This window comes from Phyllopteryx taeniolatus, chromosome 5 (genome assembly GCF_024500385.1).
Source record: "Phyllopteryx taeniolatus isolate TA_2022b chromosome 5, UOR_Ptae_1.2, whole genome shotgun sequence".
In the NCBI taxonomy this organism is placed as follows: domain Eukaryota; kingdom Metazoa; phylum Chordata; class Actinopteri; order Syngnathiformes; family Syngnathidae; genus Phyllopteryx; species Phyllopteryx taeniolatus.
The window spans coordinates 25,890,593-25,992,861 of record NC_084506.1 but is presented as its reverse complement, the minus strand read 5'-3'; the positions used below and the strand labels follow the sequence as shown (position 1 = coordinate 25,992,861).

At 41.5% G+C, this 102,269-nt stretch overlaps 4 protein-coding genes across 8 annotated transcripts; all 4 read left to right on the top strand.

The window, feature by feature from the left end:
• Positions 1-624: 624 nt before the first annotated feature.
• vwf (von Willebrand factor) lies at positions 625-39,106 on the top strand. Of its 2 annotated transcripts, XM_061774195.1 has the most exons (53): positions 625-776; positions 857-908; positions 1,732-1,875; positions 2,436-2,538; positions 3,494-3,702; positions 4,419-4,540; positions 5,099-5,318; positions 5,903-6,025; positions 6,130-6,241; positions 6,318-6,364; positions 8,369-8,505; positions 9,347-9,485; positions 10,912-11,012; positions 11,095-11,290; positions 12,062-12,277; positions 12,901-13,147; positions 14,564-14,658; positions 16,903-17,054; positions 17,628-17,731; positions 17,797-17,935; positions 18,021-18,155; positions 18,674-18,820; positions 18,903-19,043; positions 19,232-19,330; positions 19,751-19,907; positions 20,678-20,845; positions 21,706-21,841; positions 22,471-22,759; positions 23,026-24,142; positions 24,992-25,096; positions 25,657-25,800; positions 25,875-26,009; positions 26,418-26,576; positions 26,701-26,747; positions 26,855-27,032; positions 27,840-28,069; positions 28,231-28,420; positions 29,018-29,359; positions 30,533-30,771; positions 31,188-31,290; positions 31,369-31,440; positions 32,729-32,833; positions 32,923-33,128; positions 33,315-33,464; positions 33,705-33,821; positions 33,899-34,079; positions 35,420-35,460; positions 36,443-36,559; positions 36,664-36,762; positions 37,097-37,225; positions 37,318-37,357; positions 38,612-38,709; positions 38,800-39,106. In XM_061774195.1, exons 1-53 carry the CDS (start codon positions 771-773, stop codon positions 38,983-38,985), a joined length of 8,466 nt encoding a protein of 2,821 aa, XP_061630179.1. In that variant the 5' UTR covers positions 625-770; the 3' UTR covers positions 38,986-39,106. The 2 variants fall into 2 exon arrangements, with proteins under 2 accessions (XP_061630179.1, XP_061630178.1); XM_061774194.1 differs by lacking the exon at positions 625-776 and having other exon boundaries at positions 830-908.
• A 718-nt stretch (positions 39,107-39,824) lies between these two features.
• On the top strand, positions 39,825-75,077 carry ano2a (anoctamin 2a). 3 transcript variants are annotated; one of them, XM_061774184.1, is made up of 28 exons: positions 39,825-40,257; positions 46,132-46,307; positions 46,976-47,287; positions 53,222-53,317; positions 53,884-54,056; positions 55,060-55,114; positions 56,581-56,632; positions 56,724-56,779; positions 56,893-56,940; positions 57,026-57,090; positions 59,359-59,493; positions 59,574-59,734; positions 60,398-60,480; positions 60,864-60,875; positions 63,141-63,215; positions 63,287-63,343; positions 65,596-65,670; positions 66,509-66,710; positions 67,367-67,478; positions 67,558-67,615; positions 67,697-67,797; positions 67,885-68,048; positions 68,125-68,277; positions 68,492-68,544; positions 69,369-69,535; positions 69,679-69,784; positions 72,490-73,015; positions 74,055-75,077. In XM_061774184.1, the coding sequence occupies exons 2-28, from the start codon at positions 46,155-46,157 to the stop codon at positions 74,630-74,632; spliced, it is 3,828 nt and encodes a 1,275-aa protein (XP_061630168.1). In that variant the 5' UTR covers positions 39,825-40,257; positions 46,132-46,154; the 3' UTR covers positions 74,633-75,077. The 3 variants fall into 3 exon arrangements, with proteins under 3 accessions (XP_061630168.1, XP_061630169.1, XP_061630170.1); XM_061774185.1 differs by having other exon boundaries at positions 46,105-46,307; XM_061774186.1 differs by lacking the exon at positions 60,864-60,875.
• A 123-nt stretch (positions 75,078-75,200) lies between these two features.
• cers3b (ceramide synthase 3b) lies at positions 75,201-86,669 on the top strand. Of its 2 annotated transcripts, XM_061774187.1 has the most exons (12): positions 75,201-76,114; positions 76,217-76,285; positions 78,049-78,222; positions 79,988-80,105; positions 80,765-80,883; positions 80,976-81,033; positions 81,114-81,164; positions 81,234-81,326; positions 81,929-82,057; positions 83,604-83,710; positions 84,023-84,176; positions 84,250-86,669. In XM_061774187.1, the coding sequence occupies exons 2-12, from the start codon at positions 76,263-76,265 to the stop codon at positions 84,361-84,363; spliced, it is 1,140 nt and encodes a 379-aa protein (XP_061630171.1). In that variant the 5' UTR covers positions 75,201-76,114; positions 76,217-76,262; the 3' UTR covers positions 84,364-86,669. The 2 variants fall into 2 exon arrangements, with proteins under 2 accessions (XP_061630171.1, XP_061630172.1); XM_061774188.1 differs by lacking the exons at positions 75,201-76,114; positions 76,217-76,285 and adding an exon at positions 76,328-76,534.
• A 136-nt stretch (positions 86,670-86,805) lies between these two features.
• Positions 86,806-101,662, top strand: cfap161 (cilia and flagella associated protein 161). The gene is made up of 7 exons (XM_061774189.1): positions 86,806-88,530; positions 91,074-91,163; positions 91,235-91,449; positions 91,526-91,607; positions 93,467-93,625; positions 93,747-93,820; positions 96,200-101,662. Exons 1-7 carry the CDS (start codon positions 88,438-88,440, stop codon positions 96,426-96,428), a joined length of 942 nt encoding a protein of 313 aa, XP_061630173.1. The 5' UTR covers positions 86,806-88,437; the 3' UTR covers positions 96,429-101,662.
• Positions 101,663-102,269: the final 607 nt, after the last annotated feature.

The window sequence follows — 102,269 nt, the reverse complement described above, 5'->3', positions numbered from 1 at the left end:
CATTATTACACACAACTTAATTTCTGATCTTATTTGTTCTACTTTCTTTGAATGGATGGGTGAATTGGGTTGTTCCCAACATCTGGTGAAAATTTCATGTCAATAGCAACTTTGGAAATATATTTCGTAAGAAAAATGGTGATGTGTTAAATACTTATTTCAGCTGCTGCAAGTGAATTTGAATTTGAAAATAGTTTTTTTTTATTCCCTCCAGTCTCCTGATTCTTTCTCCAGCTGATAGGAGATGTTTTAACCTTTTCCAAAGAACGTGTTCCCATTGTTTGCAAACGATTTTGTGCGTAAATTAGTCATGTGTTTGTGCTTGTGGCTACCAAATGCTCAGTTCTCGCCTGATATATCTTCCCCTTCAGTATGTTTTGCAGTACAATTGTTTGGGTTGGCACTGACGTTGGCTTGTACCACCAGACTAATCACTTAGCCAGACCATCCGTTGGCATATCCTGGTATTGTCTTACAGAGGCGGTCGGATGGTGTCACTCGACATGCATTGACTGATATTCTGGCCTTCTTGACATAACCTGGTGTAGGGGGAGGGATGTTAAGGCCGCGATAGCAGGGTGGGAAGGACTTCTCTTGATATAAATGAAGAACATTTAAGTTGGGCTATTGAGTTTTTGACCACATTCTCAGTAGACCGTCAGGCCGTTCCACCATGTAAAGGCTGGAAGTGCAGCATTTTTTCGGGATTATATTAGTCTTTTTTTTTTCTTTTTTTTTGCAAGATTTGTTGATTAGCTGAGTGTGGAGCCATGGAGGTACAGTATTAATGTTTCAGGAAGTTAATTTAAGAGGATCATGGAAATGAAGCATGTCATTGTGTTTTGTTTTTTTTCAGTTGTGCGTGTGCAGATGTTTGAGAGGAATTTGGCTTCTGCTACATCTGACAGGTAGGTGAAAAAAATCCGATCTCTGATTAAATTTTTCATTTACTCTTTGGCACAATGCTTCTCCAAGTAGTGGTCATCACGTTTGCCTCACAGTTTTGAGATTCTGTCTTTGAATCTTGCGTGGAGTTTGCATGCTGTCACTTTGCTTTGGTGGGTTTTCTCCAAGTACTTCGTCTTCCTCCCACATCCCAAATTCCAAATTAAAGCTGAAAGCAGTGATGAGCAGGCCTTCGGATCACCTTTTTTTTATTTATTGAATTTTTTTATGGTGAATCCCTGATATGAACATTAAAGTTTTGACGCTATGCTCCACCCACATTAGGAGGTGTTGGCAAAAGGGCTTGGTTATCCAGCATCGCGCATCTGTCTAGATACATGCTTCTGGCTGGGGCAATTTTTGTCAAATTCCAGAGTAGGACTCCTTGAGATTTTTTTGCATCTTGTTATGACAGACATGTCCACCCAATTTTGTGCTGATCGTTGAAACCGGTGTCAGGGGCCAAGTTTTTCCTAACTTTCTAGGGGGTTCGCTGCTGAGTGAGTTTTACGGGGGTCGAGTAGGCGATCCCTAAAATACATACACTGTCACCAGGATACAGATGCTTGCAAAAATCTGTGAATTTTCCAGCAATGTTGAGGCCCCACACAAGGCCTTAATTGTAAGTATTAAGCCAAGCAAAAGACAATTCATACAAATCACTTTTTTTGTGTGTTGTTAAACTCTAAAATGGGTAGTTTTGCAAGATAACAGGAGGGTTGCGTAACGTGTGGTGCTCATAACGATGTTGAAAATAATGTTGTGTGTGTGTGTGTGTGTGTGAAGCATGCGTGGCAGGTATGACGGGGAGATGCAGCCTCTTTGGACGACACCACATCCACACCTTCGACGGGGTTTTGTACCAGTTTCCCGGCGACTGCAGCTACCTCTTGGCTGGGGATTGCAGACATCGCTCCTTCACTCTGCTGGGTGAGCCCAACAAAGAAACATTGTAGAGCATTGGTGGACATAGTATGATGCTTTTTATTTATTGTATTCAACAATTTTTTAAATTATTTCTTACCTAATTAATCCTAAATAACACAGATAACAATGAGAATGCATTATTTTATTAGCAAATAAACAATTTTATCAGTAAAATGAAGTATTTTACATGCACATTTTATACACATACCCTTTTTTTTTTATATACCTCATCTACAAATGACCTGGCCCATCTGTCCATTTAAAAAATCAAATGTGACCCTTGAGCACAAAGGTATGCCTACCCCCGCCATAGAGCCTAGAGCCAATACAAGAGCTGTATCAAAAACTTAATAATTTGATTACGTTTAGTCAATTGAGAAGCTAAATATTAGATGCAGTTCATTGCTGCAAACACAGATTTAAAAAAAACATACATTTATTGTTTAATGAGTACCACTTTGACAGTGTCAATCAAATGGATTGTGAAGACACTGGTTTGTGTCAGTGTGCTTCGTTTTGGTGCGGCAGAAGTAAAACAATGTGCACTGTGGATTGACCTTCAGGTGATTTTGTCGGGGGCAAAAGAACCGGAGTCACGCTGTTTCTCGAGGACATCTTTGAGCTGCATCTGTCTGTCGACGGAAGACTCTCTCAGGGAGAAATTAGGTAAAACTCGACGTCACAGAGAAACCGAAGAAAGTAATGTCAAAAAAATAAAAAAATAAAGACCCTGGAGAGTGATTTCACTGATTTGTTTCTAAATACATTATATGTTTGGAGATAAGTGTTAAAAATGTGCAAAGACTCAGTACAATTAGGACTGAATTTTGAGATATAATGTTAAACTCTTTCACCATTTCAGTTGTCCAGATTTATGGGGCGTGGCTAAAACCAAGCCCAAGTACGCACTTGGCCTTTCTGGCATGAGTTGGCCATCAGTGGCTATCCAGCGTTCGCTAGCTCGCTAGCCTACCAACCGGCGTCAGCGTCATCCAATAAGTCACCACCTCATTTGATTTTGTGTCGTGTGTGGGTTCACATAAAAGAGACACTTAAGGGAATGTTAACTGTTTATTAAACAAAGTGGCAAACATTATTCATTCAGCCTGTAGCTCAGACAATTGAGTATATACTGTACAACTCGTATTTGAGTGGCTGTTGAAGTTTAGCGGGGTGTGTTTTCTGCTCATTCAGCAGACACACCCACAGTGTGTGACAGCTGGTAAGTCGGCTTTATTTTTCACGATTTTTGAGCTTCTTTTTATATACTTGGTGATTTTTTTGGGGGGGGGGGCTGATATCAAATATCGGATTGGGACACCCCTATTGTTAATCCCAAAAGGTCTTTGGTGGGGTTGAGGTCAGGGCTCCTGTCAAGTTCTGTCACCCCAAATTCATCAAAGCAGGCCTTTATAAATTTGTAATCTGTGCATTGGGAACAAAACAAAAGGGTGCCTTCCCCAAATGTCCCCACAAAATGGGAAGCACAGTATTCCAATCCCAATCCAATATTTATGAATTAATAGATGATGTGTGTTCCAATACTTGACATTTTTTTTTTGCAATCCAGGAGCACTCATTCACAGACTATTATACTGGTTTGTTGTGTGTCACCTTGCAGACTTAATCTGCCGTACGCATCGCACGCCGTGTTTGCCGGCCAGGAGCTGGGATTCTACAAGCTGTGGAGCGAGGAGTTTGGCTTCACGGTGACCATCGACAACGCGGCCAACGTCGCACTGACACTCAACAAACACCACGCCAACCACACCTGCGGCCTCTGCGGTAACTTCAATGCGGCAACGGCTGATGAATTCACTGCTCAAGAAGGTATGTGTATGGTAGCTTGTATGTAAGTAAGTTCAGTGTTAAGTGAGCCACACACGTACTGATTTTTAACATTTTAACAGATTTTTAAAAAGTGAGAGACCCCACACATGACGAGGAAATAACAGGCGTCTCCTTAGTGCTCTTAAAGGGTATGCTAAACTCGAGATGACCAACGCAGCACACCACACATATATCTCCACCTGACAATCATGTCTCCCCCCCAAACCAGATATGTCTGTCGTAGCACCAAGATTACCAGAAAGAGGCAGCATGCTGTCACACGGCATGCAGAATGCTGCATAAGGATTTACGATAGTAAATATTGAACAGGTTTAACGTTTCTGTTTGTCAGCTTTGACTGTTTTCCGTGCAGATTGGGGAGGAAAAATCCTTCACACAACAGGATAATCCCTCACAATAACCTTTCTGAAACATTTGACAGTCGCACCTTTGCTGATTTTGATCGCAAGGGAAGGAACATGCTCAAATTGTCGGTATGTGTGTAGCTCGCTTTAGAACGGAATGAAAGGCTATTGATATTTCCAGGGAATTTCGGAAATGGTTTGAGTCACCAGGTCTTAGAAACAGGAAGAGAAGCGATTCCATACAGGAAAAGATAACGGGTTAAGGAAAAGATCTAAAAAAACAAAGAGCATCAGTAGCGTGAGATGAATGAACAAGCTGTCAATGCCTTTATGTGCTGTGCGTCATTTCAGGATTCCTCACAGAGGATAGCTATGACTTTGCTAATTCATGGGCGGTGAAAGGGGCACGACAAGCCTGCAGACGCATCTCTACTCCCAGTCTGTCCTGCAACAGCTCCAAAGACACTTCAGAGGTCAGTCATCCCACACACGCACAGGCAGGCACGCACACGCTTTGAAAAACCTTAACATCCTTGACTGAGAATAAAGAATGATGCACAGACAAACAAAATCAAAGCCCAACCTCTTGCTGTTTTTACCTACTGAGGTAGGCTACATACGAGGAAAATAGGATTTTATTTCAATAGTGTTTCAATCAAATACTTTCATTAACGAAGAAATATGTTATTTTTTCAACATTTAAAACAGGTGCCTGAATAACATGTTTGTGACATGGTCTAATCAACATAGCCCAAGTATCAGCAATTACAGCACACGTTCACCTTTTTCTAATGTAGCTGAAATTCTTTTATTTTGAGGGGAGTAATCCTGTCCCATGCAAGTGAGCCACTGATCAGCCCGGTCCCCTTTGCAAGGGGGCCAACGCAAACTACGTACGTGTATTACAGTAGTCACAATGACGACTCAGGGTCGAGCTATGGTGTTGCAACATCGTAATTCCTAGAACTTTGCAGCCCTAGGCAGAGGTAATAAGAAGTTGTAAGGACTGATAATATATCTTCTTCTTGTAGATTCTGTCCAGCTGCAGCGTGTTGCAAACATCTGCCGTGTTCCTGCACTGCGCCCACTTGGTATCACCCGAGGCCTTCCTGTCCCTGTGCCAGGAGGAGGTGTGCCACTGCGGCCAGGGCGACAGCGAAGATTGCTACTGTCCAGTCCTTCTCGAATACGCCCGCACGTGTCACGCCCACGGGATGCTTTTACACGGGTGGCAGCAGGAGAGTGAATGCTGTAAGTTGGCAAAATGTCATCAAATTATACAAAATAAGCCAAGGATTGGAAAAGTACTTACACTACTTAGTGCTGGTGGTTTTTAGGCTAACACAAGACAACACATTTGCCACAAATCATTTTTGTAGTCGACTTCGTCAAAGTCTCTTCAAAATAAGGCCAAGGATGGGGAATATCTTGCTTCTGTGAGTCTGTTGTGTCATTGTCGTAAATGCTCCCTGGTTCACATTCCTCCATGGTGCCGCTGGCACAGACAATCAAGCGCTCCACCGTGGTTGACTTTACCTCCCTATTCAGGTCTTTTTTAACATTGTGTGGTCATCAGCAGAGGTTTAAAAAAAAAAGTAAGAAGCCTGTTTTGACAAAGTTGAGAGTTCAAAGTAAATATATCTGTTTTCAAATGTGTGGAGTTAAAGTAAAAAGCTGTATACAACTAAATACTCAAGGAAAGTACAGATACCTGAAAAATGTACATTAGTAACAAAGTATATACACTGTTACTTCTTACAACTGAAAATAACTTTTTGCGCGTGTGTGTGTGCGTGTGTGTGTGTGTGTGTGTGTGTGTGTGTGAGAGAGAACAGTTCCCAAATGTCCTATTGGAATGCACTACAGCGAATGCACCAAGTCCTGTTCCACAACCTGCCATAGTCTCAACATCCAGGAGGTCTGCAAAGAAGAGTGTGTGGATGGATGCATATGCCCTGGTAACCTCCACTCCCACCCCCCAGGCCTCCAGCACCCCAGCTACTGGTTTCCAACCCCTTCAGCTTTTAGTCATACTTTGTGTGAATTTGTGTGTGCTTTTCAGCGGGTAAAGTGTTGGACGGTAACCGCTGTGTGGAGGTGTCTCAGTGTTCCTGCGTGCACATTGGGCGACACTTTCCTCCTGGCTCCACCATGTCTCAGGATTGCAACACCTGGTGAGTTGACGCACATGACTGTAGAATGTGTGAAATAATAGCCACATATTGTGTTGTTGTTTTTTTTCCCCCACAGTGTGTGTCGACACGGCTCGTGGGAATGCACCAATGAAGGTTGCCCCGGTGAGAGACATGAACGATATTCATATTGGTTGGATTTACACTGCATGGTTGAAGGGAAACATTTCAAAATGTTTTACTCTCAAATGGCACTATTTGGATATGTGTCATGGCAGTATAACTATCTTGTATATCATTAGGTTGGAATCAGGCCCCTTCAAAATGTGTATACAAATCTGATGGCGTAAATATACAGATCAAATATACCTCGTCAATGGCAGCTTGATGCCATTGAAATACACCGATGGGTGATATATACACAACCATGTCTGCACAAACAACAAAAATAAACACATTTAAAAAAAGAACCATTGTAAATCTAAACTACAGAGAAAGCATAAACAATTTAATATGGTCTAAATATGCTAATGTGGATTAGAAGTATATGGTGTAGACATTAAATTTGGCCTAAATATGCTACATTAGAGGTTTGTAAACATTCAATACTGTAGTCGACATTAAAGGTATATACAGTAGGTGTATCATCCATGCCGTCATTACCTCCCGCCTAGTTTGCAGCAACAGTCTACTCTTTGGATTACCGTCAAAAACACTCAACAAACTCCAGCGCATCCAAAACTCTGCTGCCCGCCTCCTCACCGACTCCCGGGTACGTGACCACATCACACCACTCCAGACAATCAATTTCAAACTTCAAATCACAACCTTCAAAGCCATCCATAATCTGACCCCGCCCTAGCTGACTGAACTCCTCCACTACCACACCCCCACTCGTCGTTCCGTTGATGCCAACCTCCTGTCTCCCCCCATCCAGACCAAATACAAAACCTGGGGAGACAAGGTCTTCTCCGTTGCTACCCCTAATCTCTGGAATGCACTCCCTCAAACCATCCAACATGCCTCCTCACTCAACAACTTCAGAAAATTGCTGAAATACCACATTATTCAATAGCGCTTTCACTCCCTTATGATTACATTTGTTCCCCCTCATGTGTCCTTACCTATCCCTAGTCACATTTATTTATTATATTTTTGTAGGTGGTATTTATTTTCTGAAAAGGGGTGTATAAGTCCAATCTATTATTATTATTATTATAGACAGTAAATGTGTCATAAATATAGTGCATCAGAGTTGTGTCCAACATTAAATAAGCAAAGTAATTCCATACTGGCCAGTGAAGTAATGTGAATGGATGTTACCCTCATTTAAATCAAAGGGGGGAATAGTCAGCCTCAGTCAACTACAGTAAACATGATGTAACCATGATATGTGTCACTTGTACGGTCGCCCGGAAGTGCATAACAAAATAAAAAATTGTGAAACACGTTTACATTTCAGAAAACAAATGAACAAAAGGCGAAACACTTTTCAGAAAACAAATGAACAAAAACTGAAACACTTTTACAAAAGACGCAACAAATTACAAAAGATGACACACAAGGGAACAGCCCATTTCACAGACATTCTTAGAAATTTCATGCCCTTCCTCGGCAAGACCCGCCCCGCTTCAACATGATTGGCTCCTGCATCGTGGGAAGGTTAGGCTACGCTGTTTTCTGAAATGTAAAAGTGTTTCGGTTTTTATTCATTTATTTTCTGAAATGTAAAAGTGTTTTGGCTTTTGTTAATTTATTTTCTGAAATGTAAGTGCTTCACAATTTGTTATATTGTTTTGCATTTCCAGGCCACCGTACACTTGACTATTTATGGAAATAGCCAAACAATTGGATATAGACATTAAATTAGAATTGAGTATTTGGACCTGCAAAGTCAATCCAGCTTTGTAGAGCCTCATGATCAGGTGCACTTGAACAATTTAATGAGATCCAGCACATGATGAATAGGTTTATTATTGTGGACTGCATCGTTATTAATATTGTGCTTTCCTCCTGTTGCTAAATAAGGTAACAAAATTATTAGAAACGTCTAGCAGTCATCCTGCTCTTTTATTGGGGCTCATCATGCAAGTGTGCCTAATAAAGTGTCTTGTACTTTATGATGGTTTTCTGGTTAGTCTTCCTCATATGGCTTCATCTGCTCTGCAGGTGAGTGCCTGGTGGTGGGTCAGTCCCACTTCAAGACCTTTGACAACAAGTTCTTCACCTTCACGGCCCCGTGTCAGTACCTGCTGGCCCAAGACTGCACAGAGCATGAATTTTCTGTCATTATTGAAAATGTGCAGGTAACGGATGCCCAAACAGATGTTTGCAAAATCTATAAAAGTAATATATTTTTGTACATACTAACACTGAGAAACCTGTACTGTCTTGTCCTGTCCTGCACCTTTTTCTGTAGTCTGTAACCAAAACTGTATGCTGAAGAACACAACTATTCGTAGCACGTTACTAGAGGTGTAGTTCGAGTGAGGTAAATCAAGATTTCCGTCGAGATGCGACAGGCAGGCCAGGTTCCTCGTCGCCTGACAAAGTAGAGTGGTAAACTTCTCAAAATGATGCAGAGAAAGGTCCAGATCACTAGGCCCATTGGCAGTGATACATGTACAGTATTTTTAAAATGAGAGTATCTATAAATCACTGAGTCAAAAACGTAATAAAATGGCTACTGTTAAATATGTATTTTTTTAGAGCTGTGAAGTGGTGACAGACACGCCAGTGTCTTTGCACTCCAGTGTATTTTTAATCTGGTAGCCATTTATTTTTAATTTAAGTGTAACGAGTTCAAAATGATTTTAAAGTACTTTGGAATCATATTTTGGAGCATTTAGGGGTTAATTTACTAATCTAGGTAAATGGGGGGACTTCACCCCCACAAATAGCGAGGGCTCACTTTATTACATAATAGTCTTCAGGATGTCTCATCCTGGTGGTAAATCCTCCAAGAGATCCCGACATATCCTGGAGATTCAGAACGGGATAACTTTCCAAAAATGATGGCTAAGCCTAAAATACATCATGTTACGTAAGAACTCACATTTGGCAGGCAAATAACTCAGCGTTTTCTTTCTGTCACTCTTTGTATGTGTCTGACAGCTTATTATTAAACAGCTTGCTTTTGTCTTTCAGTGCGCAGACGATCAGGAGGCTGTGTGTACCCGCTCTGTGACCCTCAGTCTCCCCACTCTGGAGGACATGACAGTGAAGCTAAAGCACGGAGGAATGGTTTCTGTCAACGGCATGGACATCCAGACCCCAATGCACCACGGTACGGCATTTTGATTTTTGATGTCACCCGAAGACTGTGACACGTCAGTGTGTACTTAGTGTTATACGACAATTGCCTCTGTCAAGGCTAAGTAGTCAAATCAGTTAGATAATTCTAACAATGTAGGTTCCTAAGCGGGGTACACACATACCAATTTTTAATGTCTTTGTTGATTTTTATTAGTTTTTTTTTTAATGTGAGAGACCCCACATGATTACAGGTTTTTAAGTGTGTGGTGTACTCCAGATCAGACCAGCACAAGACCCCACACACATAATGATGTCATAGTAGCAAGAAGAAGGCATACAAGAGGCTAGGCTAACTGTTAGCTCATCTGGTGGTGAACGTTTTTCCTTGTCATTTTTATCGTGGTGAATGACTTGTGAGACACGTTATACAGGAAGTCCTCGATTTACGAACGAGTTCCGTTCCTACGCTGGCGACGTAACACGAATTTCCGCGTAAGTCGGATTTCACCGTTAAAGTCGAAATTTACGGTGAAATACTTCTGTCCCACATGATTGTAGTCACGTGGGCGACGACTTTTGAATACTATAACTCAAGTAAAAGTGAAAAAGTAGTTCTCCAAATATTTACTTAAGTAAGAAAGTACTTAGTGAAAAAACTACTCAGGTAAAGAGTAACTGGTAGTAACTTCTGATTTAAAAAAAAATAAATAAAAAATCAGAGCATGAATGTCAAATAAAATAACAAATAATATATGGGAGTCCACACACACCTGCCACCATTTCAATTTTTAACTGCCCAAAAATCAACAACACATACATTGGGCCCTACAGAAACATTATTTGCTTTATTCACTTAAATGACTAAATGAAGAAGCAGCTGACCAGACTTATTGAGAGTGTCTGTGCTTGCGTGTGCATGTGTGTGTGTGTCTGTGTGTGTGCATGTGTGTGTTGGTGTGTGTGAGCATGTGTGCAAGAGAGAGAGACAGAGTGAGAATGTGTGTGTGTGTGTGTGTGTGTGAGAGAGAGAGAGAGAGAGAGAGAGAATAAGATTACAGCATGCCACGTATCCCCAAAGAAGCATGTTTTACAGTGATTTATGACCAGAAAGTAGGGCCCCCAAAATGAGTCACTTTGATTGGCCCGCGAAGGGTTTGTGTGTGGTCATTTGACTTCCTTGTGCTGTCTGATTGGTGAATTGGAGTCAACTGACACTAGTGATCACATTGGATTGGTGCAACGGCACCCAATTTGGAAGTCGAAGTCTAAAAATAGATTGCCCACGCAATAATGGTAAATTAAAGTAGCGAGCGGTATGTCAATCGTAACAGAGTAAAAGTTCTTCTTCACATAAATACTCAAGTAAAAGTAAAAAAAAAAAATTCTATAGATGTCAAATGGTTCTGTTATTAAAATAAATGGACATACCTTAAACATCAACACTTCTCAATTTCCAGGTCACCTGCATATCCAGAGATCTGTCCAGTCATCTGTGGTTCTAAAATTTGGAGCTAACCTGCGTCTTAACTGGGATGGGAGGGGCCGGGTGCTCTTAAAGGTGCATTAAGTCACTTGTGGCACTTTTTGGTTAATTCTTGTGAGAAGCTTGGCAGTTTTAAAATGCCACTCACCTTTTGCAGCTCAGCCCACGCTGGGCGGGGCGGACTTGCGGCCTGTGCGGTAACTACAACGGTAACCAAGGCGACGACTTCATGTCCGCATCCGGGCTGGTCGAGGCAGGCCCGCTGGCATTCAGTCAGTCCTGGAGAGTTAGTGGCGACTGCAAGTCCACCCACAAATCCGTGACTGATCCCTGTGCCGTCAACCCCAAAAGAGGTAAAAACACACACATGTAGTGACTCAGCCACACACCCCTCGTTGTGTGCATTTTAGTTATGGATAGTTAAGAATATAGTGTGTTTTGTCTGTTTTATTAGTCATTACTAAAACAAAGGCTAAAAATTGGTCTACACTTATGACATGCACCGTGACTGAATCAAGTGTCTTGGTTATTGACTTGCCTCATGTTCCCAAGCACTTTAGTTTGTTAATGATAAGTATCTGTTGCCTGAACATAAATTGCATATTATTATTCAAAAGCATACTAAGATCTTCTGCTTCTCGTGAACAAACAAAAAAAAGTAACCATTGGCAGATAAATCAAAGTAACTGGAATCTGAATACTCTAATATAAAAAGTAATCCATTAGATTATTGTACTTATGATGTCACCGCACTACATTTGGGGAGTAACGCATTACCGGTATCACTACCCACCCCCAATAAATGTTTATAATTGCCTATACAGTATTGCTATTACTACTATTACAGCTAACAACGCAGGCTAGTCTTACATAACATACAAAGATCAGTCTCTGAGTTGACATATATTGCTTCAACATACGTCCTTGACACCAATAACTTCTTTCCTAGTAGCCATCTCGTGGCATCTTAGATCATTAGAGAAAAAGTACAAAAATACGCCCAAAGCCGCAAATAGGTGAATATTTCAGTGAATATCGTTGGATAGGTCAGGTGTCAAAGACAAAAATCGCAAATTGGCAAGGGTTGACTGCAATCTCCAATCAGCCCTGATCTTTTTCTTCAGTTCGTTTTGCAGAGGAAGGCTGCTCCATGATGATGTCCGATGTGTTCAGCCCATGCCACTTCCTGGTCAATCCGGCTCCTTTCCAACGGTTCTGTCGTCATGACGTATGTTCGTGTGTTGATGGCGAGGAGTGCCTCTGCTCCGCCCTGGCCTCCTATGCAGCTGCTTGCACTGCCAAAGGGGTGCTGCTCCACTGGCGCTCTCCGTCGCTCTGCCGTAAAAAGACTCCTCACTTGTATTTAAACTGCTCACAAAAAGTTAGGGATACAGTGCACCCCCACATCCTCACGTTTTGGCACCTGCGGATTCACCGAGTTGCGCTTTTTTTTCCTCAATGTATTTATTTTACTTTTTCCTTTTTTTATTTAGTTTTTTTTGGGGGGGGGGGGGGGGACCAACCCCAAAAATTATTATTATAACTTTATCCTTACATATTCAAGAATGTTTTGGGTTTACATTTTTTTTTCTAATTCCAATGCAATTAAAATGGGTGTCAATTATCCATAGATTTTCACTATTCGTGGTCTGTCCCGGTCAATTGTAAGATGTCGTCTTGGTCTCATGATGCCAAAATATGAACAGCATGATGAAGAGGACTGTTTACATACCAATTCTAATTCAAAATGGGAATATGTTGGCATTTGGCAGAGTCATGGCTCAAACAGCTGTTGTGAATTTTGTGCTAAAAAAGATCAAAATTAATCTTACCTGTAAATGTTAGTTTCTTTTACGTTTATTCTGAAATTTCACCCGAAAGCCAAATATCCCTAACTTTTTGTCGGCGGAGTAATTCATTATCTGAAAGAAACACCCAACGAACCAGTGATTTCAATCCTTAGAGATGGAGTGCACCAAAGGCCAGGTGTACGAGGCTTGCGGGAGCCTGTGTGACCGCAGCTGCCAGTCCTTGTCTGGAGCAGAGGCCAGATGCGGAGTGGAGAGGGTGTGCGAGGAGGGTTGTTTTTGCCCCGCTGGAAAGTACCTGAGCGACTCCGGAGAGTGTGTGACGTCAGACCACTGCAAATGCCTGCATGACGGACAGCTGTACCAGCCCAGTGACGTCTATGCCGATCACAGCAGCATCTGGTCTGTGGGGGTAACGTGCAAATACACTTACTGGACACACTGTTATCTAATGAACCTTTATTCAGCCATGCACTTATTTTACATTAGAAAAACTCGTTGCGCACCACCAAACATAAACGTCACAAAAAAAGTACAAAATGAGATAATGGTGTGAAAATGTGGACGTCTTTAAACACAAAGCTGATGTACTAGCAGGAACCCATGACATACAATTTTCTGTTTTATGAAAAGGAACAGGAGGATACACAGGTAAATTTTACATTCTGCCATCTAGTGGAATTATTTGTTCTGCTTGCCATCAAACGTCACTCGCATAGTAGATAGGTGAACAAAGATACATTATTTATCGTAAACTAATAATAATTCTGAGACCAATTAAGTGAAATGAGACAATATCCTGTAGCACACCTGACTGTCACGAATCATTAATGGTTAGGAAAAGACTGATGGAATGACATCAGATGATAATAGTTGTGTCAAAAATGCTGCCTTTAAAAAAATATAATAACAGTCTTGATCATGTCACCTCTCTGTATGATTGAGTTTAGTTCTACATCACGGCAAACTACAACTATGGGGTGTCCTCGGATTACCACGGTCCTGACTTACATGTTTTTGAGTTTATGAAGGGTGCACAATGAAGTAGGTTGCGCTGTAGCGTGAGAATACGTGGTCACGGGGCACAAGAAGACACGCTCAGTTACTGCCCTATTTACTTTTTTTCATTTGTTGTACATGTAGTATATGGCTGAGGAGTGTCTATACTTAATGCAAAATATTGACTGTAATTATAACTTCTGCATTAGTGTAGGTTAGTAACAAACGCATTCCGACTTGCATACAAATTCGACTCCATCGTAAAACGAGGACCCCCTGTACAATTGAAGCTGCAAGCAGCGATAAACTGGCCCTCGCACCCCCTTTTTTCATGTGGGTTATCACCACACTTTGATGCCATGCTCCATCCAATTTGGATGGCATAGGCAAAAAAGCCTAGCAATTTAGCATCACCCATCTGTCAAGCATAGCTGGTTCAAATTGGGGCTCATTTGGGCTAATTTCCTGGTCACAGTTTGCTAACGTACTAGCCCTGGAATTTGCCCAAAAAGGTTGCAAAAATGGTTGACTTGTTGTTCTCTTGGTGCATGGGTCTTTGAGAATTGTTTGTGCAGTCTGTTGGGATCGGTCTACAATTTGGGGGTTTGTGTGGGGGTCTCATTTTTTTAGCATCAGAAAACACCGCACTGGCAGGCATGCAATCCAAAAACGTGCTTGAGCACACTAAATGTGTTAATTCTAAGAGTTGTCACAAAAACAGTTTTAAAATATGTTCGAATTTCCTTTAAAAATGTGGGATACAGCATTGCTTTTGTGTAAATGTACTAAGGGCTACTTTTTGCATGTTTTTATTTCCAGCTACTGCGAGAATGGGTCCATGCATTGCAGCTCAGCCGAAATGAGCCATTTGCTGTCCAATCTCTTCTATGACGATGACCTGGCACCCTCCAGAGGTCAGATCCACAACTTATTTTAATAGCACAATGAACCCCGTTTATTCTGGGGAATACATTCCAGACCCACCGGCAATGGGTGAAAAAAATAACAAATAGGTGACGATTTGGAAAGATTATATGGGAATACATTTTATACATTAGCAGTATATGTTGTGTATTTAAAGGTTCCATGCCACAACTATTTTTGTTGTTGTTGTTTGTTTTTATAATCTTTATAATCTCTTGTACTTTTATTTGGTTTGCAAAATTATTGGAAATGCCCAGGATACTAGCCGGCCCAAAACATCTGGCAGATGAGACAATTGGATTTCTCATTAATATTTGATATTTAAATTATCTTTGCTCTGATTGGATCGCTGATCTTCCTAATTTCAATATGGAAAACAGTTATGCTAGACCGTCGTGAGAGAGATGAGTACTGATCATGCTTTGTCGCAATAGTAATCATGATAGCCGCCGAAATATAGCCTAAATCTGACGACATACCGATAGTTAGTTCTAGCTGCAGATGCTAAATTGACTGTTCATGCTAGCGTTGTCCAAATGTGCTGGTGAAATAATGTAGTTAAATATTAATTTTAGAAGACGATTTCGTTGTGTACATAAAAGTACTTACAGCTGGTGGAGAGGGGGGTAACCTGCGTGATTGCACAACTCCAGGTTTTGCTTTACTCCCTAATGTTTACGAAATCGTCAACCCCGATATTTGCCGAACACAGCAAAATTCTGATTCTGAAATGCTTAGGAATTTCTCCAAAAATAAATTAAAGTGGAATTAAATTTGTTCCTCAACTCCTCTGAGGTTGGCAGATGATGCAAAGTACAAGTTTTAGCTTTACATTAGACACGTGTGCTGTCGTTCAGCCATTTTCCAAAGTTGAGTTGAGTGGGTGGTATCAACCACGAGCAAGTGGGCGGGCACTTGAATAATAATTAGCATAACTACGTCAACACTGACGCCGGAAACTGATCGGCCTGTTTATCTGGCTTTTGCCTCTAATTGGCTATTGCATAAAATCGACAAACCACATAGATGTCAAACTTAAAGCTATCATCTGCGATTTTTGGTGCCTCCTACTGCTGGAATTCTGCATTACAACAAAGCGGTCCGTTGCTTCGACATGACGTAGGCTGTGCCGAGTCGAACTGTCCCCGTGTCCCCCTCTCGGGTGAATTTACATCAACGTAGTGTATAATAAATCCGCAACCTGCTTCTTCCAACTTTAATCTTTTGTTTTCATGGTGGAATAAATGTGATAAAGTACAACATACTGTTTGCGCGGCGGGGGGCGGGGGGGTCGTTTCGCAGACATGAAAGACATTTTTTGACTGTCGTCCCACTCTACTTCCTCTTTTCCCATCTCGATCATACTTTTCGTTTCACGTCTCCGGACCTCAGCTTTATCTGACCGGCGATCGATGTCCATAGGGAGATTTGCGGCAGCCGGCTGGGAGTACCTCTCCACGTCATGACAGGTGGTGAAGCGGCAACAGCGTTACGACGCTCAAAGATATAATCAAGTGGATAAAAGTTCTCGCAAACCACATCGCTGGGTCACGAGCAAGTTAAATTACACATACACGTTAAAAGAAATGAGATCAACAAAAGCAATAAAAACAGATCAGTAAGGACGAAAGGCGTGCCGGATTGTGACTACGTGATCACCCACACCACTGCTGGCCAGCCAACGGCTTCTGGAAAAGAGGTAGCAGTTGTTCATTTGCGGCAATTTTGCCTATTGTTTTCGTTTGCACAGTAATTATTGTATGAGCATTTTTTATTTTTATTTAACAAAAAAACGTTGTGGATTTCGGCTTTAAACCAGGTCATTTTGACATATTTTATGCATAAAACAGTGGATTGCCATGGGACCTTTAAACGCTAAAATGTTGCGACACGTGGTACTACACTGAAGCCGCGCAACTCTAAATAAACTGAGATTGTGAAAACCCATAAAAAAAAACATTGCTTAAAAATACACAGTATAGTGGGGATTCACTGTAAATAGTGTCTTCGGTTTACAACTGGGCCCACAAATATAAAAAAAATCTAATGAAAACGATGAAGTACGGCGGCTAACAAGCATGCCTTCTAGTGCCGTGTGATCATGTACTCCTACAAATCTTCATATTACGGTACGTCTTAAACCAATGACTCCCTATATTAAAAATTAACAAATATGAAGCTACTGTAAAAGCTTAGCAATTAACTAAATGTGACGAACTTGTTGGCATTTGCAGAGAGGCGCTCCACACAGTGCCTCCCTCCACTGGTCCAAGCAAAGTGTGAAGCAGGAGAAAAAGGCCTGGAATGTGCCAAAAACTGCCAGAATGCAGACCACTTATGTGTCGCCCTTGCCTGTATCCCCGGCTGCCTATGTCCACCCGGCACAGTAGGTAGCAGTAGCTTTTTAATTGTATTTTACAAATTAACTCCTGGATTGCAGAGAATTTCCTACAGCTCAACCAGAGCAAAACTGTGAAGTTTTAGTTATAGGTCCTGGAGCGCAACAACTTTCTTCCATTCCATCAGACAAAGTAAAAAAGCCTCGGTGTTATCTTTTATGATTAAAATTTTATCCCGTACAGTAATAATGTGAAAACTGGATTTAACCAAGGCCCTCTGAGGGAAACCATTACCACTATGTGGCCCCAGATGGAATTTAGTTTGACACCCCTGTTTTAACGGATTCTGACTACCTTGCTGTTATAGTAGTAAAAATAGTTATGTTTTAGCATGATTTATCCAATTTGGCCTGTATGGCCCAGGGAATGGTGGGGTCAGACTATGGGCAGCTGGGAGGGATTTGTTTTATGTTAATACATTTTCTGTGATGCACTTTGTGTTGCTTGAAAGGTGCTTTAGAAATGACGTAGGACGATGGACTTTATTGGCAAAGTATTGATTGAGGGCATTTGTCAGACCAAAAGGATCTTAAACAGAACTTGCTGACTTATTATTTCAGGTAAGCCATGACGGAGGCTGCATAGTGCCAGAGCAGTGCCCTTGTTACTATAACGACAAGTCTTATGCGTTGGGAGAAAGCATACCAATGGACTGCAACACTTGGTAAACAGATTTTTATGACGATGTTCTTCCTGGTGGTTGCATGACCTACAGTATTTTCTTTGCAGCGTATGCGAGAAACAAAAGTGGCGCTGCACCGATAGGTTTTGTGATAGGGTATGCCGCACCGTGGGGGAGGCTCACTACATCACCTTTGACGGGCTGAAATACTCCTTTCCCGGTCTCTGCCAGTATGTCTTGGTCCAGGTAAGACCTGTTCAAAAAGAGATCTTTAATGTCATAAGTGTTTTTACACCTATTTGTCCATTCTTTATACCTTCATTACGAACAGGACATGTGTAATGGAGAAGAGGGGACCTTCAGAGTGCTTGTGGAAAATGAAGCCTGTGGCATTGTGGGACATCGCTGTGCCAAGTCGGTGTCTGTCTACTACCAGGGAGGATTGATTGTCCTGCAAAATAAAGAGGTATATTGCGACTCTTGATTTTTTTTTTCTACTTTTGTCAAATTTTCGACTGTACTACACCACAAGGAGATTAAGAGCGTGATGTAGACTCGTCACTAATCACGTGTTTTTGGGTTAAGGAGGCAGAGCCGCTTGCTACAGCAGAAGTTGGTCGCTTGATGTAATTCATCTGTCTGCATGAAATGTCTTCTATTTCTGAATGCACCGCTTTAGAATTTATTTTTTTTTTTTAGTGCATACCTGAGCATAGGTTGCACAGAAAAAAAATACATGACTAGGTGAAATTTTGAATCGCGAAGCGCAAAAAAGGGAGGGTTCACTCTATACAGTATTTTTTTTTAAGTGAGAGATTCTATGTATCATTGAGTCAAATGTAATAAAATGGCTAAAAGGGAAGTATTAATTGGTGTTTTTACATGTTGTAAACCGGCAACATACTGTACACACCAGTGTTCTCGCACTAGCGGTGCATTTTTGGTATGTTTTGATTTTATTGGCATGTTTTGGTCATTGCTCAGGTGCAGATGAAAACACCAGTACCACAGAGTGCACAGGTGGAGATCATCCGATTGGGTCAATTCTACACACTGTTGCTGGGGAAACACATTTCCCTTAGCTGGGACATGGGAACCCAACTCCTGGTCCACCTATCGGCTGAATACAGGGTACGGATGTGTTCTTACAATGATTTTGTTATTTTGGTCCATTTTGACTCCCTTTTTTTCTGTAATTTTCCCACATGTATAGAGTCGGGTGTGTGGTCTGTGTGGCAACTTTGATGGGAACGTGAATAACGACCTAGTTAGCAGTAACAATCAGCTGGAGGTGGACTCTTTGCACTTTGGGAACTCTTGGAAGGTTGCTCCTAGCTGTGCTGATGTCATGCAGGTAATGTATGGGCTTCTGGCTCTTCTTTTCTTGCTACCATGAAAATACATTACTTTGGGTGGAAGTGGTTCACATTCAGATGCAAAAACTTAATTTGCCCCCTCTGAGCAATTCAGGTAAATAAGTAAGTTAGGGGATACTTTTAATATCTTTCCATTCCAATGTTGCACATCATGTTGTGTTTACAGGTACCTGCTCCCTGCGCTAACAACATCATCAGACGGGTAACAGTTGAGCAGTCATGCCACGTGCTTACCAGTCCCATCTTTAAAAAGTGCAACAACCAGGTGAGTGATTGGGTGAAGGTAGCACCAAAAAACCCAAATGGTCAACAGCATCAACAAGTCGCACTCACATTCACACCATCACTGAGTGGGAACTGAACCCACGCTGACCGCACCAAAGTCAGGCGACTGTACCACTACACTATGATAAACATGTCCACCAAATTTCACATCGATTGGGGAAACTGGTGTTGGGGACTAATTTTTGGTGACTTTCAAGGGGAGGTTGTGGCCCTTAAAAGGGAAGAATAATAATTTCAAGAGGGCTTTTGGACTAACTGGTACCATCTGACAGTATCAATAAAGAATAAATAAATTCTCTTTTATCCCGCATTTGTATTGGATCTCTTTAGCTTGTGTGGAGGTATGTACATTGGGTATATAGTAGGTGCTCAGCGTTGTTTCTTCCCTTTATGTCTTTAGGTGGATGCAGAGCCATACGTCGAGATGTGCGTGGAAGCGGCGTGCACCTGTCCATCAGTGGGCAACTGTGCTTGTTTTTGTGATGTCCTCGCGGCCTACGCTCAGGCTTGTTTGCAGAAGGGTGTATCTGTCAGCTGGAGATCCAATGAGCTTTGCCGTGAGTTTGATGAATATCGCTGTGTTCCTTTATAGCAGCGGTCCCCGACCTTTTTGCGACACAAACCGATTTCACGTAAAGAGGTATTTTGATGTGCTCTTCAACGAGCCAGTCCCGTCTTGGGGTAACGGGAGACAATGACACCCGAAATGTACTACTTATGTCTAGTCTACTCAGTAATTTTGTTTTGCTTCAGAAAATCCCATTTCAGAAAAACAGGATGTTGGAAATGGAAGCACATTATTCAGTACTTTTTTTTTTATGGTTTTGAAGGCTTCATTGCCTCAGTTGCGAGCCTATCACTACATACTGTATTACGCAGAGTGGGGCCTGGTGCTTGAGAATCACCTGTAACCATAGACCCGTACTTTAAGTAGGACTGCTCATATTGTCTCTCAGCTTTCTTTTTTTTTGGAGGTTGTCTTATTCTTCTGTCTCATAATTTGGCCTTTTCCCCTTTCTGAAGAGATGTTCATTTTATTCAAACATTTTTGCTAGCTTGTGGGCTTACTTTTTTATGACTATCACATGACCGAGGTGAGTGGTTTGACTTGCGTACAGAGGCACAGAAAAATACACCTAATTTTCAAAATAAAACTTCCTTCAGACTCTGATTAACAATACACTATTTTTGTCCAGTCTCTTTGTGGAGCCAGGTACAAAATGGCCTTGTGGATGTACTGGTTTTGGGACTGCTGCTTCATAGGATGCAAATGAATGATGGGAACAAATCAATGAACGCATGACAAGGAAACCTTTCGTTTCTCTAGCGATGAGCTGTGAGGAGTTGAACCCGAAGAGTCCAGCTACAGGAGAGGAGTTATGCCAGTGGAGGTACAACACTTGTGGCCCTGCTTGTCCCGTCACCTGCCAGCACCCCGATCCCCTCCAGTGCTTCCTCACATGTGTGGAAGGATGTCATGCTTACTGCCCACCAGGTGCATAACATTTTCACATACAGTGTATTTAACATATTAAAAAAGATATATTGGATAGTTAACATTTTACTGGCTTGTATGTAAATTGTTGGGTTTCTGGAGTGCCAGTCCACCCATCAAGTGTGAAATTACACAAAATGCCTTTTTGTGCAAATGTGTCTTGCAGTGAGCCATTTTAATTTTGGACAAATTATGACATTGTACCATGTTTCTCCAGCTATGACTTGGCAGCCAGGCTGGAGGAAGACATTTTATTTTCAAACACAGAAGTACAGGATGTTCGGAAAAATAATGAACTTAATTAATAAATTAATAATTAACAAATATGTTTCAAAATAGAATACAGGAGGTACGTATGTGTTCTATACTGAAATGTCTGTTGCCTTTACTATCATGTCAAAGTCAAAACGTAAGCAGAGGTGCAGTGTTGGAAGCACTGATTAACATCAGCAAACAGCCTTGCACCAAGTTTATCAGTTAAAGCATTTTCACTCGTGGCAGCACTTCATACACTACACTTCATACACTTCATTGTCAATTTATGTGAAGATCCGTGCATGGGGAACATGTAGTGGCCACATCAGCAATCACAAATTATCACAATTCTGAACCTCTTATATATTTTCAGAAAGGGGCACAGTTTTGTAATTTCACGCAATGAAAACTCATTAGAACATTGGGGCTGAGTGAGCAGTGGCTCATTTGCATGAGGCAGAACAACCCCCCTCAAAACTGAATAAGGTCCAGAGTGTATGTTAATTGTGCTGTAATTCTTTATCCTTTGTTTATTTTATTAGAAGAATGTCGGAGAACCTTTCCACAGAAACCTCAGTTGTTATAAATTGTCATGCTGCTCTCAGGCCAACTGTTGGATGAAGTGGACATGAGGTGTGTTGATCCCGATGAGTGTCAGGTGTGCATCCACGAGGGTCAGAGAATCTCCAACGGCAACAAAGTCATCATCAGCCGTTATGACCCCGCCCACTGCGAAATATGGTAAGAGGGCCTACTCAGTGCTCATTTTTATTGAAAATTTAAAAAAAAATCAGCTGAATATAGCTCCATAAAACTCAAGGTAAAACTACTGTAATGGTTAACCTGTCAAAAACCTGTCCAGTTTTGGTAGAATTGTACCACATCAGGTGCTGTTAAATGAGGTAACCATAAAACTACAACTGCGTAAAAATTAAAGTTACAAGCAGTACCCCGTTATTCATGGTGAATCCTGGGCGTGATCCTCAAACTTTGATGCTTTACTCTGCCCATGGTAGATGGCGCAGGCAAACAAATTCTTCACAATTTAGCGTCAGCCATGTCTGCAGCAGTGTTTCCCAAACTTTCCTGAGCCAAGGCACATATTTGACATTAGACAAATCTTATGGAACACCACCAAACAAAAGTGTTGAATGGCGAATTCCCTTTAAACCAAATTGGCTGACTTCATGTTTAATTTTAGGCATGGGTTCTTAAGACTTTTTTGTGCCCCTTGTTATGATAGACATGTCTACACAATTTCCTGTTGACCGGTGAAACTGGTCGATGGAAATCTTTTTCCAACTTTACCAATATTAATTCATTTTCAAGTCATGATACGTAATTTGTTTTCTTCATGATTTGTGCGCAAGTCACTGCGAAGACAGCATACTAATCTGCAAGGCTTGCACCGCCGCACCAACCCTTCCCTCCGCCACCTTCACAACCATCCCCATGACCACCATGACGCCCGAGGGGATGTGCGATCGTGCCATGGATCTGGTTTTCTTGTTGGACGGCTCCAGGGCGCTGAGCAAGACAGAGTTTCAGGACACTAAAAACTTTATATTGGGAGTGGTTGAGCGGTTCCGCATGGGCTCGGCTCACACTCGAGCCACTGTGCTGCTTTACTTCGCTAAAGTCGAACCTTGTGACTTACAGGTAGGTAGACCCATGACAACGTATTTTCACTTATGGAGGCATCCCCTCATTTGCATGAATAGTATCAATATGCAAAGCTTCATTTCTTTAAATATCCTTGTTCACATTTTCAAATGATAAAAATCTGAATTACCTATAACTGCTGAGCTATTTTAAGACCAGGCCTTTGGGCGACGCATGTGTTCCCTGTTCTAGACTGAATCACTGCACTCAATGAATGCAGCTGACAAATGTGTGATCCTCCCACTCTTTTATTATGTGTGTAGGTTCAGAAATGGCTGTTTAAGAAGACCGTGCACGAGCGGCACTACGCCGGAGACAATACCGCCTCCTTGGATGAGGCAATTAAATATCTGTCTTACAACATCTACGACAAGAACAAACGGGAGGACGCCGGGCGTGTCGCTGTCATCCTAACGGCCAGCGCCAACCCTCAGCCCCTCGGCCCGTTCATCAGAATGCTCCGCAGGAGGAGCATCACCACACTGACGGTGGCCCTCGGTCCCGGTGTGAACATTATGCAAATTAACGAAATCACAAAGGCCAACCCCGAGAACAGGGCCTACATGCTGGGTAGCACGGCCGAGCTGCCCGATCGCCTTTTAGAATTTACCGACTATCTTTGCACTTTGGGGCGAGAGCCAAAGTCCAGTACGACAACCACGACCCGCTCTCCTCGTCCGGAACCCATCCCTACCAAACACTTCACCACCACTTCTACCGCCCCCTCCATCTTGTCTCCAACCACCACCACACCGTCCTCTTTCCTACCTCCGACCAAGGAAGTGACGTTCATTGTTGAAGGCTCTGATTCAGTCGGGGAGGCCAACTTCAAAAAATCCATCTTGTTCCTGGAGGAAGTTGTGAAGCAGCTGTTCCAAATGGAGGAGTTCATCTACATTACCGTGATCCAGTACTCGGTCACGGTGACCGTGGAGATCCGCCGCTGGGATCTGAGGTACCAGAGGATGCTGCTGCTACAGCGTCTCAGGGAGATTACTTGGCGGGGTGGAAGCAAAACGAACACGGGTGCCGCCGTGGAGACAGTCTTTCAGGGCACAGCAGTTGTCCCACCTTCACGCGGTCCCGTCCCTCCGCAGCTAGTCTTCCTGGTGACGGAGAACCCGCCCACAGACACGGTGAGGCGGCCACCGTCCACGAGCACCCAAACGTACATATACCCCATTGGTGTCGGCTCCAAAGTGCGGGAGGTGGACTTGTTCCCCTTCAGCGCACCGCAGCGTCCAATTGTGGTGACGAACTACACGCATCTCTACAAACTGGTCCACCGCATTGTCAACATCACACGCACTACAGTTACGCCGCGCTTTGCCACGCTGTTGCCCATGGTCCACCCCACGCTCGCCAGCCTCCCGCCCACAGGTAGAGACAACACACTGCCATCAGTTTACATGTACAGTGAACCCTCTCTATTATATAATTACAGTAAATAGGTGCCTCTGCTGCAAATAATGAAAAACTGCAAGAACTTCCCATCCCTCAACAGCATTTATAATTGCCTGTATTAATAGTTTAAACTACATATTCTACAGTCTGTATAACATACACTAACAATCCAGGCTAAACTGCTCCTCCCCTACATACGCTGCTTGTCTCAGTCAAGATGTATCACTTCAGCATACTTCTTTGACACCAATTACAAGTGCAAGAACGCTGACGTGTATGTTGCTGGTTCGCTATCTGTAGAGATACCAATTATTACTTTCCTATTAGCCATTTTATTATCTTTTTGACTCAGTGATATATATATATATATATATATATATATATATATATATATATATATATACAGTATACTCTACTTTTTTAAATACATTCACTAGTGTTCAAAAGTTTGGGTTGACCCGGACAATTCAATTTTTCCCCCCCGCAAACACCGTTGTACAGTAGATACTGTACACTACTGTTTGGAGATTATATAGAAATGTAATTGTTATTTTTGAAAGAAAAGCACAAGTATCTACTGTATTAACAATGTCTAGGCTGTATGTCCAATTAATCTTATTTTCACTGAAAGAAACTGTGCTTTTCTTTCAGAAATATAAAGACATTTCTAAGTTAACCCCAGACTAGCAAGTGCATTGAATAGTTTTAGTGAGGGTCTACAAAAAGATGGTGAATAGCAAATGGTGATCGGTGAATCGACGAGGGTTTAATGTAGTTTTTCACTTGTGTTTATGGGAATATACAGTGTACTATATGTTCCCACAGTGCCTTGTAAGACACCCATGGATGTGCTTTTCCTGTTGAAGTCCGGAGGGCAGTTTGACGACATGAAGACTTTTGTAAAAGCCTTCATCAACACAATGGATATAGGTAAGTTGTGTGGGTTTCTTCTGGATGGAACTGACATGAATGAGTGACAACGGACTGTAAGCCGCATTGTTAAGCGATCAATCCATCCATTTTCTATAGCGCTTGCCACTTGTCCTCATTAGGGTTGTGAGTGAGCTTAAGCCTATGCTAGCTGACTTTGTGCAAGAGGCGGCATCCACCCTGGCCTGGTTGCCAGTCAATCGCAGATCACATATAGACAAACAACCGTTCACACTGACATTCACACCGATGGACAAGTCTTCACTTAAACTAAGAAGCATGTTTTGGGAACATGGGAGGAAGCTGGAGTACCTGGAAAAAAATCCATGCAAGTAGGGGGAGAACATGCACATTTTTCACAGATTTCAACCCAAATCTCATGACTGTTAGGCAGACATAACCACTAGCTGTAACCACTAGCCTACTGCACCATGAGAAATCAAGTTTGGACCTGTTTTTTAAACCTCTAGTAAATCAGGCCCCAGGTGAATACTGTAAGAATTTAATAAAATGTGTATGTGGTTCATCCATGTCCTTTAACCCGTGTTGTCCACATGCAGGTTCAAATAGGACTCAGGTGAGCATGATCCAGTATGGTGACACAATCACCACAGAGTTCACCTGGGTTGAAGAACAGATCAAGTCACACCTCATCCGCCTGGTGGACAAGATTCCCAGCAGGAGAACAGCGCCCCCTGCACTCGGTAGAAGACACAAAAACACGTGAAGCGCACACTTCATCCACACATTGATGCTCACCGCCGTGTCTTCGGCTCAGGCTCAGCACTAAGGTACGCTGTCCAGGCAGCGATTAAATGGGGGAGAGTGGGCGTGGCCAAGGCTGTGGTGATGATAGTGACAGATAAGTCGACTGATCGGGTCCAAGAAGCAGCAAACGAGGCACTGGCGGCAGGTAACTAACACAATTCCTCCATAGAGCAGTAATTCTCAAAATGGGGTCCCTGCGTCCCTGGGGTCCATCAAATAAATAGCAATACATTCTGTGGTATCATTTAAACTGTACGACTGTACATAAAGTATAGGGATTGGTGTGCTAGTAAAATGAACAAAATTCACTAATTACCCCTCCTACCTTACCTTTGAGCCAAATAAAAACTCTGATATGGTTACATATCTCATATATCTGACATCCCTGCATGTATGTAACCTTTTTAATGCTAGTTAGGGGTACACGTGGTCGATATGTTTGATTGGTGGTAGAACTATGAGGGGTCCGTAGAAAAAGTTTGAGAACCCCAACTTAAGAGGAGCCAGCCTTACCTCTATTATACTCCATTGCTTGGGTTGTCTTGTCCCTCAGGTGTGTCGGTGTTCCCCATCGGTGTGGGTCCAGACTACGACCAGAACGAGCTGGCCACTGTCAGCCACAAACAAGACAACAGCCTCCACCTAATGAGTATGGATCAGTTACGGATGCTGCTGACTTTGGACCGCGGTTACGCAGAGAGAATCTGCAGAGGTGCCTATCCTCGCATACACGTGGACACAGCTGAAAATAACTCATCTCGTGGTAGCGTTGTCGTTTTTAATAATATCAGTGATCATGACAATAGTTGTTGGCTTTGATATGCTTTGGCCCGCAGCTGGTCCACCAGGAGTGTGCGTTGATGACAGTGGCAGAGAGAGAAAAGTGAGTCACGCACTCACGCAGCAAAAAAAAAAAAAAAAAAAAAAACTTTCACTGCGTTACTGTGCTATGATCAATGCATCTTTTTTTTTTTAACTCGTGTGCCACAGCCTGGAGAGTCGTGGCTGCTGGAGGACGGCTGCCATTTGGTGCTGTGCCATCCCAGCGGTGAAGTAACCATGCAGAACCACAAAGTAAGCTGCGATAGACAGGAGCCGCCGGCTTGCAGGAACAACATGCTGCCTGTGAAAGTCCAGGAGGCCTGCAGGTGCCATTGGGAATGCCCATGTATGTACTCCGATAGGATCAAACGTCTTCTGATTTGCACCTCTAAAAAATGTGAACAATAAGGCTGCATTTACATGCATGCTTGACGTGACACAATTTCAGATGGCAGCGTAAATTGAGGGGGGAAAAAAACGTAATCCGATATTTCAGTTTGGAATCAGGCCTCTTGAAAATGTGGATAAAAATCCAATATGTATCTGATATCTGCCAGTGCGACATGCATGTTAAAAAAGAAACTCCTGTACATCTGATCTAGAGAGAAAGCACAGACAATTAAATATGGTCTGAATATGGTACATTACAGGTGTATAGAAAATTCACATTTGAGGTGTATAGTATTAAATATGGTCTAAAAATGCTACATTAGAGATTTAAAGAGATAGATATGGTGTATAGATTTTAAATATGGTCTACAGAGGTACAATAGACGATTAAATAAGCAAAACAATTGCCAGGGCCAGTGGATTAATGTTGAGGTTGCCTTCATTTAAGTCAATGGGGGAAAGAGTCAGACCAGGCCAAGTAATTCCTTTGCAGCGTTTAATATTTGTATGATTTATATATCATTGTTTACTTCCTTGTTGATGGTTTTTGAGTTATTTACATGCAATGGAGGTTTTGGGGTTTCATGTGTTTCAGTGTGAACACAGCCATATGGAATATGTGTCACTTGAAATGCACATTTGAAATAAACAAAAATTCTGATATAGACATTAAATTGGAATTGAGCAGTTTGACGATTTATAGTATGTTTACAACCTCATGTTCCTGATTCTCTCCCTGCTGCCTGTGTATGTGTGTTGTCAGGCATTTGCATTGGGAGTTCCACCAATCACGTGGTGAGATTTGACAGCTTGCCACTCAGGCTGGACGCAGAGGGCCTGTGTTCCTACACCCTCCTCACTGTCAGCGGGAGTTCGGAGGTCACGCTCCACAACGGACCTTGTCAGAACTCGGCAAAGTACAGCCAGGTCTGCATGAAAGCCATCGAGGTCACGCACGGGTCACGTAAACTCCTACTGAAGGATGATATGACGGTAAGATGAATTTCTGGTGTGTTTGTTTGGACAATGAGAGTGTTTAGAGCATGGGTGTCAAAAGTCCGCCCCTCGCGTCCTTTGATTTTTCTGCATGTGGCCCTCAGAGGAATACATTTGGACACCCCTGGTTTAGAGGGTTATTTACTCAATTTGTGCAGGCAATAATTGGTCAAGAAGAGATTTCACTACCGTGGAGGCACGCAGGTCTGGAGCTGATGAAATACGGAGGACTGATGTTCCAACTCAAGTCCGACCAGGGTTACGTTTTGACGTTCACGCCGCAGAGCAACGAGTTCACCATCACGCTGCTCAGTGCCAGTATCAGCAGCCACACTGCTGGACTCTGTGGTAACGTATTTGAAGAAAATACCCAAACACTACATTTTCTTTATTAGAGCCCTCCACGCCAAGATGGTGTGTAGTGGATAACACATTTGTCTCACAGTTGAGAGGTTCTGTGTTTGAATCTCAGATGCATCTTCCATGTGTGGAGTTTGCCTGTTTTCATGGTTAGCCTCAAAATGAGATCTGCGTTTGAATCTCACTCACATTCACACCGATGGAGAGTTCAATGAACGTAATATGCATGTTTTTGGAATGTGGGAGGAAGCCAGATTACCCAGAGAAAACCCACCTAAGCACAACAAGAACATGAAAACTAAAGTTCAAACAAAGCACCTCTTGACGTGATCACCACTGGTACACCGTGCTGCCCTGTAGTAATATATATTATTGTTAACTACGCATCCTTATTTGTTTCTGGGAAAATACTTAACATCATTGAATATTATTGTAAAAAGGTATTTATACCGTGCTTTTTGTAACATTTTTGTTTGAGATTTTTCCAATGTCAAATATGTGCTTTGGCTCAATAAAGGTTAGGTAACACTGGGATAACAACCTGGCTATGATGTAATAGTCTTTTCCCCATGTTTTTCCTTGCAGGCGCCTGTGGGGACCAATCCATCAACGTTCTCTCCTTGCGTAACGGCAGCCCCACCTCCGACCAGATGACATTCATCTCCGACTGGACGGTGGCCGCTGACGGGGGCGTGTGCGTGGCAAAAGGGAAGGTGATGTGCGCCTCCAGGGCGGCCATAGGATGCCAGGCCCTGCGCTCGCAGGTGTTCGAGGCCTGTCATGCGCACATACCTGTCCTAAACTTCCTCACCAAATGCGAGGAGCAGGCGTGCGAGGATTCGGACGTATGCAAGCTCATTTCTGCGTACGCACTCCTGTGTAGACAGAGGGGTGTGTGTGTAGACTGGAGAAGGCCTCACATATGCCGTAAGTCTGATATGTGATCAATAACTTGAATATCATTTTATTGGGTGAATGCTGAAGAGCATTCCCCCATGTCATTCTGCACACCAACAAAAGTTTTTAATGCGATTCCGCCAGTTTTTTGTCCTTATATAACTTCCTCTTTTCTCAATCGATTAAAATAATTCCAACGTCAAAATATTCCGCTAATTCATTACATTCAAACAACAATTTTATTATTATTTTTTTTTAACATTTACCAATTTCCTCTTTTCCCGCAATTCAGCACTGTCCCCAAAATGTATTCAGTGAAAATAATGGAGATATTTTCCAAATTTAACTCATGCTTCCATATTTCTCTACATCAGTTTTTCTTAAAACCATGCCAACTTCCAATGTTCAGCTCTTTTGGGACATCTACGGTACTATTTTTCACATTCGTTTCATTTCGTTAATTTGATATCGACATCACAAGAACGTTGAACAAACCAAATGCATTGCTTTTAAGTGTTTTAACACGAATGCTAAGTCTCAACACTTGTCCACAGGAGGCTTTGAAAATTCCCCCTTTTTCAGTACCCTTTGTGGAGGAAAGGGACCGGGCCTGATCACAAATATTGAAAATCCGCAAATAATTGACCCCCATTATCAGTGCATTGAAAACACTACATGAACATTTTTACCTAATTCTTTTCTCAACCCATTCAAGCCGTTGCAACTTCAAAAATTTGAGCTCATTCGGACATCTTTGGAAGTATTTTTCACATTCCACTAATTCCCTCTTTCTCAGTATTCCACATTTTCACACTACAAGTCCCAAACTGACAGACATTTCATGTTTACCTCCTCTTTCCACATTTCTCAACCAATTTAAAAGATTCTAACTTTGAATTGTTCTACTCATTCAGGACATTTACTTTTTATTCTCAAGTTACTATTTCTTTATGTTAGCACACCTACTGTTTGCATTTGAGCAATTCTCATTAAAAACAGTAAATAAATACAGGGCAAGATATAACATCCTCATCATTAAGCAATTTTCATTAGTAGTACTATAATTCGCCATTTCCGACATTTCACTGAATTCTGCGGTCATGTCTGTTAAGCATTAGCTCTTCAGCATTCAAACACAATTTCTACAGAAATTGCGTTCTCAAGATCCCTTCCGGACTTCCACCTGAACTTGATCTTTTACAGCTTTATCTTGCCCCGCCACCATGGAGTACAGTGCGTGCCGCACGGGCTGCTTGGAGAACTGTGACAGCGCACAGTCATTACGGGGTGACTGGTCACTTTCCACGGGTAACGAGTCATCGTGCACAGACACACCCACCGAGGGCTGTTTCTGTCCTGGGGGGACGGTTCTGCATCAGGGAGTGTGTGTGTCACCAGAGAAGTGCAAGCAGTGTGTGGACCATCGCGGACGCTCATATCAGGTCAGACTCATGAAGAGGACAATAAGGCACTTATGGTGTGTGTAATACTGTTGCAAAATACAATGAATAAATTCAACCAGGATCAGTCAGAGCAGGGGTGGACAAACTTTTTGGCACAAGGGCGACATTTGATTTTTAAAACAGATGGTCCAGGTCATTCGGAGATAAGGTTAAAAAAAAAAAAAGTAACTTAGTTTAGTTTTTTTTTTCATAATATACAGTATAATAATTCAGTTAAATACATAAAATGTTATATTTGCTCCTGTATATCAAATTTTGCTATCATTACCATAATTTGTATCAAATGATACTATGAAGATGCACCTGTATTGTAGTTGTAGTTGTCAGTGTGCTCCATCAATTTGCAACATGCAATTTAACTCAAACGCGTGTGTCCCTGTGTTGCGTATGCACAGTATTTACAGAGTTGGGTACCGGATGACAACCCATGTTTGATTTGCTTGTGTTTGGACCGACAACACATCAACTGCACCGCCCGACCGTGCAATGACGTGAAAGGCAATTTTGCTTTCTTCAGCGTTTCTTCTTTTATGACAGCCATCATTCACTAACTGAATGTTCTTGTTGTGTGTGTAGCACCGGTGTGCGGAGCCTGCGAGGTGCTGAAAGAGAAGAGAGAATCCAAGTGCTGCCCGGAGTATGAATGCGGTATGTACAAAGTAATGTCAAGATAACACTGTAAAGGGGACTTATCATGGAAAATTTACATTGCAATTGCTTGTATACAAATACAGTGGCACTCGTACTTTGACTTACGTGTTGCCCAACTTACTAGTTTTTATTTTTTTAGTTTTGAGCTGTCAATTTTTTTGCTTTGTGTTGTGAGCCAAAATTTGTTTAGTAGAAAAAAAACATCGGCACACATGCAACACACAAATGTTCCAGTGTGTACAGTAATTAGGCTCTATAAAACATGTTTGTAGTTACATGATCTTTTATTGTTTTATTGTTGTTTTTTTTTAAATAAAAAACACGCAAGAGATCGGTTTGATAAATGATGAGTAAATGTAGTTGCGAGTTTGGTTGCGCAGCGGATTAAACTCGTTCGTCAAGTAGCACTGTAGTTGTGTCTCTGAAGTGTTGGCCCACCCACCAAGTGTGAAATTACACAACCGAGTAAAGTCAACTGCCCATTTCCCAAAATGAGTCTGTGAGCCAGCCGTTCTGAATTTTGCCTGGCTGTGGTGCTAACTTACATAATAGCGCCCATACACTGAGTTTCTCCACCCATGACTTGGCTGCTAGTCTGGGTGAAGATTCACAATTTTTATGGTTCGGTCCGACTATATGGGAGCACTCTCATGTCTGAAGCAAATGCTGAGTAGAGCTGCAGTTTTAGGGCAGATTAGCATTAGCAGTGTTATGATCTAATTAGTGTCTCATACTTGTAATTGGCAGAGTTGACGTAGCGGCTGGGTGTATTGGTGTTTGCTGATGCGTCCTCTGCATGTACCACATGCAATCATCCACTATACTAAGTGATAAGTGTAATTCGGAGGCTTTGTGGTGAAGTGCTGCCTCTACGAGTGAAAAAAACAACCAGTGCTTTTACTTTTTTTATGAGTGCCCCCCCCCCCCCCCCACACACACACACACACTGGTTTAGTACTAGCCCCTCGCCTACCCTACTCGCAACCCCGACCGCCGACTCCAGTCAACATGGTAATGAAAGCGTTGAGTAGCGGGAGGCAAGGTAGGCAGTGGCTCATTTGCACGAGACTGGGCCCCGCCCCCTCTAAACAGGAAAAGTTTAGTGAGGTCTGATTCTTGATCCTTGGGGTATATCGATGAAATTTTTTAATGTTATTAAGACATCTGGGAACACTTTCAAATTGTGAAAAAAATGCATGTTTTCTTTAAAAATAATTGTTTTTTCCCTCTGAGACTTTAGTGGATCATTGTCCATGTAGCTCATGTGCTCCCTCTGTGACTTCAGTGTGTGATCTGTCAAGCTGTGATCTTCCCGAGCCCCCCCGCTGTGTGGACGGTGAAGTGCCGGTTCTGAAAAACCCGGGAGAATGTCAAGCTATACACGAGTGCGGTAGGACAGGTTTTCAGCCTCAGGAACCTGAGATCACACCTATGAACGCTTTGACTTTGACATAGCTTCATCTCTTTTCAACCACCCAGTTTGCAAAAAGCAGTACTGCCCTTTCAGTCCCACCCCACTCTGCAGCCCCCATCGCCAGCTGACAGTCAAAAAGACAAAGTGCTGCGATGTGTTCGAGTGCTCGTGTAGGTGCCAGAACTCCACCCGCACCTGCCCGGCCGGCTTCATCACGGCCTCCAAGACGGACGACTGCGGCTGCACTGAGACAAGCTGCCTGCCAGATAAAGTCAGTGTTTCACAATTTGCCTTTTTATACACAAATTTGAAAAGTCCAAAATTTCATCCATCCATTTTCTATTGCACTTGTCCTCATTGGGGTCACGAGTGGACCACATCTTATTTTAGCTGACTTTGAGGCATATCAGTTCTAATGATTTTCCATGAAGTTTTTGAATTAATGCTTACCCAACAGGTGTGTGTAATGGGCAACGTGGTCCATGCGGTGGGCAGCAGTTGGGATGAGGGATGCGAGAAGTGCAGGTGCAGCCAACTACAGGACAAGGCAACTTCACTGCTTGTTGCTCAGTGCTCTACGCCAGTGTGCCAACGGAACTGCCCCCTGGTGAGGCAAACAAAATCATTTGATTCTCTTCTGCATTAATTCTCCAATTTTTACAGTTGGTTGTTGATATTGGTAATAGACAGAATGTCAGTCAATATTGCATCAAAGGCATACCATTTCTGACTGACATGCTGTCTATTACCAATATCAGTAAACAACCATTAAAATTGTACATGTAGACTTTATATGTTTTTGGGAGTGAGCAAACTAACAATTGTATTTTGTATGTATCCACCACAGGGTTCGACATACACTCTGTCCAGGGGAGAATGCTGCGGGAAGTGCAGACAAACCAGCTGTGTGGAGTCAGATGGAGAAATGCGAGGGGACGCTCTGATCACAGGAACACTTAGACAGGTTTGCAACTTACACATGCACTTAATAACTGTCACACTAATTCAGGCAAATAGAATTTATTCAATCTGTACGTGTAGGTGGGGGACCAATGGCAGTCTTCCATCAACAAATGTGTCATATACCAGTGCGAGAGGGTGAAGGGCGAGTTGTTCATTTCTTCGACCAACATCAGCTGCTCCGCGATGGAAACGCCGTCTTGCCCGCTGGGTTCTGAGCTACGCTGCGACACGCAGGACTGCTGTCCCCGCTGCCACTGTGGTAAACATCACACGTGATGCTACGAGCTAAGATTAAGCTGGTTAAGTTAAACACAGCGGGTCCTCGCTTTACAATGGGAATTCCGTTCTTAAGGCGGCAACATAACCAGAATTTGTATCTATGTGTGAATGTGGCGTAGGCCACTTCTAACCAATGCAGTATTAAAGTCATAATTACAGTATTTGTATGAAAAACACTAGGCCATGAATAAAGTAAACCCTGCTATTTGCGGGATTTAAAGACCAAGCCCTGTTCCAAATACTGTAGTGAAAATTTGTGAGTAATGGATGCCCATGCCAGGTTTTTTTTTTTTTTTTTTTTTTTGCCTGTATCGTTTAAAACAGAGCGGCACGGTGGACAACTGGTTAGAGTGTCTGCCTCACAGTTCTGAGGACCAGGGTTCAATCCCCGGCCCCGCCTGTGTGGAGTTTGCATGTTCTCCCCGTGCCTGCGTGGGTGTTCTCCGGGCATTCCGGTTTCCTCCCACATCCCAAAAACATGCATGGTAGGTTGATTGAAGACTCTAAATTGCCCGTAGGTGTGAATGTGAGTGCGAATGGTTGTTCGTTTCTATGTGCCCTGCGATTGGCTGGCAACCAGTTCAGGGTGTACCCCGCCTCCTGCCAATGCTAGCTGGGATAGGGTCCGGCACTCCCGCGACCCTTAAGCGGCTCAGAAAATGGATGGATGGATGGATGGATGTTTAAAGCAGTAATCCCCCACATATTTGCAGTTCACCTATTTGTTGTTTTTTTTCCTGTAGAACTTATCCCTGAATATTCTCCTCAAGATGGGGCCAATGCACTTTCTTATATATTAAAAAAAAAAAAAAAAAAAAGTAGTACATTGTGCCATGGAAGTACTTCTACTTAAATCTTCCATCATGCTGCTGTTCGCTGTCAAGCCGGCTGGCTATTGTAGACATGGTGCTTAAGAAGAAGCAGGGGGGCATCTTAGGCAGGGTGTTACAGAAAACACGAATAGGTTAGTTTTCAGTAAATAGTTAGGTTCACCCCTAGGTGAGTTTACGAATCGGCAGAGGTTCACTATATAAAACAATCCATTGACAGTAAATACAGAGGTTGCTGAGCCTTCTTGTGCCACATGACCACGTATTGTTACGCCGCTGGGCAAACTAGTTCACTGTGCCATTCATAACCTCAAAACGTCATATGTCGTCCAAAACAGAGGACCCTTTGGATCAGCTGGCGACTGACTAGTGTCAGTAAGCAACAGAAATGTAGTTGCAGGGTCTTTCCAGCAGAGGTCGTATTCATACCAGCTCATTTCGACTTGACCTTACTTTGTACAGTTGATGATGTTGTATTTCTCCCTTGCAGTTCCTTTAGATGCCTGCGTCGTGAACCACACGCTCATTGGTGTAAGCAATATATTTTTTTAAAATGTTGAATGAGTTCAGTTTGATGTGTTTTTTATGTTAAAGAGGATTTTATGGCAAATGGGTAAATGTACTTTTTAATAGCTTGTACAGAATAGTTTTTTTTTTTTTTTTTTTTTTTTGCGAGTGCCTGCCCACCCATCAAGTGTGAAATTACACAGTAAATATTATTAGTATATAGTAGTAGTAAAATATTGCTCCCTTTTTCTCCAAAATGCATCTGAGTGACCCTCTCTGGATTTTTCCAGATTGTGATGTCTCAGCAATGTGTAGATGTGTGTAATTCCACTGCTTGGTGATGAAGTGCTCCCTTCACATGTGAAACTACAAGCCATGCTTTTGCTGTCTTTTGGGGCTTAAGTGCCCCGTGCTTGCTATTTGAGACTGAGGGCTCATGAAGTAGCTCCACCCCTTATCACCATGGTAATGAACGCTGTTCTGGCACAGTACAGGGGGCCGTCCTTTCTCATGCAAATAAGCCACTGCTCACCCCGCCTCTGCCCCCGCAATGCTGACGCATTAGTTTGTGATGAGCCGCACATACCCAAGTGTTGGGTGAAGTTGTCGAAGTGGTTCGGATGTGAGGAGTATTTATCCGCTGCATGTGGCACATACATGGAGCTGCACGCTAATTGACAAATTGTAATGAAGTGCTACCTCCATGAATGAAAACACTAGTGTTTTGCGTTTTTTTAATATTCTTGCCTCAACAAGTAGCCACCCCCTTGCTCGGCCCCTAGTCGTCATGGTAACAAAAGCCGTACTCGACATTTGCCCAGCAGTAGAGAGAGGCGGCGTGAACCAAGGCTCATTTGCATGAGACAGGACCAGCCCCCTCAAAACAGGCTAAATTTCCTGATCCTTGGGGTATTTTGACGAAAGCATGTTATTAAGAAACTTGTGAACTGTTTTAAATTGTGAAATAAAATTAATACAATGTCTTGTTTTTTCTTTGTTTGACTAGGCAGGAGAGACGCTGATGATGGACATGTGCACACACTGTGAATGCATCGTGGAGGGTGGTCTCATCAAGAAACACCGGCTCTCCTGCACGGGAACCACCTGTGTTCCTTGTCCCATGGTAGTTCTCATGTCTTATGTCTTGCATTGCATTTGGACAGTGCCGGCATGGTAATTATGCAGGTATGTGTTTGTAAATAAATTAACACGTAGTGCTCACCACAGGGATACACGGCACAGAAAGAAGAAGGCACTTGTTGTGGTCGCTGTGTTCCCACTACATGCTTTTTCAGAATGCCCGATGGGAGGCAAATGAGTGTGCAGGTATGCATACAGACAGACACGTGCACACATGGATGCATGCACGCACCCACACACGCACACACACACACACACACCACACACCACACGTTCAGGTAGTCAGACAGTACCACTGTCCTCTGTCTGGAATGGAATCAGATAAATTAGTTGTTGTGTCACGTACATGTGATAATATTTAAGCCGAAGTGCAATTGAATGTCTTACAGACTGCAATAGGTATTTCTAGTCGTGTTGGGCGTGCTGATCAAACACCTCTAAAATGAATCCTAGCACCGATGCCTAAACCTCTGATCCGAGAATCGCCCATGCTATACCATACTTACTATTTGACCTCCAGGTGAACACCACAAAGGAGGAAGGCTGCAAACAATTCACTTGTGGCATCAACAGCGAAGAAGACCTGATCCTTAATATCCTAACGACTGCCTGCCCGCCTTTCAACCGCCAATCATGCCTTGAACAGGGGGTACGAACGCCACACGCAACCCACCTGCCCATACACATTCATCCACAAGCTTTGACATCATTTTTATTGACATAACTCCTGTTTGTTCCCAGGGGACTGTGAAACAGATTGGATCTACATGCTGTGAGATGTGTGAGTAGCTTGCTAGTACTAGATACGGTGGTGGCTTGAGATATGAGTTTAATTCATCCCGTGACCACGCTTGTAACTCAAATCGCTCCTATCGCAAATCATCTTTTCCCATTGAAATTAATTGAAATGCCATTAATCAGTTCCAGCCTCCCCCCCAAAAACCAAAATGTTGTAATGTTTTTTTTTGTTTTTTGTTTTTTAATGAGGAATGTAGCACTCTATAATATTGTACTTTATAAAAACACACAGGAATGATGTAATTAAATGGAATTTAACAGTTTTGTCACACTTTGCATCAATTGAATGGACATTGTGCTGCTGCCCCCCTTGGCCCTCTGGGCACAGTAAAAGACATTCATTCATTCATTTTCCATACCGCTTATCCTCACTAGGGTTGCAGGCGTGCTGGAGCCTATCCCAGCTATCTCTGGGCGAGAGGCGGGGTACACCCTGAACTGGTCGCCAGCCAATCGCAGGGCACGTACAAACAAACAACCATTCGCACTCACATTCACATTCACACCTACAGGCATTTTAGAGTCTTCAATCAACCTACCATTCATCTGTTTTGGATGTGGGAGGATAGCGGAGTACCCGGAAAAAAACCCACGCAGGCACGGGGAGAACATGCAAACTCCATACAGGCGGGGCCGGGGATTGAACCCGGGTCCTCAGAACTGTGAGGCAGATGTGCTAACCAGTCGTACACCATGCCGCCCTAGTGTAAGACAGGCAGACGGATATACTGTTGTACATTGACGTCCGTACAGGAAAGAATCTATAGTATATATGTCTCAGCTCCTCCCGGAGGAGAAAGAATATATGACTCTGATAACTTCCTAAATTGTGTTGCTGCGCTGTTTGTGTTCAAATATCGGTTGCTTAAAGGGTTCTATATACACGTTTCCCATTATGCCTTAGCATTAAGCTAGTGGACTAAAATCTAAGCCATGCAGTTGTTTTAAATACATGTGCTCTTAGGTTTATCTTTACTTTGACAGTAAACCTCAACTGGGAGTGGCATTAAACAGTTTGAAGCCTTTTTTTTTTTTTTTAGTTCACTTTGCTTATTGTGAGTTGAGTTCACTGCCACCATGAAGCACTTGTATTTCAAGTTTGTGCTCACTAGTCAAAGCAAAAAGTCGGCCAAACGACAAACTCGTAAGTCGGACCACTTGTATCTCAAGGCACTACTGTACTTGATTTGTTTTAAGTCTGTTTTTAATAAGCGTGTTTGCACATGTTCATGTGAAGGTACTGAGTCAGAGTGTCGGAGTACGGTGGGAACACTGAACTATGTCAAAGTGGACAACTGCCAATCAGAGCAGCAGATTGAATTGCACTACTGCGAGGTAAGGGAACAGATGATTCATCAAACACCAATGAAGTCCTAAAACTAACTGTCTGACCATATGATCTCTCTGTTTCTCCCTGTCTGTCAGGGTAAATGTCGCAGTAAGTCCATGTACTCCCTGCAGAGGGCCGCGGTGGAGCAGGAGTGTGTGTGTTGCGTCGCCACGGAGACAGAGCCCGTCAGCGTTCCCGTCCTGTGTGCCAACGGAACCCGCGGCTACCACACAGTCCTGTCTGTCACCGCATGCAACTGTCAGTCCAAACAATGCACCTAGAAGGCAACAGAAGCTAGTTATTATACTTTTGTTGACCTGCTTGTCTATATCCAAGACCAATGTACCCGTATTAAACAACACACAACTTATAATAAAACAAGACAGTCAGTTTTTCCCTTTCTGTTTTGTGCGTCATATATATTCCCAAGTTGTAAAAGTCCAATGTATGTCGACACTACAAAAGTAATGTTTTGGACGGTACCCATAAAGCCGTGGTGGATAATTTTTGTATTAAGAGGTGAAATAAGTTTGTTAAATCCCCACTGAAGGCCCAGGTAATAAATGCACAGCTTACCACTGCCCTAAAAACCAACAATGTACTTTATGTTAAGTGTGCATTCTCCTCCCCAAATTATTATTATTATTTTTTTTTAATTGTCTTTGGTGCTTGCTTGTTTTCCACACTCTGGGCTCTGCTTCAGCTGGTTTAAGCAAGGAGAAGGCCAAACACTGGTAGGAACGTTCTGACGAGATGCAGCCCATTGTCAATCTAATGATCGCTGGGCTCGCCTTGGCCCAGCAGAATGTGATACAAGATGAGCGCTGTGGAGCAGTGACCTACAACCAGTTTATTTCACCGTGGCAACAAATGTCAGTTTCTTGAGCCTTGGTGTATTTTGATTAAAGTATGCCACAGTCGTTTTACTAAGACAAAATGTGGGAAATAAGACACGTGTCCTTTTAAGTAAAAAAAAAAAAAAAAGAACAAAAATCGACCTACACGTCGTACATTTCAACAGTGATTATGCGGTTCCACTATGATCCTCTGGGTGGCGCTTGCTCTCATTAAAACGTGTTTTGACAACCGAAGAAGAAACTGCCCAATTATGCAAACTTGGGTGAAATTTCCTGAAGTGATGAGACAAATTTTGGACTTCTGCCAAAATGTAATGTTGTTTAAATTGAATTTATTGTAAAGTCAAGGCTTATAAACGTTTGTGTAAACTTTAAAGCTGTAGCGAGCGAAGGTAAAAGGGAGGCAGAACTGGCTGTCAAACGTTACTATTTTTTTCTTTTGCGCGGACTTTTTCCTCTTGTAGAGTTTGGTTTGCAAGCCAACAAGATGCCCGCTATGTCCCCGGGACTCAGGGGGAATTAGCGGTCTCGCGTGCGCGCGCCGAGCTAAGCCCAGTGGGTATCGGGAGCGTGTGCGGATTTTTGTGTCCCATCTCAGGCCCGCGCCAACGCGCACCTCACGCGTCTTAGAAATCATCTTTATTCTCATGGTCGTCCACCTCCACGGGGCAGCCAGCTGATCCTCCACGAGCACAAGTGAGTATCCAGTCGTCTCTTTTGTGTGTTTGTGGAATAATAACACTACAAATCTGACTATTTAGCACTTCTATCGTCTTGGGTTGTCCATTGTGCGCACTTTTACGCAAACGTTTGGCCTCTATCTGCTTGTATATTGGACAAACTAGGCACCCAACTTGTTTGCCCTGTTAATTATTTATTGGCTACAAACATTTTTTTGTTGTGCGTGCGTGCGTGCGTGCGTGCGTGTGGATGAGCCGAAGCTTCTTCCCCCGCCCCCATCTGACCATCTGGATGCGTACAACTGTTGAATTAAGCACATTTCCACACCATTTCCACACTATCTCCAATTTGTTAATTATCATTGCTTCCATTAAAAAAAAAAATGTATATATGTATATTTTAAAAAAAAACGATCACCTCTAGTGTGAAATTCTGGTGCATTTTCTAACCTTTTGTGAATGCTTTTAAATCTCTTCCGACTGACCTTTACCATGCAGCCTTCTCTTAAAGATTCTGGTGTTTAATTCTGTTTTGCATTTTATTTTTATTATCTATTTAGATATTTCACCTTTTGTTTTACTGGTTGTTGAAATTGTTCAATGGTTTTATTATGTTCATTGACTGTTTTAATGTGAAGCACCTTGTTTTTTTTTTGTTTTAATAGGTGTTATATGAATTAGACGTGCAGCAATGAATTGATTAATTGACAACTAATCAATTTTTAAATTAATCAACAACAATTTTTTATAATCAATTCATTGTTTAGAGAGGTTTCACTTGAAATTGTCCAAATCCTCAGAATTTCACCCTATCAACAGTAAATATTCCCAGATTTCTGTAGTGCTTCATGAAAGCAGATTGATTATCTTTGTGTTTAATCTAAAAAAGGCATTTGCAATCTGCATTTACTTCGTAAAACAATGCTTAACATTTTTGCAAAGTGTCTGACATGTTACGGACCAAACCAGTAACTGAATCATAATAATTTGACGTGTGTACAATTTCTGCACTGTCAATTTGAAATAATATCCTGTTTTCGAAAAAGGGGATGGACATTTATAAATGTTTGTTTTTAATTAGATTCATTGATTAATCGAAAAAAATCGACATCTTAATTGATTATTATAATTAATGTTAGTTGCAGTCCTAATAAGAAAGTTATTATTATTATAGTGCTAAGAAGCGGCACGGTGGACGACTCTTAAGCACATCTGCCTCACAGTTCAAATCAGGCCTCCCTGTGCAGGGTTTGTATTTTCACCCTGTGCCTGCGTGGGTTTTCTCCGGGTACTCCGGTTTCCTCCCACATTGCAAAAACATGCATGGTAAGTTAATTGAAGACTCTAAATTATGTGTAGGAGTGAATGTGAGTCCCAAGCGTTGTTTGTTTATATGTGCCCTGCGATTGGCTGGCAAACAGTTTAGAGTGTACCCTGCCTCTCGCCTGAAGTTAGCTGAGATAGGTGCCAGCACACCTGTGCCCATAGTGAGGATAAGTGGTATAGAAGATGGATGGATAGTGTTTAAAATTAGTAGTGTTTAATCTGTTGGACTGACGTTAATAATCAAACCCCTGAGCTACTCTGGTACCCTCTGCCTCTTCATATGAGGGTGCATTTGTTGACCTTTCTGCATTTGTGTTGAGCTGTCAGCAGAGCTTACAAGCTTGTAAGCCTGACAGACATGTGCATGTGCCCTGCTGTGCGGCCTGTTCCAACATAACAATGTGTGCACGGGTTACATGCTAATCACAAACAGAAAGTGCCTTATAGTTTAGATATATTACCATAGGGAATGATGGACATATGTTCCAAAAACTATTCAGGCAATATTTTAGCATTATTAACTGTCATAACAAGTGTAAAAAAATAAGTTAATCCTATATCGAGTCAAACAGAAACAAACCTACTAACCCTTTGATGACACATGATAATCACACAGGTAAATATTGGTAACTGTCATAACTATAAAGTAGAGATGAGCAATATGGTTTAAAGATGAAATATCCCCCAATTTCTTTTTTTTTTACAAAAATCCAATTTTGGATTTTTATTTTTTTTAAAAACAAAAAAAAATTCCTCTTTGCTGATAGAAATATGCAAATGACAAAGATATTATTATTCGTTGTTCTCTTTTTTAATTTTTTTTATTTCCCCCAGAATCAACTTCCTCAGAATGAATAGAAATTAATATTTTTCCGTTACAGATGCAGTGTTCCCCCACTATATTGCAGTTCATCGGAAGTGCCCCTGCTATGTTGCATTTTTTAAAAGCAATTTCGAAACTTGTATGCATGTATATGTTTGCATGTTCTCTCTGTGTCTGCCTGGGTTTTCTCCGGGTACTCCAGTTTCCTCCCACATCTAAAAAAAAAAAAAAAAAAAAAAACATGCATGTGAGGTGGATTGAAGACTAGGTAGGTGTGAATGTGAGTGCAAATGTTTTTTTGTTTATGTGTGTCCTGTGATTGGCTGGCGACCAGTTCAGGGTGTACCCCGCCTCTCGCCCGAAGATAGCTGGGATAGGCTCCAGCACGCCCGGGACCCTAGTGAGGATAAGCGGTACAGAAAATGGTTCCGACATCCATTTTGAACCTGATATTCTCAGTTTATATTAGCTGTCTGTTTACTAATACGCGAGTAAACTGGGATTAACGTGGCTAGCGTGTCCATACGTCAATGGAAGTCGACTAGTTTAAGTGGAGGTGAGCTTGTGTGGGCACATCTTAAGTGTAAACACCTGTTGAGATGGTGTGAAATGAGACTTAATGAACTGTATGTTATAATTGTACCCACACATAACAGCTTCTGCAACGTTGTCACCACAGGAAAATGGCAACTGCCCTTGCCATGGTTGCCAGGAATCTTATACTGCTGTAGTTTGTGGACCAGTCAGGAAGCCCATCATTAGTTTAAACCATGATGTTACCATACATACTGTATATTAATTTGCTTAAACCTCTATTTCCCTACTACTCTATCAACATTTTCTCCACATGGAGCCAGGACACACACCTTATTTCGGTATGGTACTAAATCCAGAAAAACGGCCGCCATTTTATTCCTTTTTTTTTGTGCTGGAAATTCGGTGCGTGAATTTAGCGGCGGTCCACCCAAATCCCATTTTCTCATTGTTTCGCACAAGGTAATACTTGTTCTTTTCAAATTACGTTGTTGGGAAATCCCTTTACCACCTCGTTTTTGAATTTTTCGATTCGGTTGGGCTTTTCTGTGGTTCTGACAAAGATGAAAATGTTCCTCAGTTTCGTTGTCGAAAATGACACATTAATAGGATTCGGTGACGATAGCATATGGTGGTGATTCATTAATGTTCTAAAGTAATTCTGATGATTTGCTTGCTCTCAGTTTGTTCATCAAAATGAGATGCTTAGATGGCTCGAGCGGACACATTCAATCCTATTCCGATTTGTACAAACTAGGGCTCATGTTATTCACGTCTCACTCCTCTATCCAATGATGTCTGTGTATAAAGGTATTTTGAATATTTTAGTAACATAGCTACTTATTGTGTTAGCACGAGCATCTGCGCGAATGTTGTTGTTGGATTGTCCGTATGGTTATTTCAAGACATGATGTTTCCATACATACAGTACATTCATTAGCTTTAGCCTCTGAATTTGTATTTCCTTACTGTCCCTTTAACAACTTTTTCTTCATATGGACTAGCTAGGACCCATCGTGTTGTGTTAGCACTAGCATTAGCACTCTGCTAATGTTATTGTTGGACATCTTTTTCAAGGCATGATGTTACCGTTCATACCTACAGTATCTTAAGCCTCTGAAAAAAATCATTTCAAATCCCAAACGAATGAAGCCCAGTGACCAAATTAACCCAGTAGATTGTTGCAAACGGCACCCACTCACTCAGAGCTTAATCTGATCCTACATCTTCAATTGGGGCAAAAAAGCGTAGGGATAGCTTAACTTTGGCTTTAATTCTTGATCCGTCACTTAAAACGTGACATGATACTGGAAAGTCAAATCAAGCTCACAGCTCTGGGCAACAACATTTCTAAATGGACCCTAATAGCTGACACAGAATGTGTGTATCCTGATAAAAATGTTTGTATTTTAGAGGTCCTGTATATACTACTCTCAAAATTCACTGAGCAGTGCCTCCTGCAACCAGTTTGACAGTTCAACACCATATTGGGCGGACGTCTATCATATCAAGATGCATGAAAAAGTCTCAAGGAAACATAGTAATTGAACAGGAAGTTGTCAATTTTGCTTTGGGCTTCAATTTTGGGCACATTGAACTCCTACTAAGGAATTTGGCCACATTAGCCCTACAATGAAATACATTGGAATAAATTACCAAGCCTTTTTGCCAACACCATTTAATGTGGATGGAGCATGGCATCAAAAGTTTTATGATGATTTGGGGGATTTGCCATGAATAAGGACACTCCAAAAACAATTATCCATGACATCAGTTTCACTGATATACGCAAAATTGGTTGAGTCAATCATAACAGGATGCACCCATGCCCAAAATTGAACAGGCAGTCGAACAATTTGGTTTGTAGCAGCCATCTTAGATGAATTCCAGAGCTGGTCCTTGACAAACTCCAATGAGTGAATTTGTCCCAATTGGAAGCAGGTATTCTAGACAGATAGGCTAAACTAAATTGCTTTTTGCCTACGCCATCGATTGTGGGAGGAGTATGGCGTCAAAGTTGGATGATCATTTTGAGGATTTGTCATGAAAAATGGAGGTGTCAGGGCCCGTTCATCGCTGCTTGCATCTTTAATTATCGGCATCCATGAATGTTATTAATCCGAGTTTCAGATTACTATGGGTACTGTTTTACGTTGTTTACTGTTTTTATTATTTCTTGATGAGGATGTCAAATGTTATGTTAACTTGCATTCCTAAATAGGAAAATACATTTTAGTGGTTTAATGTTGTACACCTTGAATTTTAAGGGGAATTCGCTGAAATTCCATGTTCAAAATGTCAAAGGTCGAGAGCTCACCGAACGTGTTTGCATTAAAGCACTTCATGATGCTGCATGGGCTCTTCTCAATTTTCATGAAAGATGGTCTAATATTTACTCACAAAATGGTCAGGGGTATTGGGCTTTGGGGTGAAAGTTCAAGATGAACTGAAAATGTACTATAATCTTTACAGTTAAACTTTAGTTGACCTTCTTTAAACATTTGAATGCACATGTCCAACCGTCAGTACTTATTTGCTCCATTAATACACCAATACATTTATTGGTTGAAAATATAATTTGTATTTAAACAGTCCTCCTTGTCATGCTGTTTACATTTTGACATCATGAGACCAAGACAACACCGAACAATTGATCAAAAGTGCCTCACCAATGCTCGGCCTCAAAGAGGAAGTGCTCAGGTGGAAGTAATCGCTGAGCTTTGAGTGTCACGGAATGTCATCAGCAGGTTGAAACAGAGAGATTGGAAGTCACAGAAAGGCATAGAAATGGACGTCCTTAGTAGTGAATTGGTTGTTTCATTCATAGTAGTGAGACGTTAAGCACTATGACCCTTTAAAAAAAATTGTATTCATAGTGAACCTGTAGCTCAAATTTAGGCCACCGTATGAAAACGGAAAAGAATGAAAGGTTTTCTCTCTTTTCATCACTTTGCATCCTTTAAAGTCATAATACAGTCACTGGGTGCAAAATCAGCTATACCTGAACATTCTAATGACGAAAAAATCTATAGAGGGAAAATAATACGGTCCAGTTTTGATTGGCACCGTCATAAAGCTATCGACATATATATATATATATATATATATAATATGTCTGTGGTTTTAACTGCTTTGCATTATACTGAGAGTGGTTTCTAAAATGTTGACACTGTTCTGAAGTTTCTCTCCAATCCCATGTGCCATCAGAGGGATGAAACGAAAAAGGCCGCATGTCCGTCGTCACAGCAATGAGTGAGTCGTCGTCCGTTCACTCTGCAAAGCTCGTCTCGTTGGCCCACTCGCTTTCCGGGCTTGGGCTCGACGCCACCAACGGAGGCCCCCCCGCTGTTGGCCTCCCTGACAACGACCAGCCTCCTCCTCAGGTACTGACCAGTCTCTCTACTGTATATCGGGGTGGGGATGTTTTCCCCCAAGGGCCACGTTTGATTTTTAAAAGGGACAGATGAGCCAAGTCATTCGTAGATGAAGTACAAAAAAGAAAGTAAAAATTTGAATGTAAAATTATTTTGGGGAATTTAAATGTTTTAATTTTTAAATGTTGTCATTTATAAGGTAATTATAATTAATTAACCAATATTTAATCAAATAAAATATGTAAAATGGTTTGCTTTCATGTTTTTCATTTTATTGACAATACATTGATTATTTAATGGGATATGAAAAATGACTTTCTTCAACATACAGTATTATGTAAAATTGTGTAATTTACTATTTTTATATTTACAATTAACTAATTATTTAATGAGATAAATTGATTAAACAAGCAAAACATGCTCAATTTTAATGTGAAATGGTTTATTTTACAAATTATTTTTAATTTAATTAATTAACCATTTGATGGGAAAAATAAACACAAAACACAACCAATTTTTTCAGAAAAATAATGGAACAAATCTTTTAAGACTCTTGAAATGTAAATGCTTGGTGGGCCGGATTAAAGAACCATACTTTGCCCACACCTGCTCTGTATTGCTGTGCTCCTTCGCTCCACCACTGAGCTCATGCATTGTGTTCACTGTTTTCTTTGTAGGAGTCCGGCATCGACCTCGGCCCAGGGCTCTTTTTCGCTGATGGCAAGAGGAAGGTGGATTATGTGCTGTGCTACAAATACAAAAAAAGGCATGTATCCAAGGGACGCCTCTCCATCGCATCCAACGGCAGCATTCCCATCCCTATACCGGGCTTATGGGAAATGGACCCGGAGTCCGGAGAGGCAGGAGGAGGAACTACTTCGGGAGATGCAGAGGAGTCAACGCTGTCTGAGGAGGAAAAGGCTCTCATAAGGGAGGAGTTTGAAACCGGCCTGCTCGATGCCGGCCTGCAGTTAGAACGCGATAAAGAGGTGTGTATGGTCTTAAGAAGCTTTCAAGCTAATTGTAATTCCTGCATTTATTATTATTCCTTGGGGGGAGGGTAACATGCCATATATTCCCCAGTTTTTGCAGGCACGTGTATCTTGGTAAAAACTTATGTATTTTAGGGGCACTGAACACGACTCAACAGAACTCACTCAATAGCGCCCCATGGAATGTTAGAAAGAAATTAGCCTCCAACACTTTTATTTATTTATTTTTTTTCAACCGATCAACATAAAGCAGGTATCCTAAGATGGACAATGCCAAATCACAAAGCTATATTGTTTGCGAACATGGCGTCAAACCTCATGACAATCATTTCGAGGATTTGCCATGCAGAAGAGGGTATTGGGGCCTGCTTATTGCCGCTTGATTTTTTTCATTTTATTTTATTTTATTTTCTTCTTATTATTTTTTTAATGACAGACATTTATCGGTCACGCTTAAGTGAAGCGAACAAAAAATCCTGTGACTGGATGGCTGCCAAACAGGTTAAGGATAAGTCAGAGTGTAGCTGAGAACAGGCTCGTACTGTAAGTTGTTTTGACCTGCTCATCTGCCCTGCACTTTTCTAAGATTTTGCATAATTTTTTTGAAGAACACGTGTCATAGTATTATTTGAAATATATTGGGCCAACATTTCATTTCAAGTCGACATATTATGGAAATCTGTAATTGGCTTGGTGACCAGTTCAGGGTGTACTCCGCCTCTCGCCTGAAGATAGCTGGGATAGGCTCCAGCCCCCCCGCGACCCTAGTGAGGATCAGCGGTACAGAAAATGGATAGATGGATGGATTGATATTATGGAAATTTGAAGGCTTATCGTCAGAGGTGGGACCAAGTCATTGCTTTGCAAGTCACAAGTATGTCTCAAGTCTTTGGCCTCAAGTCCTGAATCAAGTCCCAAGTCGAGACAGGCAAGTCCAGAATCAAGTCTCAAGTCGAGACATGAAAGTCCCGAGTCAAGTCCTACACTTTGAGTTTTGAGTCATTTTACCAACAAAGTAAATATATATTTATTATATATATTTATATTTAATTAATATGTATATGTTATATACTGCACGATGACCGACTGGTTAGCACATCTGCCTGGCAGTTCTGAAGACCCAGGTTCAAATCCGGCCTCACCTGTGTGGAGTTTGCATTTTGCAGTCATACGTACCGCTGTCATATTGGAAAGTGTAGGCTACACCTTTTTCATAACTTCTAGGTGGCGGTGGAATATTAGAATGAAAGTGTATACCTTTTTCATAACTTCTAGGTGGCGGTGGCATATTGGAATGAAAGTGTACACCTTTCTCATCACTAGATGGTAGCATACATTAATAAAATGTTAAAGGTTTTTTTTTATTTTTCCCTGATACCTACGTATAATGCGCACTATTGACTTTTGACAATTTTTTGGGGGGAAAATGCGCATTATAGACGAAAAATTACGGTACTCCGGGTTGTGGTGGTGTATGAATCCAAAATCTAGTTTATTTTTAGCGTTGTCACGTGTCTTGTGACGTAGTACTGTAAATATCTGACGGCCATTAAAGTTTTTTTTCAATCTTGTCATTGAAAGAACATGTTGGCGGTGTGGGACATTTCTTTACGGTGTCTCAGACAGGCAGCACTCCATTTGCAATCTGTGCAAAACTGAAGTACCTCGTGGGGGAACGTCATCTAAATGCTTCAACACAACAAATTTGTTCAGGCACCTGAAGACTATACACAAGGAGGAGCATGCAGCGTTCAAGCAACACAGCACGGAAAAGGAAACGCACAACCAAATGGACGCTGATACAAACTCTGGACAACACCCGTCCATATAGCCAGCAGGGACAGTGAGAAAGTTAGAGTTGGCATGTCATTAACAGTATTTGTTAAAGTAATTTCATTGCAATAAAGTTATTTAATTACAGTAAGTTAGCACCCATTATTTCTGTCTCAAGTAATGTTGGTTTGACCTGACTGAACTTTAATCTTATGTCAGTGGCTATGTTGTGTTTTACAACAATACACATGTCTATATTTGTAATATTTCAAGTAACTGGTGGATGAAATTGTGAAGCTTGCATTCATTGCCGCCAGCGACGGCCAGTTCAATTCAAGTGAATGGGAGCATTTGACAAGCTCCAAATAGCCCCCTCTCTTATGTCACCCACACGTCCACTCTCACCTCATGTTCTCTTTTAGTGGGCCAACAATCCAACGCTTGGTATATTGTGCTTCACAATGTTTTATACGCCACTCGCCTTACCCGAGCCACACCCACATGCCACCTCGGTCCTCTACATTAGGTCGTCGGCGGTGAGAGTGCACTCTCTCGCTGTGAGAAGCCACGGGGGACAGGTGTCGCCGTGGCCACTCAGAGCGCTCTCTCGCCAGCCTACGGGGGAGGACCGTGGTGGTGGAGGCATGTCCGGCACCGCCACCTCGGTACACGACGAGCGCCCGAGTAAACAACAGCGGCACAACCTGGAAATACGGGTAGCCTCCCAGTCTTTTTCTGTTTATTGTGCCAATAAACAACAATGGCCTATTCTGGAACTAACTCTGACTCTGTCTGCTACAGAGAGGCATTTTGAATTTCAACCGGACACTATTCTCTGTCAGTACCTCCAAATCTGAGACCATGGCCCTCAGTCGGCAAAGGGTGGCATGCCCTCTCCAGGTCGGGGATGAGATCCTGCCCCAAGTGGAGGAGTTCAAGTATCTTGGGGTCTTGTTCACGAGTGAGGGAAGAATGGAACGGGAGAGCGACAGGTGGATCGGTGCAGCGTCTGCAGTGATGCGGACTTTGTATCGGTCCGTTGTGGTAAAGAAGGAGCTAAGCCGAAACGCGAAGCTCTCAATTTACCGGTCTACGTTCCTACCCTCACCTATGGTCACGAGCTGTGGGGCGTGACCGAAAGAACAAGATCACTGATACAAGCGGCCAAAATGAGTTTCCTCCGCAGGGTGTCCGGGCTCTCCCTTAGAGATAGGGTGAGAAGCTCGGTCATCCGGCAGGATCTCAGAGTAGAGTCACTGCTTCTCCACATCGAGAGAAGCCAAATGAGGTGGCTGGGGCATCTGATTCGGATGCCTCCTGGACGCCTCCCTGGTGAGGTGTTCCGGGCACGTCCCACCGGGAGGAGACGCCGGGGACGACCCAGGACACGCTGGAGAGACTACATCCTTCGGCTGGCCTGGGAACGCCTCGGGATCCCCCCGGAAGAGCTGGATGAAGTGGCTGGGGAGAGGGAAGTCTGGGCGTCCCTGCAAAAGCTACTGCCCCCGCGACCCGACCCGGATAAGCGGTAGAAAATGGATGGATGGACTATTCTCTGTCCGTTAAATTAGAAGTCCGTTGGTTCTGGTTTTGTTAAATCGAGGTTTCACTGTATTGGGAAGACAATTGGAGGATGTCCAGTGGAATACCTTGTGGTAATCTGTTCCTAGTTAGAGAGCATAATGTCTGCACAGTATAACAACCCAAGTATCTTGCTTATTTTAGAAGTGATGTGCTTGTGTGTGTTTTGTGTGTGGGTTGCGAGGCGCTAGCGTGTTATATCAGCTGCTGTTTTGGTTAAGGATTAAGCCCGCGGACCACGAGTCTGAAGCCAAAAGCCAGATTACAGGGCTTTATTAGAGAGTGATCCACTACTCAGAAGTGTTTGTGCTGGCTCGAGAGAGCCGTATGGTTGGCGGATGGGTTTCGCTTTGATTGAATCAGTAGACGTGTGACGTGACTTCACACCATCTGTCAGTAACCCAAGTTTATTTTTTATTTTTTATTTTTCTAAGGAAAATCAACTGGGTGAAAAGTGCAATACTATTTGTTCAAGAACGCTGCTGGCATTTATTATCTTCATAAAGGTTTTGGATACAGCTCTTGTGAATTATATTCGATAATGCAGGTGTACCTAATGTTGTTGCCAGGGAGTGTATAACATTTAAGGGATATATTTTCATGACACCTAACAATGCAGCTGGAACAGGTGCTGCATGAAGACTTGGTATCCCGGCATGAAGGTCACTGCTGTAATTAAATAATCTATGACTCTGTGGTGCAGTTTGTTGCTTTTAATATATACTTCGTTACAAATTATTATGCAACTCGGATTTTCCTAAATCAACCCAAATGACAGTCAGCATCATTTTCAACGCAATTGATAATCAGCATCATTTTGAAGTTATCAACTATTAGAGCATAATTTGAATGTTTTTCAACAAACCTTTGGGAAAAATAAAACAGTTAAAATGCACTCTTCCAAATCATTACACACAACAGAGTTTCAAGACATTTTCTAGGTTTTAAAGAGCTGAAAATCGTTATTACTTGAATTTGAAGCATGAGGTGACCATATTTAGTGAAATCATAAGCCAGTTCAAACAAAAATATCTTAACAGGTCAAGTTACATTTTAACATAGGAACCCTTATTTGATAGCAGCTGCACAATTATGACATCCACTGAGCTTTTGAGTATTTTGAGAGTTACTGGTTGAATTTATTTGCAGAATGTCTGCTTTTTGGATATGAACTGCTTTTTGGATATGAACTGCAATTGATAACTTCAATTTTATTCTGACTGTCATTTGTGTTGACAACATCAGAGAAAAATATCATTTGGATAATAATTTAGAACAGGGTAATTATTACCAAATCACTCTGGCATGAAATTAAAGAACCAAGTAAATCTTTTGTGAACACAAATGTGTCTGTTACAAAGCCATTCTCAATGTTATCAGATTGTGATGTAGCAGTGGGGATAATTTACATAATAACAGCCCCCTTAATAAGTTTATCTGCCAATGACTATGCTGGGTGAAGACCCACCATTTTCAAGCAACCACCAAACTGCACAGAAACACAGCAAACCCAAGCAGAGCTGCAATGTTGTTGGATGCACATTATTGTTTTCGGCGATCTGTAAGCTGCATGTGTCACACACAAGGATCTGCACACTAAGTGACGTGTAATTGGGCGGCTTGGTGATGAGGTGCTGCCTCCACAAGTGAAAATCCAATCCATGCTTTTAATGTCTTTAGGGGTGCTCACTAGCTATTTGCACTCCCCTTTTTGGACTCTGGGCTCATCAAGGTCCTCCGGCCTTGGTCGTCATGGTAACCAAAGCTGTTCTTGTATTGACACTCCCCACAGTGGACTGCTCATTTGTATGGGAGTACAACCTAAAAACAGTCAAGGCTAAAAAGAGTGTGTTATATTTCTTGATGCTTGGGGTATTTTGATGAAAGCATGTTGTATACATGTTACTACAACACCTGGGAACAGTTTTAAATTGTGTAAAAATTATCAAATTTTGCCCCCTTTTTAAAACATAAGTTGTGTGTACTGTATCTCCTATCCTATGCGGGGTGGATTTTGGTCCTGAGCTTGAAATAATGGAATTTCCTGCAAAACAACCTCATTGGATTACAAAGTAACATCCTGACAGGATTAAAGGAGGAGCATCTGGCATCTTTTGTGGAGATAGCTGGAGTCAAACGACCATAAAATATTATTCCACAGTAGCCCTTTTCACACAGGTGCATCAGAGGCGTTACAGTAAATACAGCATTTATTTGCCTGTGCCTTTCAGACAGAGTGGAAAATCACCATGTCCGTAGCGCAATTTTAATGCACAGCTGTTGCGGCTTTGTGCATTCAGATAATTAGAGACAACTGCTTTCAACACAAAAGGGCATCAGCAATGAATCTCGAGTGTTTAACCTCACACAAGTCGTGGCTTCCCATTATTTCTTTACGTACTTGCTGGCTGTGTTCCACCTCTAATACTATGTCAGAAGCCAACAACATTCACTGGCTGACTTCAGTACCTTACATACTGAACTGGATAGTATCTATTCAAGGTACATTCTGCTGTACATTTTGTTTATGTGGCTCTTTAAAACGAAGCCGTTGTGCACGCTTGTGTTTATACGCAGAGGGCTAACAGCATCAGTTTTATCCGACTGCACATCCCATGGACAATCCTCAGTCGAGAGGCGGAACTTCAGAAGATCAAAGTTGCCGTGAAAAAGGTAGTTTATTCTCCCTTATACACACCTCTTATTTCAATTCAGTGATGGGCAAATTTGTGTGCTAAAGTGCCACATTTGGTTTTCAAAAACAGACAGATGGGCCATGAAAAAAAGACAAAAAAATGAATGCGTATGCTGAATATGTAAAATATTTGATTCCAATAGTAAAAGAATAATTCATTCTATTTTCAATTGTATTATTTATAATTGATTTCGTAACTAATGAAGCAATTATTTAACATAATAAAATTATTTCACATTTTTTTTATTGACACTAAATGGGCAAACCAATTATTTAGTAAATGGATTTGAAAATGTTAAATGTACATATAAAATGTTATATATTACACATTTCTACATCATTTATAATAACTAAAGTAGAGTAGTAGTGAAGTAATTATTTAATGAAATAAATAAAATGCTTATGTAATGTTTTAAATGTTTATTTTACTTGTACATGATTGTTGTTAACACAATATCTTGGTGGGCCAGATTAAAGAGCGGAGAGGGCCGTATGTGTACACAACCCCTATTCGAAATTATAATTCTTCTTTTGTACCGAACAGAAATGCGAGCTGCGGAAAAGGGCGGGCATTGCAGGAATGTGGGACTCCATCGCGGCGAAAATTAATACGCCGTTCCAGCCCGACGTTCCCGATTTTGACGTCCAGCGGGACCCACAGACACGTGTCAATTTTAAGACGCTCAAACACCCTTTCATCAGAGACAAACTCCACCTGTAAGTAGTACCACACTCCCGAATTGCAAGTACAGGTGAAACTCAGTTTATGACAGAGAGACTGGTCGCTAGTTAATCGCAGGGCACATTGAGACAAACAACCATTCACAATCATAGTCACACTTAAGGACAATTTAGAGCAGGGGTGGCCCTACTTTTTTGCCTTGAGAGCTACTTTTCAAATGACAGACTCAAAATGATCTACCTATGCCAAAAATAAAAATAATTTAAAATATATATATATATATATATATATGCTCGCTAACTTAATCCCAGTCATCGTTGCTACACCGGCGCCATAATACACGCACCTCACGTGATCTCTTCCTCGTAGCGCACCTCCGCCCCACACATGCGAAGTGCACAGACTCAGAGAGACAGACGCCACACACACACTGACACTCCCTGTCACATTGACGTCAGACAATGTCCATAACAATGGTAGGCCCAGTCTTTCGGACCGCGCTCAAAAAATTAAATAAAAAATGCTAGCACACGATCTACCAAAGCGTCCTTGAAACTCCATCGATGTATTGGGCACCGCTGATTTAGAGTCTTCCAAGAGCCAAGCATGCACAGGAAGAGCGCCACACAGTGATCTTCCAAAGGTGAGATTCGAACCCAGATCCTCTGTGATGTAGACGTGTTAACCACCAGTCCACTGTACTGCTCCATAATGATTATTAAAATATATTTTAAGTCTTCATCCTACCAAGAGATTTTGGACAAATTCAAACTTTGTGGGAGCAGTTCATAAGGTTAATAAAGGCACGCTTACATTATTTGGTGTGAAAGAACTACCACTCAAACACCTTTTCGGATAAGCTAGAATAGGGAATGGAAGATCTTTTTTTTATGAGTTAACTAAACAGTCACTTCTGAAATGAACATTTTCTTCCTTTTTCACCTCCTATAGGTGAAATGGCCAGCTGCCCCAATACTTTAGTCCATTTAGTGTATTTTCCAGAATATTAGTATCTGACAGCAGATGTTCTCCTTGCAGGTATGACATCACAGCAACAGAAACGGTCTTTGACAATGCAACACGCAGCAGAATAGTAAGTGGAGAACAAAATATTTAGGCTGCATTTACACAATCGGTCCAAGTGCCCAATTCTGATTGAATGCCATTATCCCATTTTTGCTGTCTATTTCCATCTACATTTCAAGTGACACATTTCAAATACGGCTGTGTGCATGTACACTGATGAAACACATGAAGAAACCCACATGCACAAACATTCAAATGGCACCTAAAACAATTTCACAAGGTTTAACAGCGGGTAAACAATAAACATCCAACCATCCATTCTCTGAACCGCTTATCCTCACTAGGGTTGCGGGTGTGCTATGTGCCTATCCCAGCTGACTTTGGGCAAGAGACAAGGTACACACTGGACTGGTCGCCAGCCAATCGCAGGGCACATATAGACAACAACAAATTGTCACTCACATTCACACACACAGACAATATAGTCTTCATTGAACCTACCATGCATGTTTTCGGGATATGGGAGGAAACTGGAGTACCCGGAGAAAACCCATACGGACATGGGGAGAACATGCAAACTCTATTTAAAAAAAAAAAAAGGCCAAATTTGAACCCAGGTCCTCAGAACTGTGAGACAGATATGCTAACCAGTCATCCACCGTGGAACTAATAATAATAATTAGAATGCATTACACTTTTCTAGACACTCAAAGACGCTTTTATAATGCGTTATTCATTCACTCCTCAGTCACGCCCTGGTGGCGGTAAGCTACTTGTGTAGCCACAGCTACCCTGGAGCAGTCTGATGGAAGCGTGGCTGCCATTCTGCTCCTACAGCCTCTCTGACCACCAGTGTGGGCAAATTGTCTTACCCAGGGACACACCGACGACTCGGGCGGGGATACAAAGCAGCGACCCTCCAGTTGCAGAGCGTACTCTTACCCTCAGCGTCACAAGTAAATAATAATACATAAATACGGCTGGCACGTGCGGGCCAAAGTCTGGCAGAAAGTCAAATATGTCATCAGAAAACAAGCCTAAAAATACTATTTTGGGGGTAATGTTTTTTCTGCAGACATCATTTTTAAGTACAGAACTGTAGGATTATTTGCCAACATTCAAAGCATTAGAGAGGTCCTTTGGTGATAGACACACTTGTAATGTGGCATATTTTGACCATATTTAATGGTCTATTCTTTTGCTGTAGATTTGATTTATAGCATGTGTTTTGTTTTGTTTTTTTGTTTATTTGTGTTTGATTAGATGCAGGTATACAGACAGTATGTCACGGTGTATTTTGATAGAGATATGTTTTATTCACATTTGGAAGAGGCCTGCTTCTGATCCCAGGATATCCAGTTCCATGCATTTCTTTTTTTTCGCTTTACACTGCCATGATGCACATCTCAATTGTCCCACTCGAGTGCAAAAAGAAATTGTAATTGTGTTACTTCAAGCATGCAGTTTAAATCTAGCTGTTGTCAATTTGCTGCTTCTGGGTGAATGTGACACACATACTTTGTTTGTGTGCAGGTTGCAGAGATTATTTCTCGCACCACCTGCAGACACTCCTGCCAAACCGCAGGTGAGGATCGCATTGTCTCCTGTTGCTACTATTTTAATGCCTTTGGTCAGTAATGTTTCATGATATCCCGAATACTGTCACTCTGCTTCAGGCATCATGTCCTTATTGGCTCGGGGGGTCTACATCTCTGCCTTCCCTTTGCATGACGTGAGAATCCTTATGTACAGTTCATCAAGCATGGAAATAAAATGACATTAATGTGGCATATTTCATTGCTACAAGTGGAAATGTTGTACATAAGTATTTATTTTTTAATACAGGGCACGTTTTCCAGGCGAGGACGTAAAGATCGGCGAAATGACAGACAGGTGAGCTCTGTTATCTACGGTAGTTAATGAAAGGACAACATTGCAAAGACTTGTATTTGTGGCGGCCCTCTTGTTTTTCCCTCAGGTCCTCCACGAAGAATGGGCCAACTACGGAGTCATGCACAAGTACCAGCCTGTGGACCTGATCAGGTTGTTCTTTAACTGTCATCCATCCATCCTTTTTCAATAGATTTGCCCCTACTAGCGTGGCGAGTGAGCTGGAGTCAGTCCCAACAACTCTGGACTGGTCGCTAATCAATTGCAGGGCACATATAGACAAACAAGGATTCATACCCACGTTCACACTTGAACCTAACATGTACATTTTTGAAATGGAGTAAACGGGCATTCCCAGAAAGAACCCATTTGTACCAATAGCTAGCAAGCAAAACATGGAGAGTCTGTCGCTGAAATGCAAGGGTGCAGTTAATGAATAGGGTGATCGATCATTGCCAACAACCTCTCAAAGTATCCACACTTTCTCCACTATTATGACTCATGCATGCTGACAATGGTGAACACTCCATTCTTATTCTACTCACCCTAACTGCCACATTTGATACCTTCAACAATTCCATCCTGCAGTACCGTGAAAAAGTATTGGTCCCCTTCTCAAATTCTTATATTTTTGCATAGTTTCCCCATTTCAATGTTTAAGATCATCAAACAAATGTAAATATCAGACAAATGTAACACACATGAACTTAAAATGCTGTTTTTAAATGGTGATTTCATTTATTAAGGAAAAAAAAAATATGAAAATGTACCTGGCCCTGTGTGGAAAAGTAATTACCCCTCCCGCCCTTTATTAAAGCCTGAATTAATTATAACTAATCACAACCTTTGGTTAATTTTCACTGATCACACCCAAGCCTGATTATCTCCGGACCTGTTCAATCAATAAATAGCTTAAACAGAATCTGTCCCGACAAAATCAAGTCGGACAAAAGATCTAAAAAAACTGCAACAAAATGCCATTACTCTCAAATGGAGAAATTACGGAACAGTAGTGATCCTTCCCAGGAGTGGTTGGCCAAAGATTACCCCAAGAGAACAGCAATGACTCATACATGAGACCAAAAAGGAACTCAGGACAACTTCTAAAGAACTGCAGGCCTCCCTTGCCTCAGTTAAGGTCAGTGTTCATTGACACAACAATAAGGAAGAGACTGGGCAAAAATGGCATTCATGGCAGAGTTCCAAGGTGACCAAAAAGAACATAAAGGCTTGGACAACTTGCTGTGATTGATGGAACCATGAATTCTGCTCTTTAATCGAAAATCGAAAAAACAGCTTTTTAGTCTCACGGGTTATATTTGTCTGATATTTGCATTTGTTTGCTGATCATAAACATTAAAGTGGGAAAACTATGCAAAAATATAAGAATTTGAGGAGGGGGGTCAATACTTTTTCATGGCACTGTATTTTACTGCAGCTCGATTTTATCTTGGTGTCATGTTTGTATTCTTATTTACTTTGTCTACGTGTTTGTCCTTTTGCACCTATCTCAATTTTGCATCTGTTTGTGAAGCGCTTTGTAACGGCGTGTTTTAAAAAGAGCTATATCAATAAAACCGTGCTTATTATCTCCCGTTTCCTCTCGTTGCAGCAATCCGCTTTTTCCTCGACAACTGTGCCATGTTTTTATGGTTAGATAAAACAAATTATACAGTACAGTATAATGTATGTGGAGCCTCAAAACCCAATACAGGGTTGAAGTTCTTCCGTTGGTAGATGTGCGGTGCTTAATCACTTGGTGTGTGGGCAAAGAGTCGCCGACTGTATTTTTTTCCACTCTTGTCCATTTCAGTTGCTTTCGGTCACGCCGCTCAGTGTGCGGTGGGCCTTTGGTACATTGATGTCCATATGTGTGAATGTGAGTATGAATGCCTTAATGATTCCTGAGACTGACTGGGGACCAGTCCAAGCTGCACCCCGGCCTCTCAGCCAATGTCAGCTAGGATAGAGTCCAGCTCACCTGCGACCTTAATGAGCACAAACGCTATAGAAAATGGATGGATGTTGTTATATTTGATATTATAGTGTGACCGGACACTACACTTACACAATCCAATGAGATCCATTATAAAAATGAGGCCTTTACAAAGAAAACAGTGTTGGGTTCATACTGAGATTGTGAGAAATGTATCAGTGCAGTATGAAAGAGGGGCAAAATATCATACACTGACTATCTCTATCTCTCTATATCTTATGATGCAGTACCACTGCCAGCTATAATCACACTCCTGATTATAGTGATTATAGCTTTTTATTAAAACTGAGCATTATTAACTTTTATAAAGGCAGAACCGTTCATTGAATTTTGCAGTCTTACCCAAGGGAGCAAGTTAAAAGACACAAATGTTGTATTTTCCATAGAAACCTTCTTCATATGTTGCTTCTACTGTATGTCAAAAGGAAGTACTTTGGGGAGCAGATTGGCTTGTACTTCGCTTGGCTAGGTGTCTACACTCAGCTCCTCATCCCGCCTTCTGTACTGGGCATCATCGTCTTCCTCTATGGCATCTTCACTGTGGACACCAACGTGCCAAGGTAGGAAGTATGCTAAATCTTTACACGTGCATTTAAAAATGTAAGTTATATCTAATAAATTATTTTCAACGACTCTGTAGTCAGGAGACGTGCGACGACAACCTGAACATTACTATGTGTCCGCTGTGCGATGGAGTGTGCGACTACTGGCGGCTGAGTACGGTGTGCTCGCTGGCCAAAGCGTCCTACCTGTTCGACAATGGAGCTACGGTTCTCTTTGCCATCTTCATGTCTCTATGGGGTAACTATCATGGCACTGTTTGTCTAATTCCATATATGGAAATGTTAACTTTTTTGTTGTTTTGGTTTGAAATTGTGAATGATAGAAGTGGTGAGAGAGAGAGAGGTTGTTGCTGCTTCGTGCAAAATTTTTGAAATGAATGTACCACTCCACTCGCCCCCCAAAAAAAGAAAATGCAAAATGTCTGGTACACAAATGCACAGTGACACACTTACATTTGGTGTGGTTTTAATATTTCCAGTGCAAAGTAATTTTAAATGAATAAAGTTGGATATTTTTGAGAGAAGAAAAGTTGGATATTTTCAAGATTAAAGTTATATTACTAGAATCGAGCCATCATTTTACAAAAATAAAGTTGTATATTTGTCAGAAAAACATTAACTAAACTTAACTTATTTTCAAGATAAAAGTCATGTAAATCTATTCTTGTAATATTATTACTAATACGAATGTTGTAGTAATTTTTTTTTCAGTGTGGCCCTCATACTTTTTCGTGATAATTCCGTTTTTTTTACTTTAATTAAACATTGAAAAATAATATTATATTACCTTAAACCCCTTATTGCCTACTATAAGGCATGTATACACACAAACAAATTATTTTTGGGAGTCGGGGGGGTCAAAACACATTATACAAATTATTATGTTTTTGTCATTTTCTAGCTGCTTGTTTCCTGGAGCACTGGAAAAGGCGACAGATGTGTCTGAAACACACCTGGGACCTGACCAGCTTGGAGGATGAGGAGGTACCATATGTGTCAGGCACATGCAGCAATTTGTTTTTGTTATTTACTTTTTTTATGAGCATCTTGCCTCGAAATCCTTCACATAGTCTAAATGTCTAATCCTGAATCAATTGAAGAGAGAGGTTTAAACCTCACAGGGTCTCAGGTCAACTGGGGTGTGACCACACGCACACACACACATACACACACACACATACACTGATTTACAAATGTGCACGTGTACTAGCATGACTCTTCCTGGTCGTTACTGTCCCTAATGGGATTGGTCTCTTCTTACATGGGGTAAAGTTGCTTGAAAGGATGACCACAAATACTCACTTGCCTGTAACACTTGTCATCTGTCTTATGCATGCTTTTGTGTCCTTTACATTTACTACCCGAAGGAGCGGGTCCAGGTGAGCATGTTTCTATCGTCACTTGACACATGTAGCAGAAGCTCGGAGTGGGCCATAGGGCCTTAAAATACAGGTAAAATCTCATTTTTTTCCCCCCACAAAAAAATGATGTCCAGTTTTAATTGATTTTGACATTATTCAAAACGAGTTTTATTTATTTATTTTTTTTCCCCTTCTGGGATTTACTAAACAAGGATACCAAAACAAGATTATCTTCCCCAGCATCAACTTCCACAGAAATAATACAAATTAATATTTAATAAATTGACCATTGAAAATGTTCCACAATAAAATGAACCATCAAACTGCATGACTCGCCTATGAGGCACATACCTCAAAAGTTTACATGTAATGACTGCTTTTGCAACATATAAATGGGTACCATGTCTTTTGCAATGTTAAGTGTGATTGACTCTGCGATTGCCTTCCACAAGACTCCTTTCTTGTCATATGGACAAAACAATGTGAAAATGATTCCACTTGTGTTGTTTCTTGGCAGAAATTAAAGTCAGTACGGTAGCCTGGAAGTGCAAAACAATATAACAAATTGTGAAACACTTTTACATTTCAGAAAACAAATTCACAAAAGCCGAAACACTTTTACATTTCAGAAAACAAATTAACAAAAGCCGAAACACTTTTACATTTCAGAAAACAAATTAACAAAAACTGAAACACCTCTCTGTTTCCACCCATGTTGTTAGTGCCAACAGTGGTCATAAGCGAGGATGCACTTTGAACTATGGAAGCCACTAAAAAAAAAAAAAAACTCATCCTGAGTAATAATCTTGAATTAATCGATAAAATCGATTTATTGCCCAGCCCGACAAAAAGTGACACGTGCATTGTCAGGGCATGGGAGTATGATTGAAACAAGCAGCAAAAATGGCAGATAATAGAATCACTAGAAATGCAGCGTTGGACAATAGGACAGTTAGTGGCAGATGATGAGAGAAAGAGAAATGCAGGGGTTTTAGAAGACTACAATGTGTCCTCCAGTCCATTTTATGGATTCTTACCCTCTTCAGTGTGGGCACGGCTTAAACGGCCCACTCTATTCTTTAATCCAGCCCATTGAGCATTTAGATTATCAAGAGTTCTGTTCTGTTGTATTTTGTTACATTAATTTAGCAATTCTTTCCTGAAATGTCTTCTGTTTTTTATAATTTATCTCATTCATTAAGTGGTCAATTGATTTATTGTAAATAATAAAACAATATTAACAATATTAATAAAATAAAACATATTTAACATTGTAATTATTTCCTCAAATAGTGTCTTAATTAATTATATTAAGGCGACATAGTGGTCAACTGGTTAGCACATTTGCCTAACAGTTCTGAGGACCCGTGTTCAAATCCGGTCTCGCCTATGGGGAGTTTGCATGTTCTCCCCGTGCCTGCGTGGGTTTTCTCCGGGTGCTCTAGTTTCCTCCCACATCCCCAAAACATGCATGGTAGGTTAATTGAAGACTCTAAATCAGTCATTCTCAACCAGTGTGCCAGGGCACATTAGTGTGTCGTGATCGCTCTTCAGGTGTGCCGTGGGAAATTATAAAATGTTACTTAATCACCCAAAAAATTATATATTTCCAAGAAATAATGTATCTTTATTCATCTATTTATGCCAGTGAAGCATAGTGATAGACAGAACAAATAAATGCTCTTCTATTTAGATGGCAGGAAGTACATACAATTATTTAATGTATCCACTTTTTGTGACATTTTTGTTTGTTGGTCTGCCGTGAGATTTTTCAATTGTAAAATATGTGCCTTGGCTCTAGAAAGGTTGGAAATCACTGCTCTAAATTGCCCGTAAGTGTGAATGTGAGTGCGACTGGTTGTTTGTTTATATGTGCCCTGCGATTGGCTGGCGACTAGTTAAGTGTGTACACCGCCTCTCGCCCAGAGTCAGCTGGTATCGGCTCCAGCACGCCCGCAACCCTAGTGAGGATAAGCGATACGGAAAATGGATGGATGGATTAATTATGAATAATATTTTGTAAAATTTGAATGATTTTATTAAAATTATTTTACAAAACATTTTACTTTTTTCACCTAACCTATTGATGACCTGGCACATCTGTCTGTATTATAAATCAAATGTGCCACTTGAGTTTACCCCTGAGTGAGAGTGTACTTTGTCTACCTAGTGGGCACCAGTAAAAATATTTTCTTTTTTTTTTTTTTTTTTTTTTGAAGCAACTGAATAAAAACAAAAGTAATGTGTTCTTATATTACATTTATGTGTGTTTGTGTGTTGTAGGAAGAGCTGAGGCCTGAGTATGAAGAAGCGTTACAGGAGAAGAAAGCCAAAATGAAAGCCAAGTGGAAAAAGAAGGTGCAGTATCTGCTTGTTATAACTTGGGATGGTCATAAATTCACACCAAAACTGTGTTGATTGTGTTGCAGTTGACTCAAAGTGGGGACGGAGTGGATGGAGAGAGGGACCAGATGCTTTCCAACCAGGTATCGCTGGGAGAGGGTTGTTGATAAAGCGGAGGGAGAGGGCAGGGTTGTTGCATTAAGGTGATTTAAACCTCGCCTGGGAGCTAATGCTTATCCTAATCTCATTTGTTCAGCAGCGCTACTCATGCACTGAGCTCCACAAATGTTGTTATGCAAACATTTGAAATTGTCTTTGCTGAACAATTACATTCTGACGCACAGCAGCATGTGTACGATTTTGTGTGTCTATATATATATATATATATATATATATATATATATATATATATATATATATAATATAAAAGCGAGGAGAAAAAAAACTCCACCCCCCTCCACCTTCTGTGAATGGTTGAGTCCAAAGCTTCTTACCTGCCTGAGATTAGCCCAGATTACTGATAGAGAGAGAAAGGCAGGAGGGAGGCCACGTTTATCTGGAAAACATACACCTGCCAGGTGGAAAACATAACACAATGTGTATGAACAAAATCCAGTGAGGGAATGTTGGAAACTAACAGTGGTGGGCATTTGGTTTCTGGGGCTTCACTGGGGGTTTAGCCGTCTTCATCCTCCTGTTCATGCCATCACTATCACATCATAATTATACAAACTAACAATAATATACAAAAATGCAACATAACAGCACACAACTACCTCATCTGGAGCAGTTCAGAACCAGTATTTATCAAGTAATGTGACAAAATCAAATATATGTAAAATAAATAGATTATGCTTGTCAGATATGTTAATTATGAAATGTATTAATGTGTGCAGCTCGCTACACTGTTTTGCAACCAGAGAATGGAAAAATGTTGACGTTTTTTGTAGGTCAGCCAGTTGGACCTTTTAGGTGATTTTGCAATCTTCGCCAAACTATTTGGAAAATGTAAGTTATTCTACGTTAAATAAAGTTTCTCGACACTGAAGCTACCCACTAGAGAAATGCGAAAAGCTAAAATACAATATAATGACAAAAAGAGCTGGATTAGGTTTTTTGTTTTTTGTTTTCTTAGAACAAAGTTTTGTAATTGTACTATTGGGGTATAAATGAACACTGAATTCTAAAATCTTTGGATAATCATGCTTATTACTACCACTGCAGCATCAATGCCTTGGACTAATGCAGTGACAGCACTGTGTTATTACCATAACTGAACTGTGTGTACTCAACAAATATTGTGTCATAGTTGCGGATGTGGTCATTGTTGTCCTCTAATAAATTCTTTTTTTTTTTTTTTTTTTAACTGTCAAATATCGAAATAATTATTTAAATAGACCAAAACAGTTTGGTTTTGTAGCGAAAATAACCTGGACAAATAATATTTTTGAGTAACATAACGTGAAGTTATACTTTGCAACTTCATTTGTCCTTTTTCCCTTCCTCTTCCTGTCTAAATTCTCTTTACAGTCTCACACGCACACACACACACACACTTTGCACAGTTTTATTGTATTGCTGCCAAAAACCTGTTGCTAGCTAGTGCTATGTTAGCTGTTGATGTTGGCTGTCTGAGTTGTGATGACTAGCTTACCTGGTGCTTGTTGTGTAAACATTGGGGAATACCAGAAAGTGTCTTTAAATTTGTGTTGGACGTCTTGGATGTTGACAGAGCTTCTTTTTCGGCTCACACGCTAAACACTAAAATGGATGAGTTTTCTGTGAGGACTCGATAAGTAACATGAATTTGTTAAGGCACTGGATGGCCATGGGGATTCATAAGATCATGTCTCCAGATGGGTGCTTTCCATCCTGCTCTGCTGCATTATTAGAGTTTGCGGGCATCGTTCACCGTTTAGGGTGGATAGGTAAAAACGGCAAAGTTGCATTTAAAGTCTAGATTTGCCTGAGGAAATGTTGGTTTTGTGGATACTACCTGATTACAGAAAGTGATCAGGAAGTTGCTTCAAGTTGAAAAGAACGACGTTATGACCACGCTACAAAGAAATTGTACTGCTAGTGCCCAAGACTGCAAATTTTAAATCTGATTGCTTAAACAGTCTCATTGCTAATACACTGTAGTTTAAGTTACATCAACCAGCACTACTGATTCTGAAGGCCCTGGACAAATTAGATTGACATAGCAGCACGTACTGTCGAGGATGACATCGCATTGGACAAAAAAACTACAAAATGAAGAGAATAGACTGTTGGGAACAAAATAATACAATGTCATGAAAAATTACAATTTAGGCTGTAAATGTTGGTCAGTGTATCTTAGAGTGTTTACTGGAAACTAATAATACAAATGTTTTTATTTTCCTTATGTTTACAGCTTGAGCCAGAGTCCCTTGACATCGAGGATCACCTGTCAGGTTACCTCATCAACATATCCACACTACTGCTACTGGTAAACCTCTATTATTGTTTCCTGTAATAAAATAAAATTAGTGTTAGAGATGAAAAATTCTCTTCAAATTAAAAATGTTAACAGGCCTCGTGACATCCAATACAAGTGCTGTATCAAAAAATGCCGTTAGCAAGGGTTTGATGAAGATTTTAATTCCATCCACTCATCTATTTTCTATCATACTTGTCCTCATTAGGGTGGCGTGTGGGCGAGAGGCCGGTACTCCCTGGACTGATCGATAGAGAAATGACCATTGACACCTATCAACAATTTAGTCATCAATCAACCTCACATGCATGTTTTTGGAATGTGTGAGGCAATCAGAGTACCAAACTCCACACAGGAAGGCAAAACCCAAGATTCGAACCAAGAACCTCTTGACTGTGAGGCGGATGTGTAACCACTCTAGCAGCGTGCTATCCAAACTATTTCTAATTTTACCCCTTTTATGTGGCAAAGTAGGTTAACCGCAATATTAAAGCCACCTCTCACTCCATTTTAATTAAATTTTATACCGCTGCGAACGACAACCACAATGATGAATCATAGTTTGCTTCATTAATACCTCTAATTACTTATCTTTTTGGGGGGGGATCCAGCTCTCATGTGGAATGTCATTATAATGAGCATGTGTCCAGCGTGTGGAGGTTGCACATGACAAAATGGAAAATAAAATATTCAACTTAAAAGGGTGGTGAAAATGTTAATTTGGAGAGAAATTTAAGATAACTAATAACTGTATCATGTCAAGTACAACATTTTAGGGCTCATGTGTTTCTGCATGTAAATTTAAGCAAGCAAACATCTCTCTGGCGTCCGTGTGCGTGTGTGTGTACAGGTTTTTGTGACTTTCTCCGCCGTATTCGGGGTGGCCGTTTATCGCATCTGCATGTTAAGCGTGTGGTCCATGAACCCCGATGCGGAGGCCAAAGCCAGCGTGAGGATGACGGTCACCACCACAGGGATCATCCTCAACATGCTGGTGGTGCTGGTGTTGGAGGAGGTCTACGGAGCCATTGCTGTGTGGTTGACTGAGCTGGGTATGAATCGTGACTTTTTCGCAATTTAAAATTTTCACTAGTGGAGGAGGCAGCACTTCATCAATAAGATGGCAAATTACACTTGTCAATTCCAAGGGGTAACACGGCACAAGAAGGCATGAAGGCATATAAAGAATATATGCCTCCGAGTATTGTTGTATTGTCTGTCTATATGTGTTCCACTGATTGGCTTCAAATATCTGTTCCTTAATGCGTTATAACATGGCCACATAGATGCTATTCCTCAGCTTCTCTATGGCGTTACCCATTATGTGTGTTAGCATTAAGCTAGCATACTTAAAGGCAAAAGGATGTGGTTGATTTAAGTCCCCAATTTGTTATTTTCCTTGTTTCATGTTCAGTTTGATAGTAAACTGGCATTAAACAGCTAAAACCCCTATTTTTGTTCACTATGCCAAACTGCTGCGTATTGTGAAGTGAGCTAAGTTGAATTCACTGCCACAAAACAGCGCTCGAATCTCAAATTTTTGCTTTCAAGTAGAAATAAAAAAATCTGCCGAACGACGGCTTGTATCTCGAAAGACCACCACTGTATTTGTATAAGTGCCATTTCAATAATATTTCCCATTTAAGAGCGTGATAAGCAAGTACGTATAATGTAAGATGATTGTGTGTTTTTTGTCTTGCCCAATCAGAACTCCCAAAGACACAGGAAGAGTTTGAGGAGAGGTTGATCTTCAAGTCTTTCTTTCTCAAATCCATGAATGCCTTTGCACCTATTTTCTATGTGGCCTTCTTCAAGGGCAGGTGAGTGTCTTTGTACGTCGGTCACTCATCCGCCATCGTGCCTCGTCTTTATTTCTAAACCTGTGTCGTCGTCATTCAGGTTTTCCGGTCGGCCTGGCGACTATGTTTACGTCTTTAGCGACTACCGCATGGAGGAGGTGTGGCCTAAAGTCTCGTTGTGCTTCATGTGTGTATCGTGGCATCGTTTTTTTAAAAAGCTTTCTGTATCCCCTCCTTAGTGCGCACCTCCAGGATGCCTCATCGAGCTGTGCATCCAGCTCAGCATGATCATGCTCGGAAAACAGCTCATTCAAAATAATGTGTTTGAGGTTCTCATTCCGTACGTTCAACTCGCTTAAAACGTACATTCCTGACAAAACTTCATAGCTTACAAGTCATAGTGAACATCTATATATGTTCTTTCTAGTAAGTTAAGGAAGATGTACAGAAACTTACAGGAGCAAAAAGGCAAGGACAGAGGAGCCGAGGACGAGATGGACGAAGCTGAAGAGAAGAGATCTAAGCAGCAGTTCCACAGGGATTTCGCCTTGGAGCCCTTTGAGGGCGTGAGCCCGGAATACATGGAGATGAGTGAGCGTCCTTTCTTCTCCCAAATTCACTCCTTCAACCGGCACACAATTCAAACTCGCCATCCTTCTGTCCGCAGTCATCCAGTATGGCTTTGTATCTCTGTTCGTGGCATCCTTCCCACTGGCACCCGCGTTTGCTCTGCTCAACAACGTAATCGAGATCCGCCTTGACGCCGCCAAGTTTGTGACCGAGATCCGGCGGCCGGATGCTGTGAGGTGTAAAGACATAGGTACAGTGAGCATCCACACACAGACACGCACACACACAAAATAGCATGGCCGCCACTCTATGACTCCAATAACTTTATTTATTTATTTATTTTATTTTTTGCTTTACTGTCCTTCTGTTTGTGTGTTTGTCTGTCTGTTTTTTTCGACACACATACGCTGTCTTCCCTCCTTTGTTTCTTGATTTCTTTCTTTTCTTGTGCATGCCACCTCCAGGAGTATGGTACAACATTCTCTGTGGAATCAGCAAGTTTTCTGTCATTACCAATGTAAGTGTGTCTGTGGGTGTGGGTGCGGGTACATACGTGCGTGTGTGCGTGCATGTGCGCGTGCATGTATGTCAGACCTAAGAGGCAAAGATGGCCTTGCCGAAGTTTTTTGTTTATTTGAGTCTATGCATGTTATGTTGAATTATCAGCATGAATGACCGCTTGATGTACAGTGGTGACCATGTCTGTCTCACAGTTCTGAGGTTCTGGGTTTGAATCTCGGCTCCAGCCTTTCTGTGTGGAGTTGGCATGTTCTCCCCCAGCTTGTGTGGGTTTTTGCCAGGTGATCCTTCCCTTCCTCTCAAATTAAAAAAAACATGCATAATTGCATGCATAATTGGTTCACTGAAGACTCTAATAGGGTACATTTGAGTGTGAATGGTTGTTTGTCTATATGTGACCTGTGATTGAATGGCTACTAGTCCAGGGTATACCCTCACCTACGACCCTACTGAGGACACACACACTATAGATAATGGATGGATACATAGATGGAAGATTAGGGCATGTATGTATGTATGTGTATATATATATATATATATACATACACACACACATATATATATATATATATATATATATATATATATATATATATACACACACACACATATATATATATATATATATATATATATATATATATATATGTATATATATATATATATGTGTGTATATATACATATATATATATATATATGTATATATATATATATATATGTGTGTATATATATATATATATATATGTATATATATAAGCGCGATTGAAAATGGATTGATGGTCCAGTTCACTAATGTTATTCAATTGTGGTTTGTCTCCATAGGCGTTTGTTATCTCCTTCACATCGGAGTTTGTGCCCCGCATGGTGTACCAGTACATTTACAGTGACAACGGCACCATGAGCGGCTACACTGAGCACTCCCTGTCCTACTTCAACGTCACCAACTTTCCACCAGGCACCGCGACCAACACAACACTATCCATGTGCAGGTGGCGATGATTGCTTTAAATCTTCAATCTTCCCCTTTTATCCTTGAGATCCAATGACTGAACCTCTACCTTAGGAGTAATCCAGTCCGCAATGTAACAATATGGACCTGATGCCATGCTAAATCTCACTTTTTGTTCACTAGGTATAAAGACTACAGGGATCCACCATGGGCGCCAGATGCCTACACCTTCTCTAAACAGTACTGGTCTGTTCTGGCTGCAAAACTGGTCTTTGTAATATTCTTCCAGGTAATGGAATTTGGTTTTGGGTTTGTTTTTCTCCTGGGATGGAGGCATGGATAGATAGACTGTCAGTACCGTTTTTCCTCATATAGTGGCCGGGGAAGATTACAATTATCTCAAATTGACTTTTTAAATGCTTGTATACGAATAGCTGGAGAGCCTGCCAATCAAGTGTGAAATTTCACTTTTGAGAGCTGCCTGTTTCCCAAATTGTGTCTATAAGCAAGTCCCTCACCAATGACCCAACTCATTTAAATAACACTGCCCACACACCGAGTTTCTCCTTTCAATACTAGTCACCGAGGCTGATTATTTGCCATTTTCAAACAACGGCTAGACTACACGGAGATGCGATTATGCCAAAACTTAAAGATAAGCAAAGCTACAATGTTGTTGGATACACAGATTAGCGTAAGCTTCTGATAAGCAACGCATACTAGAGATTGTTTGACAAAGTTGTTGACTCAAACCGGTAATCTATGTATGGCAGCGTGTGCACTGCATATGCCACATGCACTAATTGATTGACTAACTGCGCTACCTTCATTCGTGAAAATATAATCAATTCTTTTACTCTCTTTATGGGGCCTCACATTTGTACACTCGGGGCTTGCTTGAGCACAAGTAGCCGCTCCCTATCTCCGCCTCCCTTGGTCGTGGTTACAAAAGCCGTTCTCGCATTGGCATTTCGTCCACTAGAGGGGGGCAGGGTGAGTAGTGTCTCATTTGGATGAGACAGAAACACAAACTTCCATTTTATTTAGACACGTGGGAGCTGTTTTAAATTTTTAATTTTTTACTATCAACTGTAAAGAGTACCAAGCGTGGACTAGGGGAAATGCGTTAATGAGGAGGAAGGCCTTTATTTGCTCAAATGTATTTGTCCTCATATGGGTTGGAGGTGAGCTTGAGTCTATCACAGCTGACTTTGGTATACACTAGTAGTGTAGTGGTTCACTTGCTTGACTTTTGTGCTACCAACATGGATTCAGATCCCATTGAGCAATAGTGTGAATGGTCATTTTCCTACATTGACAGCTATACAGATTCCATGTCTCAAAAATAAAAAATAAATATATATTTTTTAGAATACCTTAAGATGCCACAAAATGAGACCAAAGCTCTGGAATGTAGTAGACTGTACACCGATCTGATCGGCCTGATCGGTATCGGCTGATAATTAGCATTTTATGATGATCGGCTTTGTCATAATTCACCGATCCGATCAATGACGTCATTGAGCGGCTCCGCAAAAGACATTTACTCCACGTCGCCGTCTTGTACAGTATATTGGAATCCAAACGCTAGTTTATTTTTAGCCTTGTCGTGTGTCTTTTGACGTAGTACTGTAAATATCTGACCACCAATAAAGTTTGTTTTTTTAAACATGTCGACGGTGTGGGACAGGCAACACGTAATGTCCGGATCAGACTACAAGACAAATTTGGTCTTTCACGATTGCACTATGTCAGACTACTGAAATAAAACCGCATCCCGTTTTTTACGATCACTGGGCTTCATCTTGTCAACTCAAACGTGACCGGATACACTCGTTACCATGGCGACGACAACAATAATGGATCGCTCTGTGTGCTTATAAGAACAAAATGGGGAAAACGTGGGTTGGTTGTCACCGGTGCTTGGGAGAGGACGTTCGTTTAAGGCTTGCTTGAGGTATGTTCACATACTTTTAATACGATACGGCTTGTAAGCAGGCAACAAAATGTTATGTAGCCTAGCAAGCTAATGCTACTACTAACAGTTGTAAGCGATCATGCAGGCGTTCTGTCGAATCATGCTCTAAAGTTTTGGTGTGTGAAGTAATTTTATTACAATAAAGTATTTTTATACTTAAAAGTATTTTATTTCCCATTATTTCTGTCATGTTGTAATGTTGGTTTGACCTGATTTATTAGAATACATGATCTGACTAGAGCAGTGATTTCCAACCTTTATGGAGCCAAGGAACATATTTTACAATTCAAAAATCTCACGACACACCAACAAACAAATATTTCACAAAATATGGATACATTAATTACTGTATGTACTTCCTGCCATCTAATAGAAGACCATTCATTTGTTCTGTCTGTCACTATGCCTCACTGGCATAAATAGATGAACAAAGATACATCGTTTATTGTAAATAAATTTTTGCGGAGCAATTAAATACACAAGTATATACAGTAACTGAACAAGGAATTTCAATAGACACATTGCTCCATCTTGTGATCAGATCGGTGATCGGTTATCGGTTTTTTAAACTCGCTGATCGGTGATCGGCCCCAAAAATCCTGATCGTGTAAAGCCTAGAATGTAGTAATAGGTGTCAAGGAAGTATGTTGAAGCGATACATCTGAACTGAGAGACTAACATCTACAGTATATATGTCGGTCAGGACCTAAGTTTAGACTGTGTTAGTGAAAGTTACTGAGTGTCTTTTTTCAATGCATCTGTAAGCCATTTATTTTTAAGGGTAATGTAAGACAGGTTTAAAATGATATTAAAATGTTTCCTAATCATAGTTTGTGATATTTTTACGGTTTAAACTATTAATATAGAAAAAAAGAAGAAAAAATAGTGGTGTTAATTACTTATTTTTAGTTTTTTTTTCACATTTTGTTACAGGGCACAATCCCTATCCCCCGGGAATAGTACGGTTTTACTGCACCTGTAACAGTCTGATGATGACATCGTTTGATTTCTTTCAGAACCTCGCCATGTTCCTCAGCATGCTTGTGGCCTGGATGATCCCCGACGTGCCGCGGTCGCTGCGGGAGCAGCTGAAGAAGGAGAACATGATGCTGATGGAGTTTCTGCTCAATCAAGATCAGGAGCCTCACACTAAGTCACGCTCCACGTTTCCCTTGCCAGCCAACATAGACATTGTGGTGGAGCCACCATCAGAGGAGCAGCAGCTCCAGAAGGATGTAGAAGAGGAGGAGGAGGTTGAGGTTGACTTAACTCAAGAGGACCCTAGTCGCATCAGTGATAGTGACTCAGAAGCTGGGAAGTCATTTGAGGATGTAGTTGGAATGGGAGAAGAAGAGCAAGGACATGGGTCTGAGCAAGAGGAGGAGGAAAAGAAAGTAAGCGAGGGAGGTGAGCAAGTGAGAGAAGATGAAAGGAAGAGCGAACCTCAAATAGAGGAAGAGGCGGCTAATGAAAAAGTAGCAGATGAGGAAAACAAATCACTTGTGGATCTGGACGACCTCATGATCCAGCTGGGCCTCTTAGGTGAGAGATGAAACCATTTTAAACATGTTTCCATCCAGTTGTACAGTTCAATTTGCACGGTACAGGCAAATCCTGATCACGAGGGGTTGTGACTACTATTGAAATAGTATCACATTATAAAGTACCAGTGAGACCGAGTGTATTTTGCCAATTAACTATCCATACAGCCATTAGCACTTGTCCTCATTATGGTCACGTGTGAGCTTGAGACAATTCCATCTGACCTTGAGCGAGGTACACTGTGGACTGGTCGCCAGTCGGTTAGCCAGGTTCATACAGACAAACAAGCATTCACGGTCACATAAGCAACCAATGGCAGTCCAGGCTTGAATGGGGGAGAAAAAAAAAACCTTTGGGTCATCACTAAACGGAACACTAACTTAGGGTACAGCAAAATGATGCACAACAAGTAAGTAGAATACACATAAAAATACTATTACACTATGAGGAAACAACAACTAACATTACCGATTAAACACATAAATAGTATTTACAAGTGCTGTTAGGCATGCCTAGAGTTACCACTCCCCCAGCAATGCCAACCTGTGGGGTCATTCATGTCGCACATGCCACGAACCGCCACTGTTCACACCTATGGACATTTTAGAGCAGGGGGTGGCCAATTTTTATTTATTTAATTTCACCATCCATTTTCTTCCGCTTATCCGGAGTCGGGTCGTGGGGGCAGCAGCTTAAACAGGGAAGCCCAGATTTCCCTCTCCCCAGCCACTTCTTCCAGCTCTTCCAGGGGGGCTTCTCACCCTATCTCGAAGGGAGAGCACCCTGCGGAGGAAGTATCCGCAATCTTGTTATTTCGGTCACGATCCACAGCTCGTGACCATAGGTGAGGGTAGGAACCAAGATCGAACAGACACGGCACAAGCGTTTACATAGGATGCAGTATGCCTATATATTGTGTGCCCCTCGCTCGAGTAGTGTTATAACACGCCGCACAGAAAGTCTGTTGGCTTGTCATATAGGCAAAAGTACAGACGACAGTGACTAGTGTCTTCTCATAAATTCTTACATTCTCATGCAGATGGAGATGCCTCATCAATCAAAGATACAGAGATTCCACCTTCAACCTTTAAACAGAACCTTCCAACCAAAAGAGCTTCCTGCCAGTCACTGAACAGCGTCGTGGCAGAAATGGCCCCCTCCCACACGGACGCTAGGCTCTTTGCACCCATCACTCATCCGCTCCAAGAACGGGGCGCCAGGGCCAAGACCCGCTGCTCCACCCTGCCTTCACGCCACCGAGGGGCGGAGACGTGTTACAGCCTGCCTAAACCCAGCCACTCCAGCAGCCTGTCCAGGTTCCATCAGCAGGCGTCGCTCACGCCGCTGGTCCCCCTCGGACTTTCGCTGTCAGCCAAACCCGACACAGAGTCCCCACAGCGGCCCAGCAGCTCCGGTCAACTCTTCTTGCTCAAAGGCCCCCCTCCTCAACAGCCTCGCTCCAGGGGCAAAGGCCGGTGCTCCACCCTGCCCTCAAGACAAAGAGCCCCTGGCTCAGAAGAGCACCCCACCAAGCCGACCCATTCTACGAGCTTCACAAAGCTGGGAGACCGAGTGCCCCCTTCCCCCAGTGAACTTAAACGCAACACACCAGTATGAGTGGAGGTGGGAGGCAGCAGAAAGAGACACGGGTGAATGGAGGGGAACACTATCCAGATTATTATCTTGCATGTGCCTGGAGCCTCACCCCCATTCCTTCGTAATACCCCTCCAGCCACCTTCTTCTCCTCCTTAATTGCCACAAATGTTTATACCACGCAGGACAATTCAGAGGAATGTGACCGTGATCCTCTGAAACACTCCTTGTCACTCATCGAGGGAACTTTGAGTCTTTTTGTTATTTATTGTTGTTGGTTTTTCCCCCCACAGACGCAGCTCAAATAGCCCACGGTCCTTGGTGATGCTCAGCTTTCCCCATGCGTCTCGTCACCACAGAGCGTGGGAGCTAGAGAATCCACAGTTACGCTTGCAGATCAGATTTTATTTTTAGAGGTTTTGATATACAAAAGAAGGCAAACCGATAATAAAAGAACAACACATTTTTTATGGCTGTTTGTTTTTTTCTTGTGAAATCTGCTAGGTAATTTTATTAGGTTATTGAGACACAGGGTCCTCGGTTTATCACGTTTCAGGCGGCAGAAGACGCTTAATTACCACTGTACAGTACTTCCAGCTATCCTTTTTCTGTACCACTTATCCTCACTAGGGTCGCGGGCGTGCTAAAGCCTATCCCAGCTATCTTCGGGCGAGAGGCGGGGTATACCCTGAACTTGTCACCAGGCAATCCCAGGGCACATATAAACAAACAACCGTACAGTACGTACTGTTCTTTATTTAAATGTTTGATAGTGTGTTTTCATACCAATATTTACTGTAATTAAAACTTTATTACTGCGTTAGCATAGGTTAGTGAGATTACAACGATTGATTTGCGTATACGGGTTCTGTAAAACGAAGACCTTTAGATTGTGGTCCAATTTTAATATTAGACTGATGAAATGAGAGTCTCTTCTGTCCCCTTCTCGTAACTCAAGATGAACAAATACATAGTACCTTGACTTACCAGTGCTCCAACTTTTCGAAGTTTCGAACCGTTGCTTGGTTGATTTATTATTATCTTTTGGCCCAATTAAGTGAAGTTCCTAAGGCACACCTTATGACAGCACAAGAATATGCTATAGTCCAGTGGTTGTGAATCACTGGCATACTGTACCCAAAATTGTGAAAAATGCTTTATTTTCCACCATTTTCTGTTTGTTTTATCTTTTTCTCATTGAATGGCAGTGTCTGGGCATTGATATGATGTGACGTGTTAAGCAGGTAAAATTTCCCTCACTTCTTTTTTGTTTTTTGTTTTTTTTGTTTTTATTTATTTATTTCTTTTGTATTACAGCTTGTCAATAATAGCTCTTCAATTGCTGGTGAACTTTGATACTAACCTGGCCTTTATGTGCAGAGTGACTCTCCTAATGGAAAGGTTCCTGTTTCTCCTTCAAAAGTCTTGCATTGACTCCTCCTCCTCGACTGAAAGGGGCCCTTTGTGGGGGGGTTTCCCAGGCATTCCAAAGGGAATTCCTGCAGGTGAGGACACAGAAACTGAAATTTGCTTGGATGACAAATTAAAACTCTCATCTGTTTCCTTTTTTTTTTTTTTTTTTGGCTGAGTAAACTCTTGCTTTGCAGCAACCCCAAAGAGTGTGATCAGCACGGCAGGCCAAGAGGGAGGGGCATGATTCCAAGTTTTCCACCCAGGTGAGCTGTCTCTCACTCTCTCTCACTAGCTCTCTCTCTCTCTCTCTCTCTCTCTCTCCCTCTCTGTCTCTTTCTCACGCACTCACAAACTAATGAAGGGAGTGATCGGAACATGAGTAAATATTGGTTTTGCATGAAGGTGTCTTCATACAGACTGGTAGTTAGAGAGGATCTAACAGGGTGTGTATGTGTGTAAGTGGACTACATGACTTTCACACTGCTCATACAGCTGCCTTGAAAAGCCACAAGGTGAGTACGGGTGTCAGCTCAAAGTTTTTCATATGTTCTCATCACATAATTTTACAGGTTTGTAAACACTTTGCATGTTGCTGAGCCACGCACATACACACACCTTCTCCAATGGCTTCCCCTTCCCTCTGTTCGAACTCGCCAAGGAAAAACATTGCCCGCAGCTATTCAAATGACTGCATAGCCCTGCTGACAGTAACTGACTCAACGACTTCTTGTTTAACGACAACATGCTTTCAGTGTTTAAAACGACGAAATGGTGCACTCAAACAAACTGTCCGCATGTTTTATCTACATGTATGGGCAGAGTCCATGAGAGACGGAGGAGTTTACTTTGTAATCTTTCCATCTGTGTATTGCTATTCATCTCCATTTTGCCCTTTGGTATCTGCTGTAAATAGCTCACCTCCTTAAAACCAGTGTAATCTAATGGACTGTCAGATTGAATTATTTAGTAGGAAATGGTACAGAAAATGTGTTCGATAGGTTTATATGAGCAGATAAGTCAAATAAAGTAAAGTCAGTACTTTTTTTTTTTTTTCAAGGCAGCACGATGGTTAGTGGTTAACTCGTCTGTCTCACAGACGAGAGATCCCAGGGTTTGAATCTCTGCTCCAGTCTTCCTGTGTAGAGTTTGCATGTTCTCCCTGTGATTACACGGGTTATGTATGCGCACTCCTCCCACATTACAAAATAAAATACATGTATTATGTACGGTGGTCTGAATGGTTGTTTGTCTGTCTCTTGCCAAAAAAGTCTATCCATCCATCTATCCTCTCTGTCACTTATCCTCACTAGAGTCACGATTGTTGGCTGACTTTGGATGATAATTGTTTACACCCTGGATTGGTCACCAGCCAAACACAGGGCACTTACAGACAAACAACCATTCACACTCACATTAACACCTAATGATAACAAATGTGCTGTAGTACAGTGGTTGTGAATCACTGGCATACTGTACCCAAAATAGTGCAAATGCTTTCTTTTCACCATTTTTCCACCAAAGGACAATGTAGAATTTTCAATGACCCTAACGTGCATGTTTTTGGAATCTGGAAGGAAACCGGAGTATCCAGGGAAAACCCATGCAAACACGAGGCAAACATGCAGAATCTACACAGGAAGGCCGCAGCACGGACTCAATGAGGCCAAGCACGATAGAAAATGGATGGATGAGAAATGGCAGTTCTATGATCATCACCATGCATTTACTTAGAAATCTAAATAAGTGTTTTTAAACCACTATTCCTTTTCACTTGATTGGTCACAAAATTATGATTTGTTTACAAATAATGTAAATTTGTTCATCTGTCTATGCTATCACATTTATTGTGACATTTCTGTCTGGTAGGGTGCCATGAGATTTTTCTTATGTAAAATATGTGCCTTGGTTCAATTAAGATAGGGAAACGCTGTTGTGACAATGAGCTTAATATGTTAGCTCAAGTTGTGATATGCACTGCATCAATGTTTTTAAATAGGGGTGTGTGCTCTGTGTGCTTTCCCCACAGCATGTTGCACACAGTCACCGAGTGGCTCTGGTGGGAGCGTTTGTGGCTGCCCGTGAACGTCTCGTGGGCAGATCTGGAGGACCGCGACGGCCGTGTCTACGCCAAAGCCTCCCAGCTGTACGCCATGTTGCCCTTGGCCTTCTGCCTCCTCTTTGTCAGGTTTCTCTTTGAGAGGTGAGCAGAGACGAAAGGTTTGACAGTACATCGCACAAGCAGTCTGGAACAATATTCACAATCCCTCATGTTATGGTTTCTCTATGGTACACCGCTGCATGTTTAGTCATGAAAATAATTAGTTAAAAAAATACAGTTGTGTAAAATATAGACAGGGTAGGCCAAAAGTAGGTATACACGTTCCAAAAATAACATATTATGACACTTACACTTACTGATTACAATTTGATTTTTAGACTCCGTGTAATCTTGTAAATGCCTAAAATGTCCTCCTTCAAAATTGCAACATTCCTCAAACTTTTCCAGAACACTACGACGCAAATTCAATAAAGTTTCAATAAAACAGTTATACAGTGTTCCTCACTATATCATTGTTGTTTTTCCTTAACCCATTGTTTTTTAATGACTTTTTACAGTACAGTATACTTACTCAATGTAACAACACCCTTGCATACGGGAAAGGAGAGCCATAGTCGCTGAAGCACTTTTTAGTTTTGTTGACCGCAGGGAGAACATCCATCCATCCATTTTCTGAGCCGCTTCTCCTCACTAGGGTCGCGGGCGTGCTGGAGCCTATCCCAGCTGTCATCGGGCAGGAGGCGGGGTACACCCTGAACTGGTTGCCAGCCAATCGCAGGGCACATAGGAACAAACAACCATTCGCACTCACAGTCATGCCTACGGGCAATTTAGAGTCTCCAATTCATGCATGTTTTTTGGGATGTGGGAGGAAACCGGAGTGCCCGGAGAAAACCCACGCAGGCACGGGGAGAACATGCAAACTCCACACAGGCGGGGCCGGGGATTGAACCCGGGTCCTCAGAACTGTGAGGCTGACACTCTAACCAGTCGGCCACCGTGCCGCCGCAGGGAGAACAGTAAAACGCAAACAAAATGAGCACACTCATGCAGAAACTGGTGCCAGCTCTGACTCAGACACGATTCACCAATGTCACACACGACCTCATCAAGCCCCGCCTCTTAAAGGTACATCCATGTCTAGCAATATTTTGTGCTTGCAGGTTGATTTTGTGTTCCAATACATTTATAATATGTTAGAAAAGTGTTTATTAGTGAGTTTAAATTGGTTAAAGGGTGTGGGATGGGTACAACTATAGATTTTTTTTCTTTTTACATCGCTCGAAATTGCAGCTCTTCACGTAGTGTGGGAGGGTCTGGAAAATAACCTCCTCGAAAGCAGGGGGTCACTGTCGTAGTATCAAGCAACGGTTACGGTTTCTAAATGAGGTTTCAAGGCAAGTGTTAGGGTTACATGGACGGTTTAGGGTTTCAAAGTAAAGGTTTAACACGGGATTAGGGTGTTAAGATATGGTTTCAAGTAAAGATTTCTAGCCGAGGTTAGGGTTTGTAGTTGGGGTATCAAAATTGTGGTTTTGAAACAAGGTAGGGCTTTTAAACAAGAGTTACCTTTTCAAATAAAGGTCTCAAGCCAAGCGTCATCCTTCCTTTGCTTCCTTTACTTCATTCCATCCTTCATTCCTCCCAATCTTTGTGCCTTAATTCATTTCTTCTATCATTTTCTTTCCTACATTCCTTCCTTCTTTCATTTCTTAAGTAAGTTAAAAAGGGTTTACCTACTTTTGCCCCAAACTGTACACTTAAGTGAAGAAACAAACAAAAATAAGGTTATTTTGAAGCTGGATGGATGGATTTAAATTGTTAATGCTGTACTTGTATAACGGTATGAAAAAGTAACTATTGGCTAAAGGACTTTTTTTTTCTGTCCCCTCGTGTTGGTGTGCAGATTGGTGGCCGCCCCGCTGGCTGACATTTGCGGTATTAAAGACAGACTGCGTCACACCGTAGAGCAAAACGCCATCTTGGAAAACTACTTCTGCACACAAGCACATGTTCTGTCACAGGTAAAGCAAGACTAAAAGTTGTAAGAACCTTGTTACTATATTCATGGATAATTAAATGGGCTTTCCGAGGGGCCTCAACATGCCCAAAAACTCACCCATACTGTATTGGCAAGCGCATGTATCGTGGTGAAAATGAATGTGTTTAAGGGGTCCCCGACATGACCCCCTCCCCCCGCCCCCCACAACACCTCTCACCCCAGGAATCATCTCGTTGCGTCACCTGGAAAGAAAAAAAATAGCCCCCAACAACAGTTCCATAGATCAACGAGAAGTCAAGTGTCCATTCATCGCTACTTTCAGCTTTTATTATTATTCTTCTTATTATTATTATTATTATATTGTCCACAGATCCTTAAGAAAAAACATTAAAAGTGCTTAAAAAATGGCACAGACATACGTAAACATCATTGCTATATTGTCTTTGGAAATCTTTCGAAACGATTTAACAATTTTGTATTTAGTTCAATTTAAGTTTCCCATATAGTGTAGCCAACTCTTAGTCGTCATATTTAGGTCTTCAGTTTGATCAAAGTGACCTTAAAAAGGGTCTTAGAAAGACTTAAATGTGGCTTCCTTTAACCTGCACACACCCTGATTTATGATTTGCATAGATACTGATTCAGTGTGCCTGTGCATGTGTGTGTCTGTTTGTGTGTCAGTCGGATGTGAGGGCTCTGTGTAAGAAGACAAGTTGGACTGAGCGAAGAGTTCAAGTGTGGTTCAGGAGGAGGCGCAACCACCAACGTCCAGGTCTTCGCAAGAGATTCTGTGAGGCCAGGTGTGTATGTGTGCTTGTGTGTGTTCAGTCGCAAAATGTTTCTCAAATGCTTATTTTTTTTACATATCCTTATTGTTTGCATATGTCAACAGTTGGAGATGTGTATTCTATTTTTCTGCATTTGTTGGCGGCGTTGTTGCCCTCCATGATGTAAGCGATCTGTCACTGTTTCTTGTCATGTTTTTTGTTAGTGTAACCATGTCACTGTTGCGTGTTGTTCTCAATTTTAGAAACCCTGGTTTTACAGTCTGAAAGAGGTTTGGGCAGGATTCCCTAAACAGGTAAACAAAATTCATGATGATTCATTTATAGGACTTTAAATGTAACATAATGTCCTTTCATGTGTGCAGTCGTTGCTGCAATCCCAGTACTGGCATTACTTCCTGGAAATGGGATTCTATCTTTCGCTGCTCCTCAGCCTCACGTTTGATGTGAAGCGGAAGGCAAGTGTTTATATTTGAATGCCAGAAGATATATGGATAGAGAGAGTGAGAGAGATGGATACATAAGATATCAATGATGACACGCCCGCTAAAGGCACACATCCGCAACTCCTGAAGGCAACTCACCTCACAATAAGCCCTATAAAATTGATTTGATATACAAATAAATTTAATAAACTTACGAGCTTGGTCATAGAGCGAATTAAACTAGTAAGTCATGCGACGGTTCATATGCATGCCAGCGACATACAGTATAATGACAGGCAGAACAATTAAATGCTCTTCCACTAGATGACAGAAGGTGCAATTAACCTTTGTCACCACCTGTTGGCGTTCATACAACAAAATAACTTTGTGTTCATCTAAACAAGCCCATATTTCGGACAAAGTAAATTTGGGAGTGAATTGAAAAAAGATCGTCATTATTTCAGATTTTATACTTTTTGGAACATTTTTGAGATTTTTCCAATGTAAAATATGAGCCTCGGCTCAATAAAGGTTGGGAAACTTTCGGGGTGGTTTCCGTATCTGAGTCACAATTCTGAGGTTCAGGGTTCGAATCTCAGTTCGTTGCCGGTTTACTGTTTTTCTCACCGGTGCAGGACTTTAAAGAGCAGGTGATACACCACATTGCCACGCTGACTTTGCTGGCATTCTCCTGGATCTCCAACTACATCCGCGTCGGCACCATCGTGATGGCGCTCCACGACTCTGCCGATATCCTGCTCGAGGTCAGCTTGCTCGTCACGTCAGCTCGTGTGTGCATGGATCGCTCCTTGTCAGATTAGGAGCAAATACTCATGTTATGGGTGTGCAAAGTAATCTTTTTGCGTGTATTTTTATAATTGTGTTACTCATGACACTATAGTATCACAATTGTGTTGCAATACAATCATTATGCAACAATATATTGGAAAACATCATACCACCTGGAACAGTGGACAAGTGGTTCGCCTCACAGTTTAGAGGTTGTGGGTTCAAATCTGGGCTCTGTGTGGAGTTTGCATGTTCTCCCTCTGCCTGCATAGTTTTTCTCCTGGTCGTCCGGTTTTCTCCCACATTCCAAAAACATGCAGTGAAGGGTAATTCAGCACTCGGAATTGTCCTTGTGTGTAGTGTGAATGCGAGTGTGAATGGTTGTTTGTCTAGATGTGCCTTGCGATTGGCTGGCGACCAGTTTAGGGTGTACCCTGCCTTGTGTCCATATTCAGCTGGGATAGGGTCCAGCCTACCCAAGTGAGGATAGAGAATAGATGGCCATACAGTACTTTCAAAAAATTATGATGAAAAGCTCCTATGTCCAAATTTCTCAGGACTATGAAAAATCAATATAAGAATTCTTTGGCTGCACCTTTATACGCAATTTAAAGATATTATTTTTGGAAGAACCTTACAAGAAAATGCTTTTAAATAGGATAAAACCTAAATTGCACAAAATAGGCCCTAGGATCTCTGACACGTGTTGAAAGTATGGAGCTAGCTATTGTAGAAAGAGATATATTGGCACTGATGAATTGATTGCTTTCAATGTTGGTCTTCACATTCCCTCTTCATGTTCATTAGTGTTGTGTTTGTTGTTTTTCAATTTCACATTTAATTATCTTTTTTTTCACTTTCAACTTTTAATGCCAGGATTTTAGTATGTAAGGCAAGCGCGGGAGCAGATGATCACTCCATATAATTTAATATTCTGGATCCATATCATACAGTATTTGATGTCTGTATACCCATACAGTTGTGTAAGAGATAAGAATTGATTTCATGTTTGTTATATTAATACCGGCGGCACGGTGGCCGACTGGTTAGAGCGTCAGCCTCACAGTTCTGAGGACCCGGGTTCAATCCCTGGCCCCGCCTGTGTGGAGTTTGCATGTTCTCCCCGTGCCTGCGTGGGTTTTCTCCGGGTACTCCGGTTTCCTCCCACATCCCAAAAACATGCATGAATTGGAGACTCTAAATTGCCCGTAGGCATGACTGTGAGTGCGAATGGTTGTTTGTTCCTATGTGCCCTGCGATTGGCTGGCAACCAGTTCAGGGTGTACCCCGCCTCCTGCCCGATGACAGCTGGGATAGGCTCCAGCACGCCCGCGACCCTAGTGAGGAGAAGCGGCTCAGAAAATGGATGGATGGATATATTAATACCATGGCAAAAAAGGTGCAATATCGTTAATCCCCCCGCTACCCAAGAAAATCTAATAATTTCTCATTTGCAAAACAAGTAACATCTTATAGTTGTACACAAACATACAAAATGAATTTGTCTGTTTTTTCTTGCAGGGTGCAAAGGTCCTCAACTACGCTAAGTGGCATAAGATGGCTAACGCTATGTTTGTGGTCTTCACCTTCCTTTTCATGCTGACCAGACTTGTGATTTTTCCTTTCTGGTGAGTATGTGCAAGTCATCACTTTCAACATTAACCTTTTTTTTTGTCATATGAACAGTAGGGAAACATGTTTGTCATGGATGTCAACATAATGCAAAATTATTTTTAAAAAATAATGACAATACAGAGCAAAAAAACAAATGTAATAGAGGCATAACAGTACAAAATAAAGGAATACAACTTGGTTGTAAACCTATAGTGTATATGGGAACTGTACAACTCAAGCAACATTGTACTGTATTACCTCAGCAACTCATACTCCTATCACATGTTGAGGGGTCAGGAACCCAAATTAAATGTGATTCTCCACAGGGTGATCCACTGCACGTGGGTGTATCCACTAGAAAGTTATCCTCCGTTCTTCGGCTACTATTTCTTCAACGTCATGCTGCTGGTGCTCCAGATTCTGCACCTCTACTGGGCCGTTCTCATATCAAAAATGCTCTACAAGTGTCTCTTCAGCAAGGTGTGTTTATTACAGCTTGATGCTACGTTTTGTATGACACCCTCACTTTGTGAAGTTGTTTTCGCATGTGCAGCTGGAAGGGGATGACAGGAGCGATGAAGAGGAGGACGACAGTGAGGAGGAGAGAAACTGCAAGCGTAATCACATGAACGGTGCCGGAGTCCGAGGCCGGGCCAACGGTCACTGATTGCATAAGAATAGTGACTTCTTGGACAGAATCCCGGGAGACTGTACAGAAATTAAGTACGATGCATCCAGAAAGCATTCACAGCAATTGACTTTTTCAACATTTTGTTACGTGCAGCCTTTTTCCACCAGTACCTTGACTTATGAATGCCTTGCCTTAACCTAGGAGTCTTTCAGAAAACGAGCTGTCGCTTGATCGATTTTTTTTTCATCTGTGGGCAAGGAGAGCCACTGCAAACATTCAAATACACAACTCACACCCCGACACTAACACTGAACTATCCATCCATCTTCTTAGCCGCTTCTCCTCACTAGGGTCGTGGGCGTGCTGGAGCCTATCCCAGCTATCATCGGGCAGGAGGCGGTGTACACCCTGAACTGCTTGCCAGCCAATCGCAGGGCACATACAAACAAACAACCATTCGCACTCACGTTCACACCTACGGGCAAATTAGAGTTGTCAATGAACCTACCACGCATGTTTTTGGGATGTGGGAGGAAACCGGAGTGCCCGGAAAAAAAAGAAAACCCACACAGGGAGAACATGTAAACTCCACACAGGCGGGGTCGGGGATTGAACCCCAGTCCTCAGAACTGTGAGGCAGACGCTCTAACCAGTCATCCACCGTGCCGCACACTGAACTATATATATATATATATAGATATATATTAACTCACTAGGCCACGCCCCTTAAGAGTACATCCAACACAAATGCTACAATGTACAGTAATTACACTATAAAGCCAGTATATTTCTTTACATTCGCTATTATTATGATTTTATACAATAGACTACTAATTTTCTTTCTTAAAACCATGTAATAACAAAACATGTTTTGGTAAGCTTCAATTCATTTCAATGGGGAAAATTTAATTCCTATATGAGTAAATAAAGTTAAGTGGTCACGGAATGAATTCATGACACATTAATTCCCACATTAATGACAATGTGGGAAAAAAAGGGAGCCGAGCTTAATTTTGAGCTTCATGGCAAAGGTGTGTGACTACTTAACAGTATTAACAAATATTGTACTCAAGTAAGAGTACTGTTACTTTCAAATATGACTCAAGTAAATGTAAAAAGTAGTCATCCAAATATTACCATTACCAATATTACCAATATAATTACTGCATGGTGTTGTCTCAAGTTAGAAGTGGGCTGAAATATCCAAGTTTGGGCAGTCACAATTTAAGAGCTGCATGATAAAGCTGGGCGGCACGGTGAACGACTGGTTATGTATTAAGGGTTCAATCCCCGGCCCCGGCTGTGTGGAGTTTGCAAATCTCCCCATGCCTGCGTGGGTTTTCTCCGGGCACTCCGGTTTCCTCCCACATTCCAAAAACATGCGTGGTAGGTTAATTGAAGACTCTAAATTGCCCGTATGTGTGAATGTGAGTGCGACTGGTTGTTTGTTTGTATGTGCCCTGCGATTGGCTGGCAACCAGTTGCGAAGGCTACGTACGCGGTCATGTGACTGCCTAGTGTCGTCTGATTGATGAATTGGAGTCAAATGACACTAGTGTTTACGTTTGTTTGGGGCAACGGGCGCCCTATGCGGCAGTCGAAGATGGAGTCTAAAAATAGACGCGGCAAGCATGAAATAAAAGTTGCGAACGGCATGTCGATCATTGTAACGGAGTAAAAGTATCGATTCTTCTTCAGATAACTACTCAAGTAAAAGTAGAAAGTACAGTGCATTTAAAGTACTCTGACAAGTACAGTTTTTCGAAAATGTTACTTGAGTAAATGTAGCGCGTTACTACCCACCTCTGTGAACATGTTATTATATAACGTCAATACGGGGGGTGCTGTTCTGTTGCACCCAATGTAACTCTTTATTGGGAATTACAGCCACCTACACTCCTTATTGCAACACTTTCAAGGAACAGGCGGTTGTTGTATTTGACGAGATGGTGTGAAACTGCAACACGGATAGAGATTTGATAACTAATGCGTTAATATTTAAACCAGTATTGCCAAAGGGCTCGAACAAACGGATTACAGTATAATGAACCTATGCCCTCTAGCGGCCATGAAGAACAACAACATATAACATGTTCTAATGCAGTACAGATAGGTGTTGTGTGTAGAATTTTGAGGGGGCGGGGCTTAATTTATTTTGTTTTTGAGGCTGTAATACAAAACGTGGAAAAGTGAAATGCTGTGAATACTTTCCGGATGTGCTGTACATATGCAAGCAGATTATTATTTAAACAAAAAACAAACGAAAAAAACAGTGATGGATAAGTCATGACCTGATATGTAGCTACATATTAGCGAAGCTTAAATAAAATAAATTCGGTTCATTTTTGTAGCTCTCAATCACAAAAGTCTCAAAGGGCTTCTTCACACTAACTAATACCAAAATATCAAAAACATCACAGCAACAGAGCATCCAACAAATAATTTGTCTACATACAATCTAACAAAACATCCATATAACATCGATATAAACACCAGCATCAGAAGCCCACGGTACAGATAGATAAAGTACTTTTCATTCGAACAACATCGCATGATCTAAACTCCCCATGCGGGCGTGGAAAAACTCCACGAAAATAATTTGGGGATAAAATGAAGAAATGGATGATGACCAGGCTGCAGTGGATGCCAACATTGTGGGCAACCTTGATGCTATGAAAATACACACCTAATTAAAATATACAGTTTAATCGCAATGAGTCCAGTGCAAGAGTCCATTTGATCCATTGGTCGGTCGATGCAGAATTCTCAACTATGTTGGCCTAAATGTACACACATTTCTGTAAAGAAGACATATTATGCTCCCCCTCACACACACACACAATTTTAAAACAGTCCCCTTGAGTGTTGTCTTGTTTCATCAGCCCATAACAAAATTTCCTAAACACGTGGGAAAATGTTTCGTGGTCAGATGAATTGTTTTTGCTGTAATTCCATAAGGTTTGTTTGCCACAACCACTTCTTACCACTAAAAGAACACCATACCTGCTGTGAAGCATGGTGGGGGGAATTATGAAAAGTTCGATATAGCAGTTACTGGTATAACAAAACCTTCAGGAAAAGAAATGTCAGCAAAAGCCTAACAGAACAACAGTTTTTGGGGTTAATCAGAGACCCTTTAAACGGTAGCAAGTGTGTGCGGACTTCCATTTAACATGAGTTTGAATGTGAAGAGCACAGCCACATCCCCAGTTGCAAAACGGTGTGCACACAACCACATTGTCTCGGTTGTTTATTTTTTTACATTCCCTCTTGAAAAATATTTCATCTTTTTCGATCAGGTTATGGGTGGCATTATGGCTGAAAAAGTTTAGAAATTATTTCTTGATTTCATTTTTTTTTTTATATCACAAAATCCTGGTGGTAAGCTACTTGTGTAGCCACAGCTGCCCTGGGGCAGTCTGACAGAAGCGTGGCTGCCATTCTGCGCCTACGACCACCACCAAACATCCAATCACATTCACTGATGGGCATTGTGGGTTAAGTGTCTTTTCCCCGAGTTAAAAAAAAGCAAATATGAACTCCAAACCGCACACACACACAATCAATGGACAGTTAAAGCTTATATTGTATTTGGTAATGTATATTCATTTAATACTGATTTTTACCACATGGTAAACTTTTAATGCGTACTTTAAGTGCAGTAGTGAACACATATGTTGAATGCAATATGCTATTTTATGTCAAAAGGCTTATATGTGTTTGAAATAATCTTAGTATGCAAATCTTTCATGACAGGTTTACACACCATAGGTAACCACAACACGCTGGTTATGCGTCATAAAAGTTGGAATGAAGCAGCAGTAACAGTGAGGTCAGTATTACACAGCGTCACTTCCAAGTGGGCGGGGGCGCCTGCATGTTACGTCACAGCACGTCACATCAGGCGCGCCTTTGACGCTCAACTACACAATTTTACGTGAAGGAGTGACGCATGCGTGAATGACGTCGCTTGGTTTACGTCCGACGTGTGGGATTTTTGGCGTCCTCTACCGGCGCTCGGCGGGAGCTTGGTATGGATAGGCTTTGCCATAGAAACCGCCACACGGAGCCACGTAGCTGAAGGGTGGCCACTGAGCAAACGACGACAACATGGCGAACAAAATGACCTCCATGCCCAACTTTAAAACCTATCGTACGAACGTGAAAATTGGCAACTGGAACGAGGAGCAGAATTTGGAAGAGGTTTGTGTTCAAAGAAAGATCTATTTGGTATTCGTGTTGGTGTTTTAGCTAGACAAGTGTTACAAGGACCGATATCGTCGAACTCGTAGAACTAGCAAGCAAGTTTCCCTCTCAATAGTTGTGTACAAAATATGTCTTAATGGACACGTGTCTGTCCATTCGTCTAAATATCTATCTAGTGCTCAAGTTTTTTCCTCATTTTTCTGTCTGTCATCAAACATTTGAATAATACAAACTCCAACACTTTGTTTAAATGCCTTTAAGCATATGATTTTTAAACAGCTTCTTCATATTTGCAACGTTTTGTTTTAAAATTCTAACAAAAAGGGCAGGGAGCCCCCAGGCCCAGCAGCATGTTTGAAAAAGAAATGAATAACTCTCTAAAGATTTCTACAGAAAATAGTTTTCAAAAATTTCAATATAACGGAAATGTTAATCTTTCACATATCTTTGCTTTAAGTTCAAACCAAAAAAAAAAGTGTAGGGAGTTCCCAGGATCAGCAGCATTTCTTGTAAAGGTAACTGAACATTTTGATAAATAAATACAGTGGGGCAAACAAGTATTTAGTCAGCCACCTATTGTGCAATTTCTCCCACTTAAAAAGATGAGAGTGCCCTGTAATTTTCATCATAGGAATACCTCAGCAATGAGGGACAAAATGAGAAAAAAAAATCCAGAAAATCACATTGTCTGATTTTTAAAGACTTTATTAGAAAATTATAGTGGAAAATAAGTATTTGGTCACCTACAAATGAGCAAAATTTCTGGCTCTCACAGCCTGTAATTTATTCTTTAAGAGGCTCCTCTGTCCTCCACTCGTTACCTGTATTAATGGCACCTGTTTGAACTCGTTATCAGTATAAAAGACACCTGTCCACAACCTCAAACAGTCACACTCCAAACTCCACTATGGCCAAGACCAAAGAGCTGTCGAAGGACACCAGAAACACAATTGTAGACCTGCACCAGGCTGGGAAGACTGAATCTGCAATAGGTAAGCAGCTTGGTGTGAAAAAATCAACTGTGGGAGCAATTATTAGAAAATGGAAGACATACAAAACAACTGATAATCTCCCTCGATCTGGGGCTCCATGCAAGATCTCACCCCGTGGGGTCAAAATTGTCACAAGAACGGTGAGCAAAGATCCCAGAACCACAAGGGGGGGACCTAATGAATGACCTGTAGAGAGCTGGAACCAAAGTAACAACAGCTACCATCAGTAACACACTACGCCGCCAGGGACTCAAATCCTGCAGTGCCAGACATGTCCTCCTGCTTAAGCCAGTACATGTCCATGCCCGTCTGAAGTTTGCTAGAGAGCATTTGGATGATCCAGAAGAGGATTGGGAGTATGTCATATGGTCAGATTAAACCAAAATAGAACATTTTGGTGAAAACTCAACTTATGTTTGGAGGAGAAACAATGCCGAGTTGCATCCAAAGAGCATTGAAGATTAAATGTGGCTGGGTCTTTCAGCATGACAATGATCCCAAACACACCGCCCGGGCAACGAAGGAGTGGCTTTGTGAGAAGCATTTCAAGGTCCTGGAGTGGCCTAGCCAGTGTCCAGATCTCAACCCCATAGAAAATCTTTGGAGGGAGTTGAAAGTCTGTGTTGCCCAGCGACAGCCCCAAAACATCACTGCTTTAGCGGAGATCTGCATGGAAGAATGGGCCAAAATACCAGCAACACTGTGTGAAAATCTTGGGAAGGCTTACAGAAAACGTTTGACCTCTGTCATTGCCAACAAAGGGTATATAACAAAGTATTGAGATGAACTTTTGTTATTGACCAAGTCATTATTTTCCACCATAATTTGCTAATAAATTCTTTAAAATTCAAACTGATTTTCAGATTTTTTTTTTCCCTCCCCCTCCTCATTTTGTCTCTCGTAGGTGAGGTATACCTATGATAAAAGTTACAGGCCTCTCTCATCTTTTTAAGTGGGAGAACTTGCACAATTGGTGCCTGCACTGGAGTTCCCTGAAGTTGCCCCAGTTTTAAATTGATCTCTTACCGACCGTCTTTTTTAACAAAAAAAGCCAATATTCGTCAAAATGCCAAATATCGGCCCAGCCAAACAATTTTCTTGTTTTGAGATTATTAGTTTTTTAGCTGATTTAGGACAATTTTGATGTGCTGACTCCAAATATCACATTGGTCAGGTCAACGTTTTGAACAATGGCCACGTTTTTCTTTACATGTACAGGTATTTTCACTTTAGCTGTTCAAATAAATAGAGGTTCATGACCTGAATTTTGAACAATGATGACGTAACATTCAATTTACAGGTACTTACTTTTATCAATGTCTACTATTCAATTTACAGTAAGCAAAGTTTGTAACATTTGATTAATAACAAGTTGGCATAAGAACCTGACCTGAAAACAAGAAACAGATGTCATTTTCGGATTCCGTGATGCAAAATTGACAATCAGTTGAAAAAACATAGGTTACAAAATTTTTTTTTTTTGTAAATTGTCTATGTATGTAAATTGTCCATCCCTCATTTCAATATTGATGTGTATTTTCACTACAGCATGTGAGGAGCAAGTACCTGTGTAAAAGAGAAAAGGGGGAGCTGACTGCCCAGAGAGTCGACTTCCTCAAGCACAACATCCTCAGTCCGGTACCATCATGCACATCTGCGACAACAATAGCAACACAACATTAGTGATGATGATGTCCACGTGTGTACAGGTGGAATTGAGTGTGACCACAGATGATGCTCTGCACTTTGGAGATGTTGTGATGTTGGTGAACATCGGTGTAGATGGCAAATGTTTTGCGCTCGGCATCAACGCGTACATTGAACACATGACCAAGATTCCTTCTCCTGGCATTAAAGGTCCGTGTGGAGTCAGTGCTGGGAGAAACATTCAGCCCAGTGTGCGCACGGCATTCATCATTACCAGGTACACACACACACACACACACACACTAGTGTTGTATTGGCCGAATCATGTAATGTGTGTGTGTGTGTGACAACAGTGTAGATGGCACTCCTGAAGGAGCAACTCTGCATTATGAGCAAAGTTTTGCCTTGAAAACAACAAGTGGCTTCGCCGGGGGTGTAAGTAACAGCAACACTAAAACACACACATTAATTCTGCAATAGACAAGTTGTTATACTTTTACATTTTTTTAAATGTTTACATTTTTTAAAATTCATTTTTAATGTAATTTAAAATAATATACAAAAAAATTACCTCAATACATAAACTGTTATAGCTTTATTACATTTTACGATGTTAAATTAAAACAATTTAATTAAAATGTAAAAACAATTTTATTTGTCATTATTTTTAATGTAATAAAAACAATTACCACTGCATAACATAAACAGCTTCTTAAAAAAAACTTTATTTTAGAATTTAATTTCAAAATGTATGTTAAGTGTTTCCACTGCATAACATAAACAATACATGCAAATCAGTCGCTTTTCGGCGAAATTTGCAATTTTGAAATCAAAATAGGCCATTTAAGTAAATTGTATAGATCCGATGAGTTTTTCCTGAGAGGGCGGGGGTTTCGCCGTCACTGACGCCATAGGCTGTTTCGTACTCCTTGAACGCTGGCAGCTAGATCCATTCCACACATTCACCATCGACACACAGATGTAATTGTGAATATTACTCCACGGCGGACTAATATGTAGCCTGAGGTTCCGCCTGTGCGCTCGAAATCACAGGAGTTGACGAGACCAGAAAAAAACTTCCGCCGCTTCTGCTGTTAATAAGTCACGGTACTTTTACTCAGTTACAATGATCTAAATGTCGCTCACTACTTTTATTTGTCAATTATTGCTTATTTATCAACTATTTCGTGCGCGAGACTCCGACTTCCGCATCGGGCGCTGTCAATCCAATTTAAGCGCGAGTGACGTTTAAGTCTTGTTCACCAATCAAACGACACAGGAAAGTCACAACACCTCACACAATGTCTTCCATTGGGCTTCCCGGACATAGGTATTCACACTAGATAAGCCAGGCCCGCTGATCGTTGTGCGTACGTGGTGGCCATGTTGGGAAGGTCGTCGTTACCATGAAGGCAACTGCGAGCTACTCTTATTTACATTTAGACAAACAAAAACAACAGCTTTCATGTATTGTAGTATTTGTCTAGCGCTGTCTGTACCACTAAACTTTCAGTCACTAAAATATTTGAATAAACATGTTACAAATAATTGTACAAACTTGTTTTGAACTGCACATGAAGTTACTTAACAAACAATATATTTGTCTTGCATGTTGTACAGCACCTTGATCCATTGCAGTTTGCATAGCTATAGGGCTGGCAGAGGTGTTGATGATGCAGAACCTTCCATGTTTCTTCTGAGATAATGATTTCTTTCTTTATTTATTTATTTATTTATTTTTTTAAACAGAAGTTTTATTGAATCTGTTTTATCCTTTTGGTAATGTTGCATGGTTTGGAAACCTGAACTTGTCCGAAAAGAATTGCCTCCGTAGTGTGAGGAAGTCACCAGGCTGGGCTCCTGTCTATCAATGACAGACAGGTCCTGAGGAAAGGAAGCCATTATGAATTGTTTTTTTTGTTTATATGTACAGGTATTTTGGCTTTATATCAGGAGTACTCAACCTGGGGACGTGAGAGAAAATGTTTTTTTTCTCTTAAAAACCTATCTCAAATGAGAAATATTTAACAAAAATCAACTGATAATGTCACAAAAATGTCATCGATTTAGTAAAAAGAAAAAGAGAAACGGATGTCATTTTTAGATTCAGCAATGCAAAATTGTCCTAAATCAGTTGAAAAAACAGACAACAAAAACTTTTTTGTAACCCAGTGTTAGCTTTTGGAAGGAAAAAAAAAATCACGTTTCAATAATGTGACAAATTGAGTGAGGCTTTTAATGGGTTGACTATGGTGTAGATGTAACAACAACAATACCACTTTCTCCTTTTTCAGCTGTACCTGACAAGTGATGTGCAGACATTCCGGAAGTCCGCCCTTAGGTCTCGTCTCCAGGAAGTCAATTTGGAGGAGAGCGAATGCTTTCCATCTTGGTGGAAGGTGGTGCACTTTGACCCCCAGGAGAGGCTCGAGCACGAGGGTCTGCCTGTACCCGTGAGTATTTTTGTCTACTCTGTTAAATATTTGCCCGACTCAACCTTTTTTGCATTTTCTGCCACTGCTTTGTACCATACGTTATCTTAACAAGGTTGGCTTTTGCCTTCTCGTCTCACAGGCCAACGTCAACGTGGTCGTCCTCCACTGCAAGACAAACCAGGCTCTGGCTGTTATGGACCATCTAATCCTTGGGTATAGTAATTCCCCGCATATTCGTGATTCCCTTTTCACAAATTCCCCTATTTGTTTTTATCTGTGGAACTTATGCTACTAACTTGCAAAAAAAACTTATCTATTCACGTTTTTTTGTGTTATTCCTGAAACACCATAAGATGCAACCAAAGCCCTGTCTAAATAGGAGAGTCGTACAGTAGTTTGTGTCAAGAGAAATCTGAGAGATGAGCTTTAATGTCAGGGAGGAGCCTAAATTAAGCCTGGGTTGTTGGTGGAATTTATGGTGAGATAAAAAAAAAATAGTAATTGTAATAGTTGGGGATTTTACTCCAAAAAATAGACCCAAGGCTACTATAATTTCCTCCTCGGCATGTCGTTTTCGATTTTGCGTTGCTTTGTTTCGCCATTTTTGAGGCGGACCAGAAATCTGTGTGGTTTTCTGTGTTGAGATTATTGGTGCACACCACAGACACTACAACCAAAACTGTTAAATGCCTGATTTTGTATCTTCATGTGTGGGGTCTGTAGCAGATTTAAAAAAATAAATAAATAAAAATAAAAAATAAAAAAATAATAAGATTTGAAGATTCCTTGTGTGTGTACCAGGCCTTAAGAGAAGACCAGTGAAAATGTTGAATTCAATGTGAAATTCTTGTTCAAAATGCTTAATCATCAAGAGCTCACTGAAATTGAAAGAGTCCACATTAGTTAGGGTGGTCTAATTAATTTAAGATCTGTTTGGTACATTTCTGTTTGTTTGTGTGCAAGATTGCACAAAATCTTTGTAATGGATTTCCAAGAAACTGACACTTTTGCCAGACCTCCACCATAGCCAAACTTTATGCTGTAGTCCACGGGGAGGAAAATTACATACACATACGGCCCACCCTGTTTAACTCATTCACTGCCAGCCGTTTCCTGAGCAGAGAACCTACAGACTGCCAGGCATTTTTGAGCAATTTCACTCATTTTTCAAGCCCCAGGCTCTGGATGCATATCCTGTAAGTTTTAAAAAAAGACATACGATTACTAGAGAATACTTTTTATTGATGTGTTTTGCATGGGAAAAAAAACATTACTTTTCTTCGTCGCAATCCTAAAATACGTTCGACTTGCTGGTGTTGAATTACTGCAAGATGGACGAGCTGGAAATGGAAAATTGAAATCAGTACTGGCAACAGATGTTACATTGTAATGTGAACTAGTGGGACTAAATTGTTTATGTCACAAGGAGTGAAGGAGAGTCTTTTATCGGTAAATGTGGCTAACGCTAGCTGCAAACGAGTTACCTTCGTCTCAGTTATCATCCGGCGGAAGCTCAGGATGAAGCTCAGCTGCTTCCAGGGGATCCAGAGCGAGTTCATTCATCTGATGATTGCGGATCCCATTTACTCAAATCCTGGTCGGCAGATAATCAGCTGGCAAGCGACCGAGAGCATCTCACCATATGGCCGGGCATTTTGGGCGACAGCTTTGCAACAAAACGATTGGCTCGGAGCGTCGTTCTTTATTCCCTTGCATGATCCAAGGCATTATTCCTGTCGGTCACAGGAATATTTTTCTTGCCTTGGCTCAATAAATTTAGAGTACCGAAAGCTTTTTTTTTTTAAGAATTTTCTTTTTTTTCCTATTGTCTTCTCTCTTTTCCGTCATTATGCTTGCATCTTCTCATTGTCTCCTCGTCCCCGCCCCTCTGAGGAAGGGACGTTCACCTCAAGGCATTGTTGCCCTCTACGGTGTGCCATTCCTCATTGCAGTTATCCAGAGACTTGACGATCACACATAAACGGCACAAGGCCCTCCCCCCCCGATCTTCATTAAAAAAACGCCATTGACTTCTTTAGACGGCATTGGTAGGGAATAGCTTGATTCTGAATGATGTCTTTGGACGACATTGGCAGGGAATGAGTTAATTAAGACCACTGTGAACATTTACACAATCAGGAGTCCTGTACTATTTGTTTCATTAATTTTGCATTTTTTTTCCTAATAGTGCTAAATTAAAATGTATTTATTAAATTACTGATTAGTTGATTTTATTAAATATATTTCCATTAAATTATTTTAATATTATGATATATATATTTTTTTAATGTACATTTTAACACTTTTTAACCTCATCTACGAATGACCTGGCCAATCTGTCAGTGTTAAAAATCGAATAGGGCTCTTCGGCACAAACGTTTGCCCACTCCTGGTGTAGTGTGCAGAATTGAACCTCTTTTTCTTTTTTTTTTACCCTGATAGGACCACCCTGATTCTTTTTTTTTTTAATCAGTGCCATGACTACGACTATTATAATCAAGATTTCTTTCAAATACATTTTAATCAACTCCCGAGTGCAATATTTTTTATTTCCCATTCGATGTCTTTCATTCCTTTTTGTCCCACTGGCAGGACCACATATGGCAATGAGTACGAGGTGACCGCTCATACTTTCTTGGACGCCCACAAAGCTGAAAAGTCCAACAACCACTGGATCCTGTGCACCTCTGACCCAGCCGGGGAGGGCCTCCTGCTTCTCAATCGCCTGAAGTCGGAGGGAAACTCTGTATCGTTGCCCCGGGATGACAGTCCAACAGAGTATATCACATGTAGCATATGTAATTATCGGGAAAACAGGTGATTTGTTTCTTTAAAAAAAAAAAAAAAAAGGTTCTATGCTTGGATGATTCCCCCCAACTTTGCATTTGTTTTTTTTAAACACAGATTTGTTCCCCGGGAATGTTTGTTGCTATAAGAATTTGATATGTTTTGTCAAACACGGGGTGGTCATCTATTGTGATTTTCAAAAATAATAATAGAAAATGTGATATGGAGGCCCATGGTGAGGCATGCTTCCAGCACACTGAAAAAAACATCCCTTTAGGGGTACAATGGCCTGTCACTGGGGTGTTAGAGGTACTTTGATACCCTTGACACTTGCTTGGAAAACCCGTCCTATCATGCTTTCCCATGCATATTAGGTTACTTGCAGACTCTAAATTGTCCATAGGTGTAAATATGAGTGTGAATGGTAGTCTGTGTATTGTCTGTTCCCTGCAATTGGTTGGTGACTGGTCCAAGGTGTACCCAGCTTTGAGGAATGTTGTGGGTGAATGGTCTATTGTCATCTACTCCAGTTCTGTACACACCTTGACGAATCTGATGGGTGTTTTTTTGTCCACAATTTTCTGTCAGTCGAGGGCTTGAACCGGGATCCCCATGCAATTTTAGCTACTTGGGTATGGCTCAATAATATTTTGAGACTCTAAATTGAGCAAACTGGGCAAATTCCTTTTTGTGATTTTGCAGCAGTGATGAAAGGTTTAGGGCTGCAACTCAATGACTCCAACTAAGTGTTTAGTGCAATAGTGGTCTAAGTCCTAAACAACTCTGTCAATATTTCACAAAAGAGTGCAGACGGCCCTCGTATGTCAAAAATGTAACAAAACCTTGGATTAGACCAGTTTTCATCTGAGAATTGAGTTACTACACTCTAATTATTGGTGGCTCAATAGCCCATAGGTGTGAGTGGTTTTTAGTCTATATTTGCCCTGTGCTAGCCTCTCGCCCAAAGTCACCTGAGATGGGCTCCAGCTCACCCACCACCCAAATGAGAACAAGTGCAAGAATGGATGCATGAATTGATTTTTATGCTTTTTCTCACATGACCCAAAACTCACAGACTTTTCCAAGGGTGTGTGTATCCTCGTGAAAATGTTTGTATTTTAGGGGTCCTCAAGAGCCCCCCCCCACACACACCCTCCGCTATAAGACGCAGTAGCGCCCCCTGGAAAGAAAAGAAAATTGCCCTTGGGAAACCAGTTTCACCTTCCATCCATTCTCAACACCACTTATCCTGTTCAGGGGCGCTGGAGTCTATCCCAGCTGACTTCGGGCGAAAGGCAGACTACACCCTGAACTGGTCGCCAGTCGGCATTGGTTGGACCTTGGCGTCCTCTCCATGCTTGCATCTGGTCTTTGTTGGGTTTTTCCATTGGTCCTGGGTCTCTTTAATTGCAGTGGGAACGCTGCACCTTCTGTTCCAAAACTAAATGTATCAAAATGTGTTATTTCTTCTCCAGAGAGTAAAGGGAACATTAGGCATTTTTAAAATATTAACTGTAAAACTGAAAAATGCATTCCTGTGAATTACTGAAGTCATATTAGCTGTATCAACACTGTTTCTGAGAACTGCTTCACATCTGTGTTGCATGATTTTGTGACTTTGAGGGGGTCTCATGTTGAGAGCTTGGCTTCACATGGGCATTGTCAACAAACCGTGAATACGGAATGTCCTGGGCTGGAATAGCAGTTCAGAGCAGATGTAAAGTAGTTCTTGTAAAAGTTCTTCAATTAAATGAGTTCAAGCATTTTTCAATTTGCACAGTAAATGGTATGCATAATGACAAATGTTAACATGGTCTAATGTTCAATTTTCTTCCCTTTCTGTACAGGAATAACACATTCAAATACTTTTTTTGTTTTGTTTTTTCATTTGAAATAGAATGAGCAGTGGTCCCTATTTGTGTTTTTGAAAATAAAAGCTATTATACAAATTTTTAGCTTTTACTCAACTTTTAAACACAATCCTCTAAACATAACTATACAGGAGCTGTCAAGAGTTATATAAATACTGCTTTGGAACCCTGCAAATGTATTAAATGTAAATGTAATGTAACAAATGTACAGCTTATACCACAACTGGCATAAATGAAAAGCATCACCAAAATCACATTTTTATTTCTGTAATGATTAATTTGCCAGTATGTAGACTATCTTGAACCCAAATGAGTTTTAGCTAAAATATGAATATGAATACACGATTATTTCTTAAGATGTCAAGAACATAGTCATTCCACTTGCATTCTTCTTCTTTTCCTTTCGGCTTGTCCCATTAGGGGTCGCCACAGCGCGATATCCTTTTCCATGTAAGCCTATCTCCTGCATCCTCCTCTCGAACACCAACTACGATCATGTCTTCCCTCACGACATCCATCAACCTTCTCTTTGATCTTCCTCTAGCTCTCTTGCCTGGCAGCTCCATCCTCATCATACTTCTACTAATCATCTCCTCCGGACGTGTCCAAACACTCGAAGTCTGCTCGCTCTAACTTTGTCTCCAAAACATCGAACCTTGGCTGTCCCTCTGATGAGCTCATTTCTAATTTTATCCAACCTGGTCACTCCGAGAGCGAACCTCAACATCTTCATTTCCGCCACCTCCAACTCTGCTTCCTGTTGTCTCTTCAGTGCCACTGTCTCTAATCCGTACATCATGGCTGGCCTCACCACTGTTTTATAAACTTTGCCCTTCATCCTAGCAGAGACTCTTCTGTCACATAACATACCTGACACCTTCCTCCACCCGTTCCAACCTGCTTGGACCCGTTTCTTCACTTCCTGACCACACTCACCATTGCTCTGGACGGTTGACCCCAAGTATTTAAAGTCCTCCACCCTTGCTATCTCTTCTCCCTGTAGCCTCACTCTTCACCCACCACCCCTCTCATTCATGCACATATATTCTGTCTTACTTCGGCTAATCTTCATTCCTTTGCTTTCCAGGGCATGCCTCCATCTTTCAAACTGTTCTTCCACCTGCTCCCTGCTTTCACTGCAATGTCATCTGCAAACATCATGGTCCACGGGGATTCCAGTCTAACCTCATCTGTCAGCCTATCCATCACCACTGCAAACAGGAAGGGGCTCAGGGCTGATCCCTGATGCAGTCCCACCTCCACCTTAAATTCGTCTGTCACACCTACAGCACACCTCACCGCTGTTCTGCTGCCCTCGTACATGTCCTGTATTATTCTAACATACTTCTGCCACTCTAGACTTCCGCATGCAGTACCACAGTTCCTCTCTTGGTACTCTGTCATAGGCTTTCTCTAGATCTACAAAGACACAATGTAGCTCCTTCTGACCTTCTCTGTACTTTTCCATCGACATCCTCAGGGCAAATAATGTATCTGTGGTACTCTTTCTAGGCATGAAACCATACTGTTGCTCGCAAATACTCACTTCTGTCCTGAGTCTAGCCTCCACTACTCTTTCCCACAACTTCATTGTGTGGCTCATCAACTTTATTCCTCTATAGTTCCCACAGCTCTGCACATCACCCTTGTTCTTAAAAATGGGCACCAGCACACTTTTCCTCCATTCCTCAGGCATCTTCTCACGCACTAGAATTCTATTGAACAAGCTGGTCAAAAATTCCACAGCCACCTCTCCTAGATGCTTCCATACCTCCACAGGAATGTCATCAGGACCGACTGCCTTTCCATTTTTCATCCTCTTTAATGCCTTTCTAACTTCCCCCTTACTAATCATTGCCACTTCCTGGTCCACCACACTTGCCTCTTCTACTCTCCCCTCTCTCTCATTTTCCTCATTCATCAACTCCTCGAAGTATTCTTTCCATCTATCTAGCACACTTCTTGCACCAGTCAACATATTTCCATCTTTAGCCTTAATCACCTGCACATAGATCCTTTTCTCCTTCTTTAGTGTCCAACCTGCCATGCATGTCATCATATGCCTCTTGTTTGGCCTTTGCCACCTCTACCTTTGCCCTGTGTCGCATCTCAATGTATTCCTTTCGCCTCTCCTCGGTCCTCTCAGTGTCCCACTTATTCTTAGCTAAACTTTTTCCTTGTATGATTTCCTGTACTGTATGGTTCCACCACCAAGTCGTCTTCTCTCCTTTCCTGCCAGAAGATACACCAAGTACTCTTCTGCCTCCCTCTCTGATCACCTTCGCTGCAGTGGTCCAGTCTTCTGGAAGCTCCTCCCGTCCACCAAGAGCCTGTCTCACCTCTTCCTGAAAAGCTGCACAACACTCGTCCTGTCTCAGCTTCCACCACTGATTCACTGCTCTGCTTTTGTCTTCCTAATTTTCCTCCTCACCACCAGAGTCATCTTACACACCACCATCCTATGCTGTCTCGCCACACTCTCCCCTACCACTACCTTACAGTCGGTAACCTCCTTCAGATTACATCGTCTGCACAAGATGTAATCCACCTGCATGCTTCTACCTCCGCTCTTGTAGGTCACCCTATGTTCCTGCCTCATCTGGTGGCGGGGCAGAGACAGAACACCTTAACACAAATGACAACATTCGGTAGGCCTATCCAAAATAGATTGATGGCAAGAAAAAAATGTATGTAAATGTTTTATTATTTACAATATATTAATCTATTTATTGAGATAAATTAATGAAAAATAATAATAATAAATTGTAATTAATAAATTTTTGAGAACAGCTACATAAATGCAACAAATATTACAGGGCCCATATAACAGACCGGGCCGTATCTGGCCCGGAGCCTGGTCATACTTTAGTCCAGTTCTCATCTAAATTCTTTGTGCAGGAGGGCTGCACGATATTGTCTTTGAGCATCGTCATCACTATGTACGTGTGTGCAATAGTCACATTGCAGGGTCTGCTGCGATGTTAGTGTACTGTAATATACAGGGAATCAACTGTAACTGTTTGACCATGATTAAAAGATTGTACTTTACACCTGCTGTAGTTCCTATTTCACGCTTCAGAATGAAACTAGGCAGTCACGAGGCAGCTGTGTGAGTGAGCGAGGTGCGTTCAGGGACACTGCGTAAATGGGATTGAATATGTTCTTTTATAATACAGTACATAATTGTAAAAATGGAATAGTAGGTAAATTATATGTATCAGAATGTTTTAGTTAAACACTATGATCACACTGTGATAATATGAATTTTGTTTTGTAATATAAGAATAAATAAATTATTTTGGTAATATATTTAGCCAGAGCTGTGAGGAATGCATCATTGACCTTTCACCTTCGTTCCTGTCATACTGTGTTGCATGTTTTTGTTTGGCCATTAAGAATAAAAGTCCTGTTTTTGTTATAATTTCTCTTTTTTTTTTTTTTTAAATCCCCTTTTAAGTTTTCCCTCATGTTTTTGAGATTGTAGGGTGAAAGCTGCAGTTGGGGAAATTAAATGGCAGTATTTTGAGGGTAGGGTGGGCTCCTCAGCCCCCACGGTGCAGGCAGAGTAATTACAGGACACTTCTGACGGTTATTGTACATGCGAGACAGTGTCAATTCATTTGCAAGTGTCCGCAGATACTCACCTCGGGGACTTATTCGCTTGGTGTGGGGACACTCACTCATTGCAATTAAATAACTCTATAACTGCGTTACTTCACCTCACTTGCACTCTGTTTCTATAGGTAGGTACAGGTAAGACTTCTTCTTCTCACATTTCTAATTTAATGATGCCTTAATTTACACACTGACTTCTTTCTCATCTGTATTTCCTTTTAGCAACATGGGTTGGTGGAGGTTACATAATGGGGACTGCTGAGGCCGTTTATACTCCAGCTCGAGGTCTTGTCTGGGCTTCTGGACCTTCTGCATTTCTTGTGAATTTTCATTTAGGTGAGTATCTGAATTGGGAATCCTTTGTGAAATCATTTTAGTTATTTATTTTT

Coding starts and splice junctions, on each gene's coding strand:
- vwf (XM_061774194.1), top strand. CDS start 830: ATGTCATTGTGTTTTGTTTTTTTTCAGTTGTGCGTGTGCAGATGTTTG. Junction 25,801..25,874: donor AACAGCGCCCCCTGCACTCG/GTAGAAGACACA, acceptor TCTTCGGCTCAG/GCTCAGCACTAAGGTACGCT. Junction 37,226..37,317: donor AATCATGCCTTGAACAGGGG/GTACGAACGCCA, acceptor GTTTGTTCCCAG/GGGACTGTGAAACAGATTGG.
- ano2a (XM_061774184.1), top strand. CDS start 46,155: ATGTCCGTCGTCACAGCAATGAGTGAGTCGTCGTCCGTTCACTCTGCA. Junction 56,780..56,892: donor CTGCCTTCCCTTTGCATGAC/GTGAGAATCCTT, acceptor TTTTTAATACAG/GGCACGTTTTCCAGGCGAGG. Junction 69,536..69,678: donor ACAACACTATCCATGTGCAG/GTGGCGATGATT, acceptor TTTGTTCACTAG/GTATAAAGACTACAGGGATC.
- cers3b (XM_061774187.1), top strand. CDS start 76,263: ATGATTCCAAGTTTTCCACCCAG. Junction 76,286..78,048: donor ATTCCAAGTTTTCCACCCAG/GTGAGCTGTCTC, acceptor CTTTCCCCACAG/CATGTTGCACACAGTCACCG. Junction 80,106..80,764: donor AAGCACATGTTCTGTCACAG/GTAAAGCAAGAC, acceptor TTTGTGTGTCAG/TCGGATGTGAGGGCTCTGTG.
- cfap161 (XM_061774189.1), top strand. CDS start 88,438: ATGGCGAACAAAATGACCTCCATGCCCAACTTTAAAACCTATCGTACG. Junction 91,608..93,466: donor CAAGTGGCTTCGCCGGGGGT/GTAAGTAACAGC, acceptor CTCCTTTTTCAG/CTGTACCTGACAAGTGATGT. Junction 93,821..96,199: donor ATGGACCATCTAATCCTTGG/GTATAGTAATTC, acceptor TCCCACTGGCAG/GACCACATATGGCAATGAGT.